Here is a 144,179-nt window from a genome sequence, read left to right as displayed (position 1 = left end):
ATCTTAACCACTGGATTGCCAGAGAAGTATCAAGACGTATATATATTATCTTGCATGTCCAAAATATTCTATTTTCATCCTATATTTGATTGATAGTATAAAAATTCTAGATTAGATGTAATTTTTAAAACCGTCTTTGAGCTTCCAGTACTGCTAAGAAGTCCAGTATTATTCTGATTCTTAATCTCTTGAGGGAAATATATGTTTCCCTGGAAATTTGTACAGCCTCCTCATGGCTCAGGTTTTCTCATTTGGACAGATGAAACAAAAACAAAATGGGACATCAAGTGTCTCTTTAGCTGAAGACTTTACATCTTTCAACCTTCTCAAAATGTTTGTGTACTTAAAGAGAGAAACCAAAGGAGTTAATTCATGTCTTAAACATCTCATAACCAAAAAAAAAAAAAGAAAAAGAAAACCAACTCATAAACCTCAGAAAAGCAGTGTTCTCAAAAGCAACACATCCTGGCTAGGGCTTTATTTAGAATGTGCCCCAATTCTCCTCACCATCAAAACCATGGGTTTTTCTTCAGGGGCTGACCTCCCACAGGGTTGTAATTGTGGGAGTAGGGACTTCATTTCATTGGCTTATTTAATCTTAAAATCCAATCAGAGGAAAAAACTCTGGAGATATAAAGCTTTATAACACTGGAAGCTAATATTTTATTTAAGTGACCAGGTCATGTTAAACAATAAAAAACTATCTCAAAATCATTATAATCGCAATATGCTGATGATGAGTGTTAGTGTCTTTTGTCCCAAAGAGAAATTTCAAAAAGAGTTAAAAAGAAAACACAGAAAGGAATGAAAAAGATGATTACCTAGATAAAGGCCCAGGATATTTGTTCATATCATCCTTTTCTCAATTCTGTCTCCAAAATTATGGACTTTATTCATGGTTTCAAAAGCTACTTGAATTGATCAAGGTAATGATTTAAATATCAATAACCTCAGATATAACCTTTTGATGAAAGTGAAAGAGGAGAGTGAAAAAGTTGGCTTAAAGCTCAACATTCAGAGAACTAAGATCATGGCATCTGGTCCCATCACTTCATGGGAAATAGATGGGGAAACAGTGGAAACAGTGTCTGACTTAATTTTGGGGGGCTCCAAAATCACTGCAGATGGTGATTATAGCCATGAAATTAAGATGCTTATTCCTTGGAAGAAAAGTTATGACCAACCTAGATAGCATATTCAAAAGCAGATAGATCACTTTGCCAACAAAGGTCCGTCTAGTCAAGGCTATGGTTTTTCCAGTGGTCATGTATGGATGTGAGAGTTAGACTGTGAAGAAAGCTGAGTGCCGAAGAATTGATGCTTTTGAACTGTGGTGCTGGAGAAGACTCTTGACAGTCCCTTGGACTGCAAGGAGATCCAACCAGTCCATTCTAAAGGAGATCGGTCCTGGGTGTTCTTTGGAAGGAATGATGCTGAAGCTGATCTCCAGTACTTTGGCCACCTCATGCAAAGAGTTGCCTCATTGGAAAAGACTCTGATGCTGGGAGGGATTGGGGGCAGGAGGAGAAGGGGACGACAGAGGATGAGATGGCTGGATGGCATCACTGACTCGATGGACGTGAGTTTGAGTGAACTCTAGGAGTTGGTGATGGACATGGAGGCCTGGCGTGCTGCAATTCATGGGGTCACAAAGAGTCAGACATGACTAAGTGACTGAACTGAACTGAATGAGTTAAAAGAAAAACAAGACATATCTTTCAGATTCAATGTATTACATTCCCTTTATTAACAGTATTCTTTTGGAAAATTCAGGCTAGATGTTTGAAATATTCTTCAGAAATCATAACCAGTGTTCCCTTTATTATCTAGCATAATTTAAAGACATTAACCATATTAGCTTCTGTCTGTATTACTATTGTCATTATAACTTTGGGGGCAAAACAATGAAACCTGTTCTCTTTGCGATTTGCGCAGAATTTTCTATATACATTTCCTATAACATTTTCCTGGTGCTTCCTGATATCTTTATGTTCATGAGGTAACATTAAGGAATTCACATTGGGGAATTTTTCCAGTTATCCAGAGAAGAAGTTTTCTTTTTTTTTTTTAAGTTGAACAAATACTATACAATAGGCACTATATATGTCGTCTTCATTGGTTCACCTCATACTATTTAATTACCACTTGAATACTGCACAGTAAATCTCCTTATCAACATTTTGACAAATTTTAAAAACTGAAGCTCAGAGAGATTAAGTAACCTGACCTACTTTTCAAAGTCATAAATGGCAACATCAGAGTTTACATACAAGTTTTAACTCAGGTTCTTATGCTTTCTCACTTTTGATGATTAGATTTAAATAGAATATGATGATGTCTGCTTGGCTGCCACTAATACAACATTCAAATGTTTTAGATATTTTCCTTCTAATGGGAAAGAGGTCATACATTTAATAAAGATTGGTTTACAAAACTTTACAACTGTTATGAAAGTGTAGAAAAGTCACTAGTAATATAAAATGGCCAGATAGATCACTTATATGATAGAAAATATTTCTGTTTCAACCTCTGCTTCTTTTTTTTTTTTTTTTTTTTTTTTTATAAATTTTATTTTATTTTTAAACTTTACATAACTGTATTAGATTTGCCAAATATCAAAATGAATCCGCCACAGGTTTACATGTGTTCCCCATCCATATGCCAGAGTTGCTCAGGCTGTCTGCTGAAATCCCAAAGGCAGCAGATGTAATGGAGGATGGTGTGAGGTAGGGTCTGAAAACAGTGAAATTAGCTGAAGATCTAAGTATCTAGCCACATAACAATAGGAGCAGATATCCTCTTGCTCTTCTCCCCACATCAACTCAGGGCACAAACATGTGGCATTTACCCTAGTCTTATTTCAATCCTAAAAGTTCCCTCTCTTAAAAAAAAAAATCAAGAAAGCTAGTATAAACTTCCCAGAATAATCTCCTTCCCACTGACATTTCAGGGCCTATAGCCTGATCCCTAGCTCCCCATTTATTTATTCTGTCTATCTGGAGTCAGTAAAGGAATAAAAGCACTCTGATCTTCTTTGTTTTTGCTTGTTTTAAGCAAGACAGGATCAAATAATGGGAATTAGGTGATTCTAAAATCAGTGGAAGTTATGGAGCAGTAGTATATACAGTCAGGTTTTAAACATGACTCTCAGAACAGTATAGAACTGATCCTGATCACTAAAACAGTTGCTACTTCTGCAAAAAGCAGAACTCTGGAAACAACTGAAATTGTGAACATACAGATTAGAAAACAGAGATTAGAAAAGAGCTGCTGCCTACAACCTGACAAGCTTCAGAAAACTGGAGATGAGAAACTGAAACCTTCCTGCAGAGGTACATTTCCGATGCCTTTATTGCCAGAAGAAAACAGCCAAAAGACAGCAGGAAGAAGCTCTTTTTTCTAATATGTAGAACCTATTTCACTCCCAGAATCCTGGTTGCTGGGGAGTCTAGGGGAAAAAAGTCTCTAGCTTTCCAGACAGTGAAAAAAAAAAAAGGGCTCACTTAGAAGGAAGTGGATCCTGATGCTGAAAGTGATTAGAGCACATCCACCACTCACCTTGAAAGAAGAGCCTTGCACATACATTGGTGTTCTATGCCTTACGCTATGGAGAGTTCGCAGTCAGAATACCACCTGCAGCAAAGATCTGAAAGGAAAACACACCTATTTACACAATAGTAAGAAACACCATACCACCTACTCAACCCTTCATCTGATGACTATTAATGACAACCAATAATTCTTAGTTATAAGAGGAGAACAAACACTGTGAAAGAAAATGACAAAAATTTAAAATCACTCAGGAATCAGAAGAGAAACCTCTGACATGATCAGAGAAATTAGACAAACTAGGATTCTGAGTAAAGTGTCACCTAGAGAATTTTTTAAGCACTCAGAGATTTATATTAAAATTGCTCAAATTAAGCAGCATAAAATATCTTAAAGTGCAGAGAATAAAATATGGACATAAAATATGAATGAAAAGAGGAAAATAAAAGACCAATCTATGAGATACAGCCTCTGAATAAGAGAATGTGCTTAAATGCAGCCAACCCAGAGAATACTTGTACAGAATGCAATATAAATGCTGTTCACTGATTCTTCACTTTTAGAGTCAACCTAAAATCATCTGCTTTTTAAATACTGGCCTAAATATATAAGGCCTAAATACACAAAATACTCCACAGACCAAATAAAACACACACACTGCCTAAGTCCAGGCCATAGGCACCAGCTGACAACCATTATATGGAAACCATCAGCCAACAGAACCTCCAAAATGGTAGTCTTCAGCCAGAGGTTTTCAAAAGTTTTATTTATTTGAGCAGTTGGTAGCTGTTATTACACTTGATTCTGGCAGTCAGGCCAGGGAGGAAAAGCATTAGATAACATGATTGTGGTTCAGAAAAAGAATATAAAATGTCAACACACTGAACAATACACAAGTAAACTATAGTTGATTGACGATAGGAAGCAAAAAGTGGGACAGGTGAAGGAAAGGGTAGGGACACTGGAGTCCTTCTCTCATTAGTGGGAGCTAAGAGGTATTGGTAGTTGAGAGTACATTCAAAAAAACAAAAACAAAAAGATGATAAAGAAGAAGGAGACTAAAAATAGCATTAGAATTGCAGTGGAGATAAACAGAAAAACTTAAAATAATTAAACTTTAAACATTTGAGAGGAGGGGGAGGAAAACGTGAGCCAAACCCCACCTTTCAGCAAAGGAGTCAACAATGTTTTCTAAAGACCTAATCACTGCCAATCCAGTCCATTTTAGTTCTCTGATTCCTAGAATTCTTGCCATCTCCTGTTTGACCAAAAGATGATGCTGTGAAAGTGCTGCACTCAATATGCCAGCTAATTTGGAAAACTCAGCAGTGGCCACAGGACTGGAAAAGGTCAGTTTCATTCCAATCCCAAAGAAAAGCAATGCCAAAGAATGCTCAAACTACCACACAATTGCACTCATCTTACACGCTAGTAAAGTAATGCTCAAAATTCTCCAAGCCAGGCTTCAGCAGTACGTGAACCATGAACTTGCAGATGTTCAAGAGGTTTTCAAAAAAGCAGAGGAACCAGAGATCAAATTGCCAACATCTGCTGGATCATTGAAAAAGCAAGAGAGTTCCAGAAAAACATCTATTTCTGCTTTATTGACTATGCCAAAGCCTTTGAATGTGTCGATCACAAGAAACTGGAAAATTCTGAAAGAAATGGGAATGCCAGACTACCTGACCTGCCTCTTGAGAAACCTATATGCAGGTCAGGAAGCAACGGTTGGAAGTGGACATGGAACAACAGACTCGTTCCAAATAGGAAAAGCAGTACATCAAGGCTGTATATTGTCACCCTGCTTATTCAACTTATATGCAGAGTACATCATGAGAAATGCTGGGCTGGAAGAAGCATAAGCTGGAATCAAGCTTGCTGGGAGAAATATCAATAACCTCAGATATGCAGATGACACCACCCTTATGGCAGAAAGTGAAGAAGAACTAAAAAGCCTCTTGATGAAAGTGAAAAGGAGAGTGAAAAAGTTGGCTTAAAGCTCAACATTCAGAAAACTAAGATCATGGCATATGGTCCCATCTCTGCATGGGAAATAGATGAGAAAGAGTGGAAACAGTGTCAAACTTTATTTTTGGGGGCTCCAAAATCACTGCAGATGGTGACTGCAGCCATGAAATTAAAAGACACTTACTCCTTCGAAGGAAAGTTATGACCAACCTAGATAGCATATTGAAAAACAGAGATATTACTTTGCCAACAAGGGTCCGTCTAGTCAAGGCTATGGTTTTTCCAGTGGTCATGTGTGGATGTGAGAGTTGGACTGTGAAGAAAGCTGAGCACCGAAGAATTGATGCTTTTGAACTGTGGTGTTGGAGAAGACTCTTGAGAGTCCCTTGGACTGCAAGGAGATCCAACCAGTCCATTCTAAAGGAGATCAGTCCTGGGTGTTCATTGGAAGGACTGATGCTGAAGCTGAAACTCCAATACTTTGGCCACCTGATGCAAAGAGTTGACTAATTGGAAAAGACCCTGATGCTGGGAGCAACTGGGGGCAGGAGGAGAAGGGGATGACAGAGGATGAGATGGCTGGATGATGTCACCGACTCGATGGACGTGAGTTTGAGTGAACTCCAGGAGTTGGTGATGGACAGGGAGGCCTGGTGTGCTGTGATTCATGGAGTCACAAAGAATCAGACACGACTGAGTGACTGCACTGAACTGAACTGAATCATTGCCAAGCACTGTGCCAGGTGCTGAGGACACAGTATTGCACATGGGAGGGAGAGGAAGAGGCTGATGCTTTAGAGGCATCTCACTGCAGTTCTCCCTTTCTCCTCTGCGTAGAATATTTTATTACTTACTCTTCTGGCAAATGTCTCTCCCTCCAAAACAAATCCATGCTTAAAAGCATAGCACCTCACCATGACTGAAGAAACAGAGTATATATAAAAGTATATAACCTATAACTCAAGAGTAATCACTAGAAAATACCCAAACAGGAATCACAGAAAAAAATATTGGCTGAGGGAAGTAGGACTGGTGATAGGATGGGGGTGGAGAAGGAGACTCCTTTTCCTGAAATACTTTCTGAACCATCTATTAAGAGATAGTACTGGCTGCCAACAGGGCTGCTGACAGTCACCTTCAACTATCATCCTTTTCTGCGATGGTCTTAGCTGACAAAAACCCTTTTTTCCAAAGTAAAGTAGCTTCCCAGTCAGCCTGTATTTAATGATGGACTGAAGTTGGGCCAGGCCATCTCAACCCAACTTGGGACAGATAACTCTTAAAGGACATTCTAGCTTCCATTTTAGCTGGACATTCAGCTGATACTGTCCTTGGAACCCCACCACAGCTTGACTTCTCCTTCGGCTTTTCTTTTATTCCTTTCCACAAGGCTTAATCTCAAGAAAGCTCAGTATTAAACAAGTTGAATGCTAGGTTGCATGTTTCCCAGGAAACCCATCCTATGGCAACTAGTGTGGACAGGTGTTACATTGACAAATACGAGGTTTAAAGGCCAGAAAAGTACCAGTGATGTTTTATTTGCTATACACAACAAATGAACAATTAGCCAGTAAAACAGAGAATATATGTGTCTATAAAATTCACTTTCACTAACATGGTTTTCTCTTCATTTTATTCCAATTTTTTCTTTTATTTTTGCATTTTTGTCAAGGATGAACTGCTTTCTACCTTATTATTTACCCTCAAACTTAAAATTATGTGTTTGGGATACACAGAAAATATTATTAGTTGTTTATTGCTGTGTGTTTCCTTTATATTACAAGCTTAAATCTCATCAGTAAGTTTATCATGACAAGTTGTTATTACTGATTGGGCAAAAATCACATTTAAGTTATGAAATCTATTAACTCATATATATGTCTTTTACTTTATTACCAAATGATAGTAAATTATTTTACCTATCTTATTGTAAAAGGATGATTCCTGGCATGTAAATATCATAATCAACACTGGAGATTTGATTGGTATAAAAAAAGTTCTTATTTAGCATGCTAATAATACATAATAGAGATAATTGTTTGATTGTCTTATCTAGGTATCAGTTTACTAGCTTTTATTTCTAGAAATGCTGCCAATAAAAGTGATAATTTCTGTGTCTGTCTTCTTCAAAGCTCTTGTTTGAAATATTTAAAGTGTATCTCTGCAAGTCAGGGACTCTAGCTTCATTATTTATATATCTTATTTCTAAATATTTTATATAATAGTGGTTAATAAATTTTTAAAGAAGGAACAAATGAATGAATGAATGATTAGACTTGCTTCAAACAATATTTTATCCAGAAATCTTTATTCACTTATTTGCATATATTGACTTTTTGCTATTTTTCCCATCATATTCTAATTTCCAAGTATGTCAGTCTCCTTGCAGTTCCTGGAAACTCCAAGTCTCAGGCATTAAATTCATTAATATTTATTAAATACCTACTCTTTACCAGACAGCATGTCAGGTACTGAGGATGGAATAATGTATATGAGTAGAAGGACGAGTGCTTGAAATGCACCTTCTTGTTGTCCACCTCCTCTCTTCTGCCTGGAATGCTTTATCATTTTGGTTTTCTGTTTACCTGCTACTCCTCAAACCCAAAGCTGTGGCTAACAACACAGAGTTAGAGCACCAACATTCAAATTTTGACTCCACAATTACTATGGAGTCTTCGTGACTTTGGGCAATTCTTCCTTAATCTTCATTTTTCTCATATTTGGAGTAAGAAAGATAATGATATCTAACACATACAGTTGTTGGTGTTATATGAAAATATCTCAAGTGAGTTCCCATTTCAAAATTGTTGAATAAGTGTCATCTATGATTGCTAATATTATTATGCCCTGCTGTTAGAAAAATAGTTAAATCTTGACAAGAAATGCTAAGGTATATCAGCTGCCATCAAAGTACAGTGACTTTAGAATATTAGCAAAGCCCTTTTACTCACTGCTTTTTACAAGAAAAAAATTTAAATCAACAAAACAAAAAAAGATCTGCAAAAAATAAAACATTGTCTATATGTACAATATAATAGAGCATAAATAAGCAAGTTATTTCACATTACCCAGCAATAACTGTGAAGACTGTGAAAAGAGTGGGAAGGATAGAAAATTTGGATGAAAGTGAAAGAAGATAACCCACATTGTTCTGAAAGATAACCCACGTTCCAGGAAGCAAGTGTTTCAAAACATATTCATATTGCTTTATTTGGTCCTTCCATCACTCCTATGAGGCAAGTAAAGCTTCCATAATTGTCCTCATTAGATTGCTGAAGACTCTGAGTTGGAAAGATGAAATTCTTCTCATGGTTTTCTTTCATTATGGAACAGAACTGGTACTAGAAACAAGACCCTATAGCCTCTTGTCAAATATTCTTTCTACTATTCAAAGTTCTCATATATTCACAGGGGTTTACATCAAAGCCATAAAAAGTCCATTCCTGGGTCAAGGTTAAATTATCTATGGGGTCATTGATGTAAGGGCATGGATGGGCAGTCTCCCCATCAAAATGGCACAGAGTAACACAAGAAGGATGATGCGGAAGATGTGTTGCCAGGAAGAGAGTGGACTACTACCTCCTCCAGCCTTTCTTTCAATTTGTATTTGTGTGTGGAGGGGAGCGGGGGGAGATTATTTTATTTTATTTTAATTTATTTTAATCAGACTAATTACTTTACAATATTGTGGTGGTTTTTGCCATACATTCACATGAATCAGCCATGGGTGTACATGTGTTCCCCATCCTGACCCTCCCTCCCCATCCCAACCCTCAGGGTCATCCCAATGCACCAGGCCTGAGCACCCTGTCTCATGCATTGAACCTGGACTGGTGATCTATTTCACATATGATATAATATATATGTTTCAATGCTATTCTCTTAAATCATCCCACCCTCACCTTCTCCCACAGAGTCCAAAAGTCTGTTCTTTACATCTGTGTCTCTTTTGCTGTCTCGCATATAGGGGCATCGTTACCATCTTTCTAAATTCCGTATACGTGCATTATTATACCGTATTGGTGTTTCTCTTTCTGACACACTTCACTCTGTATAATAGGCTCCAATTTCATCCACCTCATTAGAACTGATTCAAATGCATTCTTTTTAATAGCTGAGTAATACTCCATTGTGTATATGTACCACAACTTTCTTATCCATTCTTCTTCCGATGGACATCTAGGTTGTTTCCATGTCCTGGCTATTGTAAACAGTGCTGCGATGAACATTGGGGAACACATGTCTCTTTTAAATCTGGTTTCCTTGGTGTGTATGCCCAGTAGTGGGATTGCTGGGTCATATGACAGTTCTGTTTCCAGTTTTTTAAGGAATCTCCACACTGTTCTCCATAGTGGCTTTATTAGTTTGCATTCCCACCAACAGTGTAAGAGGTTTCCCTTTTCTCTGCACCCTCTCCAGCATTTATTGTTTGTAGATTTTTTTGATAGCAGCCATTCTGACCGGCATGAGATGGTACCTCATTGTGGTTTTGATTTGCATTTCTCTGATAATGAGTGATGTAGAGCATCTTTTCACGTATTTGTTAGCCATCTGTATGTCTTCTTTGGAGAAATGTCTGTTTAGTTCTTTGGCCCATTTTTTGATTGGGTCACTTATTTTTCTGGAATTGAGCTGCAGGAGTTGTTTGTATATTTTTGAGATTAATTCTTTGTCAGTTGCTTTGTTTGCTATTATTTTCTCCCATTCTGAAGGCTGTATTTTCACCTTTCTTATAGTTTCCTTTGTTGTGCAAAAGCTTTTAAGTTTAATTAGGTCCCGTTTGTTTATTTTTGCTTTTATTCCCATTACTCTGGGAGGTGGGTCATAGAAGATCCTGCTATGATTTACATCAGAGAATGTTTTGCCTACGTTCTCCTCTAGGAGTTTTATAGTTTCTGGTCTTACATTTAGATCTTTAATCCATTTTCAGTTTATTTTTGTGTATGGTGTTAGAAAGTGTTCTAGTTTCCTTCTTTTACAAGTGGTTGACCAGTTTTCCCAGCACACTTGTTAAAGAGATTGTCTTTTCTCCATTGTATATTCTTGCCTCCTCTGTCAAAGATAAGGTATCCATAGGTGTGTGGATTTATCTCTGGGCTTTCTATTTTGTTCCATTGATCTATGTTTCTGTCTTTGTGCTGGTACCATACTGTCTTGATGACTGTTGCTTTATAGTATAGCCTGAAGTCAGTCAAGTGGATTCCTCGAGTTCCATTCTTCTTTCTCAAGATTGCTTTGTCTATTTGAGGTTTTTTGTATTTCCATACAAATTGTGAAATTATTTGTTTTAGTTCTCTGAAAAATCCTGTTGGTAGCTTGATAGGGATGCATTGAATCTATAGATTGCTTTGGGTAGTATATTCATTTTCACTATATTGATTCTTCCAAACCATGAACATGGTATATTTCTCATTCTATTTGTGTCATCTTTGATTTCTTTCATCAGTGTTTTATAGTTTTCTATATATAGGTCTTTTGTTTCTTTAGGTAGATTTATTTCTAAGTCTTTTATTCTTTTTTTTTTTTTTTTTTTGCAATGGTGAATGGAACTGTTTCCTTAATTTCTCTGTTTTCTCATTGTTAGTGTATAGGAATGAGAGGGATTCCTGTGTGTTAATTTTATATTCTGCAACTTTACTATATTCATTGATTAGCTCTAGTAATTTTCTGGTAGAGTCTTTAGGGGTTTCTATATAGAGGATCATGTCATCTGTAAACAGTGAGAGTTTTGCTTCTTCTTTTACAATCTGGATTCCTTTTATTTCTTTTTCTTCTCTGACTTCTGTGGCTAAAACCTCCAAAACTATGTTGAATAGTAGTAGTAAGAGTGGGCATCCTTGTCTTGTTCCTGACTTTTGGGGAAATTTCAATTTTCACCATTTCAATTTTCACCATTTAGGATAATGTTGGCTGTGGGTTTATCATATATGGCTTTTATTGTGTTGAGGTATGTTCCTTCTATGCCTGCTTTCTGGAGGGTTTTTATCATAAATGGATGCTGAATTTTGTCAAAGGCTTTCTCTGCATCTACTGAGATAATCATATGGTTTTTATCTTTAAATTTGTTAATGTGGTATATCACATTGATTGATTTGCAAATATTGAAGAATCCTTGCATCCCTGGGAGAAAGCCCACTTGGTCATGATGTATGATCTTTTTATTATGTTGTTGGATTCTGTTTGCTAGAATTTTGTTAAGGATTTTTGCCTCTATGTTCATCAGTGATATTGACCTGTAGTTTTCTTTTTTTGTGGCATCTTTGTCTGGTTTTGGTATTAGGGTGATGGTGGCCTTATAGAATGAGTTTGAAAGTTTACCTTCCTCTACAATTTTCTGGAAGAGTTTGAGTAGGATAGATGTTAGCTCTTTTCTAAATTTTTGGTATAATTCAGCTGTGAAGCCATGTGGTCCTGGACTTTTGTTTGTTGGAAGATTTCTGATTACAGTTTTGACTTCTGTGCTTGTGATGGGTCTGTTAAGATTTTCTATTTCTTCCTGGTTCAGTTATGGAAAGTTATACTTTTCTAAGAATTTTTCCATTTCTTCCAAGTTGTCCATTTTATTGGCATAAGTTGCTGATAGTAGTCTTTTATGATCCTTTGTATTTCTGTGTTGTCTGTTGTGATTTCTCCATTTTCATTTCTAATTTTGTTGATTTGATTCTTCTCCCTTTTCTTTTTTTTTTAATTTTATTTTATTTTTAAACCTCAAACACTGTATTTGTTTTGCCAAACATCAAAACGAATCCGCCACAGGTATACATGTGCTCCCCATCCTGAAACCTCCTCCCTCCTCCCTCCCCACAGCATCCCTCTAGGTCATCCCAGTGTACCAGCCCCAAGCATCCAGTATCGTGCATCAAACCTGGACTGGCAACTCGTTTCATACATGATATTACACATGTTTCAATGCCATTCTCCCAAATCTTCCCACCCTCTCCCTCTCCAACAGAGTCCATAAGACTGTTCTATACATCAGTGTCTCTTTTGCTGTCTCGTACACAGGGTTATTGTTACCATCTTTCTAAATTCCATATATATGCATTAGTATACTGCATTGGTGTTTTTCTTTCTGGCTTACTTCACTCTGTATAATAGGCTCCAGTTTCATCCACCTCATTAGAACTGATTCAAATGTGTTCTTTTTAATGGCTGAGTAGCACTCCATTGTGTATATGTACCACAGCTTTCTTATCCATTCATCTGCTGATGGATATCTAGGTTGCTTCCATGTCCTGGCTGTTATAAACAGTGCTGCGATGAATATCAGGGTACACGTGTCTCTTTCCCTTCTGGTTTCCTCAGTGTGTATGCCCAGCAGTGGGATTGCTGGGTCATAAGGCAGTTATATTTTCAGTTTTTTAAGGAATCTCCACACTGTTCTCCATAGTGGCTGTACTAGTTTGCATTCCCACCCACGGTGTAAGAGGGTTCCCTTTTCTCCACACCCTCTCCAGCATTTATTGCTTGTAGACTTTTGGATCACAGCCATTCTGACTGGCGTGAAATGGTACCTCATAGTGGTTTTGATTTGCATTTCTCTGATAATGAGTGATGTTGAGCATCTTTTCATGTGTTTGTTAGCCATCTGTATGTCTTCTTTGGAGAAATTCCCTTTTTTTCTTGATGAGTCTGGCTAATGGTTTGTCTATTTTATTTATCTTCTCAAAGAACCAACTTTTAGCTTTGTTGATTTTGGCTATGGTCTCCTTTGTTTCTTTTGCATTTATTTCTGCACTAATTTTTATATTTCTTTCCTTCTACTAACCCTGGGGTTCTTCATTTCTTCTTTTTCTAGTTACTGTAGGTGTAGAGTTAGGTTATTTATTTGATTTCTCTCCTGTTTCTTGAGGTAGGCTTGTATTGCTATGAACCTCCCCTTTAGCACTGCTTTTACTGAATCCCATAGGTTTGGGTTGTTGTGTTTTCATTTTCATTTGTTGCTATGCATATTTTGATTTGTTTTTTTAATTTCTTCTGTGATTTGTTGGTTATTCAGAAGTGTGTTGTTTAGCCTCCATATGTTTGTATTTTTAATAGTTTTTTTTTTCCCCTATAGTTGACATCTAATCTTACCACATTGTGATCAGAAAATATGCTTGAGATGATTTCAATTTTTTTGAATTTACCAAGGCTAGATTTATGGCCCAGGATGTGATCTATCCTGGAGAAGGTTCCGTGTGCACTTGAGAAAAAGGTGAAATTCATTGTTTTAGGGTGAAATGTCCTATAGATCTGAGAAGGCAATGGCACCCCACTCCAGTACTCTTGCCTGGAAAATCCGATGGATGGAGGAGCCTGGTAGGCTGCAGTCCATGGGGTCGCTAAGAGTAGGGCACAACTGAGCGGCTTCACTTTCACTTTTCACTTTCATGCATTGGAGAAGGAAATGGCAACCCACTCCAGTGTTCTTGCCTGGAGAATCCCAGGGATGGGGGAGCCTGGTGGGCTGCCGTCTATGGGGTCACACAGAGTCAGACACAACTGAAGCGACTTAGCAGCAGCAGCAGTCCTATAGATATCAATTGGGTCTAACTGGTCCATTGTATCATTTAAAGTTTGTGTTTCCTTGCTAATTTTCTGTTTAGTTGATCTATCCATAGGTGTGAGTGGAGTATTAAAGTCTCCCACTATTAGTGTGTTACTGTTAATTTCCCCTTTCATACTTGTTAGCATTTGCCTTACATATTGCAGTGCACCTATGTTGGGTGCATATATATTTATAATAGTTATATCTTCTTCTTGGATTGATCCTTTGATCATTATGTAATGTCCTTTGTCTCTTTTCATGGCCTTTATTTCAAAGTCTATTTTATCTGATATGAGTATTGCTGCTCCTGCTTTCTTTTGGTCTCCATTTGCATGAAATATCTTTTTCCAGCCATTCACTTTCAGTCTGTATGTGTCCCTAGGTTTGAGTTGGGTCTCTTGTAGACAGCATATATAGGGGTCTTGTTTTTATATCCATTCAGCCAGTCTTTGTCTTTTGATTAGGGCATTCAACCCATTTACATTTAAGGTAATTATTGATAAGAAGATCCCATTACAATTTACTTTGTTGTCTTGGGTTCAATTTTATAAACCTTTTCTGTGTTTCCTGTCTAGAGAAGATTCTTTATAATTTGTTGAAGAGCTGGTTTGGTGGTGCTGAATTCTCTCAGCTTTCGTTTGTCTGTAAAGCTTTTGATTTCTCCTTCATATTTGAATGAGATCCTTGCTGGGTACAGTAATCTGGGGTTGTAGATCTTCTTCTGAGACTCCTATGATTCGAATGGTGGGGCATTTGACATTGTCCCAGAGGTTTCTGAGACTGTCCTCATTTCTTTTCATTCTTTTTTCTTTTTTCCTCTCTGCCCATTTATTTCCACCATTCTATTTTCTACCTTACTTATCCTGTCTTCTGCCTCAGTTATTCTACTGTTGGTTCCCTCCAGAGTGTTTTTGATCTCACTTATTACATTATTCATTCTTGATTGACTCTTTTTTATTTCTTCTATGTCCTTGTCACACGTTTCTTGCATCTTCTCAATCCTTGTCTCCAGACTATTTATCTGTAACTCCATTTTGTTTTCAAGAGTTTGGATTATGTTTACTATCATTATTCTGAATTCTTTTTCAGGTAAACTCCCTATCTCCTCTTTTGTTTGGTTTGTGGGCTTTTATAATGTTCTTTTACCTGCTGAATATTTCTCTGCCTTTTCATCTTGTTTAGGTTGCTGTGTTTGGGGTGGTCTTTCTGTATTCCAGAAGTTTGTGGTTCCTCTTTATTATGGAGGTTCCTCTGTGTGGGTGGGGTTGGACGAGTGGCTTGTCAAGATTTCCTGGTTAGGGAAGCTTGAGTCAGTGTTCTGGTGGGTAGAGCTGGATCTCTTCTCTCTGGAGTGCAATGAAGTGTCCAGTAGTGAGTTTTGAGGTGTCTTTGGGTTTGGTGTGATTTTTGGCTGCCTGTATTTTTGTGCTCAGAATTATGTTCCTGTGTTGTTGGAGAATTATCTTGATATGTCTTGCTCTGAAACTTATTGGCTCTTGGGTGCAGCTTGGTTTCAGTGTAGGTATGGAGGCTTTTGGATGAGCTCTTGTCTATTAATGTTCCCTGGAGTCAGGAGTTTTCTGGTGTTCTCAAGTTTGGGATTTAAGCCTCCTGCCTCTGGCTTTCAGTCTTATTCTTACAGTAGCCTCAAGAGTTCTCCATCCATACAGCACTGATGCTAAAACATTTAGGTTAATGGTGAAAAGGTTCTCCACAGTGGGGGACACCCAGAGAGGTTCACAGAGTTACATGGAGAAGAGAAAAGGGAGGAAGGAGATAGAGGTGACCAGGATGATAGGAGGGGGAGTCAAAAGGAGAGAGACCAATCTAGCCTGTGATCAGTTCCTTAAGTGTTCTCCACAGCCCAGAACACGCAAAGAGATTCACAGAGTTAAGTAGAGAAGAGAAGGGAGAGGGAGGAGATAGAGGTGACCTGGGAGAGAAAAAGAAGAGTCAAAGGGGATAAAGCAATCAAGAAAGTAATCACACTCCTAAGTAAAAATGGGTGCTGCAGATTGGATTCTTAAAGGTACAGAGTTGATAACAAATACCAAAAAGCAAAGATTAAAAATCTAGAGTAGAGGTTAGACTTTCAAAATACAAAATTAAAAAAAAAATCACAAAAGTTATTAAAAAAATATGAAGTTTGCTTTAAAGATAGGGTCATTTTTTTTGGCATGGTAATAGTAGGTTTTAAAAATGAAAATTAAAGGAGTAATAAAGAACCTAAAAATTTTTTAAAAATTAAAAATGTTAATAGTAAAATATATCTAGTAATCTCTCTGGAGCTTTTGAGGGCAGTGTGGGGTCAGTTCAGTTTCGGATAGTTCTTGTTCCAGCTTATACTTCATCTCAAGGTCTATATAGGTCCCTTCCAATGTAGCCAATGCTAACTACAGGGTTTTAATCTGTTGCACCTGTCACTTCTAAAGGGGTTCCCTCTTCTTTGTTTATTTTGGCTTCCTCTGTTTGCAAGTCTCTTCAAGATCTAACTTTTGCCCTGACACAAGGGGGTGAAGGTGGTCATTTATTTAGGCTCACTTGTTCAATTGTGCTGTGGGGAGGGAGGAACACTGCAAACAAACATCACTGGCATGTGGGGGGAGTGCTTGCAGTGTCTGGGCCACACTGGGTTTGCCCCCACTCACGGCATGTGCGCTTTCCCAGTCTATGCTTCTCAGGCTCCAGGTTGCTCTGAAGGGGAACTGTCTAAGGTGGGCCCTGGGTTGCATGCACTTCCCAGGTCTAAGCCACTCAGGTTCAGGTTCCCGGGTACTCCACAAAGGCACAGACTCAGTTGGGCCTGTTTTTTGTGCCCTTCCTGGATCTAAGCAGCTCAGGTGATCAGGTGCTTGGTGAGCGCACACTCCCCAGGTGGGGCCGTGTATCTTATCACCTCCCCTGCCCAAGCCGCTCAGTTTCCTAGGTGCTCAGCAGGACGCAGTCTCAGGTGTTCCGTGTGTCTCCTCTGGGGAGCTGATCTCTGGCTGCCACCCTCCTGGAAGATGTCAACCGTCCAGGATCCCAGGAAGACTTGGTTAGCAACTGGGAGCCTGCTTGCAGTTTGGTAGAGGATGCCATCTCTGGGGCCAAGTTTGCCCCTTGCCTTCCAGCTCTGGCTGTCGCCTGTCTGCCTCCCTGCCTCCAGCCAGGGATGGGCCTGTCCTCAGCCTGCTAGCTCTCCTCTGGTATTCTCTCAAACCTTTGTTCCGTGAGCGGTCCTGGCAGTGCCTTAGGTTAGAGTTTTTAGTGGGAAAGTTCTCTCTCTTTCCTCTTTTTTTTTCTCTCTCTCTGGCTATCCCACAATTTGGGTTGCTATCTCACATTAGCTCCCTCAGATTGTCCTCAGGGCATTCAGGCCCAGTCCTTACCCTAAGCATGCAGCCCACGCCTCCCTGTTCAGCCCCCACTGGCTGGTGCCTGATGCAAGCATCTGGGCTATTTCTCTGCAGGGAGTTGCAGTTAGAAGCATAATCTGTGGGTTTTATTCATTTATTTTTTCCTCCTGGTTATGTTGCCCTCTGAGATTCCAAAACTCCCCACAGATCTGCCAGTGAGAGGGTTTCCTGGTGTTTGGAAACTTCTCCTGTTTTAGGACTTCCTCCCTGGGATGGGTCTCCATCCCTAACTCTTTTGTCTCTCCTTTTATCTTTTATATTTTGTCTTATCTCCTTTCAAAAACAATAGGCTGCCTTTCCGGGTGCCTTGTGTCCTCCACCAGCATTCAGAAGTTGTTTTGTGGTATTTGCTCAGCATTCAAATGATCTTCCGATGAATTTGTGGGGAGAAAGTGGTCTCCCTGTCCTATTCCTCCACCATCTTAGGGGGAGATTTTCAATATGTATTTAAGCACCAATCATCTACTGGGTCTATGGGTAATCTAAGATATTGAACCTGATCTTAATTAGCTTGCAATTTAATTGAATGCCAACATTCTGCCCAAGAAATAATGAACATTGTTTAAATGAATAATGGTCCTTGGACTCAAGTCCTTTATCTGTAGGAATATATAGTAACCTCCAGAGCAGTGAAAATTAGTTGAGGTCTCTTATGAAAATCACTAGTGCATTGCCTAGCACATTTTGTTGTGTTAGTAATTTGTCATGTCCAACTCTTTGTGACCCCATGGACTGTAGCCCACCAGGCTCCTCTGTCCATGGGATTCTCCAGGCAAGAATACTGGAGTGGATTTCCATTTCCTTCTCTAGGGGATCTTCCTGCCAGGGATAGAACACAGGTCTCCTGCATGCAGGCAGATTTTTTATCATCCGAACTATAGGGAAGTCCCTTATACCAGCACACAGATGAGCTCAATAAATAATAGCTAGTAATGTGGCTAATGACAGCAGCATCTGTAGTATAGACAGCTAAATTTTTAGTAGTTTAAACCTTATGGGGCCAAATGGGAGTGCATGTTCATGGAAACGTTAATCAATATTAGTTTGATGTCTACTTTCAGATGTACAGCTAGAATCAAGTTCTTTTTTCTCCTAAATGAAGTAGCCTTTTGTATTTATTTTCTAGGGCTGTCATAACAAAGTACTGCAGTGGTATCAAATACAGAAATGTATTTTATCACAGTTCTGGAGGGTAGTGCTCAAAGATAAAGTTGTAAGCATATTTAATTCCTTCTGAGGCCTCTCTCCTTGGCTTGCAGATAATTGCCTCCTTATGTGTTTAATTGGTTGTTTCTGTGTATGCATGTGTCCAGTATCTGTACATCCAAATTTCCTCTTCACATAAGGGTTCCAGTCACATTGGATTATGGCCGACCCTAGAGACCTTGCCTTAATTTAATCAGCTCTTTAAAGACCTTCAAATATGGTTACATTCTGAAGTATGAGGGGTTAGGACTTCAACATGCAAATTTGGGGATGACACAATTCTGCCCATATTGCCTTTGCATGAATACACAGAATCACAGAGACAGATTATGTACCACAGTTCTATTATTGCCTAGTCCAAGAACCCAGTGCAAAAGAAAGGGAAAGATTCTTAGCTAAAATGATGCAGATAGGGAACTGTCTCTGGTCATCACTGAAGAATTTGGCACACACCAAAATACTGACACTCTGTGGATAGATCTGCAGGAGATTTAGCCCAATTTTATAGAGAAAGGAGGAATGGAATTTTTCTCAGTAGGTTTCCAAATGTGTAACTCAGGACTCAGAAAGAGTGCATGTCCTAATACCTCAACATCTGGAGAAGTGATCATTGAAACAAGCTAATATCCTTCTTACAGGCTCCTTACAGCATCACTTTCTTTTCAGAGTCACCAGGTAACAGAGAAGAGGGTGCCTACTGATATTTGTGGTGTCTATGCACTCAGAGTCTGGAAATGCCCAGAAAAATAAATAAACTGACACTTGAAAAATACACTTAACACTTCTAAGAATGAATGATTATAAAAGTGTCATAGCAGGTGTCACTATCAAGTATATTTCCTGGAGCAACTTTAGGCACCAATAAAAGGCTGTTGTTCCACAGAAGCTGTAATATGTAATGATTAAGACTCTGTTGTGTATATAAGATATAGTATAGAATGGATAAACAAAGTCCTCATAGGTATAGCACAGGGAACCATATTCAATATCCTGTGATACACCAAAGTGAAAAAGAATACATGCACACACACACACACACACACACACACACACACACACATATATTTCAAGCTCTTACTCCAGAGTTGCTGGCTCAGAGTCAGAAATTATATTTATTAGCTGAGTTGGGTGACTTTGGGCAAGTTTATTGACTATTGCTTCTCAACACCTTCATATGTAAATGGGGGATAATCTGGTTCTTACATCATTGGATAGTTCTGAGGATTACCTGACTTAAGATGTGTAAAGCACTAAGAATATTATATTATCACCAAGAAATCCACAGTGAAGCACTCAGTCTCCACAAAGGGAAGGAAATTTCTAAAATGCTCCTTGCCAGATATAGCAAATAAAAACATAGATTGCTCAGTCAAATTTTATGATATAAACAATGAATACTTTTAGAATAACTATGTCCCAAATATTGCATTAATACTCTTATACCAAAAAAGTATTGTTTATCTGAAATTCAGACTAACAGGGCATCCTGTATTTTTTTAATCTGGCTTTCCAAAGGGAAACATATTAAGTCATATTAGGAAAGAATATCAGAGAGTACAATTCTTTGAGTGCCACAGTTGTTTAATAAACACATGTATTACAACTGGTAAACTTAAGGGAGCTATAATGCAGATAACTTGGAAAAAATGAAAGCATTTGGATTGACCTTGTGCATTAGGAAAACTAAGTAGCATCCACACAGAAAAATGAGTTACTAAGCCCCATTAAAGTAGCCACTGAATTATAATCTCAGTTCTCTTACAGAATTTGTGTCATGAATAAGGTATTTAGTAATATTTTTATCTTTGAAAAATTAGTTTATGATGAAACAACAAAGAATAAATGGAAAAATATTTTGGGTGGTAAATTAGAAAATATGAGGCAAATGAAAGGGTTCATGAACTCAGAGATAAATCAAGAATGACTTGTAGTCCAGCTGAAAGTAATAAGGAGCAATCTAGAAATAGATGGAGTTGAAATAGAGATGCTGCTGCTGCTAAGTCGCTTCAGTCATGTCCGACTCTGTGCGACCCCAGAGACAGCAGCCCACTAGTCTCCTCTGTCCCTGGGATTCTCCAGGCAAGAATACTGGAGTGGCTTGTCATTTCCTTCTCCAATACATGAAAGTGAAAAGTGAAAGTGAAGTCACTCTGTCGTGCCCAACTCTTAGCGATGCCATGGACTGCAGCCTACCAGGCTTCTCCATCCATGGGATTTTTTAGGCAAGAGTACTGGAGTGGGTTGCCATTGAGATGAGACAGATTCTAAAAGTATTTTAAGACAAAAGTCATGGAACAGGGGAACTATGCCTAACTTTATTACCACCATCCAGCTATGATATTCTCCTCAGAAATGGTTTGGTTCAGTTGCCTCAGATTTTGTATAAAATACATTCCAAGGGGAAAAACACTTCATTGTGAATTCATCAAGGCTTTCCATTTCAAGGGCAGAGTATAATAGGAACAATAACAATAACCAAAAATGTTGCTGTTTACATTTTTAAAGTAGAAAAAAAGAAAGTTTAATCATAACCTACAGCAAATATTCTCCATACAAAAAAAGAGTCACATTGTCTCTAAGGGAATTCTAAAAGTAAGACAGGATATGTACATGCAAGCATTTGAGAGTCTCAATGTAAATAAGTTTTATCTAAGATTGTTTTTCAAGTATTCTGATTCCTACACACACGAACACTTCTAAACACTCATTCCTCTTAAATGTAATACAAGAGAACAATACAATTCAACCCACTCAAATTGGCAAATCACAAAAGATTTCTTTTTGAACAGGTACATATTTAGTTCTTATTGTTGCTCTATCATCACAACTGCTAATGCACAAACCAACAAAGAAAAAGAATTAAAGAAAATGAAGCTAAAAGCTTTATTTATATAAATGAAATTTGTCTCTCACAAGCACAGAATTTTCAAATTGATCAGAAATTATATGTAACATTTTTTAAAATTTCACAGCAATCAAAAATATGGAGTAGGAATAATTTTTATTATTTTTATTAAAAATAAGTATTATGGATATGTTTGAGTATTTTGGAATTCATGGAGACAATACAGTGATTTATGGTTTTCAAATATTTGATGGGTTTGACAACGCAAATCAATTTTTAAAAAACATTTTATAATTTTCAAACACACATTTTTCAAAAGAAAAGGACTCATGTTTTTATGATGCAATTAACCCTAGCTCAAATTTTTAAACTTTAATTGATTTCACGAGCATAATTTTTTTCCTTCAACTGAGAGGGAGACAAACACTTTACCCAAAAGTCTCTCTGCTAAGGGTTGAATCTTGAAAATTTCTCTATGGAAGTCCTAACAGGATAGTAGGTTGTCTAATACAACACATGTAGGTGGACAATATAAAAATAATCATGTTACAATCAGTTTCTTCACTCACACAATTCCACTTTCATCCCTCTGACAGTTTTGCCAAAGAATGATGATCTTGGATATATACTTAGAAAATTCAGTTTCATAGTTTTTGAATGGTCTACAATCTAGCACTTAAGGGTTATAGTGGCAATAAAGGTAGATCAGAATTAAATCAGAGAACAAAATGTAGATATCAGCAAGATCGTGTACACTTCTAACTCTCCCACAAAACTTAGACCAATTCAAAACTCACTAACAGTGATGTGGAAGTGGAAAGTTCAAATTCAGCGTGTAGTCTGTGTTTAAATATTTGCTACTAGTATTAGCCAACTGCTCTTAGCAATATTTAAAATAAACAGCTAAGAATCAAAATAAGTCAAAGAAAGATTTCTTTTTTCCAAACCCTTATTCTTATTTTTATCTTAGATTGATCCTGTAAACACAAGAGAAAACTCTACACATGGACATCACCAGACGACACTGAAATCAGATTGATTATATTCTTTGCAGCCAAAGATGGAGAAGCTCTATACACTCAGCAAAAAGAAGACCAGGACCTGACTGTGGCTCAGATCATGAACCCCTTTTGCCAAATTCAGACTGAAATTGAAGAAAGTGGAGAAAATCACTTGACCATTCAGGTATGACCTAAATCAAAGCACTTATGACTGACTATACACTGGAAGTGAGAAATAGATTTGAGGGACTAGATCTGATAGACAGAGTGCCTGATGAACTATGGATGGAGGTTCATGACATTGTACGGGAGAGAGGAGTCAAGACCATCCCCAAGAAAAAGAAATGCAAAAAAGAAAAATGGCTGTCTGAACAGGCCTTACAAATAGCTGTTAAAAGATGGGAAGTGAAAAGCGAAGGAGAAAAGGAAAGATATAGCCATTTGAATGCAGAGCTCCAAATAGCAAGGAGAGATAAGAAAGCCTTCCTCAGAGATCAATGCAAAGAAATAGAGGAAAAGAATGGAAAGACTAGAGATCTTGTCAAGAAAATTAGAGATACCAAAGGAACATTTCTTGCAAAGATGGGCTCAATAAAGGACAGAAATGGTAAGGACCTAACAGAAGCAGAAGATATTAGGAAGAGGTGGCAAGAATACAGAGAAGAACTGTACAAAAAAGATCTTCACGACCCAGATTATCACAATGGTATGATCACTTAACTAGAGCCAGAAATCCAGACACGATTTAGCTACTGAATTGAACTGAACTGATCCTGTAAAATGATTCCTTCAAAAATTATTGAGAGTAATTCAAAAGTTGTAATGTTCAGTTCAGTTCAGTTCAGTCACTCAGCCGTGTCCAACTCTTTGCGACCCCATGAATCCCAGCACGCCAGGCCTCCCTGTCCATCACCAACTCCCAGAATTCACTCAGACTCACATCCATCGAGTCAGTGATGCCATCCACCATCTCATCCTCTGTCATCCCCTTCTCCTCCTGCCCTCAATCCCTCCCAGCATCAGAGTCTTTTCCAATGAGTCAACTCTTCACATGAGGTGGCCAAAGTACTGCAGTTTCAGCTTTAGCATCATTCCTTCCAAAGAAATCCCAGGGCTGATCTCCTTCAGAATGGACTGGTTGGATCTCCTTGCAGTCCAAGGGACTCTCAAGAGTCTTCTCCAACACCACAGTTCAAAAGCATCAGTTCTTCGGTGCTCAGCCTTCTTAACAGTCCAACTCTCACATCCATACATGACCATTGGAAAAACCATAGCCTTGACTAGACAGACCTTTGTTGGCAAAGTAATGTCTCTGCTTTTGAATATGCTATCTAGGTTGGTCATAACTTTCCTTCCAAGGAGTAAGCGTCTTTTAATTTCATGGCTGCAATCAAGATCTCCAGTGATTTTGGAGCCCCAAAAAATAAAGTCTGACACCGTTTCCACTGTTTCCCATCTATTTCCCATGAAGTGATGGGACTGGATGCCATGATCTTTGTTTTCTGAATGTTGAGCTTTAAGCCAACATTTTCACTCTCCACTTTCACTTTCATCAAGAGGCTTTTGAGTTCCTCTTCACTTTCTGCCATAAGGGTGGTGTCATCTGCATATCTGAGGTTATTGATATTTCTCCTAGAAATCTTGATTCCAGCTTGTGCTTCTTCCAGCCCAGCATTTCTCATGATGTACTCTGCATACAAGTTAAATAAGCAGGGTGACAATATACAGCCTTGACGAACTCCTTTTCCTATTTGGAATCAGTCCGTTGTTCCATGTCCAATTCTAACTGTTGCTTCCTGACCTGCATATAGGTTTCTCAAGAGGCAGGTCAGGTGGTCTGGTATTCCCATCTCTTTCAGAGTTTTCCAGTTTATTGTGATCCACACAGTCAAAGGCATTGGCATAGTCAATAAAGCAGAAATAGATGGTTTTCTGGAACTCACTTGCTTTTTCCATGATCCAGCGGATGTTGGCAATTTGTTTTTTTGTTGTTGTTGTTGTTGTTTTTTGTGTGTGTGATCAAATCTGTTTTTTTTTATTTTATTTTATTTTTAAACTGTACATAATTGTATTAGTTTTGCAAATATCAAATGTTGGCAATTTGATCTCTGGTTCCTCTGCCTTTTTGAAAACCAGCTTGAACATCTGGAAGTTCACAGTTCACGTATTGCTGAAGCCTGGCTTGGAGAATTTTGAGCATTACTTTACTAGCGTGTGATATGAGTGCAATTGTGTGGTAGTTTGAGCATTCTTTGGCATTGCCTTTCTTTGGGATTGGAATGGAAACACCTTTTCCAGTCCTGTGGCCACTGCTGAGTTTTCCAAATTTGCTGTCATATTGAGTGCAGCACTTTCACAGCATCATCTTTCAGGATTTGAAATAGCTCAACTTAGAAAGCATCACTACAAACAATGCTAGTGGAGGTTATAATGTTAGCAATAAATTAAAATGTACTTAATATTTATTAAATCATAATTCAAATCCAGGAATTACATTAATATGTTAATACAAGGGCTTTCCAGGTGGTGCTAATGGTAAATAACTTGCATGCTAATCTAGGAGACAAAAAAAGAGGCTTTGATTGCTATTTCAGGAATATGCCTTGGAGGAGGGCATGACAACACATCCCAGTATTTTTGTCTCAAGAATCCCATGCACAGAGGAGCCTGGTTGCCTAGAGTCTATGTGTCAGGTTGCAAAGAGTCAGACACGACTGAAGTGACTTAGCACACACACATATTAATAAGTACCAACTAATACCAATCAATATAAATATATTAAGAATAATATAATATGTATTATTAGGTTGGTGCAAAAGGAATTGGAAAAGACCTTGATTTGGGGAAAGATTGAAGACAGGAGGAGAAAGGGACGACAGAGGATGAGGTGGTTGGATGGCATCACTGACTCGATGGACATGAGTTTGAGTAAGCTCTGGGAGTTAGTGATGGACAATAAAGCCTGGCGTGCTGCAGTCCATGAGGTCACAAAGAGTCCGACATGACTAAGCCTGAATTGAACTGAAAGAGTAATTGTGGTTTTTGCATTGTTGAAATTAGCCATTTGATATGGAATATATTTTAAATAAATGTGGTTATGTTATACATTATTTTAATATACATTTCTCTCTTTATGTTTTTTGCTAATGACTCATTACTTGCTGTTTATTTTATATATATTTTAGGCTATGGAAATGACATTAGACAAAAAGCAAATTTTCTTATTTGAGTTCAAAATGGGCCGTAAAGCAGCAGACACAACTCACAGCATCCACAATGCACTTGGCCTAGGAACTGTTAACAAACATACAGTACAGTGGTGGTTCAAAAAGTTTTGCAAATGAGATGAGAGCCCTGAAGATGAGGAGCATAGTGACCAGTCATCATCGAAGCTGATCCTCTTATAACTACATGAGAAGTTGCTGAAGAACTCAGTGTTGATCATTCTACAGTTGTTTTGCATTGGAAGCAAATTGGAAAAGTGAAGAAGCTCGATAAGTGGGTGACTCATGAGCTAACCAAAAATCAAAAATTCATTTTGAAGCATTGTCTTCTCTTACTACATGCAACAGTCATGAACTATTTCTTAATCAAATTGTCACGTGAGACAAAAAGTGTGAAAAAAAGATACTCAACAATTGGTGATGGCCAGCTCAGTGGTTGGACCAAGAAGCTCCAAAGCGCTTCCCAAAGCCAATCTGACACCAAAAAACGGCCATGGTCACTATTTGGTGGTCTGCTGTCCATCTGATCTACTACAGCTTTTTGAGTACTAGTGAAATCACTACATCTGAGAGGTATGTTCAGCTAATCAACGAGATGTACCAAAAACTGCAATGCCTGCAGCTGACATTGGTCAATAGAAAGGGCCCAACTCTTTTCTATGACAACGCCCAACTCCACGTTGCATAACCAGTGCTTCAAAAGTTGAACGAATTGGGTTACAAAGCTTTGCCTCATCCACTGTATTCATCTAACATCTCGCCAACTGACTACCATTTCTTCAAGCATCTCAACAGCTTTTTGCAGGGAAAATGCTTCCACAACCAGGAGGACACAGAAAAAGTTTTCCAAGAACTCATCAAACCCCAAAACACAGATTTTTATACTACATGAATAAACTTATTTCTCATTGGCAAAAATATGTTGATTGTAGTGGTTCCTATTTTGATTAAAAAAGAATTGTTTGAGCCTAGCTTTAATCATTTAAAACTCAGTCTGAAACCATAATTATGTTTGCACCAACCTACTATAAATAAATAATATAATAAAATCATAATTAAGTATAATACAACAGGGCTTCCCAGGCAGCACTAGAGGTAAAGAACCTGCCTGCCAATGGAGGAGACATAAAGATGCGGGTTCGATTCCTGGGTCAGGAAGATTCCCTGCAGGAGGGAATGGCAATCTACTCCAGTCTTCTTACCTAGAGAATCCCATGGAGAGAGGAGGTTAGCAAGTCCATAGGATTGCAAAGAGTCAGACACAACTGAAGTGATTTAGCACAAGCACAGTAATACAATAAATAATTATATTAAGTATTATATAATAAATAAGTCTCTAATGTGGTTTCAAAATGCTTATATCTATGAAGTTTAGTTCTTAGACTGCCTGTGATAGAGTAGGAATTAGTAACCTAAATTATCTTTCAAAAGTAAACAGTTTATCTTTCAATAAAAATATTAGGTTCCTATGATATTATTGAAGACAAACATAAGAGGTCATCAGAGAAAAATGAATAAATAAATGAAATACCTTCAGCTTGGAAAAAACAAAAGTTAACATTCAGTATTACCTTAAATCGGAATTATAAGCTTTACTTCGAGTCACAGTCTAGAAAAAAATCGCTGATATCTAAATAGCTATAATACAAAACAGAACATGATTAAGTGCCATGAAAGAGGACTAGAATATAAAGAGGAAAGAGAAGCTACCCAGTTAGGAAATTTGCCATATTCCATGTGGGGAAAAAAAAAATGAGTTGTGCATAGGAGGACATTCTCCATCAAGGGAATATCACAAGTAAAGCTGCAGAAATGAAAATTTCTGAGGTATATACCATGTCCAGAGAATAGTTCCATTGGCAAAACATGCTATATATGAAGGAGAAACTTTGATAATAATAGTAGGGGGATAGTGAAAGCACATAGTAAATTAGAATTCCCTTAGACTCCTTAGTGCTGCTGTAAAAAGTCCTGCCCTCCTGAGACATGAAAATATAAAAATGCTTGTTTTCACTTTCCCTAATAACATTTTTAATTTCCACATCCCATAAGGATTAGATCTGCACTTATCTGTATAGTTAATTGCTCTGATCCAAAAGTATGATAAAAATTCTTTTATCTTTTCTAGAGAGCAAACAGTTACTGTCTGAATTAGGGCCCTAGGTTAAGTCATCAAGGTACTACCAAAAAGAGCTTCTCCCTAGGACTTTATAATTCAAAAAGGCTGAAACCCAGACCTTGGTTATATCTTCAGGTCATAAATGCTGTAGACCCCAGGGTAACTTGTTCCTGAAAAGATGTATTTACATTCCAAAGGTTAGAGTGAGTGAGAATCTAGGATCATTTCCATCCCATTTCAAAAGATCAAAAAAACACATTTTTTTCTCTCTCTCTCTCTTCAGATGGGGAGAGGGGCAGCTGTCTTTCTGGTGAATAAATCCTTTGTTCCCCATTTCTTCTCTACAGAGTGAAACTCAACACTAGCCTTGAAGGTTTTCATAAGAGCTCATTTAGAAGTGGGTAGACTTGCTCTGGAGAACCAATGCTGCAATGTTAAGGTGAATCTGGTTGTAAGCATCAATATAGAACTCTTTTTTCCTGACCCAGACACTTCCTATTCCTATTTCTATGTGTGTGTCTGTGTGTATAGGAGCTTCCTTGGTGGCTCAGACATTAAAGAATCTGCCTGCAATGTGGGAGACCGGGGTCCAATCCCTGGATTGGCAAGATTCCCTGGATAAGGGAATGGCAACCCATTTCAGTATTCTTGCCTGGAGAATCCCAAGGACAGAGCCTGGCAGACTACAGTCCATGGGGTTGCAAAGAGTCAAATACCACTGAGTAACTAACACTTTTACCTCACTTTCATGTCATATATATGCATTTCATGTCTACATACACAGAATCCATAAATATACATATTGCATACACACACAACACACACACACAACAGTCAACATGAAGAAATTTCCCTGGCAAGTCAAAGGTTTTAATTCTAAAATGCTTCATTTGGAATTGTGTATGCCTCTTCCAAAAGTTGCAGGAGAGTGGTGCCTTATCCTGCAAACATTACAACTGCTTCCAAAATAACATCAACACAGAAAGGAACAGCGCTATAAACTGTTGCTGCAGTCTACAACACAGAATGGGGAGCCAGTAACAACCTGAAAAGACAGAGGTTGAGACCTGGGCCAATTTAGATTAAAAAGCTTAATTGTATTCAGTTATTCCTCTTTCTTGGGAACTTGGGGATACTAAAGAAAAACATTATCAAAAAGACTGCCTTTAAAGAACTGACTTTTCCCCTCAATGGGACAAGACAAAAATATACATCCGAACTAGACTAGTGCTAAGATTTTTAGATCAGATAATAGTAGCTAAAGATGGTCAGGAAGGGGGAACTCAGTGTGGCTAGACCATATTTCTGAAGAAGGGGCATTCACAAAGACTCTCTTCCCTCACTACTTAGTCATTAGTAACTTCATTGTTTTATAACTCCTCAAGTAGATCTGATCAATCTAAACAAAACCGTGCCTGCCGCCCTCAACCCTCTCCCAAAGCAAGAGAAGACAACGACCCTAGGATAGGAAAGGTTGGGTTGAGCAAGCTTAGAAATCATTTAGATGAGTGCCTAGACTTTTCTTGAATTTTCTCATCGAAATCCTTACACCTCTGAGCTATGGAGTGAGATAAGCTTGGGTTTGCTCTTGGATGGCTTACTTAATCTCTCTGACACAAAGTGATGCCTTCTGTGAAATAATGAGGCCATGAGGATGAAGTGAGATACTGGATTTAAGATGCTCATCACAGACTCAGACTCACAGACACTCAACAAATATTGTTCCTTACCCTTCTGAAGTTACTCCTCCCATACTTCCCTGGTTCTGGAAAGTCTTTGAAGTGAAATGTGGGACAACAGGGATGTCATTGTTTTGAACAAAGGTGGATAGTCAGCAGTATGGAAGAACATAAAATCGCTTGTGATTTTCAGCTTCGGTCATAAATACGGAAGATGACAGACATAGGAAAAATATTAAGAGAGAGTTCCCTGTGGTATTACAAGCTGCCAAATCAGGGAAAAGATGAAAAATAAGTGTTCAATCAAATTGCTTCTCCTCACTGAAGAAGTAATAGCAATGACAGACATACTACTGGATAAAAAAAGGAATCAAATCGAGTATATAAAAATATATAAACAAACAGGAAAGTGTTCAGTTATAGGAAAAGTATCACCATTTCATAGGGTGATCAAACACATTTCTAGGTTAAAGGGCAAAAAATAATAATAAATCTATGTCTTTTAGATCTATTTTTGAAAGCTTTAATAAGCTAATTGGCTTTGATTTTTAATAAATTGCAAAACATTTCCATAAAATAAAAGAAGTTATTTAGATACCAAAAAATGAAAATAACATTTTAGTTGAGCAGCGCTGAATCTGAAAATATGCTGGAAACTCAGGGAAGTCTGATTCACTCTTGGATTTCTTGAATGACTGAACCTGGGTAAATGATCTTTTCTGTTAATACTGATAATACTCCTTGTGTCTTTTACTTCTCAGGTTTGCAATCACTATCATCATTTGATGGAGAGAACGTTTCTAATTATAATAAATCAGTAGGTTTTCATAGTGCTGCGTGGTTGCAAATCTGCCTGGTTGCAAATCGGGCTTTCTTTATAAGACTTAAAGTTTGGAGGGGGTACAAATCTAATTTGGTCTGAATATTTTATTTTTGTTTTTTCAAGAGGGACTATTGTTTTTTTAAGACTTTCTGTTTGGAAATTCTCTAGGCTAGAACACTGGAGTGGGTAGCCTTTCCCTTCTCCAGGGGATCTCCCCAACCCAGGGGTCTAACCCGCATCTCAGACGTTGCAAGCAGCTTCTGTACCAGCTGAGCCACAAGGGAAGCCCTGTTTTATATTAGTCTCTAATAAAACTCTATTGACCTTAGTTATTTGATGTCAAGATTTTTCTGTCTAAACAGAATATTTTAAGCTTCTCCTTTATTATCTGATTACAGATATCTTGATTACTGATATTCTGTTGAGGATAAGAATTTTGTGCTACACTTTTTTTCCCCCTCTATATCATATCTCCAGTGCAACACAATTCTTAGTCAATTTCCCTTCTTGGCTTTAAGTCCCTTTAATACCCAGAAAAGCAAGAAAGTTCCAGAAAACATCTATTTCTGCTTTATTGACTATGCCAAAGTCTTTGTGTGGATCACAATAAACTGGAAAATTCTGAAAGAGATGGGAATACCAGACCACCTGACCTGCCTCCTGAGAAACCTATATGCGGGTCAGGAAGCAACAGTTAGAACTGAACGTGGAACAACAGACTGGTTCCAAATAGGAAAAGGAGTACATCAAGGCTGTATATTGTCACCCTGCTTATTTAACTTGTATGCAGAGTACATCATGAGAAACGCTGGGCTGGAGAAAGCACAAGCTGGAATCAAGATTGCCAGGACAAATATCAATAACCTCAGATATGCAGATGACACCACCCTTATGGCAGAAAGTAAAGAGGAACTCAAAAGCCTCTTGATGAAAGTGAAAGTGGAGAGTGAAAATGCTGGCTTAAAGCTCAACATTCAGAAAACTAAGATCATGGCATCTGGTCCCATCACTTCATGGGAAATAGATGGGGAAACAGTGGAAACAGTGTCCGACTTTATTTTCTGGGCTCCAAAATCACTGCAGATGGTGACTGCAGCCATGAAATTAAAAGACGCTTACTCCTTGGAAGAAAAGTTATGACCAACCTAGATAGCATATTGAAAAGCAGAGACATTACTTTGCCAACAAAGGTCCATCTAGTCAAGGCTATGGTTTTTTCAATGGTCATGTATGGATGTGAGAGTTGGACTGTGAAGAAAGCTAAGCACCGAAGAATTGATGCTTTTGAACTGTGGTGTTGGAGAAGACTCTTGAGAGTCCCTTGGACTGCAAGGAGATCCAACCAGTCCATTCTAAAGGAGATCGGTCCTGGGATTTCTTTGGAAGGAATGATGCTAAAGCTGAAACTCCAGTACTTTGGCCACCTCATGGGAAGAGTTGACTCATTGGAAGACTCTGATGCTGGGAGGGATTGGGGGCAGGAGGAGAAGGGGACGACAGAGGATGAGATGGCTGGATGGCATCACTGACTCGATGGACGTGAGTCTGAGTGAACTCTGGGAACTGATGATGGACAGGGAGGCCTGGCGTGCTGCGGTTCATGGAGTCACAAAGAGTCGGACACGACTGAGTGACTGAACTGAACTGAATACCCAGAAATTCATTCACTGTTTTTCTGTAAGTTGGAATATGGAAATAACCAATTCACGGTGTTTTTTAATTCTCTCAAGTATATGTACCATTTTGACAGGATACATTTCTCAGATAAATAAAATTTAAGCTATTTCAATAAGTTCACAAAATTACAATTAGAAGCAATTTGTCAAAAACAGTGCTTGTTTGCTCTTAAATAGTGTTATTAAAGAGCAGAGTGGGACTGCTTAATCTGTTTCACGTGAAGTAATGGAATTATGATTGTGCTTGCGCTTAGTTGCTCAGTCATGTCTGAGTCTTTGCAACCCCTTGGATTGTAGCCTGCCAGGCTCCTCTGTCCATATAGATTCTCCAGGCAAGAATACTGGAGTGTGTTGTCATGCCCTCCTCTCTGAGATCTTCCCAACCCAGGGATCAAACCCAGGTCTCCCGCACTGTGGGCAGATTTTACCATCCGAGCCACCAGGGAAGCCCAAGAATATTGGAGTGGGTAGCCTATCCCTTCTCCAGGGGATCTTCCCAACCCAGGAATCAAACCAGGATCTCCTGAGTTGCAGGCAGATTCTTTACCAGCTGAGCTACCAGGGAAGCCCAGAATTATGATTAGATAATATCAATGCCAAGGGAGGCTATGAGAAAACTTAGAACACCTGTTCCCACCTCTGCCCACATTCTTACCTTTTTATTGAATTATAACATGTATACAGAGACATATACAAATCATTAGAATATAACTCACTGCATTGCCACAAATTTAACCTGCCTGTACAATAGTAAGACAGGCAAAATCACCAGTGCCTCAGCAGCCCCTTGTGAACTAATGTTCTGGTCACTGCTCCCAAAAGAACAATCACTCTCTTTACCTGGTGGCTATTGGTAAAGAATCCACCTGACAATGCAGGAAATGCGGGTCTAATCCCTGATGGGAAGATCCCCTGGAAAAGGAAATGGCAACCCACTCCAGGATTCTTGTCTGAGAAATCCCATGGGCTGAGGAGTCTGGCGGGCCACAGTCTATGGGGTCACAAAAGTGTCAGACATGACTTAGTGACTAAACAGAACAGAACAAACTTTTAAACCACAACTTCACTTTGCCTGTTTTTTTTTTTTTTTTTTTAATTTTATTTTATTTTTAAACTTTACTTAACTGTATTAGTTTTGCCAAATATCAAAATGAATCCGCCACAGGTATACAATATAAATGGAGTCATAGTACAATTTATTTGGAGTCACAGTACAATTTATTTTGCTCAATATTAGGCTTATGAGATTTATCTATGTTATTGAGTATGGTCAGCTCACCTTTTAGGGTGTGAGACTAGTTATGGACAAATCTGTATTTTCTGCCTCCCAAATGTGTGGACATTCTAATTCTGCCTCATCTTTGTAGCATACTAAAACTTGTGAAGTCTTAAATTCCATACAATTGTCAACTTATTATGGAAATCAATAAGCATATATTATACAAAAGTAAAGAGACTGATGTATTGAAACTACATGTAGCCCTCTTCTACTGTCAATAATTTTATCAACTCAGGAATTTCTGTTTCATCTGTAATTTCACTTGCCTCTCCCTCTTCACTCCACAATGTGGGATTATCACTTCATCTCTTATAAATATTTCAGTGTTGAATTCAGAAAACAATGACTCATATTGAAATATAATTTTAAATGCTATCATCATACCTAAAAATAATTTCTTTTTTATTTAGTGTTTGCACAAATGCCCCACTTTTCTCATTTTTTTCCAGTTTTGTTTGTTGTTTGGTTGGTTAGCTGGTTGGCTGCTTGCTTAAGGTAGATATCAAATGAAGTTCTTTGGTTTAAATACTTAAAAGGTTCTTCTTAACCATCTAACTAACCCCTGTTTATTTTTTCTCCTTGCAATTGTTTGTGTGTTTGTAGAAATGGTTATTTTTTCCTGAAGATTTTACCACAATATGAATTTTAATGCCTACCTTTGCTTGGTTCCAATTTTTCTTTTGATAAATTAGCTAGTGGTTTATCTGTTTTGTATACTTTTCTGAAAGAAACCAGCTTTTACATTTATTCATTGATTCTATTGTTTTTATTTTTTCCAACTCATTAACTTTTGTCTTTATTAATTCTTTCTACTTTCTTTATTTCTACTTTACTTTTCCGTTAGCTTATTGCACTGAGTGTTTAATTCTTTTGAGGGACTTTGTTTTACTTATATAGGTATTTATATTTTTTTTGGTAGTTGTTCTACTGCTATCCCACAGACTTTTTATATATCATACTATATCATTAGTTTGAAAGAATTTTAAAATTTTACTCTTTAATTTTCACCCAAACATTTCTTAACATTTTGCTGTTGTTGTCTTCTGGTAGAATATTCTATTTGAGTTTTATTTTCAGGAGGAGAGGTGTCATTATTCTTTTGTTGTAAGTTGTATTCCTGTGTATTTCCCTTTGAATGTTTTTATTTTTATGCTTCATGAGAACTATTGCTGTGTTAGTTTACACATAAGTATTCATCCCTTAAGCAGTTTGTGATATATAGCCTTTAAGATTATTAAGTATGCTTATTTATCTCTTTGATTTTTAATCTGATTTCTGCCTTGAGAGGTATGATTATGAGCTCTACTTTCAATCTGCTATCACCTAGTAGTATACCTTTGCCCATGTTTTATTATTTCCAAATAGGTTCAAGATAAAATTCACATATAGTAAAATTCACCTTGGTAGCTGGACAGTTATATGAATTTGGACAGCTGTAGTCATGTTGCCACAAACACAATCGAGATAATGGAATAACCTTGTGGATCACAACAAACTGGAAAATTCTTAAGGAGATGGGAATACCAGACCACCTTACCTTCCTCCTGAGAAACCTGTATGCAGGTCAAGAAGCAACAGTTAGACTTGGACATGGAACAATTGACTGGTTTCAAATTGGGAAAGGTATAGAACAAGGCTGTATATCATCATCTTGCTTATTTTAACTTATATGCAGAGTATATCATGCAAAATGCCAGGCTGGATGAATAACAATTTGAAATCAAGATTACCAGGAGAAATATCAATAGCCTCAGATATGCAGATGATAACCACTCTGATGGCAGAAAGTCAAGAGGAAGTAAAGAGCCTCTTGGTGAGGGTGAAAGAGGAGAGCGAAAAGGCTAGCTTAAAACTCAACATTCAAAAATCTAAGATCATGGCATCCTGTCCCATCACTTCATGGCAAATAGATGGGAAAAAATTAGAAACAGTGACATTTTATTTTCTTGGGCTCCAAAATCACTGAGGATTGTGACTGTAGCCATGAAATTAAAAGAGGCTTGCTCCTTGAAAGGAAAGTTATGACAAACCTAGACAGCATATTAAAAAGTAAAGACATCACTTTGCTGACAAAAGTCTGTATCGTCAAGGCTATGGTTTTTCCAGTGGCCCTATACAGATGTGAGAGTTGGACCATTAAGAAGGCTGAGCACTAAAAAACTGATGCTCTAAATTGTGGTGCTGGTGGAGACTCTTAAGAGTCCCCTGGACTGCAAGGATATCAGACCAGTCAATCCTAAAGGAAATCAACACTGAATATTCTTTGGAAAGACTGATGCTGAAGCTGAAGCTCCAATACTTGGGCCATCGAAAAGATTTTTTCACAGATGTGAAAAACTGACTCATTGGAAAATACCCTGATGCTGGGAAAGGTTGAGGGCAGGAGGGGAAGGAGGCAGCAGAGGATGAGGTGGTCAAATAGCATCATGGACTCAATGGACATGTGTTAGAGCAAATACCAAGAGATAGTGAAGGACAGGGAAGTCTGGTGTGCTACAGTCCGTGGGGTCATAAAGAGTCAGACACAACTTAGTGACTGAACAATAACAATAAAATCATGTTGCCACCAATACAGTCAAAACATAGAATAACTACTACCACAAAAACTCCTGTTTTTAGTTAACTATTAACACACTTCAATGCATTGTCAATTACTGATCTGATTTTACCACAAAGTAAAACTTCTGCTTTTTCATGGATGTTGAGCCTCAATTTTTATCTTCACCTCAGATATCTGCTATCAGTTCAGGACTGTGACCACTGAATTTGGGACTAGAGAAGTGTTAGAATCTCCCCAGATCCTTGAGTTTTCCCTTCTACCCCAAAGGCTTATTTCATCTGACCCTCTAAGTACAACTGATTTATAAATAAGTCCGTCTACCATGCCCCCTCCCAGAGTGATATTAAGTTGCAAAATGCCTATTTGTTTCATGAGAATACCATTACTCTTCCTTGGCGGTTTCTTCAGGTTGGCAAAATTGAGCAAAAGATACAGATAACCTTTTCAAAAGTAGGGTGAGAGGAGAAAAAGCAGTGGTATGTGTTCAACAACCATCTCTGGGGAAATAAAGGCCTGATTTGTTTTTTTCCCAATGCCTATGATATAAACACTCCCACCAGGATGGATCTCAAGCTACCAAGAGGTTGTAAACCAGCATGCAAATTTCCTGAAAATGTAAAAGTGACAGGGTTTAAAAATTCTGTTTTGGAAAACACTTCATTATGTTTACAAATACTTATCATCTATTATTACCAACATCACACCATTAAATTCACCTTTTTCCTTCTTTTTCTTGCATCCTACAGAGCATTCTTGGAGAAACAAAAAACTAATCTGACTGCTAGCTTTTCTAACTTCAAAGGGACACAACCCCTGTTACTTAGCATAATCATTCCATCAACTGTTCAAAATCCTTTCTGATCAAGTCAAGCCTTCAATCTCATATTCAATATCAGTGGCTTTGGATAGAACCTAATTTCCAAAATAAAATGAAATGAAATGAATTAATAAATATAAGGAAACTTCATATGTGTTTTCTTTCTTGCCATCAATTCCATTTCAGGCTATGTCTGACTCACTCATTCTTCCCTTAAATATTAGAAACATGAGTGATCCCTTTTACTTAATGTCTCCCTGTCTATTTTTGCTATCTATTAATTCCTATTACCTATTGCTTATATCTTCAGTTGTACCATTTTATTATTTTAGTCTCCTACACTGCAACTTTTCTCTCTTAACCAAATGTACTTATTGTCCATATTCTTTTAAAACAATCATTTTATACCCAATTCTCAGATTTTGGTTTTTAGTACCGTTCTCCATTTCAAGAAACCAGGGCTTCTTCCTTGAGGGTAGAGTTGAACAGTAAAAATATAACAAGGGCCTAGAGTGTCTAGAAGTATCACAAAGTAAGAAAGTGCTTAAAAAGTAACTCCATTTGGCCATGTTTAGAAGACATTGAGCAAATCTTGAAAGAGCTCTTAATGGCCAAAGTTAGGGGGAAATGTAGTGTTGGATTATAACCTAAATTGTAAAATAAACATACATGAGTCTGTATTTATTAAATAAATAAATTTATTGAATAAATAAATAAAAAGAAAAGAGACAAAGTTGTTATAAATGGAGGTAGAGTTTAATTCTCATACCTGTACTTCCAATGAGTATGGGCTGGACTTAGTGACTCATTTCTATATAATAGAAACTGGAAAGGGAAGACTAGTAACTTTTTAGCACAAAAACCTAGCAAAGTCTATCTACCTAAGAAACAGGACCAATGATGCCATGTGGATATCATGTACCCCTAATACAAAGTGTTGAAAAATGCATATCATCTCTATAGCATTCTTTCTGACAGTACATAACTCCAGTCTAATCATGAGAAATGATATATCAGACAAAACCAAACTGACGGAAACTCTACAAAAAACTTGACTGGCACTCTTTAAAACTGTCAAGGCCACCAAATACAGCAAAGAATGAGAAACCATTAAAGACCAGAGGAAACGAAGGAGACAAGATTACTAAATGGCATATGTTAGACTGGATTGCTTTCTGGAAGAGAAAAAAGCATATAATGGAAAAAAATGGTAAAATCCTAATAAAATGAAGTATTTAGTTAATAGTAAAATATTTGTGGGCTTCCCTGGTAGCTCAGCTGGTAAAGAATCCACCTGTAATGAAGGAGACCCGTGTTAGATTCCTAGGTCAGGAAGATCCCCTGGAGAAGTGATAGTCTACCCACGCCAGTATTATTGGACTTCCCTGGTGGTTCAAATAGTAAAGAATCCATCTGCAATGTGGGAGACCTGGGTTAGATCCCTGGGTTTGGAAGATCCCCTGGAGGAGCACATGGCAACCCCCTCCAGTATTCTTTCCTGAAGAATCCCCATGGACAGAGGAGCCTGGCTGGCTACAGTCCATGGGGTTACAAAGAGTCAGACATGACTGAGCAACTAAGCACAGCACAAAGTATCAGTACTATTTTCTTAGTTCTGAAAAAGGTACATGGCAATGGAAGCTACCAACAATAGGGGGAACTGAAACAGGATGCAGGGTTTATAGCAACTGTAAAACAAAGAATGTGGTTCCATAAGAATGAAGTCATTAGCTACAGCAGTCACTGACGTACAATACACCCTGAAAGGAATTCAGGGAAAGATCAGGATGAGGCACTCTGTGCTTTGGAAGAACAAATCCTTAGATAATTAGAAATATTTCAGGAGAAAAATTTTTATGAACCTGGATTCTTGTATCTTCCCATATAAGAAAAGCACTAATATCATTAACTGAGTTGCTGGTGATTAACAGTATTCTTTTACTCAAATGTATGCTTGATTGCATGCACTCCTTCACCAAAATCATATATATATCAACCCTTTCCCTTTACCTTTTTGGAGCAGTTCCTCAGAGCTATCTGAGAGGCTGTCACTCATGGAGTAGTCCTCAGCATAAAACTAAAACTCATAGTCTTATGTTGTATATTTTTATTTCAGCCAACACAAGTCTCTGCTCTCTATGTAATTTTTTTCTGTAAATCTAAAATACCCCAAAAGAAAAAAATTTTTTTAATAATTGCTTTATTCTATTATCCCCTCTAGCTATTATCTCTACTCTTCACCTGACAAACAAATCATGGTAATGATGATACAATATTTTAAAATAAATTTTTCTCAGAATACTTTTAATCACAACTACTACATGGAAATATAAATTTAAAAAGCAATATTAAATTTTACAGAGAAAATGGGATATCACTGAAGGAAACTTCCCCAAAATTTAGTCTTCAAGACTCCTCCAAATAAAGTCAAATATCTATAGTTATAGAAAGAAATCACACTTATGCAAGGAGCAATAAGTTCTGTATATGTAATAACTTCAGATTGGCAGCAAATTTAGGAAATTCACATTACTTATTACTTAGCAATCTCCTTCTCTGAAGCAGCAGATTTCATGTTAATATCAAAATGTATTAACAGTTCCTTAGACAATTTTCATCTATTTTTCAACAAAAGTTGTTGAGATAACTGTAATACACAAAGAAGTACTATTCAAGGTTAAGAAGAAAAAATGTGCGACAAGAATAAAATCTTTGTGTCACCAAGTTATATAGCTGATAGCTAGAAAAATACTGTGCAGACCTTCTCAAACTGGCATCTCAGAAATCCTTTGTGTATGACTAACAGCCTCGATAAACTGCAATTACATCTGCAGCAAAAGGTCCTGGAGAGAAAAGGTTTGACCCAGTGAAAATGAAAAAATCCCAAGGCACTCTTTGAAGGGTATTTGTGTCCATACTTAAATAATTGCAGTATGAGCTCAGCTCCTTTAACCATAAAGGTCTTGAATTCATGTGTTGAACCACAAGTGTGTAATGCATGTTAATTCATTCTTGGTAAGATACAATTCAGTAAAAGTAAAACCAAACTGCTATGTAAACATTGTACAAGTGCTGATTTTAAGGTCAATGTCAAATGGTTACTCTTTTTTGAGATAATGAGGTTTATAGGTGATCATTTAAAATTTTAACTCAAAGTTCACTATTAAAATTACACACACAGTTTTGAGTCAAAGAGATAAAAAGGCTTGTAATAAGAAAAAGAGCCTTGATATCACTGATATCAATTCTATTAACCAATTTTGAAATAACCAAATTCAATTATTTTAGATGATTCTTATAAGTTTTTTCACTTATACAAATTAATTTTATCCTAATAGTAAACATTAGGTTTTAGTACCATAGGCAGACCTATTATTTCCCTACAGAATACCTTGCTCAGTTCTCCATATTCTATTTTCACCCACAGGGCAACAAGATGATGGAAGATATCACTTTGCTGCATGTGTGTGTGTGTGTGTGTGTGTGTGTGTGTTGGGGGCAGGAGGTATCTGTATATCTGATTCCAGAAATTATGAAATTAGGAGATTATATAGGAGATATCACATATATTCCTTCTCCCCTCCAGCAAGAGACAGAGGGAGAGACAGTAACAAGACAAAAAGAACCTTTCTTAAGGAAAGAGAAGAAGGTATCTACCCTCAAATATAGGTCTTGTCTTTGCGGGAGATAAAAGTTTTATTGCCCTAATTGCCTTTTAGCAGGACCAGAGAGTTCCAAGATGAAGGACAAGTGGTTTCTACCCTTAATGGTATGAAGAGCAGTTGGGGAAAAAAACCTTTTCTATCTTCTGTTACTCTGTTCAGAAAACCTTGGCCATGAAGACAAATGAAAATATTCACATTACTTCCTGATGTATTCCATATTTCTAAATGATATACAGTTGATCCTTAAACAATGGGGGTTTACAGGATCCACGGTTGGTTAAATCTGGAATGGATGTGGAGAAATCAAGGATGCAGGGGACTGACTATGAATTATACATGATTTTTAACTGTGGGGAGAATAAGTACCTCTAACACCTCTCCCCAGTCCCCCCCCACCCCACTGAAATGTTCAAGGGTCAAATGCCCAATGAGTTAGTCGTTAAGTCATGTCTGACTCTTTGCAATCTCTGTCCATGGGATTCTCCAGGCAAGAATACTGGAATGGGTTTCCATTTCCTTCTCCAGGGGATCTTCCTGACCCGGGGATGGAACCTGGGTCTCCTGCATTGCAGGTGGATCCTTTACTGTCTGAGCCACCAGGGAAGTTGTTATTTATATTGCTACTTCTAACTTCTAACATTTTACTTACTACTATTGGCACCTCATTCTTTCATTGACCCCCCAAATGAATATTCCCATTACCTACAACTCTCAATATAGTTATATCATAATTTTAGTTAGCTCAGTATTCAGTATTTATATTGTTATTACCATGTAAATAATACTATTGAGGCATGGGTGTGCATGTATGCTAATGACTGTTATCCTTTGGGTTCCCAGATGGTACTAATGGTAAAGAATATTCCTGCCAATGCAAGAGATGCAAGAGATGTGGGTTCTATCCCTAAGTTGGAAAGATCCCCTGAAGAAGGAAATGGCAACCCACTCCAGGATTCTAGCTTGGAAAATTCCAATTTAATGCCCAATAGTAGTATTCTTTGGAATTAATACTTTTTCCTTAGTTTTCTATTTTTTTAGAGATATAATCTATAAGTACATTTTCTAAGCCTACTCTCTCCCATCAGTTGTGTCTTCAGTTATGTTAAAAAGTCAATATTTTAAAGTAATTAGCCTTCAATTAAATAAATTTATATTAAAAAATTTAAAAAATGAAAACCATATGCATTTCTAGGAGGAGTAATGGCATATGTATATTCGTTTAAATAGCAAAAAAAAAAAAAAAAAAAAAAAAAGTCAAGACAATCTATCCAGTTCGCCCTCCTGAAGAACTCTTCTGAAGAATTATGACTTGCTACAATCTCAGGAAAGAGCTCTCTAGCCCTGAATTGTAGGGATCTATGGCAACCACCACTGCTGTCTTAATTCCAAGTCTCTCTACTTCTCTGATTTCAGCTAAAGTGGAATAAAATGTGGCCTGTGATCTCAGACTTACCTTGCACTGATATCATTCCATCTCATGTTCTCTTTGCATGTCTTTTTGTCCTCTGACTTGGTACCTTAGCCTACTCTCAAATATGGGCCAGAACTGAGGAGTTAACTTTCCAGGGCTAACATTGAACAACTGAAATAGAGACATAGACATGGAGAATGGACACAGAGGGGGAAGGGGAGGATGAGACAAATTGGGAGAGTAGGACTGACGTATATGCACTACTGTATTCAGTGCAGTTCAGTCCCTCAGTCGTGTCTGACTCTTTTGACCCCATGAACTGAGCACACCAGGCCTCCCTGTCCATCACCAACTCCTGGAGTCCACCCAAACCCATGTCCATTGAGTTGGTGATGCCATCCAACCATCTCATCCTCTGTTATCCCCTTCTCCTCCTGCCTTCAATCTATCCCAGCATCAAGGTCTTTTCAAATCAGTCAGTTCTTCGCATCATGTGGCCAAAGTATTGGGGTTTTAGCTTCAATAGCAGTCCTTCCAATGACAACCAGGACTGATCTCCTTTAGGATGGACTGGTTGGATCTCCTTGCAGTCCAAGGGACTCTCAAGAGTCTTCTCCAACACCACAGTTCAAAAGCATCAATTCGGTGCTCAGCTTTCTTTATAGTCCAACTCTCACATTCATACATGACTACTAGAAAAACCATAGCCTTGAATTGATGGACCTTATTGACAAAGTAATGTCTCTGCTTATTAAAATGTTGTCTAGGTTGGTCATAACTTTCCTTTCAAGGAGTAAGCATCTTTTAATCTCAAGGCTGCAATCACCATCTGCAGTGATTTTGGAGCCCAGAAAAATAAAGTCAGCCACTCTTTCCACTGTTTTCCCATCTATCTGCCATGAAGTGATAGGACCAGATGCCATGATCTTAGTTTTCTGAATGTTGAGCTTTAAGCCAACTTTTACACTCTCCTCTTTCACTTTCATCAAGAGGCTCTTTAGTTCTTCTTCACTTTCTGCCATAAGCGTGGTGTCATCTGCATAACGGAGGTTATTGATATTTCTCCTGGCAATCTTGATTCCAGCTTGTGCTTCCTCCAGCCCAGCGTTTCTCATGATGTACTCTGCATACAAGTTAAATAAGCAGGGTGACAATATACAGTCTTGATGTACTCCTTTTCCTATTTGGAACCAGTCTGTTGTTCCATGTCCAGTTCTAACTGTTGCTTCCTGACCTGCATACAGATTTCTCAAGAGGCAGGTCAGGTGGTCTGATATTCCCATCTCTTTCAGAATTTTCCACAGTTTATTGTGATACACACAGTCAAAGGCTTTGGCATAGTCAATAAAGCATAACTAGATGTTGCTCTGGAATTCTCTTGCTTTTTCCATGATCCAGCGGATGTTGGCAATTTGATCTCTGGTTCCTCTGCCTTTTCAAAAACCAGCTTGAACATCAGGAAGTTCACGGTTCACATATTGCTGAAATCTGGCTTGGAGAATTTTAAGCATTACTTTACTAGTGTGTGAGATGAGTGCAATTGTTTGCTAGTTTGAGCATTCTTTGGCATTGCCTTTCTTTGGGACTGGAATGAAAACTGAGCTTTTCCAGTCCTGTGGCCACTGCTGAGTTTTCCAAATTTGCTACCATGTTGAGTGTAGCACTTTCACAGCATCATCTTTTAGGATTTGGAATAGCTCAACTGGAATTCCATCACCTCCACTAGCTTTGTTCGTAGTGATGCTTCCTAAAGCCCACTTGACTTCACATTCCAGGATATCTAGCTATAGGGGAGTGATCACAGCATCATGATTATCTGGGCCGTGAAGATCTTTTTAGTACTACACTGTGTAAAATATTAATAGATAACGGGAAGCTGCTGAATAGCACAGGGAGCTCAACTCGGTGCTTCGTGATGACCTAGAGGGGTAGGATGAGGGGAGGGTTGAAAGGATGTTCAAGAGGGAGAGGACATATGAATACATATAGCTGATTCACTTCGTTGTACAGCATAAACTAACAGAACCTTGTACAGCAATTATACTCCAATGAAAATAGATAAATAAATAATGGGGTACCTCTACAACTTCCCTGGTGGCTCAGATGGTAAAAGCATCTGCCTACAGTGTGGGAGACTCGGGTTCGATCCCTGGGTCAGGAAGATCCTCTGGAGAAGGAAATGGCAACCCACTCCAGTACTCTTGCTTGGAAAACCCCATGGACGTAGGATCCTGGTGGGCTATACTCCATGGGGTCTCAAAGAGTTGGACGCAACTGAGCGAATTCACTTTCATTTCTACAACTAGAGATAACAAGTTGATATCAACAAGTAACTAAAACCTGACACTTTGGAGAAATTTTATTTGCAAATCAGTTGTCTTTACCACAACTAATAATAGAAGTCAACTTTCTTGAGTCTGCTAGGTCATTTCCACTTGTCTATGTACTTTCCAGTTAATAAAATTCTGTTCCTTTTTTCTCTCTCCTCTCCCAGCTTTTTGTCCACTTGTTTTATACCCATTTAAAAAATCCTATTAATATTATTTTAGTGGCATTTCAGGAGGAGGTGATATAAGTTTGTGTGCCCAATGTCAGTTTTAGCTGGATGTGCTAGATGCTTTCCAAGTCAATAAAATGTTCTATTTGGCAGAAATATCTATTGTTTTCTTATCTTCTTAAACAGTGTTTATCATAAATAATTTTACCTTCTGTGAGAATTCATGATAATTTAATACATCAATTATAGTGTTTTGGTATAAGAAATGATATCCTCAAGATTTTATTTCATAATATGCAATGCTACTTATATTAAATGATCTCCAATTTTTCTAGTTTTTTTTGTTTTTTACTTCTCTTCTCTATTTATTTTTAATCAATTCTTGTAATGTATCATTACCAACAGGATGAACTTGTGGCTTCTAGTCTACCTTATTTTACATACAACTGTCAAAATAGGTTGGCTCTACAATTGAATAAGGCATAAAGAAAGCTTTTTGATAATTACATTTTGGAGGTCCATCATCCTCAATTCTTATTCTCTTGGCTTGTGAGTTGACAATTATTTTTAATGTGATTTGCATCATTATAATATAGTCTGACTAAATTAGGCCTTGTTGTACCTTAATAACAAAAATAAAGATGATAACAATGACAGAAATAATAATTCCTAAAATTTATTGATGACTCCCAAGTGTCAGGCATTGTTTTGCATGCCTTACATGCATGTCTCATTACAATCCTACAAAGTAGCAAGTATTATCATCTGTACTATGGTACAGAAAAGAAAACAGTGGACTAGAGAAACAATATCACCTGTTCTTAGAGTAAATAAACATGTATCTTGGATTTTACTTCCAGTCTGAGTCTAAAATCTCTGTTCTGCCATCACCAGTCTATACTGACTCTGCAAATCATCATATTAAAAGTCATAAATAGACAATGGGTATCACTATTGGATTTTTATATAATTTATAAAGCTTGGTTCATAACATTTGAGGTCACAGACTAAGATCGACTCTTTGACAAGAAGCTCAATGAAAGTAAATCTTGTGGTCACAAGGTGATGCTTGGGTAATGGCTGCTAATCACCAGTCCTATAATGTACAACCTTGCTCCTGAGTGTCACACAGAATTTGATATAAAAGCTGTTTAACATCTACTATTATACTTCTTAAATCAAGGCAATACACATTTACTAACAGTTCATAGTATGTTAAACCATGTGCTGCTGCTGAGGTCACAACAAAAAATTGTGAATAGAAAATAAAGAAGATATGTATCCTCTGCCTTCAAGGCACTTACAGTCTAATTGGAAATAAAAAAAATCATATGAAAAATGTATTAACTTTACAATATCATAAAAGTTTTAAAGGTTTGAAATGCCTGCAGTACATCATGTATTTAGGAGAGCTGAGGCAGGAATAGGCTGAGATGGCTGGTAGAGCACAGTCTGAAAGGTTATGCAGCTTTCAGGTTGATGAAAAGGAGTTCAAAGGTTTGCTCACCAGGAAGAGATATCAAATAAAAGACAGAAATGATAATAATACAGTCACAGTGCAGAGAAGGTAAACAACCAAGAGGACTCTACCTATAACAGGAGAATTTGAGGAATACAGTTGGAGAAGAAAGGCAAGGTAATATGGAGAAATGTCTTGCATAGGGAACCATTCTATAAATACTGGCCAAAATTGAAGATGCCTAGAAATCAGGCTGAGGAACATGGGCAGTATCCCTTGACTGAAGATCTTAAATTCTTTCTAAGAGGAATGATCTAATGAATCCTGAGGTTTATGGGGGAAAAAATGATTAGAAAGTAATATGAAGGAAAAATTAGGAAGAAGGACTGATATCACAGTTGATATCAGTTAGGAATAAAACATAGAAATGTGAGTTTAGGTTATAACTGCCTAGATACATGAAAATGAAGAAATAGAAAATTTTCTATAAAGGAAGAATTGGAAGGTTTTATAGGGACTTCCCTGGTGGCTCAGATGGTAAAGCATCTGCCTGCAATGTGGGAGACCCAGGTTCAATCCCTGGGTCAGGAAGATCTCCTGGAGAAGGAAATGGCAACCCACTCCAGTATTCTTGCCTGGAAAATTCCATGAATGGTGGAACCTGGTAGGATACAGTCCTTGGGGTCACAAAGAGTCGGACATGACTGAGCAACTTCACTTTCCCCTGCAGTGGAGGCAGAGTTTTAACCACTGGATCACCAGGGAAGTCCCAGGATATATAACATCTTAGTCATCCCCACGGGACAGGCTCCATGCCCCTCTAAAGTGAATGAGTATTTTGATCTGGACTCGGCTTGTGATGGTGGGATCTTTGCCAGAGGATCTGGAGACCAGTTTAATAATTACATGTTGCTTGTGTCGTCATGTCTCGTCACTCAGTCATGTCCGACTCTTTGTGACCCCATGGATGTAGCCTACGAGGCTCCTCCATCCATGGGATTTTCCAGGCAAGAGTACTGGAGTGGGTTGCCATTTCCTTCTCCAGGGGATCTTCCCAACCCAGGGATCAAACTCGAGTCTCCTGCATTGCAGGCAGATGCTGTACCCTCTAAGCCACCAGGGAAGAGGCTTATAATATAGGTAAACAAACTTAAAAAATAAACTCAAGACTGCTTAGAATAAAAGAAATCTTATCAAACACATAAATACAATTAATTTATTAATCTGAGCCTACCCTGGAAAAGAGAATAAAATGTCATGGTGAATTACATGGAAAATCCAATTATTATTTATTCATCTAATTAACCACTCATTTAAGCGCTTCTCTAGTGGCTCAGACGGTAAACTGTCAGCATGCAATGCTGGAGACCCAGGTTTGAACCCTGGGTTGGGAAGATCCCCTGGAGAAGGAAATGGCAACCCATTCCAGTACGCTTGCCTGGAAAATCCAATGGACAAAGGAACTTGGTAGGCTACCATCCACGGGGTCACAAAGAGTCAGACACAACTGAGTGACTTTACTTACTTAAGCAAATAGCATATTCATTCAACAAATCTTACATGTACTATTTACTGCATGCCAGATATTGTACTAGGTACTGAAGATAGAAATAACAGTAAAAGAATATCCCTCCCCAAGAGGCTCATGGATTGGTCAAAAAGGTAACTTGGGGTGCTAGGAAATCACAAAGGGGAGACACTTTCCCATGTCACCTCAGAATTGGGCAAGACAAAAAGTGTGCAGGACTCTGATGTGGAAAGATAAAAAATGTTGTTATATTTTAAGTGAAATTAACTTCATTCTTTCTCTCTCTCTAGACTCATTTTTTTTAAATTTCTCTCTTTATATGTAATTTCCAATCCATTAGAGAATTTTAATGGGTCTACCTTCTCAACCTACACCAAATTGGGTTTTTTCTCACATTCTCCATGGCTATATAGGAACCTAGCTTGAGTAGCAATAATCTCACATGTGGATTATGGTAACAGTCTTCTCACTGGTCTCTTGCCTCCGTCTTTGATGTCCTAGCGTCTATTTTCCACCAATATTCAGAACGAGCCTTCCGAAGTTAAGTCAGAACTTTTAACTCCACTGGTCAAAACCTACACTCATTGAGAGTATAATGCAAAGTTCTAACAATGCCCTATAAAGCCCTACATAGAGTACATTTGTCTCCAACTTCCTCCCCATTCCCCATTCCAATTTTACATGTACCGTATCACCTCCTTGCCATTCCCCAGCAAACTAAGCACACTCCCACCCTAGGGTTTCATGCTTACTGTTCTTTCTGTGTGGAATGTTCTTCCTTAAATAACTTCATCTCTTATATCTTTTTGTCTTTGCATAAATGTCACTAAATGTGGATGTCTTTTTCTAATTATCCTCTAAAAATAGCATGCCCCATAAATCTCGTCTTATTATTGCTTTCTTCTTCTTTATCACATATATGGTTGTTTATGGTTTGTCTCACCTTGCTGGAATGAAAATTCCACAAGTGCAGAAATTTGTTATATTTTGTTTGCTGCAATATCCCTAGAAGAATGCCTGGCATATAGTATGCCCACAGTCAGTATTTGTTGAATTAGTGAGTCAAATGCAAATGATATGGGCTTAGGTTTTATTTTTTTAGCCTACTTAAGTGGGCAAGTAAACAAGGGATAAATATTTATGAGATAACCCTTTTTTTTTTTTATAGTCAGTGATTGTAACTTGTAACCCCTCTAAGGTTTAAGGAGCCCATGTGTTACTATTTTTTATTTTAACATTTGAATAGGGTTTTACTGAGATTTTGAACTAAAAGGTTATACAAATCATTTTAGGAAATTTATAAAACAGGTAAGAATGCTTTAAAAAAATCAGCTATATTTATCCATGGCTAATATCTTCACATGAGTGTCATACCATACAGAAAATTGTATGCCCTGATTTCACTGCCTATTATTAGGTTTTCCTTTGTGTTATGTACTTAAGGTTCTTGGAAGCTAATACGTGCGTGGATGTATGTGTGCTTCCATACTAACTGGTTTCTAGAAGTGATGCATCCATCAATATACACTTTGATGGGCACAGGCTCACCTTGACCTTAACTGGGAATTGAGAGGCAAAGTAGTGGGAGTGGCTGACAGCTCAGAGTCAAAGCCAGAACATCCACAGTCTAGCCTCAGGTCACCACTTAGCTTTGTGTCTTTGAGAGACTTACATAATATCTTAATGCTTTGGTTTTTTTAGTTATAAAAAGAAGATAATAATTGTACCAAACTCATAGGTGTATCATGAAAATAACATTGAGTGAATATATGCAAAGTGCTTAGAAAAGTGCCTAGTAAATATTTAGTATGTATAAATGTTAGCTGAGAATAGGAAGAAAGCAAAATTCAATATTATTTGTGTACATTTCAAATGTTTACAAATATGGGGGAAGAGTGATAATACCCCACGTATTTCTTTGATTATAAATGATATTGAATAACTTGATTTCCTGACCATTTTCATTCCTTTTTAATTCATCTGTTTAAGTCCTTCATCATTACTTATTCATTTGTAAGAGATATATATATATTGAGATTAACTCTTCATATATTTATTAAAAATATTTCTCTAATTTGTTACATCATTTGTTCATAACTATCATGTATTTGTAATGTACCAAATTTTTTAAAAATGTATGTTGTCAAACCCACTTTATGCTTCTATATTTTCTCCAGTATTCTATGATTTAAAATTTTTCTTTAGTTCTCCATCTGGAAATTAGAGTATGGTATGATGTGAAATTTTATTTTGAATTTCTTTTGAACAAAATTTCTCAATATCATTTACTTAAAAAAATGCAGCCACACTCTTTTACAATCCTTCCTTCATATTAAGTTTATTTGTATGTATATATGTACACATATAAAGTTAAATTTCTATTTATACATATAAACATAAACATATTAAGTTTATGTGAACTATATATATACACAGATTTTGTTTTATATCAATATTTGTGGAATAAATAAATATGAGTTGAATCGAGCATAAGGATAAAAATGGCATTAGATTGGTTTTCTTTTGTCTGTCCAATTGAAGCTGAATATTTCCTTCGTAGGGGAACTTTCAATACAAAATTCCAATTAAAAGTAGACTGCAGTGTATGAGAACCTCCTGCTGCATTTGCTGCATGTAAATGATCTGGCAACGCTAATAGCTTCATACACTCAATGTGATCGTGCATGAGTCTGTTACTAATAAGCCTGCTCAAATAAACTGGCTAACATATAGCACAATAAATAGAACAGTTAGAAATGTCATGGGGTCAATCCAAGCATTTGTGAGATTCTAATCTTTGTTTCTAACCATTTGGTCTTGTTTTCCTGCTGCTGTTTCTAAAGCCCAAACTCTTATTAGTACTGAAAGGATGAGAGGTTTTCAAAGAGTCATGTAGAAGGCCTGCTGCTGATCACTTGCCCTTATACCTTTAATGAACCTGAATATTTAAAATTAAATGAATTTTAAATTCAGTGTATTGAACTCATTTCAAAATGAAAATACAGATTTTATTTCTAGCCCTTCAGTTGTTAGAAATGGATAAATGAATGAATAAGTGAATGTATGAATGAATCAATCAATAGGTTGTCCACTGCTTGCTTATATTTTTAAACAAGATGACTGCAAGTAAACTGCTCAAGGCCCCTCCAGGAGGATGGAAGCACAGCATGCCTCTAGGCATCCAGGAGAAGAGATGGCAGGGCTAAGACTAGGTCTAGGAGACATAAGCAATAAAGTAATTAGCCTCCAATTAAAATGAATAAATAAATTTTTAAAAATTAAAAAAAAAAAAAACAGTTAAGGACCCTTGCATCCACATAATATAATCCTTTTAGTTCATTCTGGCCAATTGTTCCAGGTCAAATATGCTATAGTAAGAAGAACCTGTCTCCTACACAATTTTTGATGCAACCTAACAACCAACTCCAGAGAAGGCAATGGCACCCCACTCCAGTACTCTAACCTGGAAAATCCCATGGACGGAGGAGCCTGGTGGGCTGCAGTCCATGGGGTCGCTAAAGTCGGAGACTGAGCGACTTCACTTTCACTTTTCACTTTCATGTATTGGAGAAGGAAATGGCAACCCACTCCAGTGTTTTTGCCTGGAGAATCCCAGGGACGGAGGAGCCTGGTGGGCTGTGGACTATGAGGTTGCACAGACTCGTACACAACTGAAGCGACTTAGCATAAGCAGCAGCAACAACCAACTCTAATGTTCATTTTCTTTTTGTGGCAAGATGTCTTTGGTGTTTCTGGTAAATTTTTGTATGTCAGTGGGCAATTTTTCCGACTTTCACTTTGTTTTTTGGTGGGGGGTGGCATTTAGATTTGTGATAGATTTGTCCAAACAAATGTTGAAGCAATAAAGGACTAATTTGTTATATCTTCTTGAGGTATATACTACATCATTTCATGACGCAAATAGACTCCAATTAGGGCAACACGGAGAATGTGAGGTTTTAAAAGAAAGGTATGCACTTTATAAAAATGATGCTGATACCCAGTTTGCTAATTAGGAATACAGTCTCACAGATCAATTTAGAGAGACAGAAATGGCAACCCACTCCAGTGTTCTTGCCTGGAGAATCCCAGGGACAGGAGAGCCTGGTGGGCTGCTGTCTATGGGGTCGCACAGAGTCGGACACGACTGAAGCGACTTAGCAGCAGCAGCAACATGTCATTCAAAACTCCTTACCAAATAAAGAAACTGTCATGGCATTTTACCACATTTAATCATAAGATAACACCATATTTTCACAGTAGAGTGATACCCAGGTATCACATTATTTTCAAAGGGTCCAGAGCAAGCTATGACAGAAAACTGGGGAATTTGCTGATATGGCCATCAATGGCTAGGAGAAAAAGATCAAAGTCATTCAGAGTTGTGCTTGTAGAGACTCCTAATCCTGCACTCTTTTCAAGTACAGTCACATCATAACTCTCTCCAACTATAGTCACATAATAGCTAAAAGATAAGAATATAGTAAAGGCTCTGAGTGAACTACAAATAAGGCTCTTACGTGTGAACCATGTCCACAGGCCATATGCAATCAAGTATTCTATTTTCCCAGGAGAAATGTATTTTAATTATTAATTATGACCAACCTATGAAGAACTAATCATCAAGGCTGCTTCTGCAGATACCAAATTATCTCTCACCAAGGAACATTCCAAACTTAAATACTTCACATTGTAATATCTGTTATCTTTTGTATTCTCATCAAGGCTTTCCAGGATTCTCAAATGATTGTTATTTCACTGATGTGTTAACCATCAGTTCAGTTCAGTTCAGTCACTCAGGCATGTCCGACTGTTTGCAATCCCATGAATCGCAGCACACCAGGCCTCCCTGTCCATCACCAACTCCCGGAGTTCACTCAAACTCATGTCCATCGAGTCCATAATACCATCCAGCCATCTCATCCTCTGTCGTCCCCTTCTCCTCCTGCCTCCAATCCCTCCCAGCATCCGAGTCTTTTCCAATGAGTCAGCTCTTCACATCAGGTGGCCAAAGTATTGTAGTTTCAGCTTCAACATCAGTCCTTCCAATGAACACCCAGGACTGATCTCCTTTAGGATGGACTGGTTGGATCTCCTTGCAGTCCAAGGGACTCTCAAGAGTCTTCTCCAACACCACAGTTCAGAAGCATCAGTTCTTCGGCGCTCAGCCTTCTTCACAGTTCAACTCCCACATCCATACATGACCACTGGAAAAACCATAGCCTTGACTAGACAGACCTTTGTTGGCAAAGTAATGTCTCTGCTTTTGAATATGCTATCTAGGTTGATCATAACTTTCCTTCCAAGGAGTAAGCTTCTTTTAATTTCATGGCTGCAATCACCATCTGCAGTGATTTTGGAGCCCAAAAAAATAAAGTCTGACACTGTTTCCACTGTTTCCCCATCTATTTCTCATGAAGTGACGGGACCGGATGCCATGATCTTCGTTTTCTGAATGTTGAGCTTTAAGCCAACTTTTTCACTCTCCTCTTTCACTTTCATCAAGAGGCTTTTTAGTTCTTCTTCACTTTCTGCCATAATGGTGGTGTCATCTGCATATCTGAGGTTATTGATATTTCTCCCGGCAATCTTGATTCCAGCTTGTGCTTCTTCCAGCCCAGCGTTTCTCATGATGTACTCTGCATATAAGTTAAATAAGCAGGGTGACAATATACAGCCTTGATGTACTCCTTTTCCTATTTGGAACCAGTCTGTTGTTCTATGTCCAGTTCTAACCATCAAGGTAACCATCAGGTAACAAAAATAAAGGATGCAGCAGATCATAAGTTACAGAATTATTTTTTCACTTTACTACACCAGGAACACAAGTGAAAAGAGAGAAATAGGAAATCAGACCTTTCAATGGAATCTTAATTAACCTCAGCTATGGTTCAGAAAATGTAGAGGATGCCCAGTAATACACACCACTAACAACACACATGATTGTCTGGTAAGAGTCACCACCAACAACTGAAGACCATAACATAAGGATTCCCTGATCCTGCACTGCTACTCCACAGAGAGAAGTGAGCTTGGGCTGCAGAGCTGGACCTGCTGAAAGGGAACAGAGCTCCATACTACTTTCCATGTTTATGGGACAGCTAAGGAGGGGCGTCCCTTGGACTGCAAAAAGATCAAACCAGTCAATCTTAAAGGAAATGAGTCCTCAATATTTATTGGAAGGATGATACTGAAGTTGAAACTCCAATACTTTGGCCACATGATGAGAAGAACTGACTCATTTGAAAAGACCCTGATGCTGGGAAAGATTGAAGGCAGGAGGAGAAGGGCATGACAGAGGGTGAGATGGTTGGATGGCATTACAACTAGATGGACATGAGTTTGAGCAAGCTCTGGGAGTTGGTGAAGGACAGGGAGGCCTGGCGTGCTTTAGTCCATGGGGTCACAAAGAGTCAGACACGACTGAGTGACTGAACTGAACAAATGAGGGGGATGGGACATCCAATTTTCTTTGTAATGAAGAGATCTCAAAATTTCTAACCCAGGAAATAGTCTCAAGGTTACTCAAAATCTTATAATGGCCCCACTATTGACATTAGACAGAAGCTTTGTTTCTTTTTGTAAATACCTCCATCAAGCCTCCAAAATAAAACAGTGGAAAGGAAGATGATGGTCTCAGGAACACAAAAATCCATAACTTTCTTACCCCAATTAAAAAAATGGATAAGAAAGGTATGGTACATATACACAATGGGGTATTACTCAGCCATTAAAAAGAACACATTTGAATCAGTTCTAACGAGGTGGATGAAACTGGAGCATATTATACAGAGTGAAGTAAGCCAGAAAGAAAAACACCAATACAGTATACTAACGCATATATATGGAATTTAGAAAGATGGTAACAATAACCCTGTATATGAGATAGCAAAAGAGACACTGATGTATAGAACAGTCTTTTGGACTCTGTGGGAGAGGGAGAGGGTGGGATGTTTTGGGAGAATGGCATTGAATCATGTATAATATCATATATGAAACGAGTGGCCAGTCCAGGTTTGATGGACGATACTGGATGCTTGGGGCTGGTGCACTGGGACGACCCAGAGGGATGGTATGGGGAGGGAGGAGGGAGGAGGGTTCAGGATGGGGAACACATGTATACCTGTGGCATGTTCATTTTGATATATGGCAAAACCAATACAATATTGTAAAGTTAAAAAATATAATAAAAATTAAAAAAAAAATACACCATTCCCAGGTTCAGTTTCAGTACTGATGAACTGACCTGTTTTATTGACCCCAGAAAAATTATTTCTTGATGCTTTTTTTTTCTCTCACAGAAAGACATTTTTCAGAATGACAAGAAGTTATGAACTTCTGAATCTATGCATACTGCAATAAATAATGACCATTGGTTTCTGCTCTTGATTCTTCATTTTACAGCCTTCATCTTACATCCTTCACAAACAATTTTACTCCATTGCACACAGAGAAAATGATAATACCTATACTACACACTGGACCAAATTGGGATGGACTATAGAATAGGTAGGAGGAACTTGGCACAAAACTTCATTAGGTGTTCTTTGTATTATATAATTAGAATAAAAATAAATGATAAATAATTAATAGACAAGTTAAACTTTGAATTTATATAAAACTTTCATAGAAAATCTTAAATTCAAATTTAAGGGAGAAACTTGGGATTGTTTTCATGTTCATAATTTTTTTTATGCTTGGAATGTCTACATACAGTTTCTGATTGATGTATTTTAATGATAATGTCTTCAAATGTATTGTAGTCAACACTGATGAGAAATTTTTGCACACATGATAGCAAAATGCAGAAGTGTATTTATTGCTTTATTGCTTTGTTGATGAATATTTTTTTTCCAGTAACATGATTTCTGATAATTTTATTTCCTATCATTGTATTTCAGAGTGTGATCATTCTTCAGCTTTAATAGTTCTTCTTTTTCAATGAAACATGAAATATTAGAAAGTCTTGAGATAATTCAAAACAGATTTAAATTGCAATAGAAGTTTTTCATATTAAATATTTAAAATAATGATAAAGAGACTTCCAGGATTAGTTCTGACATGCAAAGTGATTGGAAATTGTCTCTCCCATTGTTAACAACAAGAAAGCTAGGCACACTGAAAATCAATGACTTGTTTTGGACCATCAGAGAAATGATGTCATATCACAAGACAAACTAAAACCCTGATATCTGACGAGATATGTGTACCAAGCAACACAGACTTGAACTGCTTACTGAGAGCAGATGCCTGCAGAGCCAAATATCAGTAATTTTGATAAAGGCTGAATAATCCTAGATTGTCCATTAAAACAACAAAAAGAAGTACAAGTTTTACAGTTTAGAAAGTTAAAAAATTAGATCAGTTTGATTGTTTATGTATACAATCCCTAAGAATCTACCAAAAATTCCTGGAACTAATAAGCAAGAATGCAAAACCTAATGATACAAAGTGAACAAACAAAATTCAATTCTTTTACTGTATTTCAGTAACAATTGGAATTTGAAGTCTAATTAGCAATACCATTTACCATGGGGTTGCAAAGAGTCAGACATGACTGAGCATCTAACAATTCCACTTTTTCACCATTTACCATAACATTCAAAAACTGAAGTACTTTGTTATCAGTCTAATAGAATAGCACATGATCTGTAAAGAAAATTAAAAGAAAAATGTTGAAGAAAGAAGTTGAGGGAAATTTATATTGATGGAGAAATATTCTATATTCATGGATTGGCAGATTTAGTATCAATTAAGGGAGCTCATCATAGCTATAACTTACACAGCTAAGTTTTTCCCAACTTGATCTATATATTTAATTGAATCCCAATCAAAATTCTAGTTGGTTACTTTGTAGATACTCATAAACTAATTCTAAAACTTCTATGGAAAAGCAAAGGATCTAGAATCGTTAACACAATATTGAAGAAAAATGCAGTTGAGGAACTTACACTACTTGATTTAAATACTTAATATAAAGTTCTAGGAATTGAGACAGCATGTCATTGGAGAAAGAACAAATAGGAAAATCAATGGAACAAAACAGAAAGCCCAGAAATAAAACTGTAATTCAATGGAGAAAGGATAGTCTTTTTCTCAATAAATGATGCTAGAACAATTGGACATCCATAAATAAACAAAATTTTTAAACTTTTACATGCCCTTGACACAGCCCTTACATCGTACACAAAAATTAACTCACAATGAATTTTAGAGCAAAATGTAAAACAAACAAACAAACAAACAAAACTGTAAAACTTCTAGAAGAAACTTGGGAAAGAACCTGTTACCTTGGATTTGGTAATGAGTTTTTTAGGTAAAATATCAAAAGCACAATCCAATTAAGAAAGAAAGTAGTAATTTGGACTTCGTTAAAACTAAAGTTTCCGATACTGATTAGAAAATGAAAAGGTAAGCCACAGACTGAGAGAAAATATTTGTAAAATACCAATTTGATTTCAAAAACTTATATACAAATTATAAAAAAGAACACTTAAAACTCAACAATAAGAAAGGAAACAACCAAATTAAAAAACAGGCAAAAGATCCAAAAATAAATCTCAATAAAAAAGATATTTAAAAATATCATTTGTCATCATAAAAGTGAAAACTAAAATATCAAGATAGCACTAAACAACCGTTAACACTTGCTAAAATACATCTGACAATGCTAAATTGTCAAAGGTGTAGAGCAACAAGAACTCTCATTCCTTGCTGTTGGAATGCAAAAGTGCACAGCTACTTTGAAAGATCATGTATCTGCTTCTCACAAGACCAAACATAATCTTACCATGTGATCAAGCAATTGTGCTCCTAGTTACTTACCCTCCTGTTCTCAATACTTAATTCCACACGAAATCCTGCACTAGAATGTTTACAGCAGCTTTATTCATAGTTGTCAAAAATTAGTAGCAGGCAAGATGTTCTTCAATGGGTGAATGAATAAGCAGATTATGGTACATACATATAATGGAATATATAGAATATTAGTCAGCAATTAAAATAAATGAACTATCAAGCCATGTAGATAACAAGGATGAGTCTTAGCTGCATATTTCTAGTAAAAGTAGCCAGTCTGAAAGGTTACATACTGTATGACTCCATTTATATGATGTTTGGGGAAAGGTAAACAACCGGGATGGTAAATAATCAGTGACTGCACAGGTTCAATGGAAGAGAGGAGGGATGAATAGGTGGAACACAGGATATTTTTAAGGTGGTAAAACTCTTCTGCGTGGTACTGTAATGGTAGCTTCCCACATGGATTTGTGAAAAACCCATAGTACTTCACAGCATACAGCACAGAGTGAACCCAAATGGATATATACTTTAAAAAATCATTCAGGAGGTTGGGAAAATCCCAAGAGAGAATACAGACAGTGACAAAATAATCGAATTGTGTCACAAGTGTGAGGTTTCCCAGGTGGCGCTAGTGTAAAGAACCTGCCTGCTAACACAGGAGACATAAGCGACATGGGTAGAATTCCTGGATTGGGAAGATCCCCTGGAGGAGGGCATGGCAACTCACTCCAGTATTCTTGCCTGGAGAACTCCATGAACAGAAAGACCTGGTGGGCTATAGTGCATGGGGTTGCAAAGAGTCGGACACGACTGGAGTGACTCAACACACACACATAACATCACAAAAGTACAAAACAATCTCACTGAAGTGGATTGGGAAGAAGTATGCTCACCTAAGTATTGAATAATTTTCCAAATGAGCAGACGCAGTAAGACTAAAGTCAAAATGGACAGTACACAAGCACTATTCCAGAGTTGATAAAGTTACTTTTTCTTCCTTCCACAGGAGCAACAATCTAAATTGTTTTTAGATTAACAATTTAAAAATTCCTATCCAAATTAAATATTATTAGGAAGTACGTTAAACTTCATTTTTCCAAAGCTGAATTTTGACTGTGAATCCACAAGACTTTTCAGTATACATATATAATCTTTGTACTTGTCTGTAATTTTATTTGAATGTTACAGAATTTTCATTAGGTAAGTCTTTTCTGAAAGCCAATAACTCTTTCAATCATATCTCGTGATAATCACACCGATGCATTCACCACCCACAAATATACAGATACCAGTTCTTTTAATTTACAAACTCTTGACAAATTTCTTTCTTTTTATAATCAACATATTTCAGTATGAAGCAGTAGAGTGTGGTGTTCTAATCCTATTTCTTTAAATAAAGCTGAAGATAGAATTGGAATATTGAAGCTTATATTTTAATAGATTCATCGTTTTGACAACACTATTTAATGTGGATTTCAGAACTCCAGGCAAAACTTTATATATAAGAGATTCTCTGAAAAGAAAAATGTAATACTTCAGTTTCAGGGTTTTCAAATTGAGCGTAATGTGTAAACCGTCCACATCGCTGCTGCACCATTAACTACAAACTTTTGCAGTGTTTCAACATGCTGCCATTCTTTTTTTTTACAAAGGGTTCATCTACATGTGAATATGTCATCTCTAAAGTTTACTCTATCGTTTCTTTCAAATCACATTGTTTTTTCTCAGCATTGTCCTTCAGAGATTCTAAATGAGAAGTAAGAATAATTAACTTTTCCAAGGCTCATTCCATGCAGCCTGGTCTTCCTGAGCATGTTGGGTAAATGCAGAGCAGGATTAATAGGAAATGCAAACCACTCCATAGAAAAGAGATACAGACAAGCAGTAAGGAATTTAATTCTGTGAGAAAGCTGAGGTGGTGTGGATTAGGGTTGGAAGCCAGGGATTTGTTATATCATATATTTACTGCTGCAAAGCACGGACCCGTCTCTGATTATGGGGTCTCTGATCTTTGTGCTCTCCTAATGGAAAATATTACTGTGGCAGAGCAGGGCTGATGAGGAAAACTCTATCAATTAATAGAGCTGTGCCTACAATCCTCAGCCCAAGGTCCAGGTCACGCAATGGTTCTTCAGCCAGGGGACCATCTCTGATCATGGTATCTGCTGCTGCTGCTACTGCTGCTAAGTCGCTCCAGTCATGTCCGACTCTGTGTGACCCCATAGATGGCAGCCCACCAGGCTCCCCCGTCCCTGGGATTCTCCAGGCAAGAACACTGGAGTGGGTTGCCATTTCCTTCTCCAATGCATGAAAGTGAAAAATGAAAGTGAAGTCACTCAGTCGTGTCCGACTCTTTGTGATCCCATGGACTGCAGCCTACCAGGCTCCTCCGTCCATGGGATTTTCCAGGCAAGAGTACTGGAGTGGGGTGCCATGGCCTTCTCCGGATCCTGGTATCTAGATGCCTTATATTCCTATGTGCTGCTCCATTACCATTACAGAGGAAACTACAAATCCATTAATTCTCCTATATTAGAAATTTCTCTTTAGAAATATCATTCCATGCCTGATGTGTGTATTATTGGGTTAATTGTTCTCACTTGTTTTGACAATTTGGTGCAGAGAGCCAAACCTATGATAACCTTCAAAGGGAGCCTAGTAATTAAAGATCAAAAGCATATCAATGAAAGGTTAAGAAAGTAGTCTGGATTGAAAACAGAATATCGCTGCAATCTATGTCAGAGAGTGTTCTGCCTAAGTTTTCCTCTAGGAGTTTTACCATGTCTGATCTCACATTTAGGTCTTTAAATCACTTACAGCTTATTTTTGTAGATGGCATCAAGCAATGATCTAATTTCATTTTTTTTTAACATGTAGCTGTCCAGTTTTCCAAGCACCATTTGTTGAAGAGACTATCTTTCCAACATTGTATAATCTTACCTTCTTTGCCACATATTAACTGACCATAGGTGCATGGATTCATTTCTCGGTCTTCTATCCTGTTCCACTGATCTATATTTCTATATTTGTGCCAGTACCATACATTTTTGATGATTGTAGAGTAATGGAAATAAAACCAAAAATAAACAATAGAACCTACTTAAACTCAAAAGATTTTCCACAACAAAGAAAACAATAAACAAAACAAAACAAAAAACCCACAAATTGGGAGAAAATATTTTCAAATTATGTGCCTGGCAAGGGATTAGTCTCTACAATTTACAAACAGCACATGAGGCTTAACAGCATTAAAAAAAAAAAAAAAAAAAAAAAAAAACAGGCCAATCAATAAATGGGTAGAATACCTAAACAGATATTTCTCCAAGGAAGACATACAGATGGCTAAAAGACACATGAAAAAATGTTCAATATCACTAATTATTAGAGAAATACAAATCAAAATGACATTGAGATATCACCTTACACCAACAGAAAATGCGGGAGAGGGTGTGGAGAGAAGGGAACCCTCCTATACCATTGGTGGGAATGTAAATTGGTATAACCACTATGGAGAACAGTGTGAAAGTTCCTTAAAACCTGAAAATAGAGCTACCATATGACCCTGCAATCACACTCCTTAGGCGTATATCTGGAGAAAAATATACTCTGAAATGATACACGTACCCCAATGCTCATTGCAGCATGTGTGTGTGCTTAGTCACTTAGTTGTGTCTGATTCTTTGTGATCCCATGGACTGTAGCCCGCCAAGCTCCTCTGTCCATGGAATTTTGCAGGCAAGAATACTACACTGGGTAGCCATATCCTTCTCCAGGGGATTTTCCCAGCCCAGGGATCAAACTTGTGTCTCTTGTGTCTCCTGCTTTGACAGGCAGATTCTTTACCACTGTGCCACTGGTTTACTGCAGCCACTGGTTTACTGCAGCACTATTTACAATAGCCAAGCCATGGAAGCAACCCAAATGTGCATCAACAGAAGGATGAATAAAGATGTGGAGATGTGGTATACACACACACACACACACACACACACACACACACAATGGAATATTACTCAGCCATAAAAAATGAAATAATGTAATTTGTAGCAACATGGATGGATCTATAGATTGTCATAGTGAGAGAAGTAAGTCAGACAGAGAAGGAGAAATGTATGATAACCTTTATATGTGAAATCTAAAAAGAAATTAAATAATGGACTTACTTAGGAAACAGAAACAAGCTCACAGACATAGAGAACAAACCTATGGTTGCTAGCAGGAAGGGAGAGGTAGGAAGTTTGGGATAGACATGTGTGCATTGCTATATTTAAACTGGATAAGCAACAAGGACTTACTTTATAGCACATGGAACTCTGCTCAGTGTTATGTGGCAGCCTGGATGGGAAGGGAGTTTGGAGGGAAAATGGATACATGTATATGTATGGCTGAGTCTCTTTACTGTTTACCTGAAATGATCTCAACATTGTTCATCAGCTATACCCCAATACAAAATAAAAGGTTTAAATTTTTAAAAAATAATTAAAAAAAAAAGTACTTTTCTGGAAGTGGTAAGATTCAACAATGACAAAGATCCAAATTGCAGGTCACTAATTGCCACTTATCTCCTGTGTTGACTGTATCATGAACCAGAGACCAAGGATAATATTCTTTCATTGTCATTAATGGTCTTTAAGGGAGATTGCCAGAAATAAGCAGGCTCCATGAAGAGGAGCAGGCAAAGTGTTACAACTTGCTAAACTATTCAGGAGGAATGATGCTCTTATTCTTTCATCTTTCACTTTCCTCTGAATATAAGTGTATTAGTCCAAGACAGGATAGTGTTTCTAGGGTGCTAGTTATTCTGTGTAAAAAGAAATGAAAATAGAAAATGCCTAAAATGTATGGCTTGGGTAACTACACCTCCTCCCAGAAAAACAGGTAACATCCAAGGGTACCAAGCAACCTAACATAGTCACTAGATAGATTCTTCTAAGGAATCTTCCTCTTATAAGGCTATGTATAATAGCTTATAGATTAAAAAAAAAAAAAAGCTAAAAAAGATGATGGTGTTCCCAATTATAATTTATATGAAATAGATTAAGTTAAAAATAAAATAGATTAACAAAATAAAGTACTGATAGGTAGGGATGGAGGCTTCTTTCAATTGACAAAAAAGTGTATGGAATTGAACTAATTAATACTTACAAGGAGAGGGCTCAGAACTTCCCAGCAATGAAGACAAAAGGGATTTAAAAACTACAGCCTCTCCCTATGAGATTAAGGTCATTAAATGATTAGTTCAAAAGGGTGGCCAGGGGCTCTGATTTGCAGAAGCAGTGCCTATGCAATTGTAGATACACCATAATATAGTTCCAGCTTTAGGGATATTGTTCTATTTTAGGAATATTTTTATGTTTTCCACTGTAATACCCAGGTTATCATCCAAATAAAACCCTCTTCACTGAATCAGAAATACAACAGTCAATTTCTGGTATGGAATTTTTTTATCATGCTCCGTATAGGCCACAGACTAGAGAAGGAAATGGCAACCCATTCCAATATTCCTGCCTTGAAAATACTATGGACAGAGGAGGCTGGTGGGCTACAGTCCATGGGGGTCACGAAAGAATCAGACACAACTTAGTGACTAAACAACAACAATAGGCTACAGAACACAGCACACAGGAGAAGCTTACTCCAAAACCCTGGGAGTCTGCATTATCTTCTCTTTGGGATGAAGCAGAGGCTCCATGCAGCAACCTTTCTAGCCTTTAAGTGCAAGTGGATCTATTGGATTTAAAATAGGTTATCCTGAAATCTCTATCTGTTACAGACCCTTGTGTTATTTTGAGTTCCTTGCAAAATCTGAAGTTCACTCAGTAAAAGGGTTGAAAGAGCATCTCCAAATATGAAATATGTCAACTTTAATATACAAAGAAGCCCACTGAAGAATCACCAAAGTGGTTTTTTCTTTGTGTGGAGCAGTACATAATGGGAGGAGAGAGGGCTACCTACTATGCATGTCAGGGCCACCAGAGTTTGATATAAATAACAAGTATAGGTTGCAATATAACAATAACAAATATAACAATAACAAATATAGGTTGCAGGTTTTGGGTTAGGTTTGTCTAGACAAACATTTTTTGCAAGAAAAGGATGAACAACTGTGAACTAAAGGCTCATTATCTCCTTCCAAATTAATGACAGTCAATATAATTCATAATTAAATTATTGAATTGAAATGCTGTTCAGTGGCATTTGCCATACAGATAAATTTTAGTGTTAACACTAATTTGATTATAAATATTACCAAATAGTAGTTTTTCTGGATCCAGTTATAGTGTTTTTTTTTTTAAACCATCTACCCATGCTTTATCTTTCATTCCCCCTGAGTTGTTGAGCCCTATGGTTAGTAGTCTATGTTTTAATGTTTACACACATATACATCATAGATATATATTTTTTGCCCATTAAATGTTTTGTTCCTTGGAGTCTTAAAAATATATATATATTTTTTTTCTTTGTAGTGCAAAGCTTTGTTCATAGAGGATGTCTTTATGCTGTTTCTAGAGAATAAAACATTGGCCAACATTGGTGGTGGGGTGTCCACTAGAAAGCCTCACACTCTGTAAGAATGCTTTTACTTCAAACAAGCAGGTACTACCATCACAATGATTTACTTACCTTGCCTCTTTGTGGCATTACACCCTGTAGGAATAAATATACATTAAAAATCCTAAATAATGGCAGTGAATTTGCCTAGAAATTACACATGTGGGTTGTATAATGTTTTGGCATGCCTCAAATTCATCATAATAGGTTTGGATACCTTGTCACAATAATTTACTTAGAAAAATACATTTAAAATTTTACATCTTGTATAATGTGGTTCATGTCAACAGAGAGATTACTAATTCCCTTAATGATTCATTCCATACTCCAGAGAATGCAGGAGTCTAGAAGAAGGTATCATTTTGCAATAAATGTCAAAAACATGTTTTATCTAAATAGCTCAACACACAGTACTGACAAAATTTAGTTAGACATAATTTATACTCTTCAGTGGCCAAAGTAATCTATGGGTTTCTTCAAGTTGCTTTTGTCTACAAAATAAATTCAATTTGCTTTATTACATGAAGCACAAATTTAAAGCAATATTTCATAAATCTTTGCCACTGAAGATTAAAGCAATCTTTAATTTACAAATACTGCTACCAGTCTGTAAGCTTTATGTTACTGGAGATTGAAAATTGAGTTAGACAACATAAAGCTGATTTTCAACCTCACCTGCTAATAAAAGCAATTTTTTAATAAAATAAGAAGAAATAAGCCATTATTAAATGTCCCTAAGGATCTCATATGTGCACTAACATTGTTCTAATTTTTTACTTGTCTGAAGGATTGTTTTAATAGAGCACTAGGGATGAGGTATTTAAGATGCGTCCACAGCTATCTGTTACAGTAACTCCATTTAGTAAATTTCACGCAATGTTTGCATCTGCTGCATAAAGCCAAGAAGCTGCATAAGTTCTTTAGCCCTCATTGGAAAACACGTATTACCAGAAGATTCTCTCATTTAAGATGATTGTCTCAACACTATGTACCAGTCACAAATCAGAAACATAATGAAATTAAGCTCTATGTCAATGTATATATTAAATTTCTAACAGGCTAGTGTCCAGCTATGTCAAAATTTTCCACTTCAAAAACAAATGCAAATACGTGATATTTATGAAACTCCAACATCTCTTTAAATAGACAGAACATGCTTGACTACCTGCTACACACAAGGCACTATGCTAAGTGATTTACATGTCTTATCACATTTAATTTTCACAACTCTATAAAGTAGTTCTACCATTAGTCCTTTTTGGCAGAAGAGAAAACTGAGGCACAGACCTCACAACTACTAAAGGTTAAAGTGCATTTTTCTTAATTAATAAACCAATTTTTAGAGTAGTTTAAGGTCTACAGAAAATTGAGCAGAAAGTATAGGGAACTCCCACATACTTTCTCACAACCATCCTGCATAGTTTTCCCTATTATTAACACCTTGCTATTATGGTACATTTGTTACATAATGATACATTTACATTAATACAATCATAGCTTACATTAGGGTTCACTGTTTGTGTTATATCATTTCATGGGGACAAATGGATAAAGTCATATATTTTCTGTAACAGTATCAGACAATAGTTTCACTTTCCTAAAAATAACCTGTACTCCACATTTTCATCCTTTTTCCCTCTTGCCAGATCCCTAGCAACCACTGATCATTTACTGTATCTATAGTTGTGCCTTTTCCAGAATGTCATATCTTTGGAATCATACGGAATGCAGTCTTTTCAAACTGTTCTCTTTCACTTAGCAACTATGCATTTAAAGTTCTTTCATGTGTCTTCATGGTTTGATAGCTCGTTTTTTTAATCACTGAAAAATATTCCTTTGCTTAGATGCATCAAAGTTTATTTATTCATTCACCTACTGAAGAACGTCTTGGATGCTCCCAAATTTTGGAGACCATGGATAAAGCTGCTATAAACATTCATATGAGGGCTTCCCTGGTAGCTCAAATTGTAAAGAATATGCCTGCAATGCAGGAGACCCTGGTTTGATTCCTGGGTTGGGAAGATCCACTGGAGAAGGGATACGCTACCCACTCCAATATTCTGGCCTGGAGAATTCCTTGGACTGTACGTCCATGGGGTCACAAGGAGTCAGACACGACTGAGCGACTCTCAATTCAAACATTCATATACAGGTTTTTGAGTGGACATAAATTTTTGATTCATCTGAGTAATTACCCAGAAGTTCTGTATTAGTTTCCTAGGGCTGCTGAAACAAAGTACCACAAACGGTCGCTACAAACAACAGAAATTTATCACAGTTCTAGAGGCTAGAAGTCTGAAATGAAGATAACAGGATGGGTTCCTTCTGACAGCTGTAAGGAAAAATCTGTTCCATTCTGCTCTCCTAGGTGAGGTGCTGGCAATCTTTGGTGTTCCTGGAAAGATTTACTCCAATCTCTGCCTTCTGCATGTGGTGTTTTCCTCTGTGTCATCATTTCATGTTGACAGTGATGTATCTCTCTGTGTTCTCTTTCCCCCATTTTATAAGGACACCAGTCATGCTGGATTAGGGCTCATTCAAGGAACTCATTTTTAACTTAACAACCTTTCTAAAAGACTCTGTTTTGAAACAAGATCACATCCTGAAGTACCAAGAGTTAAGATTTCAATGTATCTTTCTTGGGCAATACAAATCAATCTACGATAAGGGCAATTGCTAGAGCATATTTTAAGACTAGGCTTAGCTTAGCTTTTTTTTTTTTTTTTAAATACCAAACTGTCTTGCATAGCCTTTGTACGATTTTTGCATTGCCACAGCAATAAATCAGAGTTCCTGTTGTTTCACATCCTCATGAGCATTTAGTGTTGGCAGTGTCCTGGATTTTAGTAATTCGAATTGGTGTATAGTGGTTCAGTTCAGTTTAGAAAAGGCAGAGGAACCAGAGATCAAATTGCCAACATCTGATGGATCATCGAAAAAAGCAAGAGAGTTTCAGAAAAACATCTATTTCTGCTTCATTGACTATTCCAAAGCCTTTGACTGTGTGGATCACAGTAAACTGTGGAAAATTCTGAAAGAGATGGGAATACCAGACCACCTGACCTGCCTAAGAGGAACCTATATGCAGGTCAGAAAGCAACAGTTAGAACTGGACATGGAACAACAAACTGGTTCCAAATAGGAAAAGGAGAACGTCAAGGCTGTATATTGTCACCCTGATTATTTAACCTACATGCAGAGTACATCATGAGAAACACTGGGCTGGAGGAAGCACAAGCTGGAATCAAGATTGCTGGGAGAAATATCAATAACCTCAGATATGCAGACGACACCACCCATATGGCAGAAAGTAAAGAAGAACTAAAGAGCCCCTTGATGAAAGTGAAAGAGGAGACTGAAAAAGTTGGCTTAAAGCTCAATATTCAGAAAACTAAGATCATGGCATCTGTCCCATCACTTCATGGAAAATAGATGGGGAAACAGTGGCTGACTTTTATTTTTCTGGGCTCCAAAATCACTGCAGATGGTGACTGCAGCCATGAAATTAAGAGATACTTACTTCTTGGAAGGAAAGTTATGAGCAACCTAGATAGCATATTAAAAAGCAGAGACATCACTTTGCCAACAAAGGTCCGTCTACTCAAGGCTATGGTTTTTCCAGTGGTCATGTATGGATGTGAGAGTTGGACTATAAAGAAAGCTGAGTGGTAAAGAATTGATGCTTTTGAACTGTGGTGTTGGAGAAGACTCTTGAGAGTCCCTTGGACTGCAACGAGATCCAACCGACTATCCTAAAGATCAGTCCTGGGTGTTCATTGGAAGGACTGATGTTGAAGCTGAAACTCCAGTAATTTGGCCACCTCATGCGAAGAGCCAACTCTTTGGAAAGACCCTGGTGCTGGGAAAGATTGAGGGTAGGAGGAGAAGGGGACGACAGAGGATGAGATGGTTGGATGGCATCATCGACCTGATGAACATTGGTTCGGGTGGACTCCAGGAGTTGGTGATGGACAGGGAAGCCTGGCGTGCTGCAATTCATGGGGTCACAAAGAGTTGGACATGACTGAGTGACTGATCTGAACTGATGATATAGGATGTTGAACATATTTTATATGCTTACTTGTTATCTACATATTTTTTCATGGAGTTGTCTGTTCATATTTTGCCCATTTTTAAATTGGGTATTTTTTTATTATTGAGTTTTAAGTGTTTCTTGTATATTTAGAGACAATACTCTATTATTAAATGATGCATGTGTTGCAAAGATTTTCTCCAAGTCTGTGCCTTGTATTTTAATTCTCTTAACAGTGACTTTCATAGAGCAAAAGCATGTAACTTTAATGAAGTTGAACTTATCATTTTTTTCTTTCTTACGTCATGATTTTTGTTTGTATATAAGAAGTCATCACTAAATCCAAGGCCACCTAGATTTTCTCCTTTGTTATCTTCTCAAAGTTTTATAGTTTTGTGTTTTACATGTAGGTCTATGAGCTACTTTTAGTAAACTTCTGCAAAAGTGTAAGATTATTTTTTAAATGTTATTAATTTATTTATTTGACAGCACTGGGTTTTAGGTGTGGCATGCAGGGTCTTCAATCTTCATTGCAGCAAGAGAACTCTTAGTTGCAGCATATGAGAACGAGTTCCTTGACCAAGGATAGAACTCAGCTTCCTGCACTGGGAGTGCGGTGTCTTACCCACTGGATTGTAAGGAAAGTCCCAAAAGTGTAGGATTATTTAACTTACTAATTTTTGCATGTGGATGTCCAGTAGTTCCAGGGCCATTTCTTAAAAAAGTTTATCATTTCTCTATTGAGTTTTTGTCATGACTTGGTAGTAATTTTTTTTAATTGTCTTAGTTTCTTTGTCAAATATCAGCTAATTTTTGTGAGTCTATTTCTAGGCTGTAATTCTGTTCCATTGATCTATTTGTCTACTGTTTTACTGTTACCATACACTCTTGTTTAGTTCTGTAGTAAATATAATAAGTCAGATAGTGCCAGTCTTTCAGCTTGCTTCTTCAATACTGTTTTGCTAATTTGGATCTTTTGCAAATCAGTTTGACAGTATTCACAGAATAATTTGCTGGGATTTTTAATTGGCATTGCACTGAATCTATAAATAAAGTTAAGAAGAATTGACGTCTTAACAACTTAAATATTTCTATGCATGAACACAGAATATCTTTCCATTTATTCATATCTTATTAGATTTCCTTCATCAAAGTTTTCTAGGTTTTCTCAGGCAGATCTATCATGAATTTTGTTAGATTATACTTAAATATTTCATTTCTTGAAACACAAATGATGTTGTGATTTTATTTCCATACAAGTTCAGTTCAGTTAGTCGCTCAGTCGTGTCCGACTCTTTGCGACCCTATGAATCGCAGCATGCCAGGCCTCCCTGTCCATCACCAACTCCCAGAGTTCACCCAGACTCACGTCCATCAAGTCAGTGATGCCATCCAGCCATCTCATCCTCTGTTGTCCCCTTCTCCTCCTGCCCCCAATCCCTCCCAGCATCAGAGTCTTTTCCAATGAGTCAACTCTTCGCATGAGGTGGCCAAAGTACTGGAGTTTCAGCTTTAGCATCATTCCTTCCAAAGAAATCCCAGGGCTGATCTCCTTCAGAATGGACTGGTTGGATCTCCTTGCAATCCAAGGGACTCTCAAGAGTCTTCTCCAACACCACAGTTCAAAAGCATCAATTCTTCAGCACTCAGCCTTCTTCACAGTCCAACTCTCACATCCATACATGACCACAGTAGAAACCGTAGCCTTGACTAGACAAACATTTGTTGGCAAAGTAATGTCTCCGCTTTTGAATATGCTATCTAGGTTGGTCATAACTTTCCTTCCAAGGAGTAAGCGTCTTTTAATTTCATGGCTGCAGTCACCATCTGCAGTGATTTTGCAGCCCAGAAAAATAAAGTCTGACACTGTCCAAACAGTGGACACGGTTTCATCACGGTTCACATATTGCTGAAGCCTGGCTTGGAGAATTTTGAGCATTACTTTACTAGTGTGTGAGATGAGTGCAATTGTGCGGTAGTTTGAGCATTCTTTGGCATTGCCTTTCTTTGGGATTGGAATGAAAATTGAGCATTTCCAGTCCTGTGGCCACTGCTGAGTTCTCCAAATTTGCTGGCATATTGAGTGTAGCACTTTCACAGCATCATCTTTCAGGATTTGGAATAGCTCCACTGGAATTCCATCACCTCCACTAGCTTTGTTAGTAGTGATGCTTTCTAAGGCCCACTTGAATTCACATTCCAGGATGTCTGGCTCTAGGTCAGTGATCACACCATTGTGATTATCTGGGTCAGGAAGATCTTTTTTGTACAGTTCTTCTGTGTATTCTTGCCATCTTTCTTAATATCTTCTGCTTCTGCTAGGTCCATACCATTTCTGTCCTTTATCAAGCCCATCTTTGCATGAAGTGTTCCCTTGGTATCTCTAATTTTCTTGAAGAGATCTCTAGTCTTTCCCATTCTGTTGTTTTCCTCTATTTCTTTGCATTGATCTCTGAAGAAGGTTTTCTTATCTCTTCTTGCTATTCTTTGGAACTCTGCATTCAGATGCTTATATCTTTCCTTCGCTCCTTTGCTTTTGCTTCTCTTCTTTTCACAGCTCTTTGTAAGGCCTCCCCAGACAGCCATTTTGCTTTTTTGCATTTCTTTTCCACGGGGATGGTCTTGATTCCTGTCTCCTGTACAATGTCATGAACCTCATTCCATAGTCCATACAAGTAGCATTATCTTTTTAATTAAAAATACAATTGTTCACTGCTGTTATATAGAAAACAACTGATATTTTAATATTAAAATAATTATTGCTGCATCCTACAATATTGCTATATTTTCTTATTAGTTTCTGGAATGGTTTTCTTGGTTCTTTGGTATTTCTATGTAAAAACATCATCTATAAACAAAGAGAACATTACTCTTTCCTTCCATTTTGTCTAATTTTTAGTCCCTTTTCTGGTCTTATTGCATTAACTAGGACTTTCACTACAATGTTGAAGGAGTAGTGAGAAGGGACATTCTTGCTATGTTCCTGATCTTAGGGAGGTTTCTACTTTCTCATCATGTAAATACAATGTTAGGTGTAGGGTTTTTTGCAGATTTTGTCTATCAAGTTGAAGAAGTTTACCTATCTTCCTCATTTGCTGTTTTTTTGTCATGAATAGGTGTTAGACTTCTTTTGAATGCAGTTTATACATCTATTGATTATGTTTTTTCTCTGTTAACCTATTAATGTGATGAGTTATGTAAAGGCTTCCTAGGTTGCTCAGTGGTAAAGAATCCCCCTGCCAATGTGAGAAATGCAGCAGACACATGTTTGATTTCCTGGTTGGAAAGATCCCCTGGAGGAGGAAATGGCATCCCACTCCAATATTCTTACCTGGAAAATGCCCTGGATAGAGGAGCCTCCAGGCTACAGTTCATGGGGTCATAAAGAGTCAGACATGACTGAGCTACTAAGCACATAGATATGTAATAAGTTATAGCCATTGATTTTGGAATTTTGAACCAACCTTGCCTACTCCGCATAAACCTACTCAGTCATGATGTATAATTCTTTTCCACATTGCTGGATTTGATTTGCTAACATTTTGTTAGGGGTGTTGACATGTTAAGCTCATAGGAGATATTGGTCTATAGTTTTCCTCTCTTATAATATCTTTGTCCAGTTTTTGCACTGGAGTGTATTTTGAAACCATAGTCTGATTGCAGAACTCATGCTCTTAACTACTGTATCTGAATTGGTTGAGGTTCAACCGTGAACCAGGCATTGTTAGATGTTTTCAAACATATTGTCTCAACTTTCCTGAATTATATAAGAGGACAAAAGATACTGCTGGTAGAAAAAGCAAATTTGTCTCATTTCTAAAATGAGTGATAATAACAATACTCCCCACAAAGTTTTTGTGAATAAATTGTGCAGTGAATGCTAAAGATTTAATACAATACTTAACACTTTACAAACATATAATGTGTTGATTAGGTGATAGCATATGACTGTTGAATTCTTTTTTCTATACCAATAACTATACTACTATTATACATTTCTATCTGTATGATACATTGGTTCTTCACAATTAATCTTTTCAAACTAAAATCTCTATTTCCATTTTTTTTATTCTTTTTTTTAAATTTTATTTTATTTTTAAACTTTACATAACTGTATTAGTTTTGCCAAATATCAAAATGAATCCGCCACAGGTATACATGTGTTCCCCATCCTGAACCCTCCTCCCTCCTCCCTCCCCATTCCATCCCTCTGGGTCGTCCCAGTGCACCAGCCCCAAGCATCCAGTATTGTGCGTCGAACATCTTCCACGTTATCCTTCTTCTTTAAGAGTTTCAAAGCTGGCTTGGATAGCAAGCTATAAAATGTGGTTTCATTTTTTTTTAACTTCTTCCTTATCCCACATCAAATGATCAAATTCTGCCCAAATTTATTCCCAACTACTTTAAAATTCTAAGAGTCCCGTGTATTGTCGTATTACTTGTTTAATTTTATGTTTATGACAAACCACTTCAGTACTCTTGCCTGGGAAATCCCATGGATTGGGGAGCCTGATGAGCTACACCATGGGGTCGCAAGGAGTCGGACACGACTGAGCGACTTCACTTTCACACATTGGAGAAGGAAATGGCAACCCACTCCAGTATTCTTGCCTGGAAAATCCCAGGGACAGAGGAGCATGGTGGGCTGCCGTCTGTTGGGTCACACAGAGTCGGACACGACTGAAGCAACTTAGCAGCAGCAGCAGCATACTATTTACCTTATCTATAGAAAGAGCTTCCTATGGCATCATCCTACCTTAATTTTTTTATCCAATCATTTTTATACCCTGCCACCAGAATCAAATTTCTGAATAAAGCCAAGGCTATGCTTAAATTCATCTCACTGCCTATTTTATTATAGCATTCAGTAATTTTAGTAAGTCACACAGATTAACCATAAATCTAGACACATATCTTACCATCCTACATTCACAATTGCTACTCAAGCAAAATTATACTCTCCTTTCTCTGAGTACTTATTCCAGTGTGTGTGTGTGTGTGTGTGATGCATATATGCATTCATGCTCTTTATTTCATACAGCGGGACTTGGCTTGCTCTCTCATTTCCAAAATATCTCATTCATCCACAAATCCGAAAAGCCCAAAAGAGATGCCTCGTCCCTTCTAAAGATTTTATAGATATTACTCTGGTACAGTTCTTTGCTCCTCTGTCTTCCACATTTTTTTCCTAAATAACTTATATTTCACTTCATATACTGCTTTACAGAATTATGTGCCTGCCTTCCTGCTACATGTGAGTTCCTTGAGATCAGGAATTACATAATTGATTTTTACCCACAGTGCTTAGCATAATACTTGGCACATAGTTGATATTCAACAATCTTGTTAAATTGCAGACATAAATATTTTAAATAATATTCTTAAATTTTACTTTTCTGTTTTTAAAGCAAGTAAAAATTTAAAACCTAAGGTTACTTTTACAAATGGTGATGACTAAAGAAGAAATATAAAATAAAATATTTTGAAATTTAATAATAAAAAATAATAGATGTTCACATTTTCATGATACAAATATTTACACAAACTTCAATCATTACTGCAAGTATAAAAAAAGATTATTTTTAAAGATACTAAATACTCTATGAGATTCTACTTTACCACATTAAACATTTAGAAAAAAATTTTAGACTAATTACAATGAGATTGCATCAGAGCATAGAAACATTTCATCAATACATATTTTCATTATTTTATTGATATAAAATTGCCAAGTATGCAAAGATTGATGCTTCCAGAGCAAACAAATTATGATATTGTAATAAATTTGTTCAAGTTCCATCATCCAGAATCACTGAAATGAAGGATATGATCTGGCTTATCTGGACACAGCATAGAAACCACAGACCAAATCATGTTCCTTAGCAGAGGAAAAATTTCTTGCTTAAGCTTCAACCTGAAGCATAAGTACCCATCTTAGACAGAGCAAAACTTTTTACTGTGAACCTATTTCTGATCTCCTAACCTGCATTTATCAGAAGAAAGGAATGAGATGCTCTAGAATGGGAGAAACCAACTGTGTTCAGCCTGAAGCCAATTATTGTACAATCCATGAGCAAAGAATGTTTTTTATATTTTTAAAAGGTTATAAAAATATAAGACATAGACCTTGCAGGGCCACTGAGCCTAGAATATTTACTCTACAGCCCTCTGGAAAAAGTTTGTCAATCCCTCCTTTAGAGCAGCTCTGTCTAGTAGAACTGTCTATGATGGTGGAAATACTCTGTATCTCTGCTGTCCCAGAATGGCAGTTATAAAACTCATGCAGCTATTGAGTATTTGAAATATGGCCAGCACAACTGAGGAAATGGATTTTAATTGCATTTAATTTTAATTAACCTAATTTAAATAGCTCTATTTGTCTAGTAGCTACCACAATTTTTCCTGTCCCAATAGTCTGAAACTTTACATGCCATAAACAAAGGACAGAATAGAAGACAAGCTGCCATTACCTAAACAATACTTAGTTATTTGGGTAATCTACCTCCAAAAATATTTTCTTCCTCTTCCATTTTGTATCTTCTATTATTGTCTCTCAATTATTTTCTTTGAATGCATCTTCAGCCACCTTGCCATCTCATTCTCTTGTGTTTCAAGTGGAAAAGCGAACACAAAGGCAATGCAGGACTTTACTGAAGGGAGCAAATATATTTCAGAACTGAAGGTCAAAACTCTAAATCATTGCCCTTAAGATCGTAGCTAGATTTCTTTGCTACCATGTTGAATTCCACAGATCTCTCTGACACATGATGAATTAGCCTAAAGATTTAACCATCATGTATAATGTAATTTCTATAGAAAATTTTATACTGAACTCCAAACACCTGACTTCAAAACTTGCCACAAACTTTCTGACAAATTAGGAATAAACTGTATATAGTTTAACAATAAAAATCACTTATAAGTTTTAAAGTATGGTGAGTCATGTAAAATATTTACTAGACTAGTATGGAAATTATCCCACTACTTCATAGATGATACAAATGCTCTGCATTTAGAACTAGTTAGTGCATCCCTGGGCCTTCCTCGTAGCTTAAACTGTAAAGAGTCTGCTTGCAGTGTGGGAAACCTGGATTCAATCCCTGGGTCAGGAAGACTCCCTGGAGAAGGAATTGGCAACCCACTGTAGCATTCTTGCCTGGAGACTTCCATGGACAGAGATTGGCAGGCTACAGTTCATGGGAATGCAAAGAGTCAGACATGACTGAGTGACTAGCTTTCACTTTTCAGTGCTTTAGTAGTTGCGTGCCCTTAACAGTCACCTCTATACTAAGGCAATTTCGTTCTATCAGAGTCACACATGCAAAATTAAGCACATTCTCCTCAGCCTAAATGTAAAAAAGATTTGCAAAAAGAATTAGACAACAATACCACCTTTAACACATTTTCCAAAACTGCATTCTTTTTATTTTCATTGGCCACAAGGTTCAGAACAAGATCCTCTGTGTAATTTACATGCATTATTTCTTAGAAGTCAGAATTACAGTTCCAGTCTGCTAATTCCCAAATCAATTAATTCAGGAAATTAAATTTAGTTTTTGTGCCAAAGCAACTGTTGCTATTAGTTTCTTTTGAACTGTAAATCAGCCTATCTTCAATGCACTTCTCTGTTAGGTAAAAATATAAGATGAACAGCAGATAAACATTTAGACTATAATTCAATCATTTTTAAGTAGCTGCCAAATGCTGTCTTCAGAAAGCTTCCCATGGGGAAATGGCTATGCTGAGAGTAAATGCTACAAAGTATCTTAAAAACATGCCAAATGCTTTTTATCTGTCAAAAATGGCTAGTAAAGGAAAAGTACAATTTTAATAAGAGAGGGGGGAGGAAAGAAGGAAGACCTGTTCCTTTCCAGTCTTTTGAGAGTTTTTCATGCAATATGGTTGCATGGGAAATTAAAGGATGTGCTTACATGAACATTTAAAAATTCCAGGGTCCTTTTCAAAACAAGGACAAGGTAACCAGACAATTGACTGTAAACAGACAATTTTTAACTTAAGTATATTTTACTATCAATAAAAAATCATCCAAATTTCCCCAAAAATATTTGACAAAATAATATATTAAAAACTCAACCTAAAACCTCCTGACAAATTGAAAAAACTAATCACTGGCAAATTATCAGAGAAAACTTTGTATATAGAAATATACCAATGATAATTTCAGGTTTAAATTTTCTTTGAAGAATCCATAGACCTTCAAAGTTACTATGGTTTCACATGACTTACCAATTATGAGACCTGATTAAACTGTATATTTAATTGGGCAAATAGAAGAATTTCAATTTTTGTTTTACCTATGTTCAGGACAAGGATGTTCATGGCATAATACTTCATTTAACGTTATCTCACAGATTTAGCCCCACAAAAATGAGAAAGTGAAGTCAGTTACAACTAGCAGTCAAGGAATAATAATTAAATGGGATAGTAATAATAGCTCTGGCTGGACAGATGGCAAATCTAAATACTCTGAGATTAAGAAGAGTATTTAAAAGGGCTTTATAAATCAAATAGTCTGCTTTTTCACCCAGTACAGTGATTCCTTTCAGTTCCCACTAGTTAACAGGGAGTTCTCTACTTAGTGGCTCAAACAGTAAAGGATCCACCTGCAATGCGAGAGACTTCGGTTTGATCCCTGGTCTGTGAAGATCCCTTGGAGAAGGGCATGGCAACCCACTCCAGTATTCTTGCCTGGAGAATTCCATGGACGGAGGAGCTTTTTGGGCTACAGTCCATGGGGTCACAAAGAGTCGGACATGACTGAGTGACTTTCATTTCACTTCACTTCTCTACCTCCCATGCCAGTAAATTCTATCTTTGGAACATTCTAAATGTTATAAAAGTCTTTTGAAAAAGATATAAATCTATTCATAATTACTTCATTATATTTCTTACTTTAAATTCTGGATTGGGCTTCCCTGGTGGCCCAGAGAGTAAAGAATCTGCCTGCAATGCAGGAGACCTGGGTTTGGTCTCTGGGTTTGGTCTCTGGGTTGGGAAGATCCCCTGAAAAAGGGAATGGAAACCCCCTCCAGTATTCTTGCCTGGAGAATCCCATGAACAAAGGAGCCTGGCGGGCTATAGTCCATGTGTTTGCAAAGAGTCTTACTCGACTGAGAAACTAACCCTTTTCTTTCACTTTCACTCTGGCTATATCAGGAATCAATAGTAATTCAAATAATTAATCCAAAGCCCAATATGGAGTGTCACAAGTCTACTATAAGACATATGTGTCCACCATGAATATAATGTGTCCTAAGGATTTGAGGTATAAATATAGCTCATTTCAGGGCATTGACACAGTGAAGGTTAAGAAAACAGTTTCCAAAAACTCTCTTCTGTGTATATAATTTTAGTTTTGACTTTTATTTTCATTTGGAAAGTTTCTGAGGAAGTTATTTTCTTTTGCCATACAATGTTGTCATAAGGTGTTAATAAGAAGATAAAAATATTTTGAAAAAAAGCTACTATAAAATCGCTGACATTATTGGTATAATGTCATAAGTTATAGTAAGTTATAGTGGTAGTAGCTTTGATAGACTAGCTTTTTCATGAGGATTTGCATAAGAATAAAAAATAGATTGATCAAGATGTGATAGGAGAATTAAAAATCAGAGCCACTGTATCTTAAACCACAATGTACACAGAGTCCTCTAGAACCTTCTTTAATGCAGATTCTTTGCACCCACTTCCACAGATTCTCATATAATACTTGTATTCTGTACTTTATTCCAAGAGGAAACATAATGGAACATACTTTGAGAATTGCCGGTTTGGACCCCAAATAAGGAAACTAACTCTAACATAAACTATGAAAGTGTTAACAATGAAATAACATTTTATAAACATTAGAAGTCAAGGAATAATTTGAAACACATATAAAACTAAAGGTTTGCTGATAAAAGTAAATATATACATATGGATGTACAAGAAATATAAGGTGTCTACCCATTTACAATAAAGAAATTAAATGTTTTTGGTTGTCTTAATATTTGATGAAGTTTTGAAAAAGAAATTAGGAGGAGCATCCAAAAGACACAGGAATGACAACATTATTCAGCCTAATGTTTGCTCAATTATTTGGACATTATCTCTTTAATAGTAAGACAGATTTGCTCAAAAACCCGCAAAACAAAAACAATATATGTGCCTCAGAAAATCTCACTTTGGCTGAGTTACAAGTAGAGGATTAGGGGGGTAGTAGTACTATTTGGGAGAAGGCAGTGGCAACTCACTCCAGTACTCCTGCCTGGAAAATCCCATGGATGGAGGAGCCAGGTAGGCTGCAGTCCATGGGGTCGCTGAGTCGGGCATGACTGAGTGACTTTATTTCACTTTTCACTTTCCTGCATTGGAGAAGGAAATGGCAACCCACTCCAGTGTTCTTGCCTGGAGAATCCCAGGGACGAGGGAGCCTGGTGGGCTGCCGTCTATGGGGTCGCACAGAATCAGACACAACTGAAGCGACTTAGCAGCAGCAGCAGCAGTAGTATTTGGGAAGACTTAACCTGGATATAAAAGTAAAAGGTAGCTCTACTAATTGTTTTCTATATCCTTGGATAAGTTGCTTAGCTTCTGGGAGTCTTTATTTTGTCTCTTTTAAAAAGGTGGTCATCATATCTGTTCCCTTCTGCTTCAAGACATTCTTGTACAGATCAAATGAAAAAAGAATAAGAAAGTGCTTTTGAAACTATAAGCCCTATCACATGGTTGATGCATGGCTATGTCAGAATCTTACTACATAACCTGCTTTTTCAAATGCCAAAATCAGTTAAATACTTTTAGAAAGGTCATGACTTGAGGAGAAATAATGACATGTTCTGGATTTCTATCATATACATTTCTGTGAGAGAGTGAGAATGAATGAGGAGTATGACTTATACAAATGGGAGCAAAATTATCACCTTCTGAATGGGTTTCATAGTGATTTCAAAAGTGTGCTAAATGAGTACATCATCATAACCATAACTGACTCTATGAGGAATAAACACTGGAATATGGTAGTTACTAAATTTTGAAATTCATCTAACCATTTGCCATTTTTTTGAGGTTTTCATCATCCACATCAGTTCTTACAACTGACTCCCAATAATACCTGTGATTAAGATGGACTTAAAGTTCCTGTCAACTTGATTAAACTTTAGACAGCTTATTCTTGACTCTAGGTCTTTGATATCCCTTTCTTGGAGCATTTACTTAAAAAAAAAAAATTAAATTCCTTCTCTGCCCATTTGTGATGTAAATTTTTAAAAATCTTGTCAGTTTGACAACCCAGGACTGTCTTTCTCCAGACCTGGGAGCCCTTGCTTTGATATGTCAACATAAAGGAAGGCACAGTAGTCCAATACCCCAATCTCTGTGTGAAGTTAAGAGCCTAGCTGCAGTGGATGCCTTATTCCAAGTTGTGAAACTTTTTCCTTTTACAAAGACATGAGAAAGTTTACTTTTCGTTCAGGTAAAACCAGTTAGTCAATGCAGATGTCCTGTACTCTCCCTCTCACCTCAGTGCTTAAAAGTCTTCCCAACCTTTGTTCAGTGGAACTGAGTTTAGACTTTAGTCTGGCCCATTCTATTGCAATAAACAAAATCTTGAATAAAGCTGTATATTGTCATCGTGCTTATTTAACTTATATGCAGAGTACATCATGAGAAATGCTGGGCTGGAAGAAGCACAAGCTGGAATCAAGATTGCTGGGAGAAATATCAATAACCTCAGATATGCAGATTGATACCACCCTTATGGCAGAAAGTGAAGAGGAACTAAAAGCCTCTTGATGAAAGTGAAAGAGGAGAGTGAAAAAGTTGGCTTAAAGCTCAACATTCAGAAAACGAAGATCATGGCATCTGGTCCCATCACTTCATGGGAAATAGATGCGTTAACAGTGGAAACAGTGTCAGACTTTTGTTTTCTGGGGCTCCAAAATCACTGCAGATGGTGATTGCAGCCATGAAATTAAAAGATGCTTACTCCTTGGAAGGAAAGTTATGACCAACCTAGATAGTATATTCAAAAGCAGAGACATTACTTTCCCAACAAAGGTCCATCTAGTCAAGGCTATGGTTTTTCCAGTGGTCAGGTATGGATGTGAGAGTTGGACTGTGAAGAAAGCTGAACACCCAAAGAATTGATGCTTTTGAACTGTGGTGTTGGAGAAGACTCTTGAGAATCCCTTGGACTGCAAGGAGACCCAACCAGTCCATCCTAAAGGAGATCAGTCCTGGGTGTTCATTGGAAGGACTGATGTTGAAGCTGAAACTCCAATACTTTGGCCACCTCATGTGAAGAGTTGACTCATTGGAAAAGACCCTGATGCTGGAAGAGATTGAGGGCAGGAGGAGAAGGGGATGACAGAGGATGAGATGGCTGGATGGCCATGAGTCTGAGTGGATTCCGGGAGTTGGTGATGGACAGGGAGGCCTGGTGTGCTGTGATTCACGGGGTCGCAGAGTCGGAAACGACTGAGTGACTGAAATGAACTGAACTGAACTGAAGCTGTTTAACACTTGTGTAACTTTTTAGAACAGGAAAAAAAATACTTCCAATTTGCAATCATGAAAAGGCAGATTAGAAGAAGCAGCATTTGATACAAGATATAATCAGAAACTATCTCTTTGTGAAAAGTCTGCTGTCACTTACATAAATTAGCATTAAGTTTGGAATTACTAATTTAAACAAAGCCTAAATAGAATTGATGTTGGGCAAGGAAAATTTTTGTGCATAATTGTAACACTGTCCACTAGAATCAGAATAGTCTTTTCCAGGTTGCCAAAATTTAACACATGGCTGATAGCTGGAGCTTTGACAAATATGAAAGAATGCTAAAGAAAATCTTGCCATCTGGTAAAAGAGAAAGAGAGGTGGGCTGCAGACTTTTTTCTATTTTTTATGAAACTTTACATGTTCTCAAAGACTAAAATGATTATATCCATATAGAAAACCTGCACTGTTATTTTAATAAATTTAAATATTAAATAATTAATGAGATTACTGTACTTAACAAATTACATTTCCATGTAATATAATGAAAACATGATTTGGTATATGTACAGTCTGTACAAGCACAGAGTGTAGTTTTAACTATTCATATATCATGTTGTAATTGCATATGGTCCTTCAATGAATGTGCTTATGTATTATATGCCTGATAAACTTTCACTAAACCTAAATTCTAAGTCATTTAAAAATTATGTTGTAAAGCATACTCATTTTTATTTTTAATTTAGTGTCATACTGCACAATCTCATTCCTAAATCATGGCTATGTTTCCACTTGGAATCACTTAACTTTTCCTCCTTTTATCATGTTAACTGGTGGGAAGAGTAATATTTTACAGTTAAATATTGTGTGATTAATATCCATAATTATAAGATGTGACTGAATTAAAATCAATAACCCTTTATTTGAAGTAGATATCTCTTAACCCTTAATTGCTGATTTAGTAGTTAATTGAGAAAATCCTTGTTAATGATCTGATGTAGCTCTGAAGAATGTTGAAGGAGTAAGAGATTTCTCTCCAGTAGAAGTAGTTTTCCCAACAGCATACGACTGATTCAAAAGAAAGACTGGTGGAGGGGACAAAGAAATTCAGTGGTTCAGTCTCTCTCAGCCACAGTCAGCCATGACATACACACAGAAAAAAATACGTATTAGGAATTATTCGTCTCAATGTGAATGTTGATCAATGGCACTCAACATAAAGGAAAAAATCAGAAAGAATAGTATTCCCTAGAAGCTATGTTTTAGGAGCACATGAAACATACATATTTTGTTACAGAACATCTATCTGTTCATCCTTCTTTGTCTCATCTGTCTTTCGCTTGACGACTACTTCCTTCTTATTCACTCAGTGCTTACTTTGCTGCTGAGATAATTGTTCCTGGAAAGGAGATTGTTAATGGTTCTGGCAGCAAAAATTCTCCAGAATTAAACATCTGATCTCATCTGTATTAGATTCCTTATGCTAATTTAAAAAACCATTGCCCTTCACAGACTTTACAGAGGGATTTCTCATTTTAAATATGTGTTATGTGGGAAAGAAACATGATCAATTTTATGAGATATTCTGTGTAGAGGAAGGCAGAATGAAAACCATATTCACTGAAGCCCATGAGGCATCAAGTATTGTGGTAGATATTTCAGATACAGTATTTACTCAAATTCTGACAACCACCATGCTGCTGCTGCTACTAAGTCGCTTCTGTCATGTCTGACTCTGTGCGACCCCATAGACAGCAGCCCCTTGGCTCCCCCATCCCTGGGATTCTCCAGGCAAGAACACTGGAGTGGGTTGCCATTTCCTTCTCCAATGCATGAAAGTGAAAAGTGAAAGTGAAGTCACTCAGTCATGTCCGACTCTTAGCAACCCCATGGACTGCAGCCTACCAGGCTCCTCCATCCATGGGATTTTCCAGGCAAGAGTACTGGAGTGGGGTGCCATTGCCTTCTCCAACAACCACCATAAGAAGAACTTATTATTATTATTTCCATGTTAAAGATTAAAAAAAAAAGACTCACAGTTGTTAGGTAACTTGATCAAAGACAAACTGCTGGTTAATAATCAAACACAGATGTTAAACATTGACTTCAAATCCATGCCTTTCCCCCCACCCCCAGCAACTGGATGCTTCTATAAAATAATCTGTATTTGGAATAGAAACATCAAGTGTGAAAACGTATCTTGAATTAATCATGCTTGAATGCAAATTGTAATGTGTTCAGGTTAACATTCTTGATATGTGTCACATAATGTATACCCATGTTTCCCAAACTACATCTGTGCCTGAGGATGTCATCACAAATTTACCAGGAACTAAGGGATACTTTAAATTTTAAGGATAACAGTGAAACTCAACATCTATCAGATTACTGCAAACTACTAACTTGAAGTTCCGTTTCAGAAGTAGATTGTGCTAACTTCCTCTTAATGGCATATCTTTGTGTAACTGGTTTTTAAGTGACTGCTGTGATAAAAAACAAATAGCAAGCAAAAATCAATGTGGAATGGGTAAAATGAGGATCCTGGTGATATCTAGTTTAGTTCTAGTATCTGAGAGTTGTGCAGTCCTCAATTGATGCATAGATTCCACTAGTAAGTAACTGTGCTTATCTAAAAATAAATATATGTATGTATATAATTTTCTTCAAACATCCATTAAGTCATAGAACATAAATGTTTACTGAGTTATTTGGACTTCACTGCTTAATAAGTAGAACTCTTAAGTCTTTCTTTTGGCCTTAGGACATGGTGGTGACGTGTTTGAGACACTAAAGATTCAACAAAACAAGAAAGCTTGGGAATCTCAAGAAATATTTAACATCTTCCTCTTAATAAAGAGGTCTTTGAACTTGCACCTTTAAGTTAGTCATATGAGTAACTCAGAAATAGATGAAGATTTCTTGAATCATGCCTCAATCTGTTGTTCTTTAGATATAAAATGAAGGCAATCTCAGAGAAGATTACTTCAAAGAAACATTTATTTCAAAACATTTCTCAAGATGAGGACATAGCCAAGTCTTTGGAGGTTGTGTGACTGGCGAACTTACCTTCTGAGCTGAGCACAGCCATCAGAGCTACATAGTGTAAGGGACAGAGACGACTTGACTCCAAATTCCATTTCTACCACTTGCTGACAAAGCTAGTCAAAAATTAGTATTGCTATCCTCATCTGCAGGATGAGCAAAACTCAGTGAGAAGCCGTATTTCATATGATTCCATTGTGAGAACTGAAAACAATATGAACCAAAGTTGATTCCAGGCACAAAGTAGATATTTAATAAACATTCCTGTCTCCCTTCTGAATTCACCCTTCCATTGCAGAGAGGATTAATAATCAATACATAAACCTCATGGCTGAAAAATAGTCAACACTTCCTTCTGTTTTATTCTATTCTGAATTTGCACAATAGATAAGACTACAGCCTCAGAAAGCCTCTCCAAGGCTTTATTATTCAGTCAAGGTTCAGATTGATTTTCTTTAGGTCATTTCTATCACTCTCCTCAAATAATACTTCATTCTTTCACTATTTAATATCTGCCCTATCCACAAGTACAAGACCCATATCTCCCAAACACAAGTCCAAATATATCATTTATGTCTACTCAGAGTCTTCAGTGGCTTCCTCTGTCTGCAGAATAAAGTCTAAGTTATTGAGTACAATCATCAAGGACCTCCTTCACAGAGACAACTATCCTTTTTTAAAGCAATATAGTCCAAGGGTTAAGAGTAGAGTCTAGAGATAGACCTTCTAAAATCAGAGCTCCGTGAATGTAAGCAAGTTACTTATCCTCTGCATGCCTGAATTTGCTCATCTGAAAATGGGAAAACTAATAGAACCTACCTGAAATAGTGGCTGTGCAGAGTAAATGAATTAAGATAAACTCAGAACAGTGTTCAAAATAGAGAACATGCTGTTTAAGTGTTAGATTATAACTAATACTACTCAACATGCAACTTCAACAAAGAGGACTGTATAATACTCTGAATAAATCCCACATTTTTGGGTATCTGTCATTTTTCTTATATTTTCCATATATTTAAATACCCTTTCTAAGCTTATCCAAGCTTATTAATCTTTACAAATTCTATTAACCCATAAAAAGCCTCTCTAAGAAGCTCTCCCAGGTTTATTTATTTTGCTTCTTAAGGAAATTAATTTCTACCATTGACTTTACTGACAAGTTTCCACCTTATATGGCTATCTACTTATTTTCATCATAGTCTTAATCATAATTTATAAGCAAATGTTTCTTTGTTGGTTAATCTGTTTAGGGCCTATCATTAAAATTTCAGATATCTATGTGTGTGTTTTATTTACCTTGCACATTCAGATTAGAGTATCTTTATATCATTGATGCATAATTACATGATGGGTAAATGAATGAATGCATATCTACTACTGAAATACAGATTTCCTTTTCATCTTATATTTACTACAAACAGTCCTTTCCACTGATGGATTTTCCTTAGGATGGTCCAAATACCCCTTCTTTTCAATATTGTGTGCTGAGTTTATAAAACCTATAAAGAGAATATTATTCTCTTAATATGTCAAAAGATATATGGCTTTAATTTCTTAAATTATTCTATGAAAAAAAAACAGATAAGGTAAACTAAGACCCATTGCCTACTTGCTTCATTCATTTTATTGTGATTGATATAAAAAATGGCTTAAAATCACAAAACCCAATTCACATTGAAAATTTGTTTAAATATCTATATATGACACAGCCAGATATCTCTGAAAAATCTTTCAGAAAGTGCATATTGCTACAGAAATTCAGCTCTTACATCTGTCTTTTGTTTTGACTATAGCCTCTGTATGATTTTTTCCCACAACACAAATATGCAAGTATATTACTGATTTTTTTTTTAAGTTCACAGCAGAAAAACAATGGGTGAGCCAATAAATATGAACAATAACTTGAGTGAAAAGTAAAACATTTAATAAAACTAAAAACAAGAAAATTAAGCAACTGACTGTTCAGGGAAACATAAACATGTGATGAACCATAAAAATTCATGGGAGGATAAACACAAAATTTGGTAAGTGGTTCCCCTAAGGAAGTGGCAGAGTGATGGAAGGGAGGGTGCAAGGGGGTGAAAGTTATTGGTGATGGTACTTAGATTGCATGGTAGGTTCAGGAAGGTCTTTACATGTTCTTCTTTTAATACACATATCTATAATTTACATTTAAATACACGTTAAATATATCTTAAAAGAAAATTAAGACCATTGTGTAACATTAAAAAAGAAAGAAAATGAAGAATAGGAGATAAAAGAATTAAAGGAATTAAAGCTGCATAAAACAAAACAAATAACAAAAAGCGAATTGTCTAGACTGCTTCAGAGTACAACTGCCATCTGGATAAGTGTAACATTACTTACACTTTATGTATGTGTATGGCTGTTTTCTAGTTATGGAAAGTCATGATGGATTTTCCATGTATGACTGTCAACATAAAATTTCCTCTTGTGTGTATAATATTTATGTAAAAATGTAAAACCATGTGTATTTTTCTAAAATAATAGCATTGGGGGGCCTCACTGTAATTTCAGCAAATTAAGATAACATGAAAAATATTTTAGGTAAAGAAACATTTATCAAAAGGGATTTTTCAGGAGCCATAAATTTGAGAGTGTTAACACTGGAGAAAAAAATATCAGGTTACTAAAAAGAAGAGGTTAGCAGAATTCTGTGACAGAAATGGCTATTTTTCTCTCAATATCTTGGCCTTTGATACCTGTTTTTCCTCAATATTTTGATGGACCATGGTGTCCTACAATAGAGGTTACATTGCTCAGTATACATTGCAGCATTACAAAGTAGTCCTGCAAGTTGGTAACAATAACCCTGTGTACAAGACAGCAAAAGAGACACTGATGTATAGAACAGTCTTATGGACTCTGTTGGAGAGGGAGAGGGTGGGAAGATTTGGGAGAATGGCATTGAAACATGTGTAATATCATGTATGAAACGAGTTGCCAGTCCAGGTTCGATGCATGATACTGGATGCTTGGGGCTGGTGCACTGGGACGACCTAGAGGGATGGTGTGGGGAGGGAGGAGGGTTCAGGTTGGGGAGCACATGTATACCTGTGGCGGATTCGTTTTGATGTTTGGCAAAACTAATACAGTGTTTGAAGTTTAAAAATAAAATAAAATTAAAAAAAATAAATTACAACAACAACAACAAAAAAGAAATATAAAGAGAGGCAAATATAAAACTTTCAGAACATGTCCTTTTTACTACTGGATGGGTTGAGGATAAAAGTTAGAATGGAAGCATTCATCTCATTCCATGAGGTTATCATGGAAACTGAGGTCTTTGCAGAGCAAAAAGGGAAGTCATGAGGTTTTCAGACTCCAGAGTGCCACAGCATCTTTTAACTGACTACTTTCAGACTCTTAAGAAAGAAATAAACTTCTCATTTATAAAAAATCAGTGTTGTGTGGGATTATCTGTTACCTGTAACCAAATCTGTATTCAATTATCACATAATCATAAGCAATCAGATTTTTCATTCTGTTTCATTCATTTTTCATTCTGTTTTTTTTTTTTTTAAAGAACTTTGTACATCTAATAGCAAGGACTATATAAGGTCCCTGAAATTTTTGCCCATGACTTAGTTGTAAAACCTCCAAAGATATAATAATTTGAAATGTCATTTATTTAAATTTGGAATCCATTATCAACTGTGAGAATTAAAATGAGACAATTACTTTACATTTTATGTAGTATATATTGGAGGCATTTTGCCTACTTCCATTGCATCTAGCAATTTTATTCAGAGGAAATGTTGACTCTTGGTGATCTAAGCAGACCAATCATATTTTTTCCTCCAGGAATTAGAAGGTTGGGATAAGGCACACAGAATTGGAAAGTGAAGTAGGTGAGCACACTAGAGCAGCACTGTAGCAAAAGCCCCTATGTTCCTGCTGCTGCCCATACCAGGAAGCTCAGGCTCTTGTTGGCACAAATTTTTGGTCACCTTTCTAGCATTCAAGGCTTCCCAAGTGGCACAATGGTAAAGAATCTACCTGCCAATGCGGAGATGCAGAAGACGTGAGTTCAGTCCCTGAGTTGGGAATATCCCCTAGAGAAGGAAAACGGCAACCCACTCCAGTATTCTTGCCTGGAAAATTCCATGGACAGAGGAGCCTGGTGGGCTACAGCCCATGGGCTCACAAAGAGTTGGACACGACTGAGCGTGCATGCACACACTGGTCACACGATACTAGCATTCACTTTCCCTTTCCCAGTTGTAACAGTACCCTAAGGCCTCATTCATTTAGTTTGAGTGGTATTTCATCCATCATTCAGGATCCGTTCTAATTTGCTGAAGCCAATAGCATAATCCATCCCCATGTCACCATTATGAATTAGGAATGTGTAGCCTAGACCTCAGCCTGGGGTGTGCAGGAGCTGTTTCATACCAGCTCTGAAGAGCCAGCTGCTAAATTTCTTGAAAATGTGCAGTCCTTTACTAACACCACCATTAATTAAAAAATAAATTATATAAACTCATTTAAATTCTATGAAAATATAATAAATACTCAAACCAGATCCATTTCTAAGTGTTTTGTGTGATTTTACTATACTTTATTAGAATCCATGTACTTGAGATTATTCATATTTACTGCACAAGGTGGAAATTCTATGCAATGATGTTCAACTGCATGGCGGTGGTGGTTTAGTTGCTAAGTCGTGTCCAACTCTTATAACCCCATGGACTATAGCCTGCCAGGATCCTCCGTCCATGGGATTTCCCAGCCAAGAATACTGAAATGGGTTGCCATTTCCTTCTCCAGGGGATCTTCCAAACCCAGGGGTGGAACCTGTGTCTCCTGTATTGCCAGCAGATGCTTTACTGACTGAGCCACCAGTGAAGCCCATATAAGTGCATACCTTTTCCTGACTCTGTAGTCAATGGCATCATATCAATAGCCAAATAATATATATTCTTCCAGTATTTGAAAAGTATTGTCCAAATGAACAAATAATTACCATAATAAATGAATGAATCAGTAAGGTTTCCGAGCAGCTAGACTATTTTCAAATCATGACTAGATTGCAACTGTACATTGGCTACAGACATGAGCCTGGCAAAAGTTAACAGAAGTACTATGTGAAAATTAATTGGCCATATGAAATTCATATTGAAAAGTATTCTATCCTTATTATTTATAAATTGTGTGCTAAACATCTTTTACACAAGTAAAGTTCATAATAATCTTATGTACATATAGAACATACTTACATTTTTTTTCAGAGAACTGCTTTTCATCATTTACCAAGAAACCCATGTCTAAGCCAGCCAGTTAGTACATGACTTTCCATGAATGAACTTGGGCCAAATTAGTTCAATCCCAGAGAAGGTTGGGACTTTCTTTTTCAATGACTGAAACAGACATTTCTTTCTATCTGTCTAACACTCTGAAGCTCTGTCTTTGCCTTCCACACATACAAATACACAATCACTCACTCTCGACATAAACAAGGAAGAATGAAGACTTATGAGCTTATTATTGTGGTAGGATGACACTACAAATGAGCTTCCCTGGTGGTTTAGATGGTAAAGAATCCACCTGCAATGCAGGAGACCTGGGTTCAATCCCTGAGTTGGGAAGATCCCGTGGAGGAGGGCATGGCAACCCACTCTCCCATTCTTGCCTGGAGTATCCCCATGGTCAGGGGTCCCCCCCCACAGTCCATGGGGTCGCAAGAGTTAGACACGACTGAGTGACTATGCACACATGACATGACAAAGGAGTCAACTTTGGGATACAAAAAGCAGGTAAGAAGAAAGAAAGAAGCTAATTTCTTGTTGAAAGTTTTGAGGTGCTGGGTCAAACTGACATTATAGTAGCCCTAATAGCTAATGAGTTTTTTTCATTCCTTAAGACAGTTTCAGCTGAATTTTCTGTGCTTCCTGAGACCCAAAACTATCCAGCTATTTTGTCTGTAAACTATACCACTTCCCTTCTATGAAGCATTTCTTTTTTTCTCATATTTACCAAAGTTTATGAATCAATAGTCTAAAAAGGTTAGGTTAGAGGCTTAATATGTTAGAAGAAAAAAATAATTCTGATATATTTTTCTTACAGAAGGTACAAAGAAGGAGCAAAGAAGCTTTGGGGTGAGTGTTGTTTTACAAGACTCTCCAGGTAGTCTTGGACAATACATTTAGGTTGGTAGGGATGTTATTCTTTTACTCAGGCCCTAGATCCCAACTAGTCATGAGAAACCATAAGACAGCTTACTGCAGGCTTACAGGCCTCCTATACTATCCATTTTATGGCCCTGAAACTATAAAATGATGATCTTTTGTGACTGTAAAATCATTTAGCAGGCCAGGTCATGTATATCCTAATAATCAAGTCTCAAATATAATTTTGTATTATGTCTCCAATGCCATCTCTGCAGATATAAAATAATGAAAACATATTTTTGTGTTAATATTCTCTGCATCACACTATGTAATGCTGGCAGGTCTGTGGCAAGCAGCTGAGTCCACTGCTTACAACTACAAACACCCCAACAAACACAGAATTGGCAACTAGGAGTAGTACAAGGGCCATAGATCCTCGGATAAATTTATCTTTCAGGAATTTGTCATCAGGTTGACATAAAACAAACAAACAAAACCGTTGGGATACTTTCCCATTAGGAAAGTGCCAGCCCATGGCACAGAGTATTGAATTTGTCAGTCAAGTTGGTAACTTTGGCTACTGGAAAAACAACAAAGGATGAAAAAGCCCAGGGCTATGGTAGGATCTTTGCTACATCTAATAGCAAAGTGTAACTTAAAATAAGAGAACCCTAAAAAGCAATTCTTGAAAATCCTACCCCAATGTGATGACTGATACTCAGTTTCTTTATGTTACCATGCTAAAAAAATCTGCTATCTCTTGTACCCATAGAGTGAAGCTGCTAAAGGTCATAGAAACTGATTCCAGGGGATGCTTAACTAAGAAATTAGTTAAATTCACAACATCATTAATTTTTATGCAATATATGATATATGAATAGGAAATTAGGGAATTCTGAAATAAGAAAATTAGGGAATCCATTGAAATTAACATATCCAGGAGTATTCTTAGGATTTGGAGAACCCCAACCCATAAAGCTGCAGCCATGAAATTAAAAGACACTTACTCCTTGGAAGGAAAGTTATGACCAACCTAAATAGCATATTCAAAAGCAGAGACATTATTTTGCCAACAAAGGTTCATCTAGTCAAGGCTATGGTTTTTCCTGTGGTCATGTATGGATGTGAGAGTTGGACTGTAAAGAAGGCTGAGCAAAAAGAATTGATGCTTTTGAACTGTGGTGTTGGCGAAGACTCTTGAGAGTCCCTTGGACTGCAAGGAGATCCAACCAGTCCATTCTGAAGGAGATCAGCCCTGGGATTTCTTTGGAAGGAATGATGCTAAAGCTGAAACTCCGATACTTTGGCCACCTCATGCAAAGAGTTGACTCATTGGAAAAGACTCTGATGCTGGGAGGGATTGGGGGCAAGAGAAGAAGGGGACGACAGAGGATGAGATGGCTGGATGGCATCACTGACTCGATGGACGTGAGTCTCAGTGAACTCCGGGAGTTAGTGATGGACAGGGAGGCCTGGCATGCTGCGATTCATGGGGTCACAAAGAGTCGGACACGAATGAGCGACTGATCTGATCTGATCCGATCTGAACCCATAAAGCCACTCTAAAATGTTCCCATTGTATCTTTCTTGCTGTATGGATCTAATAATTTACCTAATTTTAACATTCATAGCCTCTCAATTTTCCCAGTCACTGAAATGCAAAATCAGAGTAGAGAATAAAATAATTAAATCCAGAAAAGGTTTCATGGATTTAAAATTTTATATCATTAAAAATGGAAATTTGTAGAGAAGTATTTTGGTAGCTCTCAACCATGAAGAATAGAGTATGATTTTGGATAAGGCTTAATTCTTTGCTATTGGTGAACACAGAGCAATTTGGAACTCAGCTTGCAGGCAGCTAATTTGTTGGTTTAGTCAAAGCAAAACTGTATGAAAAGTGACCCATGTTGCTGCTGCTGCTGCTGCTAAGTCACTTTAGTCGTGTCCAACTCTTCTTGACCCCATGGACTGCAGCCTATCAGGCTCCTTCCTCTGTCCATGGGATTTTCCAGGCAAGAGTACTGGAGTGACTCATGTTCAGTCAGCTCAGTTCAGTTCAGTCAGTTTTGTCCAACTCTTTGCGACCCCATGATTCTCAGCACGCCAGGCCTCCCTGTCCATCACCAACTCATGTCCATCGAGTCAGTGATGCCATCCAGCCATCTCATCCTCTGTCGTCCCCTTCTCCTCCTGCCCCCAATCCCTCCCAGCATCAGAGTCTTTTCCAATGAGTCAACTCTTCGCGTGAGGTGGCCAAAGTACTGGAGTTTCAGCTTTAGCATCATTCCTTCCAAAGAAATTCCAGAGCTGATCTCCTTCAGAATGGACTGGTTGGATCTCCTTGCAGTCCAAGGGACTCTCAAGAGTCTTCCTCAATACCACAGTTCAAAAGCATCAATTCTTCGGCACTCAGCTTTCTTTATAGTCCAACTCTCACATTCATAAATGACCACTGGAAAAACCATAGCCTTAACTATATGGACCTTTGTTGGCAAAGTAATGTCTCTGCTTTTCAATATTCTGTCTAGGTTGGTCATAACTTTCCTTCCAAGGAGTAAGTGTCTTTTAATTTCATGGCTGCAGTCACCATCTGCAGTGATTTTGGAGCCCAAAAAATAAAGTCTGACACTGTTTCCACTGTTTCCCCATCTATTTCCCATGAAGTGATGGGACCGGATGCCATGATCTTCATTTTCTGAATGTTGAGCTTGAAGCCAACTTTTTCACTCTCCTCTTTCACTTTCAACAAGAGGCTTTTTAGTTCCTTTTCACTTTCTGCCATAAGGGTGGTGTCATCTGCATATCTGAGGTTATTGATGTTTCTCCCGGCAATCTTGATTCCAGCTTGTGCTCCTTCCAGCCCTATGTTAGGTAATATTAAAAAGCCAGAAAGCCTTTAGTTGATGTCAAAGAAAGAATTCAAAGACTACAGGAAAAAGTGATATTCGATTGGATACCTCTTGTACATTTCACCCATACATCCCCCTCACTGTGTTTATTGCCAGGGCTCAGACAATTATTCATTCTACTTTTTAATTAGGAACAAAGTGGTGATGGAAGTCCTGCTGCTGCTAAGTTGCTTCAGTCGTGTCTGACTCTGTGTGACCCCATAGATGGCAGCCCTCCAGGCTCCCCCGTCCCCGAGATTCTCCAGGCAAGAACACTGGAGTGGGTTGCCATTTTCTTCTCCAATGCAAGAAAGTGAAAAGTGAAAGTGAAGTCGCTCAGTCATGTCTGACTGTTAGCGACCCCATGGACTGCAGCCTACCAGGCTCCTCCATCCATAGGATCTCCCAGGCAAGAGTACTGGAGTGGGGCGCCATTGTCTTCTCAGGATGGAAGTCCTAGTTTCTTTGAAAAATACTTTGCTGCTGCTGCTACTAAGTCACTTCAGTCATGTCCGACTCTGTGCGACCCCATGGACTGCAGCCCACCAGGCTCCTCCATCCATAGGATCTCCCAGGCAAGAGTACTGGAGTGGGGTGCCATTGCCTTCTCCGGAAAAACACTTTAGTAGGCTGATAATTCTAGTGAACAAGAGAAGAATAAAAATGTGATCCTTGATCTCACTAGGGTTGAAATAAGCTAAGCCCAGTGAGGCCAAGACTGTGTGTTATTACCCTCCAGAAACAAAATATCATTTTGCCATAGATTATATATTTCTTATGATCTCCATCTTCCAGATGTCTCAGTTCACATTCAAATCCAGTGATAGTAAATTTGATTATTCAAATGTGGCTCTGATATCTGTCCTAGAATTAATCAATCATGGCCAGAAACAAGGCTTGGTAACAATCACTGAGGCATCACTGAGCCCATGAAGAGTCACTCTACTTTAATCCATTATGTTCCTTTTTACTTGATTCCCAACACATGTACATGAGGACAGGAACACATGCATGCACGTGCACACACACACACACACACACATTTTTGTTTCCTTAATCCCAAAATGTCATCATCTAATAAGATCTAAACTCTCCCATGCACAAGTACATCCTCTTTCCCACCAGCACACAATTTCTAGTTTATATCTTGCAACTCAACCAGAATTCTCTCTCCTATAGCCATACCCCAAATTTCCCCACTGCCTTTCCAACCTAATAACTCATATTAAAAATTAAAGGGAACCAGTATAGGGATTTGCTGTTTGCCTTTTGACAGTAAATGGTTAATAACAGCATTCTGGTAGGAGACATGTCTTGATTTACAGTGTTTGCTGATTTCCATAAACATTTCTACCATAGTCAACTTTGAGCTACCAATGTGTGAAGTCACTGAATTGCCGAGTTGGAAAGAGACGTATATAATCAACTCTGTAAGTAAATGCAAATTGGCTCTAGCACACCTATATAATTATACAATCAGGAATTGGGAAAATTCAGGAGTTTTATGCCTGATTGATTGTCTCTCTAGGCATATTTAACTAACTTTCATTTATTATCTTACCCTCAATGCCTCCCTTTATTAGTAGATTTCAGTGATGTTCTGTAACATCAGGAATTAGTGTAAGCACTGAGCCAGGATCCAATAATCTCCACCAATTTTTAAATATATTTTTCTATATATTTACTAAATTAAGCAATCAATTGGAACAAAGATTAAAACATTTACAACTCATATATTTAGTGTTATAATAGCATCATTTTATTAAGCTTCTTCTTGTTTCAGAAAGGAGATGGTCAGCTCACAAAATTAGGTAATAAAATGAGTATGCAGTAATAAAATAGGCATTTGGTTGTTTCAGATTAAGTTTTTAAGTTTCCTGCAAATTAAGTAGGTTTTAATTAATTAAATCAAGTAGAAACAGTCCATTTTATTTCCTTAGAACACATGGCTAATTGACCATAATTGGTATGCCCTTTGGCATACTATGCACCATCTCTGGGGTACTGCACTGATCCTATGCTCCCACCACCATTATATACCCATAGACTTATTTTCCTTCAACTTATGGTTATTATAAACTCTATAAAGGCAGAGTTGTTGTATATTTTACTCCAAGAATAGTTTCTGACATCAAGACGAAGGAGAGAAGTAAGTAAGGAAGAGAAACAGTGAAGGAGACATGTTGAAAGATTGATCAAACATGCTAAAGTCATAGAATCTGGAAGTCTGAAGACACCTGATGCTATCTAATTCAGAAGCCTCCTCTACAGATTAGGAAACGGAATACTGAAACAGGTCAAAATACTTGTCCATGAATTTGTTGTTATTCAGTCACTCAGTTGTGTCTGATTTTGCAACCCCATGGACTGCAGCATGCAGGCTCCCTTGTCCTTCACTAACTCCCACAGTTCACTCAAATTCATGTCCATTCAGTTGGTGACACTATCTCACCCTTCATCGTCTACCGCCCAATTCTCCTTTTGCCTTCAATGTTTCCCAGCATCAGTGTCTTTTCCAATAAGTCGACTCTTCCTATCAGGTGGCCAAAGTATTAGAGCCTCAGCTTCAGCATCAGTCCTTCCAACAAATGTTCAGGGTTGATTTACTTTAGGATTGACTGGTTTGATCTCCTGGCAGTCCAAAGGACTCTCAAGAGTCTTCTCCAGCACCACAATTCAAAAGTATCAACTCTTCAGTGCTCAGCTTTCTTTGTGGTCCAACTCTCACATCCATACATGACTATTGGAAAAAGCATAGCTTTGGCTATACAAACTTTTGTCAGCAAAGTGATAACTCTGTTTTTTAATACTCTGTTTAGGTTTGTCATAGCTTTCCTTCCAAGGAGCAAACCTCTTTTATTTTCATGGCTGCAATGACCATCCACAGTGGTTTTAGAGCCTAAGAAAATAAAATCTGTCAGTTTCCACTTTTCCCCTTCTATTTGCCATAAATTGATGGGACCTGGTGCTATGATCTTAGTTTTTGAATGTTGAATTTCAAAACAGCTTTTTCAGTCTCCTCTTTCACCCTCATCAAGAGACTCTTTAGTTCCTCTTCACTTTGGCCATTAGTGTTATCGTCTACATATCTGAAGTTGTTAATATTTCTCCAGACAGTCTTGATTCCAGCTTGTGTTTCATCCAGCCCAGTGTTTCACATGATGTACTCTGCATAGAAGTGAAAGAAGCGGGGTGACAATATACAGCCTTGTTGTACTCCTTTTGCAATTTTGAAATGGTCAGTTATTCAATGTCCAGTTCTAACTGTTGCTTCTTGACCTGCCTACAGTTCTTAGGAGACAGGCAAGGTGGTCTGGTATTCCTATCTCTTTAAAAATTTCTACAGTTTGTTGTGATCCACACAGTCGAAGGCTTTAGCATAGTTAGTGAAGCAGAAGTAAATGTTTTTTTTTCTCGAATTTGCTTGCTTGCTTTATGATCCAACGAATGTTGGCAATTTGATCTTTTGTTGCTCTGCCTTCTCTAAACCCAGCTTACCTTCCTAAACATATGGGAGTGCCTGGTTCACATACTACTGAAGTCCAGCTTGAATGATTTTCAGCATTACCTTGCTAACATGTGAAATGAGTGCAATTATACAGTACTTTGAACATTCTTTGGCATTGCCCTTCTTTGGATTGGAATGAAAACTGATCTTTTCCAGTCATGTGGCCACTGCTGAGTTTTGTAAATTTGCTCAGCATATTGGGTACAGCACTTTAACAGCATCATCATTTAGTGTTTGAAATAGCTCAGCTAGAGTTTTGTCACCTCCTCTAGCTTTTTTCATAGTACTTCTTTCTAAGGCCCACCTGACTTCATACTCCAGAATGTCCAGCTCTAAATGATTGACCACACCATCAAGGTTATCCAGGTCATTAAGACCTTTTCTGTTTAGTTCTTCTGTGTATTCTTGCCACCCATTCTTAATCTTTTCTGCTTCTGTTAGGTTCCTACTGTTCCTGTCCTTTATTATGTCTGAAGAGATCTCTAGTCTTTCCCATTCTATTGTTTTCCTCTATTTCTTTGCATTGGTCATTGAAGAAAGCCTTCTTCTCTCTCCTTGCTATTCTCTGGAACTGTACATTCAGTTTGGTATATTTTTCTCTTTCTTCTTCAGCTATTTGTAAAGCCTTCTCAGACAACCATTTTGCCTTCTAGACTTTCTTTTTCTTTGGGATGATTTTGGCCATTGCCCTCTGTTCAGTGTTACAAAGCTCTGTCCATAGTTCTCCAGACACTCTGTCTATGAGATTAATCCTTGAATCTATTTGTCACCTCCACTGTATAACCATAAGGGATTTTATTTAGGTCATACCTTAATGGCCTAGTAGTTTTCCCTCCTTTATTCAACTTAGGTCTGAATTTTCAATAAGAAATTCATGATCTGAGACATAGTCAGCTCCAGGTCATGTTTTTGCGGACTGTATAGAGCTTCTCCATCTTTGGCTGCAAAGAACATAATCAATCTGGTTTTGGTATTGACCATCTGGTGATGTCCATGCATAGAGTCATCTCTTGGGTTGTTGAAAAAATGTGTTTTTTCCTGTAGTTTTCATACTGTGCCCAGCATTTTCTGTTGATGAAACTCTGTTAGCCTTTGCTCTGCTTCACTTTGTACTCCAAGGCCAAAGTCACTAGTAATTCTGAGTATCTCTTGTCTTCTTACTTTTGCATTCCAATCCCCTATGCTGAAAGGACATCTTTTTTTTTTTCTTTTTTTTTTTTTTTTTTTTGGTGCAACACCTTCAGAAGGTGTTGCGGGTCTTCATAGAACTGATCAACTAAGCTTCTTTGGCATTAGTGGTGGGGCATAGACTTGGATTACCATAATGTTGAATGGTGTGCCTTGGAAATGACCTGAGATCATTCTGTCATTTTTGAAGTTGCACTCAAGTATTGCATTTCCAATTATTTTGTTGACTATGAGGGCTATTCCATTTCTTCTAAAGTTTTCTTGTCCACAGTAGAAGGTTAATAGTCATCTGCATTAAATTTGCCCACTCCCATACATTTTAGTTCACTGATTCCTAAGATTTTGATGTTTATGCTATCTCCTGCTTGACAACAACCAATTTGCCTTGATTCATGACCTAACATTCCACCCATACAATACTGTTCTTTACAGCATCAGACTTCACTTTCACCACCAGACACATGCACACCTGAGTGACATTTCTGCTGCAGCCCAGCCACTTCATTCTTTCTGGAACTATTAGCAATTGCCCTTTGCTCTTCCCCAGTAGCATATTGGACACCTTCCAACTAGGGGGGGCTCATCTTCCAGTTTCATATGTTTTGCTTTTCATACTGCTCATTGATTCTCCATGCAAGCATACAGAGTTGTCATTTCCTCCTCCAGTGGACCATGTTTTGTCAGAACTCTTCACTATGATTTGTCCAACTTGGGTGACTCTGCATGGCCTGACTCATAGCTTCATCAAGTTATGAAAGGCCCTTTGCTATGACAAGGCTGTGATCCATGAAGGATTGTCCATGAATAGCCCCTATGTAAGTGCCAACTCAGAACACAAGTCAGAGAACACAGGTATCTCAATTTTATAAAGGCAGTTTATTTTAAGAAAAGACTATAAAATAAATACAGGATGGAAAAACACCATGAAGGTATACCAAGGTGTACAGACAACAGTGAAGTAAAAAGAGAGAGATCTTTAATGCACCACAATTTTGTAAAAAGCATACTATTTTTTTTTTAATTAAACTAGGTAAAATTCACCAAAACTCTTGGATTCTTTCTTTCAGCTTTCTGATTCCTGGCCATCCCAATGACTCCAAAGGTGCTGAAGCTGACATTTTTTTGTTTGTTTGTTTGTTTTGGTCAAAACAGAAATAACTTCCCTCTACATGGCCTCCAAAACATTTTGTGGAGCGGTCACTCCAAACTCTTGATACTTTGGTATGCATTTGTAGGGTAACAAACTATTTATAGAATCAGGCAGATTCTCTGAAATGCAAAGTGCTTTGTAATTATAACCTTCATTTATCCTGAAAAATACAAAATTTTATATCCCCAAAATGGAAAGATAAAAGAATCATCTGTCAGGAAGCAACAGAACTGGACATGGAACAACAGACTGGTTTGAAATCAGGAGAGGAGCACGTCAGTACTGTATATTGTCACCCTGCTTATTTAACTTCTATGCAGAGTACATCATGAGAAACGCTGGGCTGGACATAGCACAAGCTGGAATCAAGATTGCCAGGAGAAATATCAATAACCTCAGATATGCAGATGACACCACCCTTATGGCAGAAAGCGAAGAACTAAAGAGGCTCTTGATGAAAGTGAAAAAGGAGAGTGAAAAAGTTAGCTTAAAACTCAACATTCAGAAAACTAAGATCATAGCATTGAATCTCATCACTTCACGGCAAATAGATGGGAAACAGTGGAAACAGTGACAGACTCTATTTGGGGGGACTCCAAAAAAACTGGAGATGGTAACTGTAGCCGTGAAATTAAAAGCCACTTGCTCCTTGGAAGAAAAGTTATTACAAACAAACAGCATATTAAAAAGCAGAGACATTACTTTGCCAACAAAGGTCCATCTAGTCAAAGCTATATTCTTTCCAGAAGTCATGTATGGATGTGAGAGTTGAACTATTAAGAAAGTTGAACACCAAAGAATTGATGCTTTTTAACTGTGGTGTTGGAGAAGACTCTGGAGAGTCCCTTGGATGGCAAGGAGAGCCAACCAGCCCATCCTAAAGGAAATCAGTCCTGAATATTCATTTAGAGGATGATGCTGAAGCTGAAAACTCCAATACTTTGGCCACCTGATGCAAAGAACTGACTCATTTGAAAAGACCCTGATATTAGGAAAGATTGAAGGCAGGAGGAGAAGGGGATGACAGAGGATGAGATGGTTGGATGGCATCACCAATTCAATGGACATGAGTTTGAGTAAATTTCAGGAGTTGGTGATGGACAGGGAGGCCTGGCGTGCTGCAGTCCATGGGGTTGCAAAGGGTCAGACATGACTGAATGACTGGACTGAACTGAACTGATTTTATTCAGGAAGGTTATGCTTTGAAATGCTGGAATGAAGCAGGGCAAAGACTAGTAGAGTTTTGCCAAGAAAATGCACTGGTCATAACAAACACCCTCTTCCAACAACACAAGAGAAGACTCTATACATGGACATCACCAGATGGTCAACACCAATATCAGATTGATTATATTCTTTGCAGCCAAAAATGGAGAAGCTCTATACAGTCAGCAAAAACAAGACTAGGAGCTGACTGTGGCTCAGACCATGAACTCCTTATTGCCAAATTCAGACTTAAAGTGAAGAAAGTAGGGAAAACCACTAGACCATTCAGGTATGACCTAAATCAAATCCCTTATGATTATACAGTGGAAGTGAGAAATAGATTTAAGGGCCTAGATCTGATAGATAGAGTGCCTGATGAACTATGGAATGAGGTTCATGACATTGTACAGGAGACAGGGATCAAGACCATTCCCATAGAAAAGAAATGCAAAAAAGCAAAATGGCTATCTGGGGAGGCATTACAAATAGCTGTGAAAAGAAGAGAAGTGAAAAGCAAAGGAGAAAAGGAAAGATATAAACATCTGAATGCAGAGTTCCAAAGAATAGCAAGAAGAGATAAGGAAGCCTTCTTCAGCGATCAATGCAAAGAAATAGAGGAAAACAACAGAATGGGAAAAGCTAGGGATCTCTTCAAGAAAATCAGAGATACCAAAGGAACATTTCATGCAAAGATGAGCTCAATAAAGGACAGAAATGGTATGGACCTGACAGAAGCAGAAGATATTAAGAAGAGATGGCAAGAATACACAGAAGAACTGTACAAAAAAGATCTTCACGACCCAGATAATCACGATGGTATGATCACTGACCTAGAGCCAGACATCCTGGAATGTGAAGTCAAGTGGGCCTTAGAAAGCATCACTACGAACAAAGCTAGTGGAGGTGATGGAATTCCAGTGGAGCTATTCCAAATCCTGAAAGATGATGCTGTGAAACTGCTGCACTCAATATGCCAGCAAATTTGGAAAACTCAGCAGTGGCCACAGGACTGGAAAAGGTCAGTTTTCATTCCAATCCCAAAGAAAGACAATGCCAAAGAATGCTCAAACTACTGCACAATTGCACTCATCTCGCACGCTAGTAAAGTAATGCTCAAAATTCTCCAAGCCAGACTTCAGCAATATGTGAACCGTGAACTTCCTGATGTTCAAGCTGGTTTTAGAAAAGGCAGAGGAACCAGAGATCAAATTGCCAACATCCGCTGGATCATGGAAAAAGCAAGAGAGTTCCAGAAAAACATCTATTTCTGCTTTATTGACTATGCCAAAGCCTTTGACTGTGTGGATCACAAGAAACTGTGGAAAATTCTGAAAGAGATGGGAATACCAGATCACCTGATCTGCCTCTTGAGAAATTTGTATGCAGGTCAGGAAGCAACAGTTAGAACTGGACATGGAACAACAGACTGGTTCCAAATAGGAAAAGGAGTTCGTCAAGGCTGTATATTGTCACTCTGCTTATTTAACTTATATGCAGAGTACATCATGAGAAACGCTGGACTGGAAGAAGCACAAGCTGGAATCAAGATTGCCGGGAGAAATATCAATAACCTCAGATATGCAGATGACACCACCCTTATGGCAGAACGTGAAGAGGAGCTCAAAAGCCTCTTGATGAAAGTGAAAGTGGAGAGCGAAAAAGTTGGCTTAAAGCTCAACAGTCAGAAAATGAAGATCATGGCATCTGGTCCCACCACTTCATGGGAAATAGATGGGGAAACAGTGGAAACAGTGTCAGACTTTATTTTTCTGGGCTGCAAAATCACTGCAGATGGTGACTGCAGCCATGAAATTAAAAGACGCTTACTCCTTGGAAGGAAAGTTATGACCAACCTAGATAGCATGTTCAAAAGCAGAGACATTACTTTGCCAACAAAGGTCCGTCTAGTCAAGGCTATGGTTTTTCCTGTGATCATGTATGGATGTGAGAGTTGGACTGTGAAGAAGGCTGAGCGCCGAAGAATTGATGCTTTTGAACTGTGGTGTTGGCGAAGACTCTTGAGAGTCCCTTGGACTGCAAGGAGATCCAACCAGTCCATTCTGAAGGAGATCAACCCTGGGATTTCTTTGGAAGGAATGATACTAAAGCTGAAACTCCAGTACTTTGGCCACCTCATGCGAAGAGTTGACTCATTGGAAAAGACTCTGATGCTGGGAGGGATTGGGGGCAGGAGGAGAAGAGGACGAAGAGGATGAGATGGCTGGATGGCATCACTGACTCAATGGACGTGAGTCTGAGTGAACTCCGGGAGTTGGTGATGGACAGGGAGGCCTGGCATGCTGCGATTCATGGGGTCGCAAAGAGCCGGACATGACTGAGTGACTGTTCTGATCTGATATTAAAATTTTACTAAGCATACATTATAGTTATAATGAAATAAGTTGGATTTTGTTCCCATATGTGATTTTGAATCAAAATATATATCTCAAAGTATAAATTAATTTCTGAATGCATAAATATTGCTTTATCAAAATGTTTAAGACAAAAAACTAAGTCACTTTGAGTATCAGGAAAGACTTATCTCTCTCATTATCATTGCAGGACAGAACATTCAGTTAAGCTTTCTTGGAATTTTAGGAAGCTTCATTTCTGGGCAAGAGTTCTGTAATAATACTCAGTAGAATGAAGCTTCACTTTTCCTCGGTGAAAGCTGCTTTTTTTCTGAGAGATGAAAATTCTGCCAATCAATTTTGAATTTTTCTAGAACAAGTAGGTAATTTAGGAAAAGACTAATGCATATCATTTGTAGCAGTTTTAAAAAATTATGCATTTCAGTAATCCTTTCAATATAACTTTAGCTGCTAAGGTATATAAAGTTTCTAAAAAAATTAAAACTGAATATTAAATGGGTGAGTTATGGCTAACAAAGGTGACACATTGGAAAGAGTAAGATAATTTGAATAATAATTCACTCAGTATTTCTATGATCCAAGTAATCTAGTGTTTCATTTATGGAATGATGATGAAGAGGAAGAAATAGAATTATCAACCAACCACATACTCTGAAAGGGATTGGGTAATTATAAATCTTTCTGACTTTAAAATATTCTTGTTGAGAAGATATGTTAAAAAGATAAGATGTCTACAAGGAATGAGCTTCATAGGAGATGTTTAAACAAACCTTAACAGATGTGAATCCTTGGAAGTTTAGTAAGGTATTTAAAACCAGTGAAGCAAGGGAAAAAGGTTGTAACATTACACCTTGCAGAAAATCCAAAGAGATAAATATTTATCACACATGTGAAGTTGGAATCAGATGCAACTAACTTGCCCTAACACTTACAAGACAGAAACCTAGTCTTAATCATGTAAAATAACAATATGATAAATACTAAGTGCTTGTTATTTGTCAATGATTATTTTAAATGTTTTACATGCATTAATTTATACAATCTTCATAAAACCTATGACATCATTAGTATGATCATTCTTGATTTACAGATGCTGGAATTTAAATATACAGATATTATGAAATTTTTCCAAGTTCATATAACTAATAAATGGTGCAAAAAGGATTTTAACATAGGTACTCAATAAATGGAAGCTATTTTTTACTTAAAATATTTAAAATGATGAACTAAAAATCTCTATAAAATACTGGCTGAAACAACTTTTCAAATTGAAAAAACTCTGCAAACATCATATTTTTATTGCTGGTTCCCCATTTCCAGAGATTAATGTATTACATATTTCTTATATAATGACTATTCTAAAGAAGAGTAGATTATACAGAAATGGAAATCAGCCTAAAATATTCGTTAGCCAGGAGGCATTGTTCTACTAAAAATTACTGGATATAGTAAATTAACCTAGGGCAATACTGTATTGCTGTATCTAAATGATAAAAAATGTAATTTCATGAGTCATTTATCAAATGCAACTGAATAAATTACTAAGAGTTCAAACAAACATGTTAGGAAAAAATTAACAAATGTTTAAAAAAGAAAACATTCAACATTATGTCCACATATTTATAGGGGGGGTGTGTGTGTGTGTAAATTCACAGTAATCTGTATACATTTTACGGATTGTCTATAAATTTTAATTAATTTATTTATTATAATTGGAGGCTAATTACAATATTGTGGTGGTTTTTGCCATACATTGACATGAATCAGCCATGGGTGTATTTAAATTTATTATAATATACAGAGCTTGCTTCTGAAATGCTATCTTGTTATTTTCAACCAAATAAACTAGGTAGATCAATAATAAGCAAGTCAATGACACAGCTTAATCAGATAAAAGTGTGCAGAAAATATTCATGAATACCCCATGGACTGTAGCCCGCCAGGCTCCTCTTTCCATGGAATTTTCCAGGCAAGAATATTGGAATAGTTAGCCATTTCCTGCTCCACGGGATCTTCCTGAACCAGGGATCGAATTTGCATCTCCTGCATGGCAGGCAGATTCTTTACCACTGAGCCACCAGGGAAGCCCCTCCTAGAGATGTAAGGATAAAATTTGAAATCTTTATCTGTAATCAATCAGTTCGGTCGCTCATTTGTGTCCACCTCTTTGCAACCCCATGGACCACAGCACACCAGGCTTCCCTGTCCAACATCAACTCCAAGAGCTTGCTCAAACTCATGTCCATTGAAATGGTGATGTCATGCAACCATCTCATCCTTTGTTATTCCCTTCTCTTCCTGCTTTCAATCACTCCCAGCATCAGGGTCTTTTCTAAGGAGTCACTTCTTCACATCAGGTGGCCAAAATATTGCAGTTTCAGCTTCAGCATCATCCTTCCAATGAATATTTAGGACTGATTTCCTTTAGGATGGACTGGTTGGATCTCCTTGCAGTCCAAGGGACTCTCAAGAGTCTTTTCCAACACCACAGTTCAAAAGCATCAATTCTTTGGTGCTCAACTTTCTTTATAGTCCAACTCTCACATCCATACATGACTACTGGAAAAACCAAAGCTTTGACCAGACAGACCTTTGTTGGCAAAGTAATGTCTCTGCTTTTTCATTATGTTGTCTAGGTTGGTCATAACTTTTCTTCCAAGGAGCAAGCGTCTTAATTTCATGGCTGCAGTCATCATTTGCAGTGATTTTGGAGCCCACCAAAAATTCTCCAGGCAAGAGTACTAGAATGAGTTGCCATTCCCTTCTTCACGGGGTCTTCCTGATTCAGTGATTTAATCTGGGTTTCCTGCATTGCAGGCAGATTCTTTACCATCTGAGCCACCAGGGTTAGTATTAAACAATGCCTCCACAAATAAGGCAACTAGATTTGCTTAAGGGCTTCTCCCATAGGTCAGGTGGTAAAGAATCCACCTACAATGCAGGAGACCCTGGTTCAATTCCTGGGTCAGGAAGATACCCTGGAGAAGGGATGGCTACCCATAACTCCAGTATTCTTGGGCTTCCCACTCCAGTATTCTTGGGCTTCCCTGGTGGCTCAGATGGTATGCAATGTGGGAGACCTGGATTTGATCCCTGGGTTGGGAAGATCCCCTGGAGGAAGATATGACAACCCAATCCAGTATTATTGCTTGGAGAATTCCCCATGGCCAGAGTAGCCTGGAAGGCTACAGTCCATGGGGGTTACAAAGAGTCAGACAGGACTGAGCAACTAAGTGCACAGCATACTTGCTTAAAAGTGTTTATAAAAGATAAAGCAATAAAATATTTCTCATATAAGAAATAACTTAACTCAATAAATATTTCTTGAATAGGCAGACCAGATAGATTGTAAACACACTATAATTCCAAATCCAACATCCCTCATTTTACTAGTTTAAAAAAATTCTGTGATTAAATCCAACCATTCTTTTCAGAAGAAAATAAGTAAGACTTTTAAAAATTATTTTTAACGAATGCTTTTGTGAAGCAAATAACCACTTTCTGTTTCCTTCCCATGCCTTCTATTCTCTATTCTTACATTTATGATTACCCATTCTTTTCGTGCAATTCCAGGAGATAAGCAAACCTACAGGCAAAATAATTACTGTTTGTCTTATTATGGTCAAGGATGGAAAGGTCATAAAGTTTGGAAGGTGGCAAAGAAAATTTATATTAACACGAGTGTTGCTTCCCTTTAATGCTTGAGGACATGGAAAGGGAATTTATGATATTTGGGTTGTGAATTCACTCTTCTGAATAGGTCAGCAGGTATCTTTGAAAGAGTTATAAAAGCTGGGATTTGGATGTCTCCCAAATGTCACAACATTTTAATCTGTTTCAAGCTCTATATACTATAATACATTTACTTGAATTCTACATGATAAAATTCTGTTATATTGTTATCAATCATTTTAAATTCCAATGAGTGGTACTCAGTCTCAGATATTCACATGAAATTTAGGTTAATTCCTACCTGTCTAAAAATATGTTATTCACAAATGCCAAAAGAATGCATTTAAGCAATTCATCATCAAAATAAGTGAGAAGAAAATACCTGACTAATTTAAAGCCAGAAAATGACATTGCTCAAGTATAAATAATAATAGTGGCTACATTAGCGATATGAAGGTAAAGATGAATGACTTCTATTTTTACCTGTTTTCTAATTTTTAAACTTTTCTTAATGAAAACTATATAATTCTTATTCTTCAATTAAATTATTTCATTTCATTCTTTAATAAAAATTTTTAAAGGTATATTTTAAACAATGAAACAGAAATAAAAGGAATTCAAATTGACAAGTAACTTTTTGCAGATTGCATAATACTATACATAGAAAAGACTCATGATTCCATAAAGAAAACTATCAGAACTAATCAATGAATTCAGCAAACAAGATAAAAAATTAGCATAATGAAATCTGTTGCCTTTCTATATACTAATAACAAACTATCAGGAACCAAAATTAAAACACAATGCCATTTGCAGTTATATTAAAAAGAATAAAATAACTAGGAGTAAATTTAACTAAAGAAGTGAAAGACCTATACTTTGAAAACTATACAATGTTGATGAAATAAATTTAAAATGATACAAATAATTGGAAAGCTATATCATGCTCAGCTCATAAACTAGAAGAATTAATGTTATTAAAATATCCATATTAACTAAGTCAATTTATGGATTTAATGCAATCCTTATCAAAATCTCATTGATAATTTTAAAGAACTAAAAGAAACAATTCTAAAATTTATATGAAAACAAAAATGACCTCAATTAGTCAAAGCAAATTTGAGAAAGAAGAACAAAGCTGGATGTATCACACTTCCTGATTTCAAATAGCCCTCCCCCCCAAAAAAACAGACAAATAGATCAACAGAACAGAGAGCCCAGAAATAAACCCATATAATTTATAATATGAAATAACCTATGATAAAAGAGATAAGAATATACAATGGGGGAAAGACAACCTTTTCAATAAATTATATGGGGAAACTGGACAGCTACATGGAAAAGAATGAATCTGGACCACTCACTCCCATCATATATAAAAATAAACTCAAGATAGATTGAAGACTTAAAGGTAAGACTTGAAACCATAAAACTTATAGAAGAAAATATAAGCAATATGTTCTTTCACTTCAGTCTTAGCTGTATTTTTTGGATATATCTCCTCAAGTAAGGGAAACAAAAGCAAAAGTAAATGGTAGCGCAACAAATTAAAACAATTTTGCACACCAAAACAAAAAAGACAGCAAACTGAGTAGGAGACTATATTCATAAACAATATATTTAATAAGGCAAATATTCAAAGGTTGATATTCAAAATATCAAATATTTCATACAATTCAGTATCCAAAAAAAAAATCTGATTTTAAAATGGGCAGAAGACCTGAAAAAATATTTTTCCAAAGAAGACACACAGATGGCCAACACATATGGGAAAAAATACTCAACATCATTAATTATCAGGAAAATGCAAATCAAAACCACCATGAAATTTAACCTTATATCTTTCAGAATAGCTATCATCAAATACAGGACAAATAACAAGTGTTGGTGGGGATGTGGAGAAAAGGGAATCTTGATACACTATTGGTCAGAATATAAATTGGTACAGTCACTACAGAAAACAGTATGGATATTCTTCAAAACATTAAAAATAGAACTACCATATGGTCCAACAATTCAGCCATGGGCTATGTTTCTAAAGAAAACAAAAGCACTAATTCAAAAAGATATCTACACTCCTCTATTCACTGTAGCATTATTTATAAAAGGCAAGATATGGAAGCAACCTAGGTGTCCCCTGATAGATGAATGGGAATAGAAGTGGTATGTATAGATATAAACACACACACAATGGAATATTATTCATCCTAAAAAATGAAATCTTGTCATTTGCGACAATACTGATGGATCTAGAGGGTATCGTGCTGAATGAAATATGTCAGACAAAGACAAATACCTATTACTTCACTTATATGTGCAATCTTAAAAGCAAAACAAACAAAATGAAAACACATTCACAGAGAGGAAGTCCACACGGGGCTAGGGAATCAGGCAAAATAGGTAAAGGGGATTAAAAGACAATCTCCCAACTATAAAATAAATAAGTCATAGGGATGTAATATACACCATAAGAAATATGGTCACTGTAATAATTTTGTATGAGGCCAAATGGGTACTAGGCTCATTGTGGTGATAATTTTTAATGTAATTAAAGGTCACATCATTATGTTGTACATGCAAATCTAACATAACATCTATACAAATATATTCAATAAAAAATAAAATGATTGATTTTAGTCAGTTAATTTTTGCGTACATAGAGCAATGAAGATAAATGAGGAAACAACCTATACTGCATTGCCTGATAGGTAGAATAAAGTTAATTATCATCTCCCACTAAAAACAAGTAGCATCTGGAAACTCTGTATGATCCCTCATTAAATAATATGTGTGATAATCATAATACAAGAGTTTATTTTTTCAAACCCCTCTCAGTATTATATAGGTTTAATTTAGCAAAACTCAGTGGATTTCTTGAATGTCTAATTTGTCAAAAATTTATTAGAAAATAAATGGAGTATGATAATAGTTTTTAAAGTGATTTGACAGGTACCAAAGAGAAAAAAATAACATTATTTAATGAATGAATTAAACCTTTAAAACTCTGGAATCACTAATTTTAGAACTCCAGGGACTTTAGCTATCATTTGAAGCCAACCTTCATATTTTCCCATTAAGCCATCTACAGACCAGAGAGGTAAATTTACTTTCACAATAAATGTCACACAGTGACATTCTGCACTTCCTAAATCCTAAGAGGTAATGATAATCTATAAGAAACCTAGGGAAAAGAACCCCTTCAGATATATGACATTTGTTAAGATTTAATGTATCAAGTACTTTTAATATTATGGCTCATTTAATCTTCAGAGAATCTCTACAAGCTATGACTTATTATCTCCACTTAATAGATGAGAAACTTGGTTCAAACTGTGAATAACTTACTCTGCCATACAGTGAGGGGTACAGTCAAATTTGATCCCATGTGTATGACTGCAAATTTCAAACTCTTTCCACTAAGCCATACAAATAAAAGGGACTACTAGCAGAGTAGCCTCAGAAGCCAGATGGGAATAGTTTATCTGTGATTAATACTAATGGTACTACTACCACTAATAATAATTGTTTATATCTCAGTTCAGTTCAGTTCAGTCGCTCAGTCATGTCCAAATCTTTGTAGAGTCATACTGCAGCATGCCAGGCCTCCCAGTCCATCACCAACTCCCGGAGTTTACCCAAACCCATGTCCACTGAGTCGGTGATGCCATCCATCTCATGCTCTGTCGTTCCTTCTCCTACCACCTTCAATCTGGCCCAGCATCAGGGTCTTTTCCAATGAGTCAGCTCTTCGCATCAGGTGGCCAAAGTATTGGAGTTTCAGCTTCAACATCAGTCCTTCCAATGAACACCCAAGACTGATCTTTACGATGGACTGGTTGGATCTCCTTGCAGTCCAAGGGACTCTCAAGAGTCTTCTCCAACACCACAGTTCAAAAGCATCAATTCTTCAGCACTCAGCTTTCTTTTTTTTTTTTTAATTTATTTTATTTTTAACTTTATAATATTGTATTGGTTTTGACATATATCAACATGAATCCTCCACAGGTATACACGTGTTCCCCATCCTGAACCCTCCTCCCTCCTCCCTCCCCATACAATCCCTCTATACAAGCAATAAATGCTGGAGAGGGTGTGGAGAAAAGGGAACCCTCTTACACTGTTGGTAGGGATGCAAACTAGTACAGCCACTATGGAGAACAGTGTGGAGATTTCTTAAAAAACTGGATATAGAACTGCTTTATGACCCAACAATCCCACTGCTGGGCATACACACTGAGGAAACGAGATTTGAAAGAGACACGTGTACCCCAATGTTCATCACAGCACTGTTTATAATAGCCAGGACATGGAAACAACCTAGATGTCCATCAGCAGATGAATGGATAAGAAAGCTGTGGTACATATACACAATGGAGTATTACTCAGCCATTAAAAAGAATACATTAGAATCAGTTCTAATGAGGTGGATGAAACTGGAGCCTATTACACAGAGTGAAGTAAGCCAGAAAGAAAAACACCAATACAGCACTCAGCTTTCTTTATAGTCCAACTCTCGCATCCATAGATGACTACTAGAAAAACCATAGCCTTGACTAGATGGATCTTCGTTGGCAAAGTAAAGTCTCTCATTTGTAATATGTTGTCTAGATTGGTCATAACGTTCCTTCCAAGGAGCAAGTGTCTTTTAATTTCATGGCTGCAGTCACGATCTGCAGTGATTTTGGAGCCCCAAAAAATAAAGTCTGACACTGTTTCCACTGTTTCCCCATCTATTTCCCACGAAGTGATGGGACCAGATGCCATGATCATAGTTTTCTGAATGTTGAGTATTAAGCCAACTTTTTCACTCTCTTCTTTCACTTTCATCAAGAAGCTCTTTAGTTCTTCTTCATTTCCTGCCATAAGGGGGGTGTCTTCTGCATATCTGAGGTTATTGATATCTCTCCTGGAAATCTTAATTCCAGCCTGTGCTTCTTCCAGCCCAGTGTTTCTCATGATGTACTCTGCATAGAAGTTAAATAAGCAGGATGACAATATACAGCCTTGACGTACTCCTTTTCCTATTTGGAATCAGTCTGTTGTTCCATGTCCAGTTCTAACTGTTACTTTCTGACCTGCATACAGATTTCTCAAGAGGCAGGTCAGGTGGTCTGGTATCCCATCTCTTTCAGAATTTTCCACAGTTTATTGTGATACACAATAAAGTTTTGGCATAGTCAATAAAGCAGAAATAGATGTTTTTTCTGGAACTCTCTTGTTTTTTCGATGATCCATTGGATGTTGGCAATTTGATCTCTGGTTCCTCTGCCTTTTCTAAAACCAGCTTGAACATCTGGAAGTTCATGGTTCACGTATTACTGAAGCCTGGCTTGGAGAATTTTAAGCATCACTTTACTAGTGTGTGAGATGAGTGCAATTGTGCGGTAGTTTAGGCATTCTTTGGCATTGCCTTTCATTGGGATTGGAATGATATCTGACCTTTTCCAGTCCTGTGGCCACTGCTGAGTTCTCCAAATTTCCTGACATATTGAGTACAGCACTTTCACAGCATCATCTTTTCGGATTTGAAATAGCTCAACTGGAATTCCGTCACCTCCACTAGCTTTGTTCATAGTGATGCTTCCTAAGGCCCACTTGACTTTGCATTCCAGGATGTCTGGCTCTAGGTGAGTGATCACACCATCATGATTACCTTGGTCATGGAGACCCTTTTTGTACAGTTCTTTTGTGTATTCTTGCCACCTCTTCTTAATATCTTCTGCTTATATCTAATGGAACTCTAAAATTTAAGGTAAACTCACACATATGCTATTTTATTTGATAGTCAGTACAACCTCTGAACTGTGAAATAAATATAAATGGTAGGAAAATTGTACCCACTATTCCCAGCTTACCTAAAACAGCTCATATATATGAGACTGTTATATATATCAAGTATAATACGCTTGATATATATATCAAGTATATTATATATATGAGTAATGAGTAACTCACTCATTGCCTTTCTAAATCAATGCCTATATTAGTATTACCTCCTCTTTCTAAAGTTGAAGTCACATTTATGAACATCTACTTGATAGTGGCAACCCATATCACTCAGATAATGATAGAAAATTTAGTGTCCTAAGAGTAAATCGTAGATGAAAGATTCTCTAATAGGAAAATCAATGTGATCCAAGAACAAGATACTTCTAATCTGAAGGTATGTGTCCTTGTGCTAATTGCCTGTCCCTTTATTAAGAAGATTGCAGCTAATTATTAGAGGTGTTATGAACCATTCTAAAATATTAATTCCCACCAACAAATATTTTTGAATGTTCAGTAAAAGAGAAGCCTTGATTTGGCAGAAATTGAGATGGCTTTTGTGGGCTCCACAATCTCTCAGGAATCTAGGCACTGATAATTTGCTTTGGAGGAAAAGGAATCTGTGAGAAGTAGATTTCTGCATGAGTTCTATAATTAAGAAAGATAAATACTTCCCACCCTTTTCCTCAGTCCAGGCCCATGACTGGGATTGAAGCCTTAAGAAAAAAAGGCATTTCTAAACTGGTTCTGAGGCAGAGAGATTGTAGGAAATACATCATAGTGCTTGGATCTCAAAGGTGTACAGCTTGGGAGTTCCAGGAGACAGTGTCTGGATAACATGGCAACTGACCAGCAGAGCAACAGCAAGGCTTTGGTAGGTGTGGTGGAGCTGAGTGTCCCTGACAGAGACTCAGTGAACAGCCCTGGCCACTGGCAAGACTGAGATTTATACCAAGCACATGCAAACAAATATCTCCAGAAATACATGGGTGAATTTTTCAAAAAGCTGAGGTCTATGGGCAAAAAAGGAGAAGAAATGTTTTCAGTGAAATCTGGGTAGATATGCTAAAAACTACCACACAATTGCACTCATCTCACATGCTAGTAAAGTAATGCGCAAAATTCTCCAAGCCAGGCTGCAGCAATATGTGAACCGTGAACCCTGATGCTCAAGCTGGTTTTAGAAAAGGCAGAGGAACCAGAGATCAAATTGCCAACATCCTCTGGATCATGGAAAAGCAGGAGAGTTCCAGGGTGGGGAACACATGTATACCTGTGGCGGATTCATTTTGATATTTGGCAAAACTAATACAATTATGTAAAGTTTAAAAATAAAATAAATTAAAAAAAAAAAACATCTATTTCTGCTTTATTGACTATGCCAAAGCCTTTGACTGTGTAGAACACAAGAAACTGTGGAAAATTCTGAAAGAGATGGGAATACTAGACCACCTGACCTGCCTCTTGAGAAACCTGTATGCAGGTCAGGAAGCAACAGTTAGAACTGGACATGGAACAACAGACTGGTTCCAAATAGGAAAAGGAGTTCGTCAAGGCTGTATATTGTCACCCTGTTTATTTAACTTATATGCAGAGAACATCATGAGAAATGCTGGACTGGAAGAAACACAAGCTGGAATCAGGATTGCCAGGAGAAATATCAATAACCTCAGATATGCAGATGACACCACCCTTATGGCACAAAGTGAAGAGGAACTCAAAAGCCTCTTGATGAAAGTGAAAGTGGAGAGCGAAAAAGTTGGTTTAAAGCTCAATATTCAGAAAATGAAGATCATGGCATCTGGTCCCATCTCTGCATGGGAAATAGATGGGGAAACAGTGGAAACAGTGGAAACAGTGTCAGACTTTATTTTGGGGGGCTCTAAAATCACTGCAGATGGTGATTGCCGCCATGAAATTAAAAGACGCTTGCTCCTTGGAAGGAAAGTTATGACCAACCTAGATAGCATATTCAAAAGCAGAGACATTACTTTGCCAACAAAGGTCTGTCTAGTCAAGGCTATGGTTTTTCCTGTGGTCATGTATGGATGTGAGAGTTGGACTGTGAAGAAGGATGAGTGCCGAAGAATTGATGCTTTTGAACTGTGGTGTTGGAGAAGACTCTTGAGAGTCCCTTGGACTGCAAGGAGATCCACCCAGTCCATTCTGAAGGAGATCAGCCCTGGGATTTCTTTGGAGGGAATGATGCTAAAGCTGGAACTCCAGTACTTTGGCCACCTCGTGAGAAGAGTTGACTCATTGGAAAAGATTCTGATGCTGGGAGGGATTGAGGGCAGGAGGAGAAAGGGACAACAGAGGATGAGATGGCTGGATGGCATCACTGACTCGATGGACGTGAGTCTGAGTGAACTCCGGGAGTTGGTGATATACATGGAGGCCTGGCGTGCTGCGATTCATGGGGTCACAAAGAGTCAGACACAACTGAGCGACTGAACTGAACTGATATATAAAACAAGCTTATTTGCTAGACTGGTGAAGGAGTCAAATCCAAACATGTAATGCTGTAAAATATAGGCTTTACAACCATAGATTATTAAAATTGAAATGATGCTTACATATTATAGAGTCCAACCCCATTTGGTCTCCCATGGGGAAACTGAGGTCTCATGTTACTTCCTTCTCAAGGAAACAAGCCTCGAGAGTGATTAAGGCAGAGCTTATGACCATTGCTTTCCACTGGATCATGGTGCAGATTTTTCTCACAGCTGGTCCATTTCATTTACTTAAAAGAGCTTTGCATTTAGCACTCTAGGGGTTCTTTAAATTTTTGAGAAGTGAGAATTCTTTTTAATAGAATGTGGGCTTTGCAGTTTTAGAAATACTAGTTTTTGTAAATATCAAATTCTTCCCTGAACCAGCTCTTTGAAAAGGCTTTGATGTAAAAAGAAAATTCTTTCTAAAATAACTTGTTTGTAACACCAGCAAGGGCACCTCAGGACAATTTATCTTTTCTGTGCTATTCATCTAATATCCTTACATTTAAAATGCTAGTACAAGACAAAAATATTGAAATCAAATGCAACATTGACTTAGAAATTTGACCAGTTAAGTCTTGCTGTTGCCTCTGGTCTTTTTTATACTTTTAGAATGAAATGATTTAAATTTAGAAAAGAAGGATGCCACATGTTGCCTGGAAAGTCAATGATAGTTTTAAATTTAATATCATATGTAATGTGTAGTTAAATATTGAATTGGAAGGATGTGGCTAGTGTCTACCATATATACATACATATTTATAGTCTAAGCCTATGTATACAGGCTCAGACTGCCTCTACATTAAATAATTAGCAGAGACCATCTTCTTTATCAGTATTAGAATAAGAGTAAGAATTTTGAGTTCTAATTGCAGCTCACTTTCTAATTGCTTTGTGGTCTTGTGTGATTTAATTTCTATCTTCAGTTCTTGGTTTCTAGAAAAGTATGCATGTATGTTTCCTTCCTAACCTAATAAAACAGTGTCATATATATTGGTGTTGATTTAGAAGGGCAATGAATGAGTTATTGATGTACAATATAATATTGACTTATGTTGTCTCATACAGATCATTAGCTGTTTTAGTAAATCAGGAAATAGTGAGTGTACTTTTCCTACCATTTGCATTTATTTTTTTTTAATTTAATTTTATTTTTAAACTTTACATAACTGTATTAGTTTTGCCAAATATCAAAATGAATCCGCCACAGGTATACATGTATTCCCCACCCTGAACCCTCCTCCCTCCTCCCTCCCCATTCCATCCCTCTGGGTCGTCCCAGTGCACCAGCCCCGAGCATCCAGTATCGTGCATCGAACCTGGACTGGCAACTCATTTCATACATGATATTTTACATGTTTCAATGCCATTCTCCCAAATCTTCCCACCCTCTCCCTCTCCCACAGAGTCCATAAGACTGTTCTATACATCAGTGTCTCTTTTGCTGTCTCGTACACAGGGTTATTGTTACCATCTTTCTAAATTCCATATATATGCATTAGTATACTGTATTGGTGTTTTTCTTTCTGGCTTACTTCACTCTGTATAATAGGCTCCAGTTTCATCCACCTCATTAGAACTGCTTCAAATGTATTCTTTTTAATGGCTGAATAATACTCCATTGTGTATATGTACCACAGCTTTCTTATCCATTCATCTGCTGATGGACATCTAGGTTGCTTCCATGTCCTGGCTCATTTGCATTTATTTTATAGTTTAGGGATTGTACTGACAATCAAGTAAATAGCATATGTTGGTGATTACTTTAAATTCTAGAGTCCCATTGAGATATGTGTGTGTGTGTGCCAAGTCACTTCAGTCATTTTCAACTCTTTGCAAACCTATGGACTGAAACTGGCCAGGCTCCTCTGTCCATGGGATTCTCCAGGCAAGAATACTGAAGTGGGTTGCCACGCCTTCCTCCAGGGGATCTTCCCGACCCAGGGACTAAACCCGTGTCTGTTACATCTCCTGCATCAGCAGGAGGGTTCTTTACCAGTAGCACCACCTGGGAAGCCCCCATTGAGATATAAGGAATTATTATTGTTTACTTAGAAAATCTTCCCATCTAGCTGTTGAGACCACACCACTAGCAATCTCTTCCATCAGTAGGCTGAGGTCTTGCAGTTGGTTAGCAGTGCACCGAGGGTGAATCAGAAGGAGAGAGTCCTATTTCATACTCAAATATCCTAAGGGTTGCTGATAACTTAGCCATAGTTTATCTTGACTGACAGATAATATCCTATTCTCCTCATCAGATCAACTCTATGGTCACTTCTTTCTCCTTGAACATAAATCCTAAAATACTGTGTTGGGTTTGAATTCTCGAAGTTCTATCTAGAGTAAATAACTAATACTTTTATTTCCATGCCTACTTAAGAACCAAAAACAAAGGCAAAGTTGGGCTCCTCTAGAAGGAAGGCATCACAATCTATTAGCTGGGAGAATAGCAACCCTTCATCACAAATGGAGGGCTATGAGGAGGGAAAGTAAGATGGCATGTGATCTTTTTATTCTAATTACTGATTCAAAAGAGAAGTCTCATCCTAACCCACAACACACAAACGCATGATGGCAAGTCCAAACAAGCATCACCCATGGCACCTAGAAAGTGACCAGAAAAGTTAAGAATTATCTCCAAGAATTCTGAACTGGCTGTGGTCTGTCTCTGTTTCACACTGGAATTGCTCTTCCCTTAATTGGTCATTGTGAGTGTGTGTGCTTAGTCACTCAGTAGTGTCTGACTCTTGTGCAGCCCTGTGCATGGCAGGCTGCCAGGCTCCTCTGTCCATGGAATTCTCTAGGCAAGAATACTGGAGTGGGTAGCCATTCCCTTCTCTAGGGGATCTTCCCAACTCAGGGATTGAACCCAGGTCTCCTGCATTACAAGCAGATTCTTTACTATCTGAGCCACCAGGAAAGATAAATTTGTCATTGATTGATACATAAGGTACCAATCCAATCAGGAATCAAGTCATCACTGTCATTCTACAGACAGATGCTGTGCCTTACCCATTTATCTATAGGTATATCTCACCCATGTTCTCAGTTATCACAGTCTTCCCTGTATTGACTGATGATTTTATTATGCATTACAAGCAATTTTATGTCTGGCAATATATCATAATCCTTTCCATGCTTAACATTTTTAGCCAACACCCTATTCTATCATCATTTGGGAAGTTTAGAATACAGCATATACATATCACTTCCCATTCTCTATGGTATGTTAAACTCTAGTTTTATACTAGCATCAGCTTGTTATGTTTGGCACATTCTGATGAGCCAGCCTGATTATTCTGAATTAATGATGTTTCTTCACTATTCTTAATGAAATCCGGTTGATCACAATCTTCAAAAAGGCAAATAAGAGGTATGAGAAATTACCACCATGTAGGAAGTTGGAAAACTTAAATTCTTTATTTAAGGGGTGAAAGTGAAGTCGCCCAGTCATGTCTTACTCTTAGCAACCCCATGGACTGCAGCCTACCAGGCTCCTCCATCCATGGGATTTTCCAGGCAAGAGTACTGGAGTGGGCAAGGGATTAGTTTGAATTCACTCTCTGAACTCATGACTGACACTTCTGTTGTCCTCTGTATTCTTTAAGGCTCAGTTTCTAATGTGACTCCTTTGTCTCCTTGAACAGCCTTATGGGCATAGAGCACGCTCATATCATCTGAGGAAGCCTGCAGAGCACCTAGAAGACCAGGATGCATAGCCATTGTTGATAATTTCAACTTTAATATTTTGTACTTACAATGAGTTTACAGAAAAACAATTCATGTTGGATTAATAACAACCTTGTATATAAAATTGTCTAATAAGCTCTTCATTAAAATAAAATGACTCAGTTTATCCAGCATATTTCCATTAGAAATGAACAGTTTATAAATTATCTGTAAAGTTTGGTGAGCAATTCCTCAGCATCGAGAATTAGTTAATCTGCATTCAACAAGTGAGCAATTTAACCTCCTTCCCATCCATACAATCAGCAGCAACATCATATCCAAGGGGAGGAAAGCATAAAACATGTTTGGATATCATAATGAATTCGATTATAATAACACCAAATTAAGCCTATTTTCATTTTGATATTATAAAAAAGCAGCAGGAGGTTTGGCTAGATAACTTGCTTTTACTTTATTAAATTCCTTATGTTACAGTCAGCTGGATTGAGTGCTCCCTGGGAGTAAATTAAGAACATTTGGGCCTTGTCTTTACATTCCAAACAGTGTGGCTTTTACAATTCATTTTACTTGGGTTGCCAGAGGGAAATTAAAAAGAGCTCCCTAGTTCCTTGGCTTGTTTATTGCCTTCTTTATGCAGAAGGGTTTACTCCCACCTTCAGGTCATGAAATATCACACTGTGGCATGAGGCAAACAAGACTGACTTGTCCCAAGAGCACCATCTCTGTTGTCCAGGACAAATGTCACACAAATACGGGAATTGTCCACATCCTGTTCACTTAGGAGTGAACTGAAACCCTAAGCCCTCCCTCCTTTTCGGTCAACACATATTTATGGCTCCATCTCAACAATGCTAATTAATTAAATGTTTGCTTAGTGGACTAAAAGAGCACACATCCCAAAGCTTCAGGCACACACTAAGAGGATTTTAAATTTGGCTATAAAGGGAAAAGGGCACTTCTGAAATGTTAGAATCCTAATTTACAATGGCATACTGGTACAAGAAGGAAAAAAAGGCCCCTAAATAAAACTAAGTCAACTTCAGCAGTCCTCAAACAGTTCATACCACTAACTTGGAGCACATGTCCAACTGCAGCCAAGTCTAATGAAAGCTTGAATACTCAGTTCTCTAATGGCCCTGCCACTTTCCCTTTGAAGCTTCCTGTTTCTCCTTACATTATGGTGTTCAAAATCTATTTTTATAGCAAGTTTATTACATCTCATTTCCTAACAGTTGGCACATTGTCTCACTGCAGCCATGTTATGAAGTCAGCCACACGTTATCCTATCATCAATTGCTGGGGCTGTGAATCTTCTTGTCTATTGTCAGGGATTTGATTTTCTCTAGGAAAATGTGTTTTCCTCTGCAGGCTTCACCAGAGCATTCACAGCAGCTGAAAAGGGAAGGCTGAGAGGCAGGGCTAACCACCGGCCCAAACCCAAATGGAATGCTGTTGGTCCTATGGTGGGGCGAGAAGGGAGGGAGGCCTCCTTCCCCAGACAGGACAGCACATGTTCGCCATGTGTTTCCTCTCAGTGCATGCCATTGGATTTTTTTTTTTTTTTTTTTTTTTTTTTGCAGGGCCAGTTCTGGACTGAAGATGAGAAAGTGTTACCTTCCGACTCAAGAACAAAGCAATTTTAGAAACCATTGGTCAAACTGTAGAGAAAAGGTTTCCGGTACCCAGGAAGAGAGTTCATTAACTTTTATTGAAATAAGCACAGGAAAAAGCAATGTCCACTTTTTCAGGCCATATTTTACATGTGAGCAGGTGCAGAGGGTTCTGCTATGAAAACATCATCAATATTGACAGACATAAAAAAATTGGTTATGCATTTGGATATGTTATAAATTGATTTGGATATATTCTTATTAGAATATTGATAGACATGAGAAATGTTCATATTATACAATAGAGTGTTTGGCATAATTGTAAAGCACTCCTTTTCATATCCCCTCCACTCTCCTGTTATCACTCTGTCATGCTCATTTTACACACTGTAAGCCTTGGTTAAATCCAACTGTCTGTCTAATCCACACCTGAACCTGAGCATCAGAGAACTGTTAAGAAAAAGTACTCAATCTTGCTGAGTGACTTCACCTAAAATTTTCAATATGTGTGTGTGTGTGAATCTATCTATTTATCTATCTATCTGCAGAATCACCCAATCCCCTGGTTTAAATGTATAAATGTTGGTTTAAATGTAAATATATTCATTGATTATATAACACACAAATTGTATCTTCAGTGCTGATTTCCCTCCTGAACTCTATAGATTTATAGAAATAATAAGATTAGTATTAACTGAGCATCTTTTATACATAACGAGAAGTTCACCTGTATTATGACCAAAAGAGAATTATGTCCTCTCCACTTTCCCCCAATTATTCTTTCCCCCATCACTATTCTCAAGAAATGGTACATCATTGTTCCTGCACCTCACTCCAAAAAATCTGCAGTCATTTTTTTTACCACTCTTTGTTCCCCATAGCCTGTGTCCAATCTGCTAACAATAATTGCATTGTTATGCAAAATTACAGTTAACAGCAACCATTCCTTACTAACAGCGTCAGTTCAACTTATAATTTTTTTTTGTCTAGAATAGCTTTCAAATGGTCAAGCACTTCTGTTTTTTCCCCCCAAAGGTCACTTTTGCATGGTATACAAAGTGATATTTTTGTAAAGCATAATTCAGGTTATATCACTCATATGACTAAAACCATCCAATGACTTCACACATACTGTAATGTTATACATTGGTATATTGTTAATATATTCATCATCCTATGAGGCATTGTTGTTGTTGTTATTGTTCAGTCGCTAAGTCATGTCTGACTCTTGCGACACCATGGACCATGCTCCTCTGTCCACAGGATTCCCCAGGCAAGAATGCTGGAGTGGGTTGCCATTTCCTTCTCCAGAGGATCTTCCAGACCCAGGGGCTGAACCCATGTCTCCTGCATTGGCAGTAGTAAAGACCACTGAGCCACCAGGGAAGCCCCATATGAGGCATACTTTTCTGCAGTTTTTTTCAAGATGAATTAATTCTTCCACTCAGCAAATATTTATTGAGTGCCGACAAGGATCCAGGCACTACACTCACCTCTGGAAATACAGGAATGGAGAAGGAAGAAATCTTGTAAGAACTTACACTATTTGCTCTGCTGTCTCACTGCACATTTGTCCTGTTGATAAAAATAATACATGTTCACTACATGAAATTTGGAAGACACAGAAAATCATACAGAAGAAACATAATATACTACATAGTTAGATTAATGTTACTTCCAATGGCCTCTCATGCTTTTCTGTATTTCCTTACTGTATTATTCCTGTGGCCATGGCCTATATTTCTGCATTCCTTAGTACCCAGGTCAGGATAGTCCATCCCAGCTGGGTTTTGGAAATTACTTCAATCCTGAGCTATCTTCCCAATGACTGAGATCATGCCTTATCAAAGTCTTATACTGTCGGGGGGCAAGCTTGTCCTTCTGTCTACCTTTCTAGAGAATCCTTCCTTGATGTATGCATCACATTTAGTATCTAATGGTTACAGAGGATCTATCTCTAACCCTCAATCAAAAAAGCAGGAGAAGCTCCAAACTTTAGGCATGTATCTTATAGTTTTGTTGATTTAACCTCCAGAGTAAGCAAAGGAAAGGGGCTGCTGGTGGTTGTTCTTTTATAAAAACAGCCAGATCAGACATCCTGAGGGACTTCTTGGCTGATTCTAAAACTGCCATCAAGCTCATATGCCATTCATAAATATTAAGAAAGAAAACTCAAGCATAAGCACGAGAACTTCAAATAAAATCAAAAGCCCTGTGAGAATGTAGTTTTACTGCAGGACTACTGCACAGCCTGAAGTCATAAAGAGAAGCACCAGGGAACTGATTAACTAGGACTGTAGTGACAGGAAGCCAGAAAATACGTTTTCCCTTCAAAGGCAGAGAATCTGATGGCCCTGCATGATACAGTGCGATGCCACATGCCTCATGGACACCAATTTAAATCCAAGCAGGGTCAGTTGTCAGAGCAGAAGTCATTTGTGTCCAACAGCATTTTATTAGCACATGCACTATGTTTCAAAGTTCTGAACCCCATTCTTAGCGGGTATGAGTACATCAATAAGAACATGGAAGGGGGATTAACATATACACACTACTATATATAAAACAGATAACCAACAAGTACCTAATTTACAGCACAAGGAACTCTATTCAATATTCTATAATAACCTATATGGGAAAGGATCTGGAAAAGAATGGATATACGTGTGTAAATATATGTGTGTATATATATATATATAAAGTGAATCACTTTGTTGTACACCTGAAACTAACCCAACACTGTAAATCAACTCTACTCAAATATAAAATAAAAATTAAAAATAAATTAATTAAAATAATATTACTCAATTTGTTCTCACTTGGACTCCAAAACAAACCATGTCCACATAACACAAGAAACTAGCAAATAATGAGTAGCAGAGAATCTCAATTTTATAATAATTATAATAATAGCCACAGCAAGGTGTTTTTACACCTTGTATTTATGTACTACTTTACAACTTTTACATTTATGGTTTTGTTATTTCTTTTAGCAACTCAATGAAATTAACTAATTTACAAATTTTTATTGGTTTTATTTTACAAAGGTGAAAAACTGAAGTTCAGATTGCTAAGTAACTTGCACCTTGATTTGTAACCTAACTCAAATCCTAACCATGAAGAGAAGGGAACTAGGACTCTAATGTGGGCCTTCTGATTTCAAGTCTACAATTCTTTCTTAAACAGCATGTTGTCTCTTTTTAAGGGTTTTGTAACAACTCAGTCTTTAGAAAAAAGTAATTTCATCAATTGGACAATTTAGAGAATAAACCATTGTCCAGGTATTTTTTCCCTAGTGCAGAAATACTATGTTCTTTCACAGTAGAGCAATTATGCAGTACTTTTAGAATAATCAGTTGAACATACTATAATTATTCACAGTAGAAAATGTATATCTGTTCTTTCCTCAAGTTGATAATAATAAAGCCAAAAATTAAATAACAGCATATGTTTATTGATTACTTTACATGTGACAGTTTTTATTTTTAAACCTCGTAAGAACTTAGCAAAATGAGCATTATACCCTGTTTTTCAGATAGAAACTCAAGAATATTAAGGTTAAGTACGTTGAACAAGCACAGAGAAAATGTAGCAGAGCTGGGGAAAAATTTCTATTGATCTGATTTCAAAGCTTGTAGTCAATCATTACAATTTCACCAAGAGGATAAGAAGCACACAGCAGAATCACTAAGGAACCTTCTCTGAGAATGGTACAAGGAATACCAGACTTTGAAAACCTGTGTCATTTTTTTTTAAGGACTCACTGGATCAAGAGAAAATATGTAAAATTATTTTCTCAAGTACTCTGCTATTTTTCTAGGGAAAATATCCAATATATATATTTTACAACTAATGTGATGTACTGACATACCAAAGTCAAGTGTAATATCAATTTAACAGCGAATATTCATTAATACTGAATGCAAAATACTGTAAACTCCATGGTCTTAGCAATATGAGGAGTTCAAGATAAAAAAAAAAAAAAAAAATGACTAAACAGACATACCTACAGCCTTGGAGAGCCAGTAGAGGAATCGTTGCAAGCTACAATAAAACAGAAATGAAATATTGTACGAGTTGCGAAAGCCATAGTTCTCAAGTTTTAGTGGGGATTGGAAACACCTGGAGGACTTAACAGACCGTTGGATCCCACCCCCTGAGTTTCTGCCTCAGACAGTCTGGGAAGAATCTGAGAATCTGCATTTCTAACAAGTTTCCAGGTGATACTCGTGTTGCTTGATCCTTGGTCTCCTCCCTCCATGGGATTCTCCAGGCCAGAGTACTGGAGTGGGTGGCTATTTCCTTCTCCAGGGGATCTTCCCAACCCAGGGATTGAACCTGGGTCTCCCACATTCCAGGCAGACACTTTAATCCAATTCTAAGAGAGTATAAGAGGGAGATGAGATAAGCCCTCCAAAGCAGAAGTAATACTTCACGGAGGACTCAACTTTTGAACTGCATTTTGACAAAGAAGCAGAATTTCAGATATTGAGAGATAATTGCTTCAGTCTCAAGAAGAGGCATAATCCTTCAGGCTCTTCTTTCTCATTTTAGTGATTTGATTATTCTACTCTTGCAGAATGAATATGAAACCATGTCTCCTTGTTCAACAACTCAGTATACTTTGTTTTCTAGGCTTAAACCAATGTACTGATACCCAGAAAAGAATGAAAAAACAGTTTCAGCACATTTTAAGCCTTTAATTAAATTCTTTCTTTTTTCCATTTTGAATAATTTCATTTTCCTCTGAAACTGTACATTTTGTTTTACATGGCCCTCACCTGACTCTCATATTCTAGGGATGACTAAGAATATGAATGAAGTGTTGATCAAGTTTTATTTTGTAGGTTTGTTTAATTGTAATGGCCAAAATAGTCACAACTTCTCATGTAAGTATGTGTCCTAGTTTTAAACCAAGAGGCAAAAAAGAAAAAAAAAGAGTTGGAAACATTTCTAAAAGCATTTAAACTGTATGCTGAAGCTGGAGAGTAATCAAGAGATAAAATAATACTAACTTGTGAGAATAATTTTGTTCCCAATTCCTCTATCATTTTACCACCTGGTTCTAAGGAAGTAATTTAAGTTCTCATTGCTCTGAATTTTATATTTGTAAAACAGGATAATATTTGCCAGGAGGCTTAATGATTGAAAATCATTTTGAGATCATTGGGAAAGGACAATAAAACACTATTTCTCTTCTTTGAGTTTTGGTAATCAGATCAGATAAGATCAGTCGCTAAGTCCTGTCCGACTGTTTGCTACCCCGTGAATCTCAGCACGCCAAGCCTCCCTGTCCATCACCAACTCCCAGAGTTCACCCAGACTCACGTCCATTGAGTCAGTGATGCCATCGAGCCATCTCATCCTCTGTCGTCCCCTTCTCCTCCTGCCCCCAATCCCTCCCAGCATCAGAGTCTTTTCCAATGAGTCAACTCTTCGCGTGAGGTGGCCAAAGTACTGGAGTTTCAGCTTTAGCATCATTCCTTCCAAAGAAATCCCAGGGCTGATCTCCTTCAGAATGGACTGGGTGGATCTCCTTGCAGTCCAAGGGACTCTCAAGAGTCTTCTCCAACACCACAGTTCAAAAGCATCAATTCTTTGGCGCTCAGCCTTCTTCACAGTCCAACTCTCACATCCATACATGACCACAGGAAAAACCATAGCCTTGACTAGACAGACCTTTGTTGGCAAAGTAATGTCTCTGCTTTTGAATATGCTATCTAGGTTGGTCATAACTTTCCTTCCAAGGAGTAAGCGTCTTTTAATTTCATGGCTGCAGTCACCATCTGCAGTGATTTTGGAGGCCAGAAAAATAAAGTCTGACACTGTTTCCACTGTTTCCCCATCTATTTCGCATGAAGTGGTGGGACTGGATGCCATGATCTTAGTTTTCTGAATATTGAGCTTTAAGCCAACTTTTTCACTCTCCACTTTCACTTTCATCAATAGGTTTTTGAGTTCCTCTTCACTTTGTGCCATAAGGGTGGTGTCATCTGCATATCTGAGGTTATTGATATTTCTCCCGGCAATCTTGATTCCAGCTTGTGTTTCTTCCAGTCCAGCATTTCTCATGATGTACTCTGCAAAGAAGTTAAATAAACAGGGTGACAATATACAGCCTTGACGAACTCCTTTTCCTATTTGGAACCAGTCTGTTGTTCCATGTCCAGTTCTAACTGTTGCTTCCTGACCTGAATACAAATTTCTCAAGAGGCAGATCAGGTGATCTGGTATTCCCATCTCTTTCAGAATTTTCCACAGTTTATTGTGATCCACACAGTCAAAGGCTTTGGTATAGTCATAAAGCAGAAATAGATGTTTTTCTGGAACTCTCTTGCTTTTTCGATGATCCAGCGGATGTTGGCAATTTGATCTCTGGTTCCTCTGCCTTTTCTAAAACCAGCTTGAACATCAGGAAGTTCACAGTTCACATATTGCTGAAGCCTAGCTTAGAGAATTTTGAGCATTGCTTTACTAGCGTGAGATGAGTGCAATTGTGCGGTAGTTTGAGCATTCTTTGGCACTGCCTTTCTTAGGGATTGGAATGAAAACTGACCTTTTCCAGTCCTGTGGCCACTGCTGAGTTTTCCAAATTTGCTGGCATATTGAGTGCAGCACTTTCACAGCATCATCTTTCAGGATTTGGAATAGCTCCACTGGAATTCCATCACCTCCATGGCTTTGCTCGTAGTGATGCTTTCTAAGGCCCACTTGACTTCACATTCCAGGATGTCTGGCTCTAGGTGAGTGATCACACCATCGTGATTATCTGGGTCGTGAAGATCTTTTTTGTACAGTTCTTCTGTGTATTCTTGCCATCTCTTCTTAATATCTTCTGCTTCTGTTAGGTCCATACCATTTCTGTCCTTTATCGAGCTCATCTTTGCATGTCTGATTTTCTTGAAGAGATCCCTAGTCTTTCCCATTCTGTTGTTTTCCTCTATTTCTTTGCATTGATCGCTGAAGAAGGCTTTCTTATCTCTTCTTGCTATTCTTTTGAACTCTGCATTCAGATGTTTATATCTTTCCTTTTCTCCTTTGCTTTTCGCTTCTCTTCTTTTCACAGCTATTTGTAAGGCCTCCCCAGACAGCCATTTTGCTTTTTTGCATTTCTTTTCTATGGGGATGGTCTTGATCCCTGTCTCCTGTACAATGTCATGAACCTCATTCCATAGTTCATCAGGCAATCTATCTATCAGATCTAGGCTCTTAAATCTATTTCTCACTTCCACTGTATAATCATAAGGAATTTGATTTAGGTCATACCTGAATGGTCTAGTGGTTTTCCCTACTTTCTTCAATTTAAGTCTGAATTTGGCAATAAGGAGTTCATGGTCTGAGCCCAGTCAGCTCCTGGTCTTTTTTTTTGCTGACTCTATAGAGCTTCTCCATCTTTGGCTGCAAAGAATATAATCAATCTGATTTCAGTGTTGACCATCTGGTGATGTCCATGTATAGAGTCTTCTCTTGTGTTGTTGGAAGAGGGTGTTTGTTATGACCAGTGCATTTTCTTGGCAAAACTCTATTAGTCTTTGCCCTGCTTCATTCTGTATTCCAAGGCCAAATTTGCCTGTTACTCCAGGTGTTTCTTGACTTCCTAGTTTTGCATTCCAGTCCCCTATAATGAAAAGGACATCTTTTTTGGGTGTTAGTTCTAAAAGGTCTTTGTAAGTCTTCATAGAACCGTTCAGCTTCAGCTTCTTCAGCGTTACTGGTTGGGGCATAGACTTGGATTACTGTGATATTGAATGGTTTGCCTTGGAAACGAACAGAGATCATTCTATCGTTTTTGAGATTGCATCCAAGTACTGCATTTCGGACTCTTTTGTTGACCATGATGGCCACTCCATTACTCCTGAGGGATTCCTGCCCACAGTAGTAGATATAATGGTCATCTGAGTTAAATTCACCCATTCCAGTCCAGTTCAGTTCACTGATTCCTAGAATGTCAACATTCACTCTTGCCATCTCTTGTTTGACCACTTCCAATTTGCCTTGATTCATGGACCTGACATTCCAGGTTCCTTTGCAATATTGCTCTTTACAGCATTGGACCTTGCTTCTATCACCAGTCACATCCACAGCTGGGTATTGTTTTTGCTTTGGCTCCATCCCTTCATTCTTTCTGGAGTTATGTCTCCACTGATCTCCAGTAGCATATTGGGCCCCTACTGACCTGGGGAGTTTCTCTTTCAGTATCCTATCATTTTGCCTTTTCATACTGTTCATGGGGTTCTCAAGGCAAGAATACTGAAGTGGTTTGCCATTCCCTTCTCCAGTGGACCACATTCTGTCAAATCTCTCCACCATGACCCGGCCATCTTGGGTTGCCCCACGGGCATGGCTTAGTTTCCTTGAGTTAGACAAGGCTGTGGTCCTAGTGTGATTAGATTGACTAGTTTTTTGCGAGTATGGTTTCAATGTGTTTGCCCTCTGATGCCCTCTTGCAACACCTACCGTCTTATTTGGGTTTCTCTTACCTTGGGCGTGGGGTAATGATCAAAAAAGAGGAATTAATACTCTCTCAGCAACAAATCCTTTTAAACTCATTTTCCTACTACTAAGTTGCTTATTTTCATGATAAATGTATATTAGATCCCAATATTGTCAAGTATGTACAGTCATTTCTACTAATGGTTTTTATTCCATTTATCTTGCAGATGTAATAACTAAGTGGAAGATAATTCAAATGTTTTCAGTCTAGACATGAGAAAACTTTTCCCATAAACAGCCAGGTAGTAAATAATTTAGATTTTGCAGGCCACATAGGAGCATGTGATCACAATGATCATGCTCATGCTCATGAGTCATTGAAAAGTGGGACAAAGTATCACAACTAATCATTATCATTTTTCATTTCCATCCCCCAAAGCATCAGCATCTCTTCCCTCTTTTTTTACTTACTCAGATTTAGTCAGTAATAAAAATTGAGGTAGAATTCACTGATCTTAGTTTTTTTTGTTATAAAATGGATTGCTTTCAAAAATAATACTGTTGTTTTCAAGTTCTATTTGATTTCCCCAAAATAATTTATTAAATCAAGCTGGTTGATTTCAGTATCCCAAATGTAAGCCATCCTGTTTCATTCACATTTTCTATTTTGTTTTGCCTGCTGCTTTACTACTTGTGTTTCCTCATGAGCCTTTACAGAAAATAATACTATTCCTTCAGTTGTGCAAATTGAAAACCTATTTTTAAGGAGCTGTGTTCCAGCCATCTTGATTATCCTACTTTCCATTCCCCTCTTCATTTATTTAAAAAGAAAAGACTATATATAAGCCCCCATCTCTCTCCTCAGTGTAGTTGTGGAAGCCTGTTGTATTCTTATTAACACTTTTACACACATTTCATTTTGTTTCCTTATTGCAGCGATAGTTTACCTTCCTGTTTGCTTTTCTGTTTAGAGTTCATTTAAGAAGTTTTGTCTAAAGTGCTTTATATAAAGATTCCTAATTAGGTCTCCTTTTAAAATGATTTAAAGTGGAAATTGAGAGTTTCACAATTTAAGTTGCAATAATTTACAAAAGTTGTTTAAAGATTTTTGCTACTTTGTGGTTATAATTAAGGTTTTTAAGATTAAGAGCTTCTTTTAACTGAGATGGACTTTTACACAAAGATCCTCAAAACTTTGTAAATATCAATAAAACATTTCTTATTTTAGTCTAATATATAAGTAATATATTTTATGCTATAGAAAATGGAAAAGATACTCATTTTTAATATTTGACCATAATTTCACAATTTAATATGAGGTTCTTCCCCCGCCCCATTTCTACAGTGTGCACTTCAGAAATCAGCCTATCAGTCCTAGACACATGAGTCACACTGTCATGTTTCCCTTCAGTTCATAATTGGAAATCAATCAGTCACAGAAATGTCTTCATAGCACTATGATTTAGCCTTATGTCCTCAGCTTTTATTGAGGGCTGACATAATAAAGGGCTCTGTGAAGAAACTCTTTGGATAAAACTGCTGCTAAAGACACCCCCCATTACATTGTTCAATGTTGCTATAACAATTATCCAATTTATGTTTTCCTAGTTTCCAAACAAGCAAGAGATTTCCCCTTTTGATGATTTTATTTGGTCTTTTTCATTTTACATAATTTAAAAAGCTGCTGCTGCTGCTGCTAAGTCACTTCAGTCGTGTTTGACTCTGTGCGACCCCATAGACGGCAGCCCACCAGGCTCCCCCGTCCCTGGGATTCTCCAGGCAAGAACACTGGAGTGGGTTGCCATTTCCTTCTCCAATGCATGAAAGTGAAAAGCGAAAGTGAAGTCTCTTAGTCATGTCCGACTCTTCGCCACCCCATGGACTGCAGCCCTCCGGGCTCCTCCGTCCATGGGATTTTCCGGGCAAGAGTACTGGAGTGGGGTGCCATTGCCTTCTCCGAATTCAAAAAGAGTTGTAAACTAATAAACAAATTCAATAAGGTTGCAGGGTACAAAAACAATATACAAAAGTCAGTTGAATTTCTATACACTAACAGTGAACAGCTCAAGATGGAAATTAAAAAAACATTTCTGGGTAAATTGCCTATCTCTAAGTGACTTAGTTCTTTTTCTGGGTTTTTAGCTCATTCTTTCCTCTGAAATATATTCCTTTGTCACCTCATTTTGTCTAAATTGCTATTTGTATTTCTATGCATGTGGTAGGTTGATTAGGTTTCTCAACCTTAACAGAGAAAAACAAATATCATATGATATCATTTATATGTGGACCCTAAACAAACACACAAATGAACTAACTTACAAAACAGAAACATACCCACAGACTTAGAAAATAAACTTAGAGAACAAATCAAAGGGGAAAGGTGAGGGGGAGAAAAACCTAGGAGGTTGGGATTAACATATACATACTACTATATATAAAATATGTAAACAACAGGACCTACTATATAGCACAGGGAACTATAATCAGTGTTTTGTAATAACCTTTCATGGAAAATAATCTGCTGTAACTCAAAACTAACATAACATTGTAAATTAATTATGCTTCAATTTTGAAAATAGAAGAAAAAAAGAAAACATTCCTATTTCCAACAGCATGGGGGAAAAAAAAAATGAAATGCTCAGATTGTTAACCAAAAAAGTAAAGGACTTGTGCATTGAAAACTACCAAACATATCTAAATTCATCCAACTCAGAGAAGCAGAAAGCAGAATGGTGGTTGTGTAACCCAGCAGGACCCAAGGGGACCTTCCTGGAACAGTCTCCCTTCCCCTATATCCTCTGCTGTAGCTCCTCTTTGATGTACTGGATAATAGTATTTCATGCAGATTTCCTGAGTTTTTCAGATGTTAAAATCCACCACCCAAAGGAATAAATGAACTATTTGATGATCACGAGCATGTACCCCAGATCTTCTGGCACTTAAGGATTGATAATGTTAGCACCTGTGACACTACCTTGTTACCTCAACATCAACCAATCAGAACTGTGCACAAGGTGATCACATACCCTGGGATGGCCTTCCTTCAAGTTGCCTTGAAAAAAAATGCTTTGCTGAAACTCTTTGGGGGAGTTAGGGGAGTCCCATGTTTTTTGAGCACAAGCCACTCAATTTTCCTTCCATGGCCCTGCAACAAAACTTTTTCTGTTCCAAACTCCAGTGTTTTGGTTTGTTGGCCTCACTGTGCGTCAGGCATAGAAACTGGCATTTGGTAACACTTGATAGTGTCTACAGGAAGGGGAAACAGAACACTGTTAAATAGTATAGAGTTTCAGTCATGTGAGAAGGAAGAGTTCGGGAGACCTACTGTACAACACTGTGCTTACAGTTACCAACAGAGTAGTTGAACAAAAATTTGTTGAGAGAGTAAATCTCATGCTAGCCATATTTTTACCACCAATAAATAAATTAAAAACCTACAAAATTTCTGGAGAAGAACATAAGAGAAAAATCTTTGTGAATGTCATCAAAATTTTGTACTTCTACTCTTTGAAAGCTATCATTAAAGTGTTTAAAAAATAAGCTGCCAACTGGGAGAAAATATTTGCAAATTATATATCTAATAAAAAAAATCTGTACCCTGAATGTATAAATGACTCTTAAAAGGTAAGAAAAATGGACAAAATATTTGAATAGTCTACAATACAAGATATAAGGTCTGAATGGACAGTACACCACAGAAAATACATGACTTAAGCACATAAATATATATTCAGTATCATTAGTCATTAAGACAATGAGATGCCACAACATACTGATTAGAATTTCTTTTTTTAAAACATTTAAGACAGTGCTTTATTTTTTTTCTTTTAGCTTTCAATTTATTTTTTAATTGAAGGATAATTGCTTTACAGAATTGTGTAGGTTTCTGTCAGACATCAACTTTTTTTTTAATATTACTGCATTTTTATTACTCTAATTCTCTGATATTTCTTCATTATTGTGGTGGTGGAAATAAAAAAGAAAATTTCTCCATGCACAAACAGTGTCCACTGACAGAAAATGATGCAGGAAGGATGTCTTTCTTTTGGCAACATTTCTAAATATGCTCGCCAGCTAAAGTCAGCTGGCAGTGTAATTTCAAAGCGAATTCCAGTGTCTGAGATGGTCCATCATATGTCAAGAAGCATATTGGGGAGGAACCCTTTCCTTCCCTGGTGGTTAGCCCTGGCTCAGGAACCTGAGGGGAAAAGTTGCCCAGGTTCTAAGATACCTTGACTCCTGCCCTGGGCCAAGAAATGCACACCAGGTAGATGGGGAGGAAGCTATAGGCCTGGGATTCCCGCCGTTACCCTGGGATCCAGATGCATCCTAGAGTGCCAGTTGTCCAAGAATTTCTGAAATTAAAAAAATGTTATCATACGAAGTGATGATGAGACTGTGAAGTAACTAGAACTCTCAAGTGCCATTGATCAGAATATAAAATGTCACATGCACTTTTGAAAACAATGAGTAGTTCGTAAAATATTTAAATACACACATATCACTTGACCTGGTAATCCCAGTCCTTGTCTTTACCTGCTGCTGCTGCTGCTGCTAAGTCGCTTCAGTCGTGTCCGACTCTGTGCAACCCCATAGACAGCAGCCCACCAGGCTTCCCCGTCCCTGGGATTCTCCAGGCAAGAACACTGGAGTGGGCTGCCATTTCCTTCTCCAATGCATGAAAGTGAAAAGTGAAAGTGAAGTCGCTCATTCGTGTCCAACTCCTAGCAACCCCATAGACTGCAGCCCCCTAGGCCCTTCCATCCATGGGATTTTCCAGGCAAGAGTACTGGAGTGGGGTGCCATTGCCTTCTCCTTGTATTTACCTAAGAGAAAGGAAAGAATGTGCCCATACAAAGTCTGGTATCTTATTAGAACAACTTTATTAACAATTTATTTACCACAGACATATTAATACGTCTTTTGTTACCTCAATGTTATAGACTGGTGTGTTTCAATAGTCACTTACATAACAAGTTGCTGGCTACAGGCATTAATTTCTGCAAAAACCTCTCAGTCAACAATGTATTCAGTTCAGTCCAGTCGCTCAGTCGTGTCTGACTCTTTGCGACCCCATGAATCGCAGCATGCCAGGCCTCCCTGTCCATCACCAACTCCAGGAGTTCACTCAAACTCACGTCCATTGAGTCGGTGATGCCATCCAGCCATCTCATCCTCTGTCGTCCCCTTCTCCTCCTGCCTCCGATCCCTCCTAGAATCAGTCTTTTCCAATGAGTCAACTCTTCGCGTGAGGTGGCCCAAGAATTGGGAGTTTCAGCTTTAGCATCAGTCCTTCCAATGAACACCCAGGACTGATCTCCTTTAGGATGGACTGATTGGATCTCCTTGCAGTCCAAGGGACTCTCAAGAGTCTTCTCCAACACCACAGTTCAAAAGCATCAATTCTTCGGCCCTCAGCTTTCTTCACAGTCCAACTCTCACATCCACACATGACCACTGGAAAAACCATAGCCTTGACTAGATGGACCATTGTTGGCAAAGTAATGTCTCTGTTTGTTAATATGCTGTCTAGGTTGGTCATAACTTTCCTTCCAAGGAGTAAGCATGTCTTAATTCCATGGCTGCAGTCACCATCTGCAGTGATTTTGGAGCCCCAAAAAATAAAGTCAGCCTCTGTTTCCACTGTTTCCCCATCTATTTGCCATAAACTGATGGGACCAGATGCCATGATCTTAGTTTTCTGAATGTTGAGATTTAAGCCAACTTTTTCACTCTCCTCTTTCACTTTCATCAAGAGGCTCTAGTTCTTCACTTTCTGCCATAAGGGTGGTGTCATCTGCATATCTGAGATTATTGATATTTCTCCCGGCAAGAAATAACCCTAATTGCCAACATCCGGTGGATCATCGAAAAAGTAAGAGAGTTCCAGAAAAACATCTATTTCTGCTTTATTATCTATGCCAAAGCCTTTGATTGTGTGGATCACAATAAACTGTGGAAAATTCTGAAAGAGATGGGAATAGCAGACCACCTGACCTGCCTCTTGAGAAACCTGTATGCAGCTCAGGAAGCAACAGTTAGAACTAGACGTGGAACAACAGACTGCCTCCAAATAGGAAAAGGAGTACGTCACGGCTGTATATTGTCACCCTGCTTATTTAACTTCTATTAAAAGTACATCATGAGAAATGCTGGGCTGGAAGAAGCACAAGCCGGAATTAAGATTGCCAGGAGAAATATCAATAACCTCAGATATGCAGATGACACCACCCTTATGGCAGAAATGATCTGAGTTATGCTTAAAAAGGAGTTACTGAGGCAGCATTCTCTAAGGTAAAGAAAAGATATGAGGATAGGAATTCAGTGAAGATGCATTTAATAGGGGTCCTGTGAGAATTCATGAAAGACTGGGTTGGTATATTCTCTATGGGAATTATCTTGCTCGGTACTGTTGGTTTACCTAAGAGAATATTCCCCTTTCCCCTACACAAAAACTGGAAACTTATTTGGCCCATAAAAGTCCACTCTAGTTTTATGAAGCATAACCACTTTTCCCCCTTAAAGTCAGTCTCAAGTTTAAAATAATTCTTGGAGTCGAAGAAGGCATTGGAATGCTCCATAAACTTTATTGTATTAATTAAATTCATCATCATGTATTCAATCAAAAAGTATCTTTTGATCACCTACTTACTTTGTGCAAGTCTCTAGACTAATCACCAAAATTTTGTAAGTTCTGTGAACAGGGGATAGCAGATAGCAACTGCCATACACGTTTAGCAAGATGAACAAAAGAATTAAACAATTGCCTTTCAAACAGAGCCATCAGTCTTGTGTTGATGGCTAAGGTTTCCAGATTTGTCTTTAAATTTTTATCCTACGTAATTACATAATTTTTAGGGAACTATACATGTACCAGTTACTATGTTGATAGGTATTATACAAAAGTCCAACACCTATCTTGAGCAAAAACTTTGTGCCCTACATCAGCCTTTGCTTCTCTGGTAGTCAGGCTGGCCTCAGGACAAATAAAATTACATATAAATGCAACCTTGAGTTTTATTTCCCCCCACAGGTTCTAAATAATTTGGCTGTAACCCTTTGGGGATGATGTTCATGAAAAACCCTATAATCTTCGTTATTGTATTTCTCAGTTGCAGGTATTTGCAAAGCTGTGATTTGTCTAAATTATATTTTTGTCAAAGGGTTATAAAGGGGATAATGTGAAAAGTCTATTGGGATATTGTTAGTAAATTTATAAAATTACTTTCTGTATCCAGTTAGACCAAGTAATTTTTTCACTCCTTGCTTTTAGAGTAAGCTTATGCATCATTGAAGACTTCAAGGGAATAAAAGTTAAGTGTCCAAACAAAAATTCTTTGTTTAAAAGCATATCTGTTAGGTCAAAGTTATCATTCATGGGGCTCAAGGAGAGCTTTTAGATGAGTGAATAATCTAAGCCTAAAGGTACAGAACTGCATGCAGATATTTCTAGAATTCTTCATCTTACCCACTTTATGTTGTTCCAAGTAGTGAATTATTGGTCCCAGTGCAATATACAGAGCCCTGGGGGTACATTCTCACTGCTGCTGGATCCAATCAAGGTCAGAGTCCATACACCAGGGGGATTTCCTCCAAAGAGAGGTTTGTCTTATGTAATGGATGCTCTTTAGCACACCATCCCCTTCTGTAGCCAGCGAGGAGCCAATGATACCAAATACTGAGGAGGGTCTGATATCCTCTGGTCTTGTGGACATGAAGGAACTATTGAATTTACAATGCTAGAGCTCTAAAGAATTGTGAGATCTCACCTTATCCCTTGATGTTATTTTGAGCAGTCAGTGGATATGAAATATTGGAGCTTATCAGTTTTGTAAATTTTAACCATATGTTTGGAAATTTTTCATATTAGCCAGCCAGGAAATTCCTGTGGCCCCAAAGTAGGAAAGGCCTATGAAGTAACTAGCATAAAGCCCAAAGGTAAAGCTAGCTGGCACTAGAGTCAGAGATTTGTGTATTGCATAAAGCAGCAAATTTTTAGCAGCAGGTACAAACATCAAAACTGAGCAAACAGCAAAATGAGAGAGCAGAACTATCAAAGCCTGAATAATTCATTGTCTATATCTAAGATATCAGCTTAAATCACTTAGTTGCTGGGTTATAAAACTGAATAAGGAAAACAAGGAAAGACTGATAAATTGTCATAGATCCCCAAAGGCTAAGGAGGTATGACAACTGAATGCAATATAGCATCCTGGACAGAATTCTGAAACAGAAGTAAATTAATGGAAAAACTGATGAAATCCAAATAAAGTTTGCAGTTTAGTTAATAAAATGTGTCAATGTTGGTTTCTTAGATTTGACAGATATGCCATAAATGATAGCACTAGAGAAAGTAAAATCAGATGGGGATTTTACAGGGATTCTCTGCACTATTTTAGCAACTTTTCTATAAGTCTGACATTATTTCAAAATAGAACATCTGTTTTAAAATGAATAAGACAAGACTCTTATCCTGCAGTAATTGGAGCATACTTGGGAAGATCCAGTAATGAAGAGACGAACTCAATTCTAGCACTAAATGGTTTAATGGAAAGATTCTCCAGGTGCAATGGTACACAGGACAAGGGGAGCTTTTAGTCCAAACTAGGGTTTAATGAGAATATCTGAGATTGATTCTAAAGGTTTGTCAGGAAAGGAAAAGTGACCAGAATTATAGGTAGAAGGAAGTGTATGAGGCATGTGGAGAACTAAGATGATCTGGAAGCACAAAGGATCAGACTAGAGATGGGAAGAGATTTGGGTTTGTGACCTGGATAAGGAGCTGAACTCCACCTAGGGACAACGGTGAATAAGATCATCAGATCTGCAATAGCACAGGGATATATATTTTGGAAACAGAACTAATTTCAAAAATCTAAAAGATATTGCATACATAAATAAAATAGAAGGAAAATGACTAAATATAAAAGATATTATTAATGATAGAAAAGCAAAGAAAAGAGAATATCAACAAAACCAAAGAAGGTCTCTTGGAGAAAATTTTAAACAGTAACAAATCTCTAAAAGTAATGTTCAAGAAAAGAGGCATTAAATAAAGAATATTAGAAAGGAAAATGGGTACATAGAAATTAGAAGTAGTACAATAATTTTTCAAGAATTAAAAACATAAAATTTTAAAAATTGGAAAAATATAAATTCTGAAACAGATTCAGGAATAATTAAATTAAACAATAAAAAAGACTAAAAAATACACAGGAAAAAAACATTTCTCCCTCTAAAACTATTAGCCTAAGATAATATTAGACCAATTATACTAAACTTTTTGACACTTTTGGTATCATCATGATTACAAAATTTGATAATATGTGATCTTTTAAGTTTTAATCAATGCAATAAAGTAATAAAAATAAAATTAAGTAATAAAAATTAGAAATAAACAAAAATTGTCATTTTTCACTGGAGATATAACTGTTGCACAGAAAACCCAAGAGTATATGTGGGGAAAATATAACATAAACTGTGCTACATCTAGAAAATGAAATATCATTCAGCACTAAAAATAAATGAACTATCCTGCCATGAAAAGTCATGGTGGAATTGTAAGTGTACATTACTAAGTATAATCTGAAAAGTCTATATAATGTATTATTTCAACAAAATGACAATCTGGAAATGCAAAAATATGGAGACAGTAAAAAGACTGCCAGGAGTTGAGTAGTAGGGTAGGATGAATAAATGAAACATGGAGGATTCTTAAAGTAGTGAAAATAAGCTATATGATACTATAATGATGGATACATGTCATTATACATTTATTTAAGCTCACACCATATTACAACAGCAGGAGTAAACTGTAAGGTAAGCTATGGGTTTGGGGTATCAATTGTAACGAATACACATGGTGCCTATTCATATTACACTGCCAAACGTATGTGTGTGCTCATGATCAGCTGTGTTCAACTCTTTGCGACCTTTTGGACTGTAGCCCACCAGGGTCCTCAGTCCATGGAATTCTCCAGGCAACAATACTGGAGGGGGTCGACATTTCCTGCTCCAGGGGATCCTTCCAACTCAGGGACTAAACTTGGATCTCCTGCATCTCCTTCATTGCAGGTGGATTCTTTACCACTGAGAAGAAGTCCAACTGCCAAAGAAAAAATGCCAGTAACTGTAAACTCAATAAATAAACACCTGAATGGTAATGGTAGATGGTATTCATATCTTTTAAGCACCAAACATGTACAAGAAATTACATATTTTTATGTTAAATTATGTGTTCCTCACGACATAAAACTCATAATATGCTATACATCTATGTTACATTTTTGACAAAACCAATTATTTGTACAATGTCTATTTTGATTTTGTTAACTAGGATAAAAGCTTCATGAAGATAGATTTTCTTGATCTATCAAGATTTTCTTAACCCTTTCTGCATTTCCAAGACCTATCAAAACACCTGTGACACACAAGAGGCATTCAACAAACATGTATTGACTCTGAATAAACAGATTAATAGCTATATGATCTCGGTATTATTATTTCAGTTTTGCTGATAAAACAGGAGCATCAAATGACTTGCCCAAAATATCATAGCTAGAAGGTGGCAGAACCAGATTTAAATGCACAATTTTTCAATGTTCAATGAAAAACTTGCTTCTTAGTCAGTTCAGTTCAGTTCAGTTGCTCAGTTGTGTCTGACTCTTTGCAACCCCATGGACTGCAGCACACCAGGCTTCCCTGTCTATCCATCACAAACTCCCGGAGCCTGCTCAAACTCATATCCATTGAATCGGTGAAACCATCCAACAAGTTCATCCTCTGTCATTCCCTTCTTCTCCTGCCTTCAATCTTTTCCAGATCAGGGTCTTTTCCAGTGAGTTAGTTCCTCGCATCAGATGACCAAAGTATTCGTATTGGTACCCAATAATTGTAACCCAGAGTACATTTACAAATCTCCTGTGAACTTTCCCCAAGGAAACTTTAGCATGCTTCATCAGTTTCTTCTTAAAGATAATGAAAAATGATATTAAATACATTAGTAAGGTTATCCTTAGCTCTTTAAAATAATAATAAGTTCAGCCTATTTGTCTTCTGGGAAGCAGGGTAGAAAGTTCAGAGACCAGTTCTGGCCAACTGGCTGGGCAAAATTATTGAGCATCATTTTAGTTACATACTGGCAGGCCCTGAATTATTTCCATTTGCACTTCAGTTCTTTCTACGTGTTTCAAATTGATCATGTTCTTGCATTATCTATCTTTAGCAGTAGAGTCTCATTTATAACACCTGAAGACAATCAGATAATTGTTAATAAATATCTACTAAACAGTAATGGCATGAGAATGAAGCTTTTGGGGGACATGAAACAAAACATATGTGTTTGATCTTTGCTTTCTATGACTCAGAATCAACCCCATGGAATGAATAGAATGAACAGAATCATTACGCTTTTCTAATCAGAAACTTTTTCACCAGATTTGTGACACAGGTTAGGCAATACACTATCCTTCAGTGGTTAAGCTCACAAATATATTTCATCATGTGATGATGGTACCAATATTCTTGACACTTTGTTAACTTCCTAAGTGTGAATATCACTTTCTGTTCACAGAGTGAAGTAAAAGTAATTCCAACATTATAAAAAGGTTCAACCAATACGTTAACTGTGTATACATAGACACACATATGTGTATATGTGTAATACATGCACATACTCATTTAAAGATAAATTATAGATCCTGATTTTTTTCAAAAAACAGAGATAATTGATACAGAAAATATCATGCTTGAAAGGTTGAAGTATTTTTTAGGCCAGTGAAGCAGTATGCTTTAGAGCAGTATCTTTATGATTCTATAATGGTCAATAAGCTAAGTTGCTTCAGTCGTGTCTGACTCTGTGTGACCCCATAGACGGCAGCCCACCAGGCTCCCCCATCCCTGGGATTCTCCAGGCAAGAACACTGCAGTGGGTTGCCATTTCCTTCTCCAAGGCAGGAAAGTGAAAAAGTGAAAGTGAAGCCACTCAGTCGTGTCCGACTCCTAGTGACCCCATGGACTGCAGCCTACCAGGTTCCTCCATCCATGGGAGTTTCCAGGCAAGAGTACTGGAGTGGGGTGCCATTGCCTTCTCCAATAATGGTCAATACAAGACATCAAAAAACTCATAGAACATTACAGAAAAAAAAGGAAACCTTAATGTATGTACATTATTAAAAAATCACTTAAGAGGTTGGCAAATGTCAATATGGAATGCAGACTATTACAAAAGACTCTGTGTTACAAATGTATGGAAGCTCACTGAAGAGAATGGAATAACAGGGACCTAGTAGTTTTGGAAATGAGTGAATTCTGCAATACTGAAAGTAAAGTAACTATTCACAAGCACTGGGCAATGTTGTTTCTCATTAGAGCATGGGTTAACAATTAACTGAAATAACCATATATGTACATTTTTTGTTGTTTATTGTTTTAGTCACTCAGTCCTGTCTGATTCTTTTGCAACTCCAGGGACTTTAGCCTACCAGCCAGAATTATTTCATCCATGGAATTTCCCTGGCAAGAATATCAGAGGGGGTTGCCATTTCCTTCTCCAAGGGATGTTCCTGATCCAGGTATCAAACCTGTGTTCCTGCATTGGTAGGCAGGTTCTTTACCACTAAGCCAACAGGGAAGTATACATGTACATTGGAATTAAACAATTAAGTATACAGATGGCAAGGAGAAGGATTCTGCTTTCTCATGCTTGGGAGTGGGAGATTACAGATAAGCAAGGTTTGAAGGTTTGAATGGTCATTATGTAGAGAATTAGAGTTGGAGACACCAACATGAGCTCATACTTAGCTTAATATAGATATAGAAAGCTGTGTATATAAAAATTTATAGCTATGGACCTCACAGAAGCAGAATATATTAAGAAGAGGTGGCAAGAATACAGAGAAAAAAATATATCCCCCCCAAAAAATTTTAATGACCCAGATAAGCACAATGGTGTAATTACTTACCTAGAGCCAGTCATCCTGGAATGTGAAGTCAAGTGGGTTCTAGGAAGCATCACTACTAACAGAGCTAGTGGGGGTGATGGAATTCCAACTGAGCTATTTCAACTCCTAAAAGATGATGCTGTTAAAGTGCTGCACTAAGTTCAGTTCAGTTGCTCACTCGTGTCCGACTCTTTGCAACCCCATGAACCGCAGCATGCCAGGCCTCCCTGTCCATCACCAACTCCTGGAGTTCACCCAAACTCATGTCCATTGAGTCGGTGATGTCATCCAACCATCTCATCCTCTGTCATCCCTTTCTCCCTCTGCCCTCAATCTTTCCCAGAATCAGGGTGTTTTCAAATGAGTCATCTCAGGTGACCAAAGTATTGGTATTTCAGCTTCAACATCAGTCCTTCCAATGAACACCCAGGACTGATCTCCTTTAGGATGGACTGGTTGGATCTCCTTGCAGTCCAAGGGACTCTCAAGAGTCTTCTCCAACACCACAGTTCAAAAGCATCAATTCTTCGGTGCTCAGCTTTCTTTATAGTCCAACTCTCACATCCATACATGACCACTGGAAAAACCATAGCCTTGGCTGGATGGACCTTTGTTGGCAAAGTAATATCTCTGCTCTTTAATATGCTGTCTAAGTTGGTCATAACTTTCCTTCCAAGGAGTAAGCATCTTTTAATTGCATGGCTGCAATCATCATCTGCACTGATTTTGGAGCCCAAAAATAAAATTTTAGTGCACTATTTTTAGTGCGAAAATAAAATTTTGCTGCACTAAATATGCCAGCAAATTTGGAAAACTCAGCAATGGCCACAGGACTGGAAAAGGTCAGTTTTCATTTCAATCCCAAAGAAGGGCAATGCCAAAGATTGTTCAAACTATTGCACAGTTGCACTCAATTCACATGCTAGCAAGGTCAGGCTCAAAATCCTGTAAGCTAGGTTCAATAGCACATGAACCAAGAACTTTCAGATGTACAAGCTGAATTTAGAAAAGGAAGAGAAACCAGAGATCAAATCGCCAACATTCACTAGATCATAGAAAAAGCAAAAGAATTCCCAAAAAACATCTATTTCTCCTTCACTGACTATGTTAAAGCTTTTGACTTTGTGGATCACAACAAATTGTAGAAAATTCGAAGAGACGGGAATACCAGACCATCTTACATTCCTCCTGAGAAGCCTGTATGCAGATCAAGAAGCAACAGTTAGAATCAGACATGGAACAATGGACAATTCAAAATTGGGAAAGGGGTATGTCAAGGTTGTATATTGTCACCTTGCTTATTTAACTTATATACACAGTATATCATCTTAGAAATGCCGGGCTGGATGAAGCACAAACTGGAATCAAGATTGCAGGGAGAAATATCAATAACCTCAGATATACAGATGACACCACGTTTAAGCAGAAAGCAAAGAGGAACTAAAGAGACTCCTGATGAAGGTGAAAGAGAGGAGTGAGAATGTTGGCTTAAAATTCAACATTCAAAAAAACTAAGATCATGGCATCCAGTCCCATTATTTCATGGCAAATAGATGGTGAAACAATGGAAACTGTGACAGATTTTATTTTCTTGGGCTTCAAAATCACTGTGCATGGTGACTACATCCATTAAATTAAAAGACACTTGCTTCTTGGCAGAAAAGATGTGACAAACCTAGACAGCATATTAAAAAGCAGAAATGCTACTTTGCCAACAAGTTCTGTATAGTCAAAGCTATGGTTTTTCCAGTGTCATGTATGGATGTGAGAGTCAAACCACAAAGAAGGCTAAATGCTGAAAAATTAATGCTTTCAAACTAGTGTTGAAGAAGACTCTTGAGAGTCCCTTGGACAGCAAGGAGATCAAACCAGTCAATCCTAAAGGAAACCAGACTTGAATATTCTTTATAAGGACTGATGCTGAAGCTGAAGCTCCAATGTTTTGGCCATCTGATACAAAGAGCCAACTCACTGGAAAGGACCCTGATGCTGGGAAAGATTGAAGGCAGGAGGAGAAGGGGGCAACAGAGGATAAGATGGCTAGTTGGCATCACTGACTCAATAGACATAAATTTGAGCAAGTTCTGGGAGATGTTGAAGGACAGGGAAGCCTGACATGCTGCAGTCCATGGAGTTGCAAATATTCGGACACTACTGAGTAACTGAGCAGCAACAACAAATGGCTGTATACATGAGTTAGTAAACACACATGTTTTTCCTTGTTCTGGTAGCTAAGAGAGTATAGAAATATGATACTCAAGGAGCGAAAATATATCTAGTATCCAGATCTTGGTTCCAAATACCTTTATCCAATAAAAGGAACAAATGCTCTTTAAAGAAATATCTAATACAAGATTTGGAGAAGGCAATGGCACCCCACTCCAGTGCTCCTGCCTGGAAAATCCCATGAATGGAGAAGCCTGGAAGGCTGCAGTCCATGGGGTCACTGAGGGTCAGACATGACTGAGCGACTTCACTTTCAATTTTCACTTTCATGCATTGGAGAAAGAAATGGCAACCCACTCCAGTGTTCTTGCCTAGAGGGACTGGGGACCCTGGTGGGCTGCCGTCTATGGGGTCACACAGAGTCGGACACGACTGAAGTGACTTAGCAGCAGCAGCAGCAATACAAGGTTATGACAGAAAACACACATAAGATGATATTGAAGTCTGAAAAGTAAGAACATGCTCAAAAAAAAAAAAAAATCCACAATGATAGGGGTATATTTAAGGGTTATTGGAACCAACTGGAAGATTTTCCAATGGCCACAATTAGAATAATTTGAGCAAGAAAATAATAAAATGATTTTGGATTATAACCATAAAAATAAATATCCATCAGTCCATACTGATACAAATAAATAATCAAATTAACTTTAAATGGGGGACAAATATTTCATGGAGAGGAATTACAATTTATGTAGATACTCTATCCTCAAGGAAGGAGTGTAACTTCCCATTATATTAATGGAGGCTGCACCTTAAGACATTCTTCCAAAGAATAAATATGGATCCCAGTAAATAAAAGAGTAACTTTAAAGTGAAGAAATTTGAACACACTACCTCAGCCAGGGGATCAAAAACCACATAAAGTGGTGTCATACTGATAGTCCCTTGATATATGATGAGAATGGCACTTTGGTTCTGTGTGTTAATCCCCGAGGAACCATAATACCAGTCTAGTCAGACAAACGCAAATTTAGACACACTAAAAAAATACATATCCATACAAAACAAGATGAGAAGTTGTCACAGTCAGAGGATCTGTCACAGTCAAAGGACTCCAAGGACACAGGACAACTAAAGGTAATATAAATAATATCCTGGCTCAGTCTTAAAAAACAAAGGACAGTAGGGAAAAATTTAGGTAATCTGAATAAATTACGGACATGAGTTGATGACAATAATGTATCAATATTTGTTATTTAATTGTAACAAATGTACCATACAAACTATGAAATTGACAGTAGAGGAAAATAGGTATGAGAGAGTACTGGAGCTCTCTGCACTATCTTCACAGTAACTCTATAAATTAAAACTTTTAAATAAAAAGCTTATATTTGAGAAAAAGGAAATGGGGAGGCAAGTGAAAGGTTGTTGTTGAATCACGCGAATACACCAGGATTCTTGGCTCCCGGAGGAGAAGAATTCAATCCGGGGCCAGAGACAAGGCTTGATAGCTCAGAGCTTTTGTGTAATAAAGTTTTATTAAAGTATAAAGGAGATAGAGAAAGCTTCTGACATAGGCATCAGAAGGGGGCAGAAAGAGTACCCCCTTGCTAGTCTTCAGCTGGATGTTATATAGTCACTAGCAGTCTGTTAATGAAAGAAAGGAATGTCTTAAAATTTAGAATGGCACCAAATGGTTTATCTTGGGCCATAAAATAATTAACTTGAATCTTAAAGAAGGGCAGACCACCATACAAATAGTTTCATTTACATAGATTAGGGGAACAATATCTGAGTATAAC

At 37.5% G+C, this 144,179-nt stretch overlaps 1 long non-coding RNA gene across 2 annotated transcripts; it reads right to left on the bottom strand.

Moving 5' to 3' along the window:
* Window positions 1-36,414: 36,414 nt before the first annotated feature.
* On the bottom strand, window positions 36,415-122,994 carry LOC123334898. 2 transcript variants are annotated; one of them, XR_006641356.1, is made up of 3 exons: window positions 122,841-122,994; window positions 120,328-120,409; window positions 36,415-36,464 (listed from the first exon to the last, which is right to left on the bottom strand). It is a non-coding gene; the product is annotated as an uncharacterized LOC123334898 (long non-coding RNA). The 2 variants fall into 2 exon arrangements; XR_006641355.1 differs by lacking the exon at window positions 36,415-36,464 and adding an exon at window positions 116,971-117,232.
* Window positions 122,995-144,179: the final 21,185 nt, after the last annotated feature.

This window comes from Bubalus bubalis, chromosome 8 (assembly GCF_019923935.1).
Source record: "Bubalus bubalis isolate 160015118507 breed Murrah chromosome 8, NDDB_SH_1, whole genome shotgun sequence".
In the NCBI taxonomy this organism is placed as follows: Eukaryota; Metazoa; Chordata; class Mammalia; order Artiodactyla; family Bovidae; genus Bubalus; species Bubalus bubalis.
This window is presented reverse-complemented; position numbering and strand designations above follow the sequence as displayed.